Raw genomic sequence first — 126,202 nt, 5'->3', positions numbered from 1 at the left:
CAACATCTTCAGGAAGGACAGAGCGAGGGGTAGGGGCGGTGGGGTCGCTCTGGTGGTGAGGAAGGGCACGTTGTGCACCGTCTTGCCCTCGGAGGATATCCGTGGATCGGAATCGCTGGCTTTTTCACTCACGCTAGCGCCGCACCAGTCAGTGAAGGGGCTGTTGGTTTATCGACCCCCTGGCCCGCTCGGAACTTTTTTTGCTGACCTCGATTCGGTGCTGTTGGGTCTGGCTCTGAGAGCAGAACACTGCTTAGTGGCGGGGGACTTTAACATCCGGATGGATGATCCGTCCGACCCTGCTGCCATAAAGCTTTCTGAAGCCATGAATCCACTGGGCCTCATTCCTCATTTGCAGGGGCCGACTCATGCTAAGGGGCATACCCTTGACCAGGTTTTCTCTACATCCCCTCTGGTGGTGAAAGAGATTCTCCCGGTCTTGTGGTCGGATCACCGGCTGGCCAAGTTTGTGATCAGCGGCACTGCCAGGTTGTCCACCCCTGTCCCACAGCAACGGGGACGAGCTTTTAGAGCTTTTAGTAGAGTGACCCCTGAGATGTTGGCTCAGGCGGCGCGGAATCACCCCTGTCCTCTCTCAGGTGAGTTGGAGAGGGACTTGGAGTCCTTGCAAGGTTGGCTCACGGAGAGGCTCAATGACCTGGCCCCGATGCAGCCCCCCCGCTTGACATCAAAGCGGGTGTCGGCCCCTTGGTTCACTCCTGTACTGTGGGCTACGCGGCAGCAGTGCAAGGTAGCCGAAAGGGCCTGGCGGGCTCACTATGACAGCTTGGACAGGTCTGCCTATAAGGCTGTGGTTAAGGTCTACCACCGGGACATCCGCCTCGCTAAGAAGGCCTATCTTGCGGGGAGAATTGAAGCGGCTGGGAATTCCAGCAAGGAGAGTTTTACCATCGTAAGAGAATTCATGTCCCCTCGGACTACCACGTCGGAAGAGGTGCCCGTAGGTTCCTGGGCGGCGGATCTTGCCTGTTTTTTCACTAGCAAGATAAAAATCATACAGGACTCCTTTTCACCTGTAGGACCTGTCAGGCCGCCGGTGTCCGAGGTCGGTATGTTTTCCTTGGCTGCGCGGGGCGCTATGCTGGCCGAGTTTCCACCTTTGTCAGCCCCCGCCTCTCTAGCGCTTATGGGCAATTTAAAATCTGGGTCTCCGTTGGACCCTTGCCCTGCTAAACTTTTGGGCAAATTGGCGGAGGTAATTAACCCACTGGCGAACCCTCTCCTCAACCTATCGTTGAGCTTGGGAGTGGTTCCGTCAGAGTGGAAGAAGGCCATGGTTATCCCGCTACTTAAAAAACCTGGCCTTGACCCAAAGGTCCCAGCAAACTATAGGCCGATTTCGCTGCTTCCGGCCTTGGTAAAAATCTTGGAGAAGCACGTCCAGTCGGTGCTCTCCAATTTTTTGGAGTCTTACGAGATTCTGCATGACTCTCAGTCAGGCTTTCGCTCTAATCGTAGCACCGAGACCGCGCTCCTGGAGGTTTCTGAAACCATTAAAAGGGTGTTGGATACCGGGGGCAAAGTCATGTTGGTGTTGTTGGACCTGTCGGCGGCTTTTGACACCGTCCCCCATGATGGCCTTCTCACAAGACTCTTTGAGATTGGTCTTCGGGGGACGGTGCTCAAATGGTTTTCGTCTTTTCTAGCCGGCCGCCGGCAGACGGTCTGGACGCCATCGGACTCCGCCGTTATGCCGCCATTGGGAGTCGGGGTCCCTCAGGGCTCTATTTTGAGCCCGACCCTTTTTAACATCTTTATGACCCCACTGGCGGCGGTGGCGGAGTCGTTTGGCGCCCGGATCGTGTCGTATGCCGACGACACCCAGCTCCTCTTCTCTTGCGAGAGAGGGGCTGACTTTGACGGGGAGAGTATCCGGAGTTGCCTTGGGGCGGTGTTCGCATGGTTCCAACTGAACAGCCTCAAGTGCAACTCCGATAAATCGGAGGTACTCTTTTTCGGGTGCGATGTAGAGCCCAGCTGGCAGACCTGGTGGCCCGTCGACATGTTCCCACCATCCGGCTCCTCCCCTATGGCTAAAAACCTGGGGGTTAAGATGGATGTGGGGTTGACGATGAAGGCCCAGATCCTGGGGGTGACCGGCACTTGCTTTGGCCTATTAAAAATGCTGCGGAGGTTTTTGCCTCTTCTGTCTGAGGAGCATAGGAGGCTGACTGTGCAGGCTCTGATAGGCTCCAGGTTGGATTATGCCAACATTCTTTACCTGGGCCTGCCAGAGTACCTGCTACAGCGGCTTCAAGTGGCACAGAATGCGGCGGCCAGGGCCATTTTTGGTCTAAATAGACGTAGTAGCGTCTCTGGGCTATTGCTGGCGCTACATTGGCTGCCCATCCGCAAGCGGATTGCCTTTAAGGCTATGACCTTGGCCTATAAAGCGCTCCATGCGGTGGGGGCGAAGTATCTTCAAAAGAGACTGGCCTTTTACCATCCGGCGCGGTCGTTGAGGTCTGAATCTCTACTCTTGGCGATGGTCCCTCGGGTTAAGAGGGCCCGCCTGGGTGGCCGTTCTTTTAGTTTATTGGCCCCACAGATGTGGAATTCGTTGCCGCTCCCACTTCGGGGGGCTACCTCTCTTCTTGAGTTTAGGAAAGGGCTTAAAACCTGGCTGTTTTCCCAGTAGGTGTCCAGGTTGTTCTTTTTTAATTGTCTGTGTGCTGTTCATTTCTTTTAATCTCTGCTATGTTATTCTACATTACTTCCCCTTACCTAAAGCGCCGGGACACTCTTTTTGAGTAACCGTTGCGCTATACAAACTACAAATAACATAACATAACATAACATAACATAACATAACAGTTGACATACGAGATGACGAATACCTCCTCATCGTCGTCGTCTTCGTACATTGGACGTCTCCCCTGAGCTTGGTCGTCAGGTGGTGGTGCCTGTTCGTCCAGTGACACTTGACGGACGCACTGTGACAAACCTCTGGACCTGGGTGCCGTCGTTCGAAAACGTCCTCCTCGGCATACTCTTACGTAGTGGTTTAGCCGCCCGCAGCCGAAGCATGTCTTCCCTTTTGCTCCGCACGTGGCCTCCGCTGGGTGGTCTTCCCCGCAGTATCCGCACTAGTTCTTTTGCGTGGACTTTGGCGCCTGGCGCGTCTGGGTGGGCCTTCTCTGGATGGCGTCCACTTTTTCTTCCTTGACCGGCAGGAGCCTGGTTGCCGATGGAGTGGCCACAGGGGTGTGCAGGGCTGCTTTTATCACTTCCGCTCGAGCATCGGACAGCTCGTGGGATCGGGCTAGGACTAAGATTTCGTCCAGGGAGATCCCTGGTTGTCGTAGGATCAGTTTTCTCAGTAGCTTGGAGCGGCACCCTACGATGATCTGGTCTCTGATCTCTTACCTTGGCTCCGTGAAGGGGCACGTGCTAGCCAGCCGGCGGAGTCTTGCATAAAACATGTCGACGGACTCTGATTCGGTTTGCCAAGCTCTTTTGAATTTGAACTTTTCTAAGTCATTGTTGAGCTGTGGGTCAAAATGTGCGTTCAGCGCAGCGACCGCCGCATCATAGTCGTCCTCCTCTCCTGTGTTTGGGAGTGTCTCAAACAGATTGTAGATTTCTTCTCCCCCGTAGTAGATGAGGAGCGACCTCTTGACTGTTCCGTCAGTTTCACGTGTCCCCTTAAAGTAGAGGTTGAGTCTCCCAACCCAGGCCTTCCATCTGGGAGCTGCTGTCGCCGGGTCGGCGGATTCGCTGAATGGAGGCAGTGGTGCTACCGAGGTGTGAGCGTTCGCCGGAGGTGGGGTCTCAGCGCTGGACCAGGGTTGTCTCCCGCTCCCTGCTGTGCGGCCGCTGCTGCTCCTGGCGCCGGGTTGCTCATTGTGGCGTTGCGGCCTGCTTAGGCATTGCCCTGTGGTTGCCTGCGTCGACGGCCTTCTCTGGCCGCCAAGTTGGGTGCACGTGGTCTCACTACTGCGCCACTGGTCTTCCGCGGGCGTGCAGGGTCCTCGTAGTCTCCCTCGCGCTTCAGTAAGGCCTCAAGGCTAGAAGGGACGCCGTGCTTGCCGGTGAGTGAAGTTGCCAATGCTTTATACTTCTTCTTTTTTGGTGCAGCCAATGCTTGTTTTTTTCTTTCAGTGCGTGATCCAGCCAAAGCCTGATTGCGGCCCAGTCTGTCCCTCGTGTGTGAGGGGTGATTTTCAACACTTCGAGTGTCTCTCACTCTGTTGCCGTGCACGTGGGGCTTATCTTTGGCGCTGGCGTGAAGGGCGCATGCACTGTGGGAGGCAGGCTCTCCTCGGGGCCTTTGGCCCGTGTCTTGTCTTCCCCAGGCGATCTCGCGGCCTGACGGGGCAGCTGCGGGGCGTAGGATGCCGTAGGAGGCTCCAGGCTGGCAGGTAGGCCTCGGAGGGGATACTCTGCAGCCCAGGGGCAGGGAGGGACGCGCGTCGCACTCACCCTTGCACCAGGCCGCCGCCGGGAGCTCCGCCAGCTGAAGGCGCTCCCTCGGGAGGGAGACGCGTGGGCGGGCTCGAACCGGCTGGCGGACGAACAGCGGGCCGCGTCAGGGGTGCGCCACAGGTCTGCTCTCCTTCCCCCCACGCAGAGATCGCACCGGAGCAGGCCAGCCGCGGGTGGGCACCGCGCGCTCCGGTGCAGGCAGGCAGGCACACGTGTCTCGGTACCGGCCTCGTCGCCAGTGTAGGGACTACCATGCCCCGGCTAGGCCCTGGAACCCTCAGCAATAAGCACACAAGATCGGGGTTACTTGGCATGGGCGGGAAGACCCCGAGCGGTCTCCCGCAGGTTTATTTATCCCCTCTTTGCGGACCCGCCCCGAGGGGTGTGGGGATGCGTGACAAGTGGATACATAGTATGGGAGAGCCTGAGTGGCACTCTACACTCCACTCACAGGGCTGCGGGGCAAGCAAAGCTCCACGGTTAGAACGCAGCAACTGAGTTCACTGGAAGGAGAGAAAACACAACTGGCAGCAAGAGACTGGGCACAGGCTGACGCCACTTCCCTGGCCGCCATTCTGCGCCAGTTCTATCTATAGCGGTTCTGGCCTTGAGCTTGGAAAGAGACTTGGGAGGTGGCAAAGATGGCATGTCCCTCTGTGAATGAGGGAAGTGTCTGGCTGTGTGCCGGACTCACCTCTGGTCCACCTTGATGAGCAAACATTTACAGTCTGCTATTTATTTTGACACCTACAGTGAATTTTGTACAGGTGCGCTTTGTTCTGTGGAAGTACAGATTTTTTCAATATTTTTGTGAAAAGGTTCAGGGGAAGGGGCTTTGTATATTTGGTCAAATACAGGTGACAGCAGAGTCACACTTTCAAAACATGGTAAATGGTACTTGGTATTTGTACAGTGAAAAGGTTTTACTGAGATTGAAGGACCTCGAATTTCCCCGAGATGATCACGAGCCGAGTATCTTCATTTAGCCTCCTTTCTTCTACTTACAACATGTAAAATATGCCAGCTGCAAAGAATGCCAGCTTTCTGAAAAATGCTTCTGAACTGTACACACGTCAGGATTTCAAAGGGTAAATATGTGTGGTTCCTCTTTGTTTTGCAACGCCTGTTTGGTCGGTATGATGATGATGAATGACTGGCTTTGTAAAGGACGCTGTTATATATATTCTCTTATTTCTTTAACATTTTAACTTTGTGAGTTGAAAGCTCGAAATATTGTATGCATTCAAAAAAATGTTCATAATACGTATGGCGCTCTGCAAAATTCGCATGGAAGGCGAATCAAAAGTGCGTGGGAAAAATAATTTCAACATCCACCCTGGAGCTGCCTCCTAAGCCCGGGCCACAGGCTCCTCAGAACACAAATCCTCTGCTGTTTGACAAACAGCAGAGGAGCGACACGTGGCAAGGGGAAGGGGGCAGAGGGTGGGGGGTGGGGATCAGGAGCTATGCGGCCAGTGAGATGCTACCTTGACAGCATTCATCTTAGAGTACGGGGGCATGTGCAAGAGAGGACAGGGACGGAATTGGTAATGGGGTTCCCTCCTGACCGCAGGGGGCCTCCAGACTGCGGAGAAATAGAGCAGTATATGAATATACATGGCAAATTACTTCCAAACAGAAAACACAAAAGGTTTTTTGAAACACACAAACAATAATAGACACGCTTCCGAAATGAACATCGATTCTAGAAAATCTGTTTGTTTGCCACCCTGGAGCAAAATATAGAAACTGAGGGAACAACACCTACATTAAAATACGATATTCCTTTTTATACCCAGAAGATACCAGTTGTGGGGTCCCGGGCACTGTAGGAGCCTTAGAGGCTGCAACGATAGAGATGGAAGATATGGGAATACCGGATGAATCTGCTTTAGAACCACAGCGGACAACAGAGGCATTGGAGGCATTGGAGCAGGGAGTGGCGCAGCAGAAGGGCATGGCCTTAATGACAAGCAGCTCTCTGGCTGAGGGTGGTGGCGGATCGGTAGCAGCCTCTTTGGAAACTATGTTTTCATTTCTGTCAATAGACATAAAAACGGGATTCGAAGTTTCAACTGCCAACCAGACAGAAATTCGAAATTTCTGCGAATCCTTGGAGAATAAAATCGATGGACTCAACGCTAGGACAGCGACGCTAGAAGACACGATGGTGGGCCTCTCTCTTCTTCTCAACAAGGCCAAGGCTGACATTATTAACCTTAAAAAAGGGGATCTCTCCATGTGTGAAAGAATCGAGGTTTTGGAGAACAATGCTCGTCGCAACAACCTCTGAATCCTTAATATTCCTGAGGGGAGTGAGGGCACCGATATTAAGCAATATATGATCGCGCTTTTAAGGGATTCTTTAGGGCTTGAACAGTCGACAGAAGATCTAGGTACTGACATACAAAGAATTCATAGGGACCCCTTTAGGAAGAACCCACAAAGATCTAAGCCTAGGAAAATCCTAGCCAACTTTCACACCTATTCTCTTAAAGAGTTTATTCTTAATCAAGCCCTAAAACAGAAATCCTTGAGCGGCAAGGGGTTCACTTTTCAGATAAGATCAGATCTATCTAGGGCAACCCTGGATAAACAGTGGGATTTGGGGAGGAGGTTAGACGCCTTTAGGAAGCTAGGGGCGGTCGCATAACTCAAGTTTCCAGCTGCATTAAAGATAATGTATAACAACAAAATGTACAACATCAGATCTGTACAGGCTGCAGATGAATTGTGGCTGGACTTGGGTAAAGAGGTCCATCAGGTTAGCTTTGAGCCAGTCCTGGCCCTCTAGTAGAGTCTCCTTCTCTGATCACTAAATTCAATATTGGGAAAAGTTAGTTTTGTAGGGTAGGTTGGTATTTACATTCCTTTTATAATTGAGTGTTAGGCTGACATCTTATATATATATATATATATATATATATATATATATATATATATATGTATATATATATATATATAAAACTCCAACTTTCCACAATGTGCCTCCTGCACAGAAAAGTTTGCGGACAACCAAAATCAACACTCGAGGCAAAGATGTGAAGTTTGCTTTTTTAATCCATAAGGTGGGTAAAAGTCATCAGACGCGTTTCGGGCACGTCCGTGCCCTTGCTCACTGATATATATATATATCCAAATGGGTACATTATATTAGTATATTGAGTCCTAATTACTCTTTTGTTGGCAAGCTACTAACCTTTTGGCATCTTTGGTTGTTTGTAAGGAGTAAAACGTTGCGGGAGTCCGGAGGGGCGCTTTCTCTGGACTTGCTCCGGATAGATAGGGCAAGGGTTTTCCATGGAGGGGGGTGGGTAGACTAGGGCACGGGGTAGGTGGGTGGATGTTGCAAGGTAAAAAATCTAAAAATTTCCTCATTTTCTTCTCTGTAACGTTCTTTTATTCTTCTCTTTTTTATAGAGTGATTTTTGATGTAATTATGGCATTTTGGGATGGGTCTCGGGGGGCTTTTGTAGGAAATTGGACATATGAAAGGGAGAGGCAACTTCTCTTATGAATAGTCTGCGGATTCTCTCCTGGAATATTAATGGCCTTCGCACATGACCCAGAAGGGGACAAGATCCTGCAATTTCTTTGTGATTCTGGTGCGCAGGTCATTGTTCTCCAGGAGACGCATTTGACAGAACCGGAGATGCTTTCCTTAGCGAAAGAAAATAGATGGATTGATTTATGTATCTCTACAACACAGACTATGAACATTAGGGGAGTCACGATACTTTTTAAGAAATCAGTAAAAGCCCGTCTTATATCTAAGTTAGCAGACCCAGGTGGCAGATGGGTCATTGCAACAGTAAACATTGCAGGGGCACATATTACAATTGTAGGATATTATGGTCCGAACCATGATGACCCCTCTGTTCTTAAATCCATTATTCAGAACCTATTATCCTGGCCGGAGCTTTCAATATAGTTTTAGATCCCCTCCTCGATAAATCATCAAATAGTCGGGCCTCAATTCCTTTTAAAACTAGGGCCTTCCTATTGGATAATATGAAACAGTGCGGCTATTTAGATATATGGAGAATAAGGTCTGGACAACAACTGGGCGTCTCATTTCGAAACTATAAATGTCATCACCAATCGAGAATTGATTTTATTTTGATCAGACAGATTCTGAAGAGTGTAGTAAAAAGCATCTCTTACCTTCCCTCACACATATCAGACCATTCAGCTGTATGGATGGTAATAGAAGGCTTTCCCAAAGCTTCCCCCAGAATTTGGTTGTTTGACCGCTCGCTTCTCCCGGTACAAGAGGAGACTTCCTTTCTGGTAAATGAAACTGAGTGCTTCATGAATGCGAACATTGGTTCTGCCTCATTAGGTTGTGTTTGGGACTCCTACAAGGCCTTTTTAAGGGGCCAAATAACTAGCAGGGCTACCTATAGGAGGACATTATATAGAGAGGAGGTATCTTCCAGTGAGGCTGAAATTGTTAAGACAAAAGGGGAAATAGATTCGCATTCAGATGCCTCGATCAACACCTTACAGGAGTTACATAACAAGTTAATGCGAGGCACTTGGACTCAGTGTTGAATACACGTTTTTTACAAAGGTTGGAAGCCAGTAAAATTGCTCATTTTCAATATGGAGAGGGAGCAGGTAGACTCTTATCCTGAAAATCCAATATTGACGAAATAATATTGGTTCAATTACCCATGATAACTTGGTTTATACATCGGACGAAGATATTCAGAGGATTTTGTAGGCTGTTTTTTGAAGACATCTATAAGGTGGATAAATGTATTGAGGCGGATAGTATTGAAGATTGGTTGAAGGAGATACCATTGCCTTCGCTGACCTTGGAACAACGTGCCTATTTTGATCGGGTGATCACGTGGGACGAGGTCAAAGCGGCTATTTTGAGTAGTAAGAAGGGAAAGGCGGCAGGCCCGTGCGGCCTTCCCGCTGAGATTTATAGGGTTTTGGGGCAGGCAATTGTTCCTTTCTTAACTACCTTATTCAACCAGATCCTCCAGGCAGGGGTGTCACCCCCAGCCTCATGGGATAATGCATCCATAACCATGATTTTAAAACCTGGTAAACCGGCATCAAACTGTGGGTCTTATAGACCAATTTCCATTCTCAATGTTGATTATAAAATCTTTGCCTCTATTATGGCCAATAGATTGGGGTCGGTTGCAGGTGACATCTTGCACCAAGATCAGAGGGGTTTTGTCAAGGGTCGACAACTTTTTGAACTGACCTATGACCTGATAGGGGCTATTGACATTGCATCCACTGACTCTCTCCCCTTGGCTGTTCTTACGCTCGACGCCACTAAGGCCTTCGACAGGGTGAATTGGTCATACCTGTCGGGGGTCTTAGGTAAATTCAACATTGGTGATAAATTTTGTCGAGCGGTGAGATTGCTATACCAGAATCCTTCAGCCTGCCTTTTGGTGAATGGAGCATTGTCTGACCCTTTTAACATCACAAGGGGAACAAGTCAGGGCTGCCCACTCTCCCCTCTCCTGTTTGACCTATATATTGAACCCTTCGCCCAATGGCTGAGGGATGACCCTAACATCAAGCCTTTTAGGTACAGGGAATGGGAGAAAAAGGTGGCCTTGTACGCGGATGACATCTTGATCTTTTCCTCAGAATTGTGTACAGCCCTTCCATCGGTGATCAAATTAGCTCAGAATTTTGGTGAAATCTCTGGATATGAGATTAATGCCTCTAAAACAGAGACTATGGTCTGGAACAATGAGGAGTCAGTGGTAGGGGTGCAGCCCAGTTTAAAAACGAGGTACCTTGGTATTAATATTGTCCAGGGTGTCAATAAATTGCTGAAACTAATTTTACTGCAGTAGCGAAAGATTGTCGAAAGCTCATGAGATCATGGTCTTCACTACCTTTGTCCATTTTGGGAAGGGTAAATCTTATAGAGATGTCCATTTTACCAAAAATCACTTTTCTGTTTAATACTATTCCTCTTTATTTTGAACCTTTACTTTTATCTAAGTTACAGAGTGATATTAATTCATTTATTTGGGCTCAGCATATACCCAGGATTTCCTGGAAAAAACTAAGGCGCCGAAGAGAAAAGGGAGGACTAGCAGCCCCAGATCTTCAATTGTATGCATGGGTATTTCAATGTACCCACTCCTGCATGCTATTGAAGATGCCCACTAACATCGGGATCAGCTGTATGTTCAGGGCCATGCTTAGTGGGGAAAGTTTAGCACAGGAGGGGTTTCTGTTCAAATTTGGGGACCCCAAACTAAAAAAATAAATAAAAATAAAGGTCTTACAGGGCATGGCTAGAACATGGGTGAAAGTGTGTAGTTCTGTAAAGCTAAGGTATTTCTCTAGTAAGGCACCTCTGTGGGACTCACCTGGTGGCCCGGTTTGGCTTAAGGATAGTCTTGCTTTGCCCTTGAGAGAGGCAGGGTTGGAAGTTTGGGGCGATTTGTTTGTAGAAGGATTCTTGTATCATGGGAATCCCTTAGTGATAGAGTCGGTTCAAACCTTTCTAGGTTTAAACACCTACAGATAGCTAGCTGGGCTCAGTCACAGTCTACCACTAAGAGTAGATTCCCAGTAGGGGGAGGTAACCATCTTGAGTTCCAACTTCTTAATAAAATCCCGGCTAAAAAGGAAATCTCTTTCTGGTACCATGCAATTCTAGAGGAGATTGACGGTGAATTTCAACTGCCCGATAAGCTCTGGGGGAGCTCCTTTTTGGACCACGATGTGGGAAGCCTCTGGCTTAATTCCTTTGAGCTACTGTGGGATTTTGTCAAACCAGCATGGCTCCGAAGGAATCACCTCTTCACCCTGCATAGGGCCTACTACTAACCACAGAGGCTCTCAAAATTCTCAAAAGACTCACCAGTATATTGTATGAGGTGTGGGGCAATAGCTGCCTCGGACTTACATATGTTTTTTGATTGCCCATCTTTGTCTCCCTTTTGGGACTCTATAAGTAGTCTACTGTGGACTTCTCTCGGCCGCCAAATTACGATAAATCCCGTACTTGCCATATTTGGTGTGATGGATGGTGTCATGGGTCCTGCCAAACATCCTCTTTTCTATACCATCCTCCTGGCCAGGAAAGAAATCTGCAAAAAGTGGAAGGACTCTATACTACCCTCCTTTCTTGATTGGCGGGCATCAGTATTGCAGGTTTCGAGGGTAGACCTAATGAGATCGGGCAACCAAAATGAAAGAGCCTTTTGGTACCTTTTGAAGTGGGGCCAACAGTGAGATTTAGGATGTTTTTTTTTCTTTCTTTGTTTTCCCCCTGTCCAATGATTATGCTGCCCTTGCTTTCTCTTCCTCTTCTGGCATATCAAGATATTTCAGGTCGTGCCCTGATCATTGGTACACATGCTCAGCAAAGTGGCTCCTCTATGGTCTCTGTACGAAGGTCTTGGAGGCTTTGACATCACTGATTGGCGGAAACTACCTGAACAATAAGCCTGGCTATCCAGTTTACTGAGGCAGTGTGTCACTCTCTTTAGACTTTAACGGAATGACCAGGGTAGAAAATGAGGACAAAAAAAACCCCACTACAAGTAATTACCAGCAGTACATGCTTAGCCCGCTTGACGCATTTCTATACTATCACTTGCAGGATGCCTGTTGAGTACTATAGTTGACGTTTCCCCTGGAGCCCACGCAGCTTACAAACTAACACAGATAATAGTTAATTCGGAATCAAGACAGCTGGTCTCCTGGGTTATACAGTTCCGCACAGGAGGAGGGGGACCGGGAATAGGATACTCTAGTTACTAGCAACACGTAGAAGGCAGATTTGGGAGCATCAGATAACCAGTGGCTTTCTCGTTGAGCGCCAACTGAAGAACTACCATTCAATAGTAGACACAGACAAATGCATTATCAATATTTCACACAGTTTTTAATACACTCCCCCTAGCTGGGTGTGTGCTGGGAGAAGACACCAGTTTAAGTTATTGTCATGGCACAGATGCAGGGTTTCTACTTCTGGCCTGGACTTGTCTTACTGGGAGCCTATGTTTCTTATGATGGGCACAACTCACATCTGCCCCGGCCGAAGGCCATGCGTGGATATGTTTGGGCTATCTCAACAGAATTATGCAAATATGAAGCTACTGTAGTTTGCTGACAAAACAAGGCATAGTGCGGGGTTGGGGTTGAGGTCGGAGCCCAGGCACTGTAGATCAGGACTGGTTGATTTGTGAAAGAATAAGTGCCAGGGCTCAAAGATTTGCTCTGAAGCCATCCTTTAAGCACTGCATCCTACCTCTCACCCTTTCTTCGTGCCATGTTTCCTTCAGTCTCTTCACCCTTCCTTCTTCCTCTCGTTTTTGCTTTTACCTTTCAATCTACTAAGCTTTTTTTCTTCCATATATACTTTTCTAAACTTTCTCACTCTCACTGTTTCTAGTTACCTCTCAGGGTTTTCATTATTTCCCCCTCTTACTCCGTTTCATTCAATGTACATTTGCTAGACTTTGGAGATCATGATGCCAAAGATTGAAAGCAATGACAAACTCAATCCTCCATGCAATAGACCGCCATTCATCTTCATGAAAAAGTACAAATGTCAATGTCCTATGTCTCAGTCACTCACTACAAAATACGAGGATCTTAAACAAAACAAAATGGAGCCACCACCAAGCATTACACTGAATGTACAGACAGCAAACTCAAAGTTACTCAACTTGCTGAGCAATGGGCATTACAGACCTGCCAAACATGCACAAGACAAGGGTGCCCACTATCCCCGCTACTATTCTTGCTAGCACTAGAACCTCTGATCACGGACACCCTAGCAAACAGAACCATCAAAGGAATAACAATAAACAACACAACAGCCAAGATCGCCGCATACGCTGACGACCTGCTAATCCTAACAAACGACCCATCCGAATCCTTACCAGCACTCATGAACACAATAGAAACCTACGCCAATCACTCAGGCTATAAACTCAACAAAGATAAATCGGACTGCATGCCACTGAATGTGGACACAACCAGAGATGCAATAGGGAACATTGGACTAGCTTGGCAGCCAAAGGCCATCAAATACCTGGGCATCCAATTCAAAAGAAGCCTAAGGGGCACTCTGGAACTGAACGAGTCGATCACGCTGAGAAAGGTAAAAGACCTACTAGACTCATGGTCACCCAAGTACATCTATGGTGGGGCCGCATAGACACCATCTAAATGATGTTAACACCCATAGTCAATTACCTAGCGGACATGCTCCCCCTGTCCATGACAGAAGACTTCCACAAAAGACTAGATCTAATGATCAACAAATTCATATGGCAGGGTAAAAAAGCGAGGATAGGCCTCCGCAAGCTGAGACTGGGGAAAAAACTAGGTGGACTTAACCTAGCGGACCAGAAAGCTTTCCAACTAGCATTCATTGCCAGACAAGGAATACACTGGTTAATACCAGGACAAAAGTACACTCCAGCGTGGTTAGCCATAGAAAGGGCCATGCTAAACAACACCACCCCACTAACACTATTGACCGCAAACAAAAAGTCACTCAACAACAACCCGATCTTAAAATTCACGAAACAAGCACTACTGAAGATAGACCGCAACCTAGAGATGAGCATCAAAAACTCACAGTGGGAAACACTATGGGAGAACAACAAGATCAAGTACAGAGGCAAAACCTTAGACATGGGAACATGGAAATCGAGTGGGATTCATTTCCCAACACAACTAGAACAAGATGGAACACCACACACCTTCAACAACCTCCAAAGAGAACACAACCTACCAGACATGGAACTCTACAACTTCCTCGCCATAAAAACAGCCCTAACGAAATAAAAGCTCCACCGACAAACCCCCTCGATCTTCCAGCTCATGGAAAACAAACAAGATGAGCCACCAAGTCTCACTGCTGGAAAGGTGTAGTATTCTGTCTGTTGTGCCTCTCAGGCATCTGTAGTTGGAACCTTGTTGGCCTGATGGTTCCAGGCTTGGTCTTAGAATGCGGTGCTTTGGCAGTTGGTTTCCTGTCACTGCTCCCTGTCGCTGTGCTTCCTTCAAGCCGAATAAATACTTTAACAACAATACTGCTTGAGCACTCTAACTCAATTACTACAAAAATACTGGCGACGATGCTGCTTGGAGGAAGGTAAAGAACCCACCTGTCTTACCTCGCACACCCTCGTTTTCCAGACGAGTGAAGCTCAGACGTCGGAAGAGTGGAAAAGGCACCCGCTCTGCACTGGAAGCGAGATAAGTATATTTCGACATATAAAGGAGTATTGGCGTAATTTTAAGAGGGAAAAGGAGAGCCTTAATTGGTTTTTGGGCAAGCGCTCGAGACATCCGTGACGTCAGCCTTCAGCCAGCTATCTGCGCACTGAACTGCTCGCGCAAACGCTCGAGACGTCTGTGACGTGAGCCCTCAACCAGCTTTCTGCGCACTGATCTGCTCGTGTTTCCTGGGAAGAGCGCGCCCTCTTAGTGACGTGAGCGCCCCTTAGCAACCAAGTGTTTCTTGACAACCGGGCCGCGTCTCACTGTTCGTATTTCCAGCCTGCTCGCATCTCAGCCTGTCACTGCTCATTTCAACCTCGCGTCTCAGCCGGTCACTGTTTACGTTTTCTAAACAACAAAGCTTCAGAAAGGACGCGTCTGGCTGCACATCCACAGAGCGGTTTTTGTTTACAGCTCAAACACATGCGCTAAATACCCTGAACAGTACACTCAAAAAAAAAAAAAAAAAACATATGTTGAACTCATTTCGAACATTAATGGTCTATAAACAATATTATCCACTGCGACAGGGCAAAATAAAAATAAAAAATAACAAGAAGTTAATGAACAGCATTTCAGTGAAATTTTACAGGGTTTTTCACATTACAAACAAAGATGCAGTCTGTTTCTCCACCACCACCATTCCTGGAGACCCCAGGAAATCCACCCATCAGTTGGAAAAAATGGTTTGATGCCTTCGAGACATATTTGGGTGCGATTGGTGCATCAAGATATCGCGCAGAGAGGAAGAAATGTCTTTTGCTACATTCGTTGGGCTTTGAAGGGAGGGAGATTTATAAACATTTGCCCCCTTTAACTAGAAATAACGCAGAGGAGGATATAGACGAATATACAGAGACTAGGATGAAACTTGAACTGAGATTTGATGTTAAACCCAGCTTAGTAGTAATCAGACACAAGTTCTTCAAAAGAGACCAGCTACATGGAGAGGATGTTGAGACTTATATTTCTAGCTTAAGATTGTTGAGCGCAGAATGCGAATTTGAAGGTTTTAGAGAACAACTGATTAGAGATCAGTACGTGTGCAAATGTGTAGACAAGTCAATTCAACAAAAACTACTGACGTTGGGCAATCCAACTCTTGAAGAGACTATCCGTGTGGCCAAGAGTATAGAATTGTCTAAAAAAGAAGTGAAAGAACTTGAAAAAAAAACCGAAGAGACTGTTTCAGTAGTTAGGACCAAAGAAAATAGAGACAACAAATTGGCTTTTGGTCAGCAACGTTTTGAAAAGAGTAATTTCGCTAGTTCTCAACGTTTTGAGAAGAATGCTTTCTCAAGAAGTGACATTTGCTATAGGTGCGGGAATCCCTCACATAACAAGAACAACAAATTCTGTCCTGCAAGAAATTCTACTTGTCGTAATTGTGGAAAGTTTGGGCATTTTGCCAAAATGTGTCAAATTTCCAAACAGGGGAATTCGACCTTTAGTAATAAGTATCAAGGACAAAACAATGTTAAAGTGGTTGGGGATGTCACAGAAAGTTATGGTGGGACTGGGAGGGATCCTGATTCCATCAACTGTATTCAAGATGACCTTAGGGATATGGTCGTAGTGGTACGAGAAGATGGTGATCCCATCAACTGTGTTCAGGACGAATTTAGGGATATGGTCGTAGTGGTTCGAGATGATGGTGTCATCATTGGGGACCCCTCAGAGTGTGTTGACCCTTATGAAGATTTTAAGGTTGGCGATAAAATTATTTCCCTATTAGTGGATTCAGGCGCAAAAGTTACAATGATCACTCAAGAATTGTTTAATGAAACTTGGCCTGAAAGGGAATTATTGCCTCCAGACAGAGCCCCTGTTTCTTATGAGGGACACAGAATATCTCTTTATGGGTTCTTTGAAGATATTATTCAATTCAGGGGTAGGAGAATTTTTGGGAAAGTTTACGTCTCCATTAAAGGTTTGAACATCTTGGGGTGGTTTCACCAAGGATTATTTAAAATGATCCTAAGACCTGGCACTAGGGAACAGATGAGTATTGATGAGTCATCTGACTATTTTGATAACCTTGCTGTGGTGGATTCCAATGAATACATTGAAAAATTAATTCTGGAATTCCCTACTGTTTTTGGGAACGGTCTTGGCATGATTAAGGATTTCAACCACGAGATAAGAGTCAAAGATGGGGCTATTCCAGTTAAGCACAAGGTCAGGAGTGTTCCTTTCAGTGTAAGAGATGCCCTTGAGAAGGAGTTGAATGATTTGTGCAAGAGAGGGGTCATAGAGCCCATAGAGTCATCTTTGTGGTTATCTCCTCTTGTGGTCGCTAGGAAGAGAAATGGTGATTTGCGCGTCTGTGTGGACTTGCGCAGTGTCTACAAGAACATTCTGATTGATTCACATCATTTGCCGAAGATCACAGACTTGTTGTCTCTTACCAGGGGTGCAAGGTGGTTCACCAAACTGGATCTAGCTTCCGCTTACCACCAGGTGGTGTTGAATCAATCATCTAAACATCTGACTGCCTTTGTCTCTCCTTTTGGGAGTTTTCAATACTGCAGAATGCCGTTCGGCCTGGCTTCGGCGGCGGCAGTTTTTCAGAGACTAATGAATCAAATGTTTAAAGACGTCCCTGGGGTAATCGTGTTCCAGGATGATGTTTTGATTTTTGGGGAGGACAAAGGGGGTCATGATTTTTCTTTGAGTCAAGTTCTACAAATCATGCAAGACAAAGGTGTTGTACTAAAATCTGAGAAGTGTGTTTTCCTAAAGGAAAAAATGGAATTTCTAGGGCATGTAGTCTCACATAAGGGGGTGGAACCACGTCCTGGTCTGGTTAAAGCCATTGTAGATGCCACTCCACCCATTGATAAATCTGGTTTGAAGTCCTTTATAGGGCTTAGTGAGTTTTACTCCAGGTTTATCAAGGACTATGCATCTAAGGTTCAGCCCCTCACAAATATGTTAAAGAAAAATGTACCTTTTGTCTGGGACAAGAACTGTCAAGGAATTTTTGAATGGATCAAGTTACAACTGGTGAGTGAGAATGTACTTAAACCCTTTGATCCCAATAAGGAGTGTGTTGTCACGGTAGATGCTAGTGGTTTTGGCCTTGGAGCTGTTCTCACTCAGAAAAATGGGCAAACTGACAATACCATCGCATATGCTTCAAGAGTGTTGCGTGGGTCTGAAGTCAATTTCTCTGTCATCGAGAAAGAGCTCTTGGCTTGCTGGTGGGCGGTCAGAAAGTTTAATACTTTTCTTTGGGGCAGCCATTTCACTATTCGAACCGATCACAGCCCTTTAGTTTCCATTCTGTCTGGAGAGAAAATCAAAGAACATACTCCCAGGATTGCGAGGTTGTCCACCAAACTATTACAGTATGACTTCAACATTGTGTATCTCCCTGGTTCGAAGAATGTCAGGGCGGATTATTTTTCACGCTTTCCCATAACAGAGGATGACTGTGAAGTGCAAAAGGAGGATGACCAAGAAGATTGTTTTGTTGCCGCAGCTGATCTTGAAGGGATGTGTGCCGTCAATGAAGTTGAGTGGAAGGAGGAGTTGTTGAAGGATGAGGTTCTTGTTCAGGTTGCAAATTATCTGAAGTATGGTTGGCCCAAGGAAAAGTATGTTTCTGGAGAATTCCAGACATACGTTAAAGTGGCTGATGAACTTACGGTAGAAGATGGTATTCTTCTGCGATGTGGCAGACTCATTCCTCCTGAGAGCTTGAGGAAACGTCTCGTGGAGGGTGCTCACGAAGGTCATTTAGGGAAAACGTTTACAAAGCGAAGGTTGAGGGATGTGTTCTGGTGGCCACAGATGGATGTGGGTGTTGATATTTTGATCGATAATTGTGTTATTTGTAAATCTTCCGACAAAAGTCACAAAGTAAGGACACCCCCACTGGAGCCCATTCAATTTCCTGATAGAGCGTGGGAAAAGATTGGAGTTGACTTAGTTGGCCCTTTCTATCTTCTACCTTCCTCTTCTCGTTTTGCCATCGTGGCCATAGATTATTACTCAAAATGGCCGGAGGTTCGATTTGTCAAGGAGCCCACCTCTGCCAATGTCATTCTTTTCTTAAAGGATATTTTCTTGAGGGAAGGTTTTCCTTCTGTGGTTATGACAGACAATGGGGTGCAGTTTGTCAGTTCTGAATTTGAGTGTTTTCTGAAGCAGGGTGGTGTTAGTCACAAGAAAAGTTCTCTGTATCATCCTCAGGCCAACGGCCTTGTGGAAAGGATGAATCGTGTGCTCAATAATTGTGTGCAGTGGGCCATCGCCAGCAAGTGTGTTGTTGAAAATGCTGTACGTTCCATGCTATGGTTCTACCGTACTACTGCGCATTCTTCCACTGGAGTTTCTTCTTTCGAACTTTTAAGAGGGAGGAAACCTTCTACAAAAATTTGTCCAGGTTGGATGTCTAAGTGGGTAAAGATGAATGTGATGGATGGCATTGATGGTGTGGTAAGGCACAATGTTTTGGCAGCCCAGAGGAAACAGAAGACTTATTTTGATGAGAGGAAAAGATCTGTGCCTCATAATATTTCTGTCGGGGATGTCATTCGCATAAAGGATTCTGTTCATGTCACCAAAGGTAGGAGCAAGTTCTCTGAACCACTAGTGGTTGACAGGGTCTGTGGGAATGCTGTGCGTGTGAACAACAAGGATTGGTGGAACATGTGTAAAGTTACAAAGATTAATAGTAGTAATGTGTCACTTAATTCTGTTGATAAAGGAGGAAATGGTATTGTGGATGCAACCTCTGTGTCAGAGCCTCGCAGGAGTGCAACCTCTGTGTCAGAGCCTCGCAGGAGTCTCAGAACTTGTAGGATTCCTGCCAGGTTCAGATAATTGCATTTCAAACTTTGTTGTACCAGATTTTTACCATGTAACTTGATAATTGCATTTCAAACTTTGTTGTACCAGATTATTGCCATGTAACTTCATTGTTCTTTCTCTACTCTCGGGTTTGTTTTCCATTTTTACTCTTCATCTTTTATTTCTTTCTTTCCTGTTTCTGCTTCTTGTTTCCTTTTCCTTAACCATCATTTTCTGTTCGTTTCCCTCTTTATAGAAAGGAGGATAATGTAGTATTCTGTCTGTTGTGCCTCTCAGGCATCTGTAGTTGGAACCTTGTTGGCCTGATGGTTCCAGGCTTGGTCTTAGAATGCGGTGCTTTGGCAGTTGGTTTCCTGTCACTGCTCCCTGTCGCTGTGCTTCCTTCAAGCCGAATAAATACTTTAACAACAATACTGCTTGAGCACTCTAACTCAATTACTACAAAAGGCTTCAAGAATCAGTCCTATCCTCACCCCGAAACACTTCAAGTGCTTCTGACACTGCCGCCCATGTCATGGGGCGGTTGCTAAACCTCTGACGGACATCAGAGGCGCAGACCCTCCACTCTGTGCAGGGGTTTCCAGCTCATCTTAGGCTCAAAGTGCGAAATTGGTTCTTCCCGGGACCCTGTGTGAATAGAGACAATATAGCGTGACTCATGGTGATCCTGTGCGAGTGGGCAGGTGTCCATTGCGAAATTCCAAAAATATAGGCTAAGGGCACCCTTTTATTGCCGAGAGCGCTACGAGGCTATTCTAGTGGCAGATATGTGCTATACAATCATTGCTAACAAAGTAATATATGGACACGGTACCAGAAAACATGCTAAAATGCAGTAGAAGAGTAATAATTTTACATACATCCTTGAATAAGAGATTTTAAGTTCAAATGATCTTTTATGAGTACAGGTATAAGTGAATTTAAGTCTGAGATTTTCTTTTATTATGTGTTTCTTTGGTCAATGAACAAGAACGGAGTTTATGAAACAAAGACACATTTAACATCTATTTTAAGGAAAGATATAATGAACTCTGTCATCCAAAAATGCAGCAAGGTGCATGTGATGCTGTTTGAGAAGTGATGAGAAACAGATGGAGATAAAGGTCATAATTGACAAGAAGAGGAAGAGGGTCTGTGGGTGCACTGGGTAAGGACATGATGGTCAACTCTATGACCCAAACATGTCAATCTCACCACGGAAGAGACAGAGCTACAACGCCTACAACACTTCCATAAATTATGTTTACGTATTACACAGCTTGTAATGGGCCTGTTATTGGCGGCCATTGCAACCCGTTTGAGTGTTTTGCAAGCTATTGCTTGCAGTTTATATTTATAGTGCTACTAAACAGAAAACTACCTGTAATTGCAAGCACCATCTAAATCAAGCGATATATTATTAAAGTGAAGCTATAATTAGTTTTGGTTGTAAGTCCTTAACATGTCTTTAAAAAACCTCAGAAATTTGTAGAAAAAAATCAATATATCAATAGGTAAAGTATAGTGATTGTTACAAAGCAAAACGTAAAAATCACAAAAATTCACCACATGCGGGTAGGTAAACTAACCATACCACACACCCCAGTCATGCACTGCTTGGACTCACCTAGGACTTACCACTCAAGATATGATAAATGGCATAATGAATGACATCATCGATGACAGCATCCAGACGTATCATATTCTGCCTTTGGCCATGCAGCAGTAGTTAATTGTAGGACCAGGCCGGGGGCCTCATTTAGGAGGCCCCTTGCGGCACTTTTGCACCACCGGAGCGGCACTTTTTTGATGCTCTGGTGGCGCAATGTGCCGCAGCATATTTACAAGGCTACGCAAAGTCACTTTTCAAGGCCTTATAAATATGTGCTCCTTTTAAACAGAGCACTGCATGAAAGGGGATTTCCATGGGTGTTGCTGTGGGTGTTTCAACGCAGCACAAATGGAATCTGAAGCATTCCCAGATTTACGAGGAATGATAAATCTGGGCATGCGTCAGATTATAACGTACACCCCAGCAACGATCCTTTCTCCTACTTTTTTTCCTCTTTTTATGTATGCTGCATTGTGCATGGAAAGAGTAAATCACCTCAAGTGATTGATTTTGTGCAGAAAGGTGGCCATTCCTGCACAAAAACAGCCCTGTGAAGTAGGCACCCTTTCACCATGGCGCAAGGGTGCCTGCATCGGAGCATGGCAGCCCATTGTGCGCCAGCACAGGGGAAAAGGACAGGAATGTGCTGTATCTCATAGATACAGCACATTCCTGCCCTTTTCTTTTGACGCCTTGCGGCACTGCCCTGCGCCAAAACCTCGTAAATGAGGCCCCAAATCCTCTAAAAATTGCCGCAAGAGGGACCCAGCTGCAAATAGAGGTACCCTCATACAGTTTTTCAAGCACAAAAACTGAAAGATTAGCATTATTACACACATTTACACTCAATCTAAAAAAAAAATTCAGATTATACAATTTAATGCTCGGAGGCACACACAGCATAGATTTGCTCTGCCAAAGACTTGTTTAATTCATTGTTTGATAGTTCTTCTATGTTAATTGCAAACTTCATATAGGGCATAGATGAGCCAAGGAAGTTCCTAGGAAGTTGGGGACTTCTTTGGAATATTATTTTGTAACATGTGATGATTCTCCACATGGAAACAACATCATTGTCCTGTTACTATTGCTATCTCATAGTAGGTTGCATCATTCATTGGCTTGTTACTATTGTGCTCACATAGAAGATCACATTATACATAAAATCTATATACTATTTTACCAATACCGATTCAACACGCTATGTAATATAGCCTTACAAAACGTATTTTAGATTCTAACTATAGGAATCCTTTAGTACCCAGTATTCTCGCTTTAGGCATGTAAGTGGCCTCTGTCCTGTGTGACATCTTCTTACGGCTGGTCATTTTTGGCAACAACTCTTTGGATGCATATTATATATATCATACAAGCATGCATGTGTGTGTGTGACAACACACACACATATATTGATGTCTACAGGCACACATCTAAAGACTAGCTTGTGTTACATAGTGCTTGCCACAGGAGATATTGCGAATTCAGAGAACTACAAATTTGCAATATTGTTTAGCTTAGTGAAGCCAGACATAGATAGGGAAAAACAAATTTACAGGTCACCTAGTGAAAGGACTGGCTGATGGGGTGACAGATAATGACTGGCAAATTTACCGTTTTGCTATGAAACACGTTTGATGAATGTGACTTCCATGCAGTTTGATAATTTGTAAGAATACAAATTGTTTGCGGTAAGTGGGTTAAAGACAAGGGCGGCACAACTGATGAACAGTCCAGTGAGATAAACCAAAGCCAAGTCCACAGGTCTGTGGCGAGTGACGCATATCTGTAAAGAAACTGAGAGCATTCCCAATTGGAAGACTTTGAAAGCCTGGCAGAGCTGCAACATGATCAGTGACTTATCAGGACATACATGTCAGATGTGGACCAGTTTGGCATCATCTCATCCTTGCCCTTTTAGGGGCAGTACCATTGCGTCTTCGAGCCTGTCCACTTCGCCTAATGTCCACCTAGAATGGCCACATTGCTTGACCTCCAGCTCATTGTTTACCACTGACTTTTTATCAAATCAATGTCACCGAGCAACCTGGTGGCAAGAAGAAGACTGACGATCTCCAAGACCAGGAGGACAGCGGCAGCGGTACCGAGGAGGCCAAGATTCCTACTGACCCAGCGTGTCAACTGGGACATGCACCCTCCCAGATAGACCAAGCTCTGTGCCACCATCTCTTCGGTGCCAAGCGCCCCAAAGCCACACTGGGTATTGGCTACTGTCCCGTTCTGGAGAGGATCAATGCAGCAAGAGAAGGGCACCCCGCAGGCATTGGCTCCAGGAGAACTGCAATTGAAGTACCTGCAAAACATTGACAAAGAGATGACGAGTGTCAGGTGGCTGTATGGGTTAAAACAACATTACACAACTTGATTCTTGTCAAATGACCGTGCATGCAGGTGGACAAAGTCTCACAGCTTCACTCTTACTCAGATTTCCTTGCTTCCCCCCAAAACAGTAGCATGGACAGGTGCCCGCCTATTACATATGCGCATACAATATTGTGCAACGCTGGACAGATGGAGGAGATTTCACTTTTGGAAAAACAGGAAGATAATCAAAACCATAGCACGTGGAGCAGTATGGCGCAGCGGGCCAGCGGCTCTGCGCTGAGTAAAAACACAACATGAGTAATAGGCTGCACCAGCATTAATTGGAACATACATTGAATCGTGCAGTGGCGGCCCCACATAAGGGCAGAGAAGCATCGCCCCCAGAATGCCAGTGCAGCAAAAGTGAGAAATAAAACGGTAATAAAATGAATTACCGTTTTATTTTTCAATGCTCCCAGTGCGAGCTGTGTTGGGGCAGGACTGCTGCTGACTGGCAGCATAAGAGTGGTGCTCACTCCACCAGTTTACACTGTGATAGTCACTTTGGCCAGTCGTCCTGCGATGGCCAGCCTGACATGCGCAGTGTAAACCTCTCCACCTCAGTCAGCTGGAAGGAGAGTGGGCACAGACCTCCAGAACCTGCTAAAGCTTTGAGGCAGCCCACTTCAGCCAATCCTGGCGCTGCTCTCATGCTGCTCATCTGCAGCATGAGAGCAGCGTCAGGATTTTTAGATGGGGTTGCCTTAGGCACCACAACGTGCTGTCAGACTGAGGACGAAAAATAAAGAAAAAGAGGGAGTAGAGCGGTACACAGGTAAGTACATTTAAAAATATATATATATTGTTGGTCTCCACTGGGTTTGGCTGTTGGTCCCCTCAACACCTCTCCAGTTTTGAGAGTCAACGTCCACCACTGATTGAATCTACAAAAAAAAGAGACTCAATGGCTCATTTCCAGTTATGTAAATAATTGTCAAGAGACAACACTTGCAGAATACAATTGTATTTCGATAAGCATAACACCGGTCATACACAATGCAAGCACAGGACACCAATATCTGTTTCTAGTCACACCCAGGTTCCAAGTTTAGAGTCAGGGGTTATTCAACTTAGTCTCCATCAGGGCTGTATATCCTTGGTGTCCAGGGACAGAACTTTACTATTGGACCAAAAACCAAGCACCAGTGCACCCTTTAGTATGCGGCCCTCAGGGTAGCAAAGGTGAGCCCTCCTAGGCTTATTCAGGAAGGTGTCCAGTCAGCGCTTAGTCTTTAAATGGAGTAGTACTTTACTTAAATTACATACACACAAGATCAGTTCAAAAATAGCTACTACTAACCCCGTCCTCAGACAATATACGTTTTACTTGGCACGACATGGGTCCTTTTCTAGTATAGACCACTTCCTCACCCGCAATGATAGGATGGGAGATTTCCTAAAGCCTAGAAACATGGCATGGGGGATTTCAAACCACTCTCCAGTGTGCCACCCTCAGAGGCCCGGTTGTTAATAGAACTGACTTCCTGAGGATAGACCCTTGGCGCCTCAGAGACCCAGTCATTGGTGAAAATCTTCATGAGGGTTCGGAGTTATATTTTATAGAAAATAAAGGGTCTGTGGAGTCACATATTACAATGTGGGAGGCTTACAAGATAGTATTGAGGTGGTTGGTGCAGGCACTGATTGGAGTACAGAAAAAGGAGGAATCCCTGCAGAATCGTCAGCTGGAACAGGAAATCAGCTAGCTCAAAAGGGACACCGCAACAGCCTCATCTGTGGACCTGTGCCATGAGCTGCCGCTGAAATAATGAGACCTTAGGGCTCTGGCAGAAGGCGAGGCAAGGGCATATGCGCTAGAGACACAGCATTGCGTGTATGACATGGGAGACAGGGCACTGAAGCTCCTGGCATGGCTGGAACCATGATCGGAACTGGTCGTGGGTGACAGGGGTGATGTTGCTGGGTCACTTCACTCAACAAGTTTGGAGATAGCAGAGGCCTTTGCCACGCACTTCGAGGGGGTATATGCTCCAGTATGCACGAGGTCGGAAGAGGACTGCAGAATTCTTAAGGGACTTTGCCATTCCCATGTTGCCCCACGAGGTGTGAACCGGCTCGAAGCGGACCTGACTGAGGAAGAGGTCGGCAATGCTTTGTGCTCCCTTTCCCTGCTGCTTTCCCTCAAATCCGGGAAAGCAGCAGGGCCCAATGGGCTCCCAATAGAGATCTACAAAAGACAGGCCTCGATTGTGATAGCCCTGCTTCTTGAGATTTTGACGGAGGCGCGAGAAATCGGGCGGTTCCCGCCTGACCAGAGGGCAGCGACGATTGTGGTGATTCATAAGACAGGTAAGCCACACAATCAGTGTAGCTCGTACCTTCCTATCTCCCTCATCAACGTAGAAGCCAAAGTCCTAGCCAAGTGGATGGACTGGTGTCCTTCATAACAGAGCTTGTACATGTAGACCAATCAGGGTTTATGCCCTATAGAAGCACCTGTCACAACTTAGCGTGACTATATGGGGTGTTACACATGACCAAGGGCACTGGGACTCCACAAACGGCACTGATGGTGCTAGAAGCCTCCATGGCCTTCGTTAGTATCGAGTGGCCCTATTCGTTTACTGTTCTCCGACTTTTGTATCAAAGGCCCACAGTCCGAGTGCATGTCAATGGGGCAGTATCCAGATCCTTCCAGCTGCCCAGAGGCACCATGCAGGGTTGCCCCCTGTCCCCACTCCTCTTCGCTCTTGCGCTGGAGCCGCTGGTGCATTGGATCCAGAGAGCCCCCATGATCTGGGGAATAACCGAGCCAGGGGATGGGAGGAGCGTATTTCTCTTTACGCTGATAATATAATTTTGTACCTGGCGTGACCGTACTACTCCAGAGGGCGAGTACTGCACATCTTTGAATTGTTTAGTAGCTACTCCGGTTATAACATTAACTGGTCGAAATCAGTGATTTTCCACTGTCTGGTCCCCCTCTCAGGGTTCCAACATGGTGTTCAGCCCTGGTCGTGACAGAGGGCTCCAAATATCTAGGCGTCTTTGTTACAAGAGACAGGAAGGTGTTTCTCAACAGGAATCTGGAGCCCCAGTTAAGCAGTCAGGGATTAGACGTGAGTCATTGGCATACCCTGCCCCTCTCCCTCATAGGTAGGGCGGCGTTATTCAAAATGATGACACTACCGAGGCTCCTTTACATTCTACAGAACACACTGTATCCTGTCCCCGATTATCTTCAAATGAAAAGCACAGGCGGTTAGAACTTTGCTGCGGGCGGGAGGGACCCCAAGAATTGCGCTACATAAGCTACATAAGGGAGTCTACGATGAAGGCCTGCCTGTTCCAGATATCCGGCTTTACTACTGGGCCTCGCAACTTCAAGTGGTAAATGACTGGGTTTATGTAGACGTCGATGAACCAGCCTATAGAGTAGACAGAATGGTTATGCCGGGAGGAAACTGTGAATCCCTCCTGTATGCGCGGAGGCCACGGTCGGAGTGGCCTGAACACACTAAGGTGGTACTGCCGTGCTGAAGAAAGGTCAATAAACTCCTAGAGTGGGCGGGTGAACTGACTGGTAGAACACCACTGTGGATGGGCGATCAGCTGCGTGAGGCGGCCGCTCTGACTGGTTTCAAGGGGTGGAAACTAATAGGGATCGAATACTTAGGAGACGTATGGAAAGGGGATTCCCCCCTCACGTTCGTTGATCTTCAGAGGAGTACAAGCTCCATCAGTCACAGAGCTATCATCATATTAGACTCCTGCATGCTTTGCGAGCACACATACATGGTGATACATCTATTCCCGATTTTCCCCCGCTGGAAGACCGGTTGTTACTTGACCCCATCCCAGAGAAACTGACCTCCACGATCTATTGTAAACTGATGAACAACATACCGGACCCCCTGATCACACTCCGGGAAGCATGAGCTAAAGACCTGGGCAGCATAGATGATGAGGACTGGCAGGAGGCACTACAGAGCCCAAGGGAGATTGCAATCCGCGCTAGATTCCGACTTGTACAGCTGAAGATTCTACACCGTACGTACAATCCCCGCACACACCTTTACTCTTGGGGTAGGGTTCCATAAGCGCGGTGCATTAGGGGATGCCAGCAGGAGGGCACCGAGATTGTTTGCTACTGGAAGCAAGTTGCTGATACCATGTCCAGGGTGGTGGGGGAAGACGGTCCCGATGGAGCAGAAATGGCTCCTGCTGATGATCAAGGGAGACCTGGACTGGTCTAGATACACAGGAATATGGCTGGCCCTGGCTGCGGGAATCGCGAAACGCAACATTGCTAGGGCGTTGGGGCTGCCTGCTCCTCCGCAGCTGGAGGAATGGAAACAAGACCTTGACTGGTGCCAACGGACCAAAGAAACAGTGTATAAAAGCAGGGGATGTGCTAAAAAATGGAAATGAGTATGGGCGCCCTGGCGAAAATACAGGGAATCTGGGGTGTTTACATAGAAGTGTACTGGAGGGTATCTCTGTACTGTCATTGTTGTTCCCTCATGAATGTATTGTTATTGTTCTCTGTGGTCCCCTCATGGGTGGATCTACGGACTTGTCATGTATGGTATGGTCTCAGGAGCATTTGTTAATAAAAAAAGAGTTAAAAAAAATAGCTACTACAAAAATACAGCAGACGTTTATAACATATTGTGATTATAGCAGAGGTATCTCAGATACCTGACAACTATGTAAAAAGGTTTCCTGTGCCAAAGTCCCCAATTAGTCTTTGGCTCACCATATTAACATGTAGGGGGTCTAGGAAAAGTCAAGAGGGAGACTGGCTATGACGGGGCCTTTATTTATTGTCCTGCCTCTTCTAGAGTCTCTTAGGAGTGCCCTCCACCCCGCCGCTTGGTTTCCCTTAGTGTGCACAGTACATTGGGTGTCAGTCAGTTCATAGCACAGGCCATGCCTGTGGCGTTCAGGTGTCACAGCAGGTTCACCATGCCTGCAGGTTGTGTACTTCAGGGCCCACAGAGCACAAAAAGCAGACACCACACCACAGCGCAGGTCTTCAGCTGAGCAGAGGCAGCCTCGGCACCAGTTGCAGGGTTGGCAATAGAGTCACATGACTCTCATTTCAGTGAATGTTATAGATTAGGATTCTCCCCAGGGGCAGATATAAACCCACTGCCAAACCCCTGGAGAATACATATTGGTCAGGATGTCAGTTCTTCTGCTGGGGGCAGAGGGGGCAGATTTCCTCTGATATTTTGGTTTGCTTTTTGGGTGGACCCCATGTTGTTACCTGGTTTCCTTTAGTGCCTTGTGGGTTTCGTAGCTCCCAACTATCCTCTGACCACAGAGTCACACAGCTTATGTACCCTGTGATGGCACTTCAGGACTTCTCCCTCATGGAGTAGTGTCGATCTCCTGCTGGCACACAATGGGCGTCTGCGTCTCTCGACTCTCCTCAGATACTTCGCAGCCTCTCTTCTTCTGAGCAACTTCTTTCTCCCTTGTGCAAGTACACACCGTATGTCCATTGTGGGCAGTTAGTCAGCTTTCTCCCTTGAAGCCGAGCCCAGACAGCACCTCAAACAATCTTGATTTTAGTTCCCAGGGTTCTGGTCCCGAACCTGGGAAAAAGGGAGTTGGCGGTTGACGCCTCAACCTGGAATACAGAGGATTTGTCCCTGCGACTGGTGCAGAGACCCTGGATTGCTGGTAAACCAATGCTGCCGCGCTGTCTGGAAGCCGCTGCCCCATCTTTATACTAATGTACCAGACAGGAGTTGTGTTTCTCAGTAGTTCAGTTGTTAGACCATTTCTACTAGGTGTGAGCAGGAAGGTTGGTTGGAACTGGTAGTCTTCAGGCAGGAAACAAGAGCACTGGAGGCTTCCCTACTTAACTGCCTGTTAAATGGTAGCCCTTCAATAGGACTATGGGGCAAGAGGGGGCAGTGAAAAAAATCAGTAGCTACAAAGGGGTACTTTGTTTCCTCTACTGAACACTCCTCGGTCTGTCCCATCACAAAGGAGATGGAGATGGAGTGAGCTCTGCAATTCACATTTGCTGCCGGGGCTCTCCGTCCAACCCTCCATCTTAGGTGCCTCTTCAATGTAGCAAATACGAAATGGATCCCAGTGTAGTTATTGCCAAGTGTGTCACAAGCTATGTATGTGCATCCTCTACACACTGTAAATGGTACACATATGCAACATCCATGTGCAACAAAGATGGGTGAAGGACCCATTTGCAGAGTACCATAAAACTAGTTTAAAAAAAACAAAAGACAAAAGAAGCTGTTAGGTTACTCTCCGTTACCAGGTCAGGTAAAAAAAGGCCTATCATGCCACTATAACTGTTGTCACTGCCACCACTGTTAGTGTTCTGTGGCCAAGTGAGCTGACGGTAGTCACGCTTGAAAAAGACATTGTACATGGTGTCCCCTCTAGGCACATGGTCTCAATCCGAGTCACAAAAATTATCCCCAGGACATTATCGTACTGAGTACTAGACAGGGGTCAAAAAACTATAGCTCAACAAACTCAAGTTAGGGAGGAATACTCGCCAGAACAATGTAGGTACAGGTCTCCAGCCCAACAGTCAAAACTTGAGAATAGTGCTTGGAGGCCAATCAACCAATCACTCCAGTCAATGATATTCTTAGTTTTCCAGTGGCTAGACGCCCACACCACCTCATCTACACTCATTGACTAGTAAAAGATCTATCACCTCTTCTCTTTCATAGTTACTTCCAATCTGATTTTATCTTGCGCAGTTGCTGCTTAAACACCTTCTCCTGAATAATCTTTTGCTATGGTTCACCCCTTCCTTCCCTCCCCGCCCAGAGTCTTTGACTACCTCTTGGCTCTTTCTTCTGATTTAACTTCCTTCTCTCAAGACCTTGACTTACCCTCTTTAATGCATTTGGTTTGTCCTTCTCATTCTTGTACCCCATGTCTCGGAATCTATCTTTTCAAACTCGGTTTTGTCTTTTGTACAACATGGGCTACATTCACGCGATATCAAAATGCCAAAAAAAATCATACTTAAACCTTGTCAAGATGTGTTTATTTAATAGTAGAAACGTTTGTCTCTTTCTAATGTAGAGAAAGTACATGGATATAAAAAAATTCTAAAAGCAAAAATAACACAAAGGAAGACAAATGTTTATATATTAGTGAGAAGGTACAATTCGGCGAAGCAAGCAATATATAAGTGTGTATGTATTGGTATGTAAGTATGTGGTATTTTTTCATAGTGTGAACCTAGCTAAAAGACACCAGAGTGCAGTACAGGGTCTAAAACAAGTGTATTGTTAAGGGGTGGTGTGAGGTTGCTTGATGGTGGGAGCAGAAGTGTTTCTGTTATTGCATTGGGATGTAGTGTTCCCTATAGAGAGTGTTCTTCAACTCTTCCTGAAACTGGATGAGCTTTGGGGTAGCCTGGATTGACGTTCTTCTAGATCTTCAGTGAATAAAAGAAAAATACCTGCTGTTTTCTATTGTCCACAACTTTCCAAACTTTTCATGTTGGTGACACACTTTTTCGACATGCATCATTTCATGACACAGTAATGCAAGTGAGCTTAGCAAGCGAGCTCGAACCACCTACAGGGGGTCTTGGGGGGTTCTGCCCCTGAGAAAATTAGAAAAAAAGTGGGCAAATGGTGCATTTTTAAGCAAATTTGAGAAAGCAGGAAGGGTAATAAAGCAATTGTGAATCTGTTCTAACAAAGACAGTGACTGGCAAAACTGTCTATCGCTTGTTCTGCTGACATCCTAGGCACGAAAAAAAAGAAAGACTTCATGAAATATACCACCAAGCACAACACACCACACCAAAAAAACACTCTTTGCATAAACCACTACGGGGCCCCCAAACCATCGGAAAAAGGCTGAGGTTAGTCCTTTTCTAGTTATCGTCGGCTTACTATCAAATTCTCTTCTGGGCAACTTGTGACAGGCACACCTGCTCTGTCTGTTCATGAAGGCACTAGAAGACACTCACTGTTTCAGTAAAGCTTAGATTTGTTTTACTGTCAGAACAGGTTTGTGTTTCCCAAATTCTTGCTTGAGGAATTCTGTTGGGTTGGCAGTCAGCTCTCAGGCCAGTGGGGTTATATTCCCGAGGACTACAAATAAAATAGAGTGATACTGTGCAATTCATTAAATCTTCATGCCTCACATTTCATATCTGCCAAAAGTAGGAGTGTTTGGAAGAAGCTGAACATCAGTGTTAGGGGGTGTGAGATAAAAATGATATTCATCGCTACTAAGCGCTGTAATTTAAAATAAAATACTCAATCATTCTGTTTGCCCTGGGAGTCCCTAGGGCTGAATTACCCAGTCTGGCCTCCCAGAACTTGATGTTCGATTGTGCAGCAGAGCCAGCAGGTTTACAAGGGTACTTTGTTTAACCTTAAAAACCCAGACTCTGTCTCCTGGACACCCCCATTCCTTCTTTGTTTTGGGGAGCCGCTTCTCTCGTTGGTGCACTGTTCAGTGAAGGTAGCGTGTTAATTATTGCCCTGTCACAAGAAGGTGATGACTTCAGTGAGTGGTGAGTGCCTGGGCGCCTGAGACTGCGCATGCTGCACTTCTGTAGTGTCAGCTCCAGGGCCTTCTTACGGCACAGACTTCCTGGGCCAGATCAGTCTTCGCCTAACCTGGCAGTGCACAATAAGGTTGTGAACACATTGAGTGGTGAATTCCTGTGCACCTGAGGCTGTGCATGCAGCGCTTTGTATAGTGCCAGCTCCGGGTCTTCCTGATGCATAGCCAGCATGGGCCGGGTCATGCCTCTCCTAACCTGGCAGTGCAAAAAGAAGGGAGTAGTCGAACCATAGCCCAAATGGCAGTGAGCGAGTGAATGATGCCAGTGAGTCTCCTTTTGACCTTTAAATCTGTCTATTCTACTATTTGTCCATTCATCCATCCATCCATCCCTGCCCTCCATCCAGCCCTGCTCCACCCACCTCACATCACTTATCCTCTTCCAGGCCAACCATTTACAGGATCAGCGAATATTCAACCAACAGATCAGGCAGAAAGGCGCGGTCTATGCCCTGCCTACCTACTTGAACACCCGTACTTGTGAGAAGGTCCCGCATGTCAAGGCCTTACTCACGGTGTCAGAATGAAGTGTGCAGCAGGTCGGTCAGGCCAGCTGGAGGCTCGATGCTCATGGTGCGGGGGCTCAGACAGACAACAGAGCCTGGCGGCCACCATATTGTTCTCCGGGCCTGCCGTTTCCTCCTCATCCCCGGGCTAACACTCCTGCTGGGAATGGCTCTGCGGAATGAACTGCTCAAGTGCCGCGCACGCTCACCCTCTCCTTTCTCCGCGTACGTCTAGCGTACGAAATGCGCAGTACCGGCGTCATCCCTACGACACACCCACCATTTGCAGGTGACATAATACCGTGTTGCGACACACAGTTTGGAAAGCTCTGCCTTAGTCTTTGGTTCCTGGCTGCTGTGTGTCGAGAACCATGAAAGATGTTGAGCTTGACTGCAAGATAAGCAGGACTGACTGCTGGTTATAAAGTCCACATTTGTAAAGCGCACAATCACCCGTAAAGGGTCTCTAGGCGCTGGGGGCCGTCGGGAAGATTAAGCGAGCTATTGCCCAGAGTCACATGGTGCTGGGCTAACCTGCCGCCAGAGCCGGGGGTCGAACCGTGGTCCCCAGATTCCAGCGTCAGTCGCCCTTGCCGCGGCGCCACACCTGATGCTTTGTAAATGATGCAACTGGTTTTGAGGATGGTGCGGGCCTGGAAGGGGTGCTAATAGAGTACCATCAGAATGTGAGTGCTCACTGATCTGATCGAATTTCGATAGGCCTAAGATGAGTTGTGCTGCCGTGTGTAGACTTTGAGTCTTGGGGCTCCTGAAGCTTGAAATTACCACTATCCAGATCCGAGAGCACAGTATGAAATATTAAGTGATATTTAAACCTATCAGTATGTCATCTACATCTTTCGGTTAATTCTTCTGATTGGGAAGTAGGACTGAGCAACCTCAAAACAACTTTTAATACAATGCACCACTTTTAGAAACTATCAGAAAGAGATAACAGAGCAGATGTCAGAGGCCGCTGGCATGCTGATGTTGATGAAACATTTAACGGTCCAGAGCAAATCACGCTGCCAAACAAACTACTGGCTGGAGGTGCTCCCACCAAGTTCTAATATTGGAAGGCAGCCTCTTATATTGACACAGAAACAAACACACAGTTACTAATGTAGTACACAAAACAAGGCATAGGACTTAAATCATGTGCTATACATAAAGAATAACCCTGTATCATTTGGTGAATTGTCTTGAACTAATTTTCTTGTCTGAAAATATTGTTGATGGATAACTGCCAATAAACAAAGCCCTTTATCTGGTCCTATTTTTAATCTTCAGTATCAATCAATTAATAAACCTTTATTCGATCTAAAGAACAATAGACCATTAAAGTACATAAAATATTTCACATAACTGTAAACACACATAGAAGTTTAAAATAATGTATAATGAGGAATATTTAAAAAGTGTTAAAAAACGGTAAAGATACAAGACAAACACGTCAGTTAATACATCAGATATCCAAGCGAGCTGAGCAGATTGACCCCAAAATTACTGGGTTACTGGTTGAGGGGGTGAATCCCTTCTCAAGCAGAAACTACAATACCTGGCAGGGTGAAGTCACAAGCAAATCCCAAATTAAACTGTGTTTAGCCCTCTGGTAGCATGGCAGAAAAGCAGGCAGGCTTAACTTGGAGGCAATGTGCACAGTATTTACACAGGGCTTCAAACACTAATGAAGTGAAAACACAAGAAAAATCCTACACCAATTTAGAAAAATAGATTAAAATGTCAAAGTTTCATGTAAAATTAGTGCCTAGAAATACAAAGCACCAACTATGGTTATATTGTCACGCCGGACAGGACAAAGTCACAAGTTCAGGCCGATCCCAGTGGAGCATGGGCCTGATACAGGGACAAAGATAGGCCTGCTGAACAAATTACTTTAAATCCTGGTTTTTAGAGCTTTGCTGGATCTCCCATTGAGGATATGTTGGACAGTAGCGGTCCCAAGGGCTACAATGCAGAACCCTGCTTCATCATCGAGGATGTCATCAATAAAGTGCTTGTGCTGCAAAGGCCTGCATCGAAGATGCACCGCACATTTGCGGTTCCAAGGAAACTGCAAGCTGCGATACGAGGTCCGGGGGTTGGGATGCATCATGCTGCTGCAATAGTAATGCAACTGCTAGGAGATGCGTTTCGTGCACCGGTTCTGATTCAAAGGACCACATTTGATCAGGAAGTGCACCTTCAGGCCCACTTCCAAGGGTCCAGGTGGATGGAGCGTTTTCTGTTCCTGAGGCTCTGCCAACTAGCCCTTGATACAGGTCCAGTCCTTTAACTCAGTTAGCATGGAAATAGATAGCAAGGTAACAGAGTAGCCATCCTTCTTGCAGAGAAGCACAGCAGTCCTTCTGAGGCTTCCTCAGGCCCTGAGGCGTACTAAAGAGTAGGGTCTAAGGATCCAATATTTATACCTGGTGCCCACTTTGAAGTAGCGGAAGGGTCTGAAGGTTTCTACCCTAGAGGTTCCTGGAATTTCCTGCCTCTGTCCGATGGCCCCAGCTTTTCTGTGGTCACATAAGACTAGTGTCAACCCTTTTGTGAACTGTGCTCGAGAAGAACCTTTGTGATGTGCAATTGTGTGAGGTGAGAGCTCCTCCACCTCATCAAGTCAGAGATGGCCCATCATGCCAACAGCTATTGCCCTTTGCCCCACTGTCTGGGAGCAATACACACAGACCAACTGCCAGCTACATCTTGTTGTTGGACCCGGCCTCGTGGCGCCTCAGGGCCCTCCCACATGGCGGGCCCTGGACGACATCGGCCCTACATCGACCCACTGTTGCCCCCCCTGAAACTACCCCCCACGAACTCTCAATGAGAGCAGCCCCCTGGCAACCCACGGCTCTCCCCCCTGGAACCTTGCGAACCCTGCTCGCCCCAACCCTGCCGGTCCAGCCACCACCCCGGGCCGCCATTTCAGGCCCGACTCCATCTTGGGCCCATCACGTCCCGAGCACGTGGTCTCAGCCCGACCCCGGCCGCGGTCACAGCAAGGCCCGACCTCGAGGCACCAAGATCCGCCCAGGTGGTAGAGTGGCCACTCGAAGGATCCAGGAGGAGGGGAGTTCTGATGGCCCTCCAGCCGTCCCCAGACGCCTAGTATCGATCGCCCTCTGGCCTCCCTGGGTGCTGGCTCCACCCCCCTGCTGGGTGTCTGGACACTCTCATCCCGGCCCCTCTGACCCCCAGGCGCGAGAGTCCGGACATCAAAGAACTATAGTCCTATATCTGGGCCAGCCCTGGATAGGGACTCCAGTTGTATCTTGGAGTCGAAGCCCTGCTGACCTCGTCGCGGCTGATCCTGCTAAGAACTCTTGTCCTTGGAACCACGGAGCCCTGCTGACGCTGTCGCGGCCCAACATCGCTGAACCATCCTCGGAGCCCTGCTGACGCTGTCGCGGCCCGACCACGCTGAACCATCCTCGGAGCCCTGCTGACGCTGTCGCGGCCCGACCACGCTGAACCATCCTCGGAGCCCTGCTGACGCTGTCGCGGCCCGACCACGCTGAACCATCCTCGGAGCCCTGCTGACGCTGTCGCGGCCCGACCTCGCTGAACCATCTTCGGAGCCCTGCTGACGACATCGCGGGTCCTTGCACCCCCCAGCTCGAGGATTGAGAGCTATGCGCCGAGTATCCTAGTACCCGTTGGTACCAAGACTGTCCCGCTACCCCTTTCCCCTGATACCGAGTCTTTACGGATCCCTCGATCCCCCTGTACATATTGCTGCGAGAACTTGCCTTTATTCTTTATATAAAGACTCTTAAGAATCTACTCTCGTGTGGTGTCCCTTTGTAGTGGTGTGATTGCTCGGCTGTTACGATTGTAGGAGGGGAGCCTCGCCAAGGAGGCCTCTCGACGGCGCTCTGCCAATTCCATACGGAGAGGTCGGTGATCGGGGTGGTCAGTCAGACATCTTCTGTCTCCCCTGGGATCGCCTTTCTAACACTTGTCATGTCACCCAGGATACAGACTGCAGGCACCAAATGATTAGGACAAGAAAATGTAAACTTTCTAAAAGTGGCCTTTTCAGAACTGTGACTTAAAATCTGACTTTACCATTGAAGAGGGTTTTAACATACAATTCTTTGTACACTAAACTGGACATTCCTATATGCTCCCAATTGAAAGATATCACTTGTTAAATGTAATACGTTAACAGCATATAGGGGGAAGGTAGGCCTACAGTGGAGTGGAGAAGCGTGGCTCAGTGGTTAGAGGCGGCAGACCCGGAAGCTGAGATCAGCCGTGGACCAGGGTTCGATTCCCCGCCTCGGCGGGTCTCGGGCTAAAAAATTCCACGGACTCGACAATTCTCGCTCCGGTGCCTACTCGACTCACGGGGTCACACTCTGCGACTCTGGGCAATAGCTTGCTTAATCTCCACTATGGCCCCTCGCGGCGGGATGCCTGGCTTTCACCTTGTGAATACCCTGCCGGGATATCTCACAAGGGAATACCAGGACGGGTTCCCTAAGCAAGCGCCTTGAGACCCCTGGGTGATTCGTGCGCTATATAAATCGAAATACATTTACATTTACATTTACAGTGAGAAACAAATGTAGGCGATATTCACTATCAGGAGATGTAAAACGTTAAAAGTTCATGTCCAACTTTTTAAATACCCTGCACCCTACTCTTACTGAAAAAACAGGCCATCAACCATGTTACAATTGCAGCGTCTGCCACCTGACCACCCCTTCCAAAACATTATCTTTGGAAAACGGAAAAACTTGGACACAACGACAATTTACCAACTGTAACTCATCCAACTTAATATACTTGATCACCTGTCGTTGTGGTTTGAGATACATCGGTATGACCACCAGGAAAGTCAGAACCAGGATGACTGAACATAGAAGTACAATGCGCTGTGGAAAAAACATCAGCAAACTGACCCAACACTTCATCACCCAAAATCACACCCCAAATGACTTCTCCTGGACAGTCATTGAACAATTCGCACCATCGAATTGCGATGAGAAAACACTACTCTCCAAAGAGCAACGCTGGATTTATCGCCTTTCTACCCACATAGAGGGGCTTAATGATTCCATTCCGTGGAATGCTTTATCCAAATAAACATTCCCTGTCTGCTCACAGCAATAAGTCTGTATCCCTGTCCACGCTTGGACTCGTGGTCTGTCCCAACTCTGTATTTGCCTCTTTGCCCTTTTAACTCGTTAACAGTTGCTTTTTATCACATTTTTTTACCCATCACGGACCATTATTAATCGGTCCCATGGCCTTCTCTATAATTTTCCTATAATGCGCATGCGCATGCGCAGTGTGTAGGTGTCTGCAGTACACGCATGCGCCGCGTTGACCTCCGCGCATGCGCGACGCGAGTGGCACTGTCTCCTTACACACGCGCACTGAGAGCCAGCGCGACCGCACCCTCCTCTCTCATTTTCCAGGTGCAATCAATTGAACCAGCTATTTAAGCCCGTGCCTGAGCCATGCAATTTCACTCGGGACACTGGAGCAGGACGATAGGTCGCAGGAGCACGCTGATCGGAATTACCGTGAGTAAACGAGTGATCTCTTCACGACGCTCTGGGTAAGCAGCATTTTCTCTCCACAGGTACTATCCTAACTCTGGCCTTTTACAATGTTTAGGGTCCTCTTCCCCTCCCTGCCAAGTGACCCATGAGGCTTTAACAGCAAGTAGCAAGTGTGAGGAATTATGTACCATACTTACCTGTACCTCACGCTATGCTTGTTTCGCTGTGTAGCCCACCACCGCCACTGCGTTTTAAAACTTTACCGCCATATTTCACTACAGCCATGAAAGACGCTCATGGCCACGTTATCTGCCGCTCTAGGTCGCTCACGCACACTAGAAGTCGGACAAAAGTTGTGTTTTCTAAAATACCATTCTCACTGGTTCTCCCTTGTATGTCTGTATTGTCTCTATGTTCTATGTACAGTAAAGCAGAGGGAATCCCCCTCTAACACGTACAGCACCTTAGCGAGTGCGACACTTTTTACCACACACTGTCACTTAATATAGTTTATTGTCACCCACACATACTCATTGGTCCTGAGGAAAGCCAGTTTTAACCAAAAGGCCTGGCTGAAACATGTAGACCACAAAGGACGTAGGAGCTCTTAATACACTCCACATCGTCCACAAGCCTTTTTATCTTGCTAACAGGGGCCCAGATATTAAAATTTACCTTTCACCCTCGGGAACTGGGACCACCTGTATAGCTTTTAACTTTTCACGTTCATTTTCACTATCACTGCACACTCAGTAAGCATACCAGCTCCTCAGTAATCTGGAGTCGCAGCACACCCGGGACACATTCGGTGTCACTGTGGTGGGCCCGATGATGAAGCATGACACCAACTAGGTTGGTGTGTGAGGGCTTCATGACCAAACCTAACGGTTTGCCCACAGATGTACCTCCTGAGTCTCACTAACACAACCTAGCTAGTCCTATATTGATATTTCTACATATAATCAGGGGACCCGGACTAGCCTACCTAGTCCTCTCTCTCCCTTTTGATTTGCTGATTGTGCTTCTTCTGTCATTGCTTCCAGATATATAATACAAGTGATATTACACCTACAACCAGCCGGGACTATTGGCTTTGTCAATGGTTGTAAGTTGCATAAGATAAATAAGAATCACCTCTGTTTTAGTTGTATATAATATTGAAAATGCTGCAGTTTTTGAGAGCGAGGATGGCAGACTTTCCTAGCTGAGAAAGCAGGTTTGAGCCGGATGTTGGCTCAACATCCGGTGATTTAAAAAAATGAATATATAGAAACAAAAAGTCAGGTACACTCTTGAAATGAATGTCCCTGGCCTTTCGTTTCTACCATGTGCCCATGCAACATACACAGAACGTATGTTTGCTGTTGTTATTGTTATTTGACATTTGTGCGTATATCACCCCCAGGTCTCATAGCGCTGGTACGAGCACAGGTTGAACATAGAAAGGAAAAACTGCGGGGTGGGGGAGGAATTAGAATGATAGGGTTTTGAGGGATCTACAGAGTTTCTTATGGTCTGTTTCCATTCGGAGGTGTATGGCCATTACGTTCCAGATCGTAGGGGCGATTTTGGAGAATGATCTGCCGCCATTCCTGACAGTGCGGGTCTTTGGTGTGGTTAGAAGATGTTTGCTGGCTGATCAGAGGGTTCTTGTTGGCTGATATTTGATTTGTTTCTGTGCAAGATAATGGGGTCCCTTTCTATTTAGAGTTTGTGTACCAGACAGCATATTTTAAAGGTGATCCGCTTTCTGATGGGAAGCCAGTGGAGGGTCATTAGACTGGGGGCAGAGGGCGAGCGGGGGGAGTTTAAGGACCAGTCTGGCCGCTGTGTTCTGTAGGACCTGGAGTCTTGTCAGGTGTGTTTCATTTATGGATGCCAACAGGGCATTGCCGTAGTCCAGGCGGATGATAAATTAATCACTGCACTTGTCACGATTTGCCAGTCACGGGGAAACGAATCCTGTTTTTATCGCCATACCGACGTAGTGAAAACTACAACTCCCATCATGCTCATGGGAGCGTCGCAAGGGGCGCACAGGATGTGCGTATCGAGTCCTCAAAGAGAACGGAGAAGACGAAGCCGGCGCCGATAATTCCGAGGATTCCTGGCGAAAGGTTGGTGTGTAGCGGGACGGAGCGGTAAGGAAGCGAATGCTTCACTCTGTTTGGATTTAGTATTTCGGGTCTCGAACAAACCTTTGGAATCCTGCACGGGAGACCACCCCATGCGCTTTGTACTATATTCCTTCGGCTGGAGGGAAAGAGCTCGGCTGGGTGCGTGTGCAAACGCCCAGCACACATAAACTATTGACTTTTGGGTTCACGGTGTTTAGCATGCATCGGGAAGTACGCAATCTTGGATCACAGCCGGGTGTGAGGTTAACACCTGGCTCTATTGTACTATTGCCTTTGAGTTCGTGGTGTTTGGCGTGCTGCAAAGGGGAAGCAGTACAAACACGAACAGTGTGGTCCAGGGCAGGGAATACAAAGACGTTTGTGTTTCATCCTACAAAGTGTCATCATCCACAGTAACCTGCCTTACAGACAATACAGGTTTCATAAAGGGTTCTTGCAAGTTTGTGAAGAAACGACTTTGTCACGGAGGATATTATTCCTCCTTCCATATTTTGTGCATTTGTTAACGAACCAACGTGGGGGAAGAATCTGGTTTTGGTGTGCTTTATAACACCAGGTCCTTTACATTACTCTTTTCTATTGTTCCATATCCTCCTGTTTTCCTTTACATGTTCCTTATTTCGTACATTTTGCACAGGTAGCAGACTCCAAGCGGGGCATAATCAAAGTGAAATACTCCCCCTTTGAGGAAAGCACTTCTTGTACATTAGGTATGTGGGTTGGTAAGACCTGGGTGATAACTGTTTCATTGAGGAAGGGTTTTGTTCTGCAACGTGTTTGTGCTTTGTTTCCTTATTAGATGGGTGGAGTGCCTGTTACCTCAGCCTTGAGAGTCTACTACTGATTTATGCCCACCTTTCTTTCTTTACAGGTACGATTAGGAATCTGAGGGTATCGCCTGGGTGGTACAGAGCGTGAAAGATTGGGGAACTGGAAAGTCCAAAATAATGGGGGGGGGGTTGTTATCTCATCTAGTTGTTCTTTGTCGTTTCAGGTCTCCCTCCCAGCTGTCCCCTTCCTTTCCCTCCCCGGGTGAACACCCTTAGTGGTCTGTGCATTATCCTTTAGACATTGAGGCGGTTCAGAAGGGGAGGTTATAGGCCTAGCAACACAGCCCGAAGAGGTCGGAAGGCAGAGCCTGACAGCACTAAAGGCATGCGTGAGGAGAGTGGGATCCATTTAAAGATTTTTCTCAGGCTATGCATTAGCCCATAGCATGTGCGCACTACCTGGTTGATTTGATCAGACATTGAAAGATTGTTGTCTATTATCATTCCAAGATTGCAGGCTGCCTTTTTAGGTAAAGGGCAGGTGTCTAAAGTGGTTGGCCACCAGTCATCGGTTCATAATTGTTGAGCCTTACCGAAGAGTAGGATCTCTGTTTTACCAGAGTTAAGTTGGAGGTGGTTGTTCGTCATCCAGTTATTGATGTCTGTCATACATTGTTTAATTTGAGTTTCGTAGAGGTGGGATCTGGTCCAAGGGTGATTAGTAATTAGGTGTTGTCAGCATATGACACGGTATCAGAGCTGTATGCTTTTGATTATTTTAGCTAGGGGAGATAGGTACAAGTTAAAGAGAGTGGGGCTCAGTATGGAACCCTGGGGGATACCCTTGTCTATGGGCTGGCTTCTGGAGGTGAATGCTCCTATTTGGACTTTGGATGTACGGTCTGTGAGGTAGCGCCTGAGCCAGTTCAGCGCTGTGCCCTCGACACCAAGCTCCCACAGGGGGCCCAAGAGGATGCTATGGGAGATCATTCCAAAAGCTGCAGATAGCTCTAGAAGGACCAAGATGGCAGGTTGTCTGGCGAGTCTGATGTTATCAACTGTCTCCAGTAGTGCAGTTTCGGTGCTGTGGACGGACCTGAACCCGGACTGAGAGGGGTCCAGCAAGTTGTTGGTCTCTAGGTGTTCAGATAGTTGATTGTTTACTAGTGCTTCCAGGACTTTCCCAAAGAGAGGTAGGAGGGAAATAGGTCAGTAATTATTGTGTTCCTTGGGATCCGAATGGGGCTTTTTTAAGATGGGTCTCACTATAGCCTTTTTCCAGATGGATGGTACAGTGGACAGAGACAGCGAGTTATTGAATAGTTGGTCAGTCTAGGTGTAAGGGCTTGTCCGATTTTGGATATAATCTGGGCGGAAGCTGGGTCTGTGGGGGAGCCAGATTTAATCCTTGAGAGAGTTGCTAGGACTTCTTCCTCTGTGACAGAGTGGAATTCTCTAAGAAGGTTGAGATGAGGGGGAGAGTTGCCCTGGTTTCTATCTGAAGGAGGGTTCCTGTTGGCTGTGAGAAAGAGCTATGGATGACTTTAATTTTATTCACAAAAAAAACTGAGAAAGAGTCAACCCACTCCTGTGAGGAGGTCTGGGTTGGTTAACAAGAGGGGAGATTGGTAAATTCTTTCAGGATCCTATAGAGCTCTTTTTGCGAGTTGGATGCTCGGTTAATTCTATCCCCTAAGTGTTGTATATGGAGGCATGGTAGAAACCAAAGGCCGCGCATTTCATGATTTAAATGAAATCATGAAATGCATGGCCTTTCATTTCTAAGATGCCTTTGAATACAACAGAAACACACACTTTTGTGTGTATATATTGTATATGGGTGCGTGATAAAAATGAAAGGCCCTGAACACTCATTTTAATTAGAACTAGTTTTGGCCCTATTCATATTCGCTAGCCTGACTGCCTTATGTGAAGGACATCCTGCTTTACTTTGATCAGTCCAGTGTAAATCACCTTACCTTGTATGTAGTTGCCTAGACATTTACTGTACCCTGTCATCTTCTGACCATACAATATTTGTCATTATTGCATTCTGCACTCGCCATTATTTCTACTGAGCTGTGTTACTGTTTTAGAGCTATACTTAAATAAGTATTCAGCAATCAATTTTTCCTCCATCTACATTTATTTCTGATCCTGTAACTTAGGAATTTGATAAAAATGAACTGTCAGGGCCTAGAATATGTCTCAGGAGTCGACCCACAGCTCCTTCGACTGCTGCCAAAAGTCAGTAGCAGCAGCAGTTTTAATTAAAACGAGTGTCCCTGGCCTTTTGTTTCGACCATGCCTCCATATACAACATACACACACAATGTGTGTGTGCATGTGCGTAGGCCTGGTACACTGTGTGTGTGCGTGTGCGTAGGCCTGGTAGAAAATACAGGCTTCGCACACTGTGTGTGTGTGTGTTGTATATGGAGGCATTGTAGAAAATAAAGGAAGGGCATTTGATGATTTCATTTACATGATTTCATTTACAATCATGCAATTTCCCATTGTTGGGGCAAATAACTTATAATTTGATGGTGCATTAGAGGTGTTACCAGCCAGAATTGGAAATTTTAGCCTTATAATTCCAGGCACCCTGCACTGCCCAACTCTTAATTGGGCATTGATATTTGTGTGTAATGTGTTCAGTAATATTTTATTTATTTATGGTTTGTTTTGAGCTGTAAATAATTCTGGCTTAAAATTAAAAGTGTAGGAAATAGGAGGTATTTCGGCAAGACTGGAGGCTCTTACTGTTTTTCTTGAACACCAGATCTATGAATCTCATAAAACCAATGAGGCGATATATAACCAACTTGAAATGAAAAACAACGCAGCACATTGACGTCTATCTGAAGCATGCATGCAGCCAAGGATGCATATTATCTCACTTCTTCAGATGTATGTTCATTGTTCGCTAGCAGTTATTTTGTACTTTGCTAATCTGATATTAAATTATCTTCGTATTTGTTTGAGTTCCTCAGAATAGTCTTGGTAGTTCAGGTGGGTTTGCAGTGTAGCCTGTGGCTTCTGTGCTTGTTGGCTGAGCTCTCTGCACAATATGCTTGGAGCTATTCCTCGCCTTCAGCAGCAAATATGCTCCTTGCTGCCCGGTAGCAACGGTGCTGTTTAGCTGGGGTAGTCCCCTCACTCCTTGCCACTCGCACACTGCTTCCAGTGCTTTATAATGTAAATGAAATCATGAATTGTGCAAATCATGAGATTTCATCTCTACTGTGCATCCTGCTCAGCGTTACACGCTTTCCATACCTTCCTGCTGCACATCAGCAATACACCTGTATGCCTCCCAAACCTCTCTAGGATTCATAAAGGGGGTGGTGATGGACAGAGTATCTGAATTAAGCAGAACACTCCTACCCAGTCAAAAGATCAGGGCTTGACCCATCACCGTTTTTTAGCTCACTGCACCATCCCAGCTCAGAACCTGGCTACATGCAAATTAGTCTGACCCTGGCCCAGGGACAGACTAATTTGCATGTAGCCAGGTTCTGAACTGGGATGGTGCAGTGAGCTAAAAAACGGTGATGGATCAAGCCCTGATCTTTTGACTGGGTAGGAGTGTTCTGCTTAATTCAGATGCTCTGTCCATCACCACCCCCTTTATGAATCGTTTTGGCCACTATAGGAGTGGAAGGGTTTGCTCAGACATGAGTCCCTTGCTCACTGCACCATCAGGATTCAAGCAAGCCGGGCCGAAGACGGCTGTAATGCCAGAAACCGGTCCCCGGAAGCTTGTTTCCTTTCCAGTAAAGAATTGGCTTGGTAGTTTGGTCTGCCCTGTTCCCATGATGCACTGGGCCAGGGACAGACTAATTTGCATGTAGCCAGGTTCTGAACTGGGATGGTGCAGTGAGCTAAAAAACGGTGATGGATCAAGCCGTGATCTTTTGACTGGGTAGGAGTGTTCTGCTTAATTCAGATGCTCTGTCCATCACCACCCCCTTTATGAATCGCTTTGGCCACTATAGGAGTGGAAGGGTATGCTCAGACATGAGTCCCTTGCTCACTGCACCATCAGGATTCAAGCAAGCCGGGCCGAAGACGGCTGTAATGCCAGAAACCGGTCCCCGGAAGCTTGTTTCCTTTCCAGTAAAGAATTGGCTTGGTAGTTTGGTCTGCCCTGTTCCCATGATGCACTGGGCCAGGGACAGACTAATTTGCATGTAGCCAGGTTCTGAACTGGGATGGTGCAGTGAGTTAAAAAACGGTGATGGATGAAGCCCTGATCTTTTGACTGGGTAGGAGTGTTCTGCTCAATTCAGATGCTCTGTCCATCACCACCCCCTTTATTAATCGTTTTGGCCACTATAGGAGTGTAAGGGTATGCTCAGACATGATTCCCTTGCTCACTGCACCATCAGGATTCAAGCAAGCCGGGCCGAAGACGGCTGTAATGCCAGAAACCGGTCCCCGGAAGCTTGTTTCCTTTCCAGTAAAGAATTGGCTTGGTAGTTTGGTCTGCCCTGTTCCCATGATGCACTGGGCCAGGGACAGACTAATTTGCATGTAGCCAGGTTCTGAACTGGGATGGTGCAGTGAGCTAAAAAACGGTGATGGATCAAGCCCGGATCTTTTGACTGGGTAGGAGTGTTCTGCTTAATTCAGATGCTCTGTCCATCACCACCCCCTTTATGAATCGTTTTGGCCACTATAGGAGTGGAAGGGTATGCTCAGACATGAGTCCCTTGCTCACTGCACCATCAGGATTCAAGCAAGCCGGGCCGAAGACGGCTGTAATGCCAGAAACCGGTCCCCGGAAGCTTGTTTCCTTTCCAGTAAAGAATTGGGTTTGTAGTTTGGTCTGCCCTGTTCCCATGATGCACTGGGCCAGGGTCAGACTAATTTGCATGTAGCCAGGTTCTGAGCTGGGATGGTGCAGTGAGCTAAAAAAAGGTGATGGATCAAGCCCTGATCTTTTGACTGGGTAGGAGTGTTCTGCTTAATTCAGATGCTCTGTCCATCACCACCCCCTTTATGAATCCCAAACCTCTCTAGACACTGTCTGAACCTTCACTACCACTTCCACTGCACAGTATAGCTCTCTCTCTTTCACACACACACTTGCTACGCCTTCCTGATCCACATTTCTGGTCTCCCTCCCATCCAGTCCTCTCAGGGAATTGTTCCCTGTATACTGTTTTGGATATCTGGTTATTTATTTTGGAAATACTTAACATACGAGTGTGCTATGTATACGCAGATTTTCAGCACATATTCAGTGGTAGCAGGAGCCTTTTAAGGGGGCAGGTAGCCTTATGTCTGTGTGCGAGAGTACATTTTTCTGAGGTTGGCACAACAGTGAGACTAATAGGAAGTGCACAGTTGGATTCTGAAAATAAATTCAGGTTGCGCTAGGAGGCCAGGGTAGAGGGAGAGATCCATCTGGGTGGGAAAGGTGGCCTTTCAAAGACAATAAGCACCTCTAATGATCTGAAGCAGAGGCGCTTGTAGAGAAGCGTTCTAGTGGTTGCACGTCGCGTGATGACGCGACGTGCTAGCGGCTATTTTGGGGCTGCGCGCGCAGCTTGCAGAGAGAGCGTGAAAGCTGGAGGACGAGCACATCGGCTCGGCGCTCCGAATGCTGTATCGCTTAAATAAATATAGCGTACCTCCACAACACGGTTTCCTGTGGTCATTAATGCAACCCTGCAACATTACAATGGCCACGAGGGTTTGGGATTAGCAGAAAGACCATGTGAAAACACGGGGAAGTCAGCACAGAACACAGGAGACAGAAGTAATCGCCCTGCTGACCCAGCCCCATGGACAACAACCACGCGGAGGCTCGCAAGTAAGAAACCAAATAGGCAAACAGCATCAAGGAGCCCACAGTGCCCCCGCTTTACCCAGCCCATGCGCAGCAAGAAAAAAATATATATATATTAGGAAGCGCGCAGCAGGCCAGGACAACCAGAGGCCCAACGAACAAGCCACATAGCTTGTCAGAGCTGGCTACCTCCGGGAAGAGTGAAGGGGCAGCCACCGGAAGTCCCCAGTCGCATAAGGAGAAACGAGAAAGAGACAGCGCCCCAGGCAGTCCTAACAGTTACAGTGGGACGCCACCCACAGAACAGCGGGAAAGGATGTGTGCACAGGCGGCATCCGCGTCAGCTCCAGTACAATTCTTACCCAAACCGGGGGAACCCCTCATGAAGTGGGAAGATTGGAGATACTATATTGACAATTTCATAGAAGTGCTTGAAGATGAAAATGATGAAAAATTCACCAGTAAGAGAAAGAAGCGGATTCTGTTACATATTCTAGGCCCAGGGGGGCTCAGAATCTTCAAGAACCTGGTGCCAAAACAGCGAGGGAGCACAGATGATGATGTGTATGCACACGCTATCGACGACCTAAATGATCACTATAAACCAGCGGTGTGTGTGTCAATTGACAGGTATAATTTCCAACAAACGACCAGGGGAATCAGTGGAAGAGTACGTGGCGGCGCTGAGAAAATTGGCAGCCACGTGCAAATATGACACGTTCCAAGATGAATTCATCAAGGATCAGATCGTGATGCATACCACGAGCACCGCTGTGCAGGATAAGCTGTGGGCGAGCGGCGACGTCACGCTGTAGGAGGTGATGGTGATAGTAAAGAGGGCAGAATTGGCGCGAAGGTGCGCAGAGGCGGCGAATAGATAAACAATGGCCAGCCCGATGGTCAATAGGGTGGAAGATGAAGAGCCTCGCAAGTACTACAGAAACAAGGGATCCTCGTTGAAAGGACCGCACAAGTGGCAAGGCAACCCAAGACCCCCGGAGAAACAGACGGGTAACAAGAAGAACGCCTGCTACAGATGCGGGAGCTGGTCTCACGAAGCGCATGACCGGAAGTGCCCGGCCTTCCGAGCCAAATGTATGTACTGCGGAATCGTAGGGCACTACGAAAAAGGTGTGCCGCAGGAAGTTATCCAGGAATGTGGTGAAATATATTGAGCAAGATCAAGAGGACCGAGAGGAGGACGCAGACGAAGATGTTGACACCGTACTGTGCATTTACGATCAAGTACTAAGTGTAGACAACAAAAGGTCAACCAAGCCGGTTCTGGACATGACGATCGGAGGAGTGCCAATAAGCATAGTGGCAGACACAGGGTTGCCCTACACCATAGTCCAGAGAGCAGTCCGGAACAAACATTCAAGCCACACCTGGGCCCAGACATGGAACGACTGGACATCCGGCCAGTCACGTACAATGGGGATCGCATACCCATGTTAGGATTCAGGCCACTGAAGTTTGAATTCAGGGGACGCAGCGCACATTGCAAACTGTACATATCAGAAAAGGGACCATCTGTATTGGGGTGGCTAGACCAGGGCGACCTGGGCATCAAGTTGGATCCAGGTGGAAAGGAACAGATACTGCTAACAGAGCCGGAGGCGTGGCCAGACCTAGACAGGTGGAAAAGAGATTTCCCCAAAGTATTTGGAGGCACAGTAGGAAAACTAGAAAAATGTGCCCACAAGATAGTCCTCAAGGAGGAAGCTGTGCCAGTATCCCACAAGGTGAGGAATATACCACTAGCAGTGCGAGAGGCAGCGCAAGAAGAACTGCAAGAGCTAGAAAAGAAGGGGGATCATTGAACCCATCACGTGCGCGGAATGGTTGGCGCCATTGGTAGTTGTCATGAAGCCCAGTGGGAAGGTCAGGCTATGTGTTGACCTGCGAGAATTGAATACAAATATTGTCGTGGAAAAGTTCCCCTTGCCAAGGATTGAAGAGATGCTAGCCAAAACACGTGGAATCAAGTGGTACTCTACCATAGACTTGACCTCAGCATATCACCAAATTGCCTTACACCCGGAGAGCAGACGGTTGACGTCGTTCATCACTCCCTTCGGGTGCTACCAATTCAAGCGCATGCCGTTCGGCCTCGCATCGGCGGCGGCGGTGTTCCAAAAAGTAATGCACCAGTTGTTTAAGAACATGGATGGCATCCAGTATTTCCAGGATGACATTCTGGTGATGGGTCGAGACAAGTTAGACCACGACGCGAAGCTAAACATGGTACTGAAAGTCTTGGAGTCTAAAGGACTCACGGCAGAGTGGGCAAAGTGCCGGCTGGGCATGGAATCGGTGACCTACCTCGGGCATGAGATCGGGGTGCAGGGCATCACGCCAAAGACCGAAAATGTGAAAGCAATCTGCGGAGTGCCACCACCTACCAGTAAAGAGGAAGTGAGGTCATTTCTTGGAATGGCCGAATACTATAGTAAGTTCATCCAGCATTTCGCGACAAAGACACACCACCTGAGGAAGCTGATGAGAGAGCTCGGCGTTTTGCTGGACAGAGGAGGCACAAAGAGAATTCGAGGTCATCAAACAAGACGTGGTGAGATCCATACCGCTCAAAGGTTATGACCCTCAAGGCAGAACAATACTTACGACGGACGCCAGCGACAAAGGGTTGGGCGCGGTCTTGATGCAAGATCATGGCCAAGGAGTGACGGAAACCCTTAGCTTTGCCTCACGCACGTTGAACAACACAGAAAGAAAATATAGTGTCATCGAAAAGGAAATGCTAGCGGTCGTATGGGCGACTACAAGGTTCAGACAATTCCTGTGGGGCACACGATTCCAATTAAGAATGGACCACAAACCTTTGGTCAAGGTACTAACGTCCAGTGGACATGCGAGCGCTACGCCCAGGATTTCAAAGATGACATTAAAACTACTGGAATTTAGATATGACGTTGAGTACATTCCGGGCAGCAGGAACAGAGTGGCAGACTACTTAAGCAGAGCGGGGGCCATAGAGCCGGAAGAGACAGACCAAGTGGGAGAAGAAGGAATGGTGGCCCTCATGGATGATCAAGAAAGGGTTATCAGTAACCAAGAATGGAGCGAGGCCTACAGGGAGGACGTCACCTTGCAGGAGGTGACGACACACATCATGAAGGGATGGCCCAACAAAAGACACATTAAGGAGGAGTTGAGGCCGTATTATGAAGTCAGAGAGGAACTATCAGTAGGTGATCAAGGAGTTTTCGTTTACAGAGGAGACAAGGTCATCCCTCCAACAGGCATAATTCACGATCTACTAACCATACTCCACGAAGGCCATCTGGGGATAGGAAAAATGAAGTCGCGTACCAAGCAAAACTACTGGTGGCCAGGCATGGACCTACGGGCTGAAAGGCATGTGAGGGAATGCCTGCAATGCCAGGGAGCGGACAAAACACTAAAACCCCTGAGACCGGCGTTGGGGAAATTTGACCCCCCACAGAACCCGTGGGAAGACCTGTCCATAGACATTTTGGGCCCAATCCTATATGGACAAGGAGTTCAAAGGTACATATGTGTACTCATCGACAGATACTCGAAGTGGCCCGAGTTGATAGTGGAGGAGAACATGGACACAGAAACAATTTTGAAATTCTTGACCGACACGTTTGTGAGAGAAGGCATCCCGAAAACCATTTTGAGTGACAATGGCCCCCAATTTACATCTGACAAGTGGAGCAGTTTCATGGAAAGAAATGGCATTCTCTCCAAACACACTTCGATATATCACCCTGCAGGAAATGGGTTGGTGGAACGTTTCAACCGGGTGGTGATGGGGTCAGTTCAAGCTGCGATATCATACAACAAAGTCTGGGAAAAGGAAATATGGCACATGGTGTGGGCGTACCGCATCACCCCCACCGGAACGGGATACAGTCCCTTTCAGATATTGAGGGGCCGAGAACCCTTCACAAAGGACAACAGAGCATGGAAGGAGAAAACCATAACGAGTAAGTGGTCTCCTGCAGTGGTCCAGGCAAACTTGAAGAAGGCACAGGAAATATATACCAAACACTACAACAGGCGTAGGAACGTGAAGGACACTGGAGTAGAAGAAGGTGAATGGGTGCGAGTTAAGCTGGCGACGTTGCAAAGGAAGGGGGACAGCAAGTACAGCAAACATTTGCAAGTCAAAGAGGTGTACGATAGAGCAGCCTTGTTGAGTGATGGAAATGTATGGTCTCAGGACCGCATGGCAAGATGCAACAAAATACTACAGTGGAGTCCAGCAGGTTCGGAGTTAGGAGATGGGGAAGAACCCGACACAGAACAGGAACGAACTGATGAAGACATGGACTCGTGTAAGAGAGAAATGAGTGAAGAACTAGGCAACAACAACAGCCAGGGAGCAGCGAAGGGAACGAGCATGAAGAGGACAGTGGAGAGTGCAACTGCGCCGAGCAATGCCGGTGGCGATGCAGGGACCCAAGAGAGGGAGATCACGCCGGCCCCGGTGAGATATACCGGAGTGGCAGGACAGTGATGAGACCATCCCGGTTTCAAGACTTTGATATGAGCGACGGACTGTAAGTTACAAAAGTTTCATTGTTTGGGAAAAAAGGGAGATATGTAGAGAAGCGTTCTAGTGGTTGCACGTCGCGTGATGACGCGACGTGCTAGCAGCCATTTTGGGGCTGCGCGCGCAGCTTGCAGAGAGAGCGCGAAAGCTGGAGGACGAGCACATCGGCCCGGCGCTCCTAATGCTGTATCGCTTAAATAAATATAGCGTACCTCCACAACACGGTTTCCTGTGGTCATTAATGCAACCCTGCAACATTACAGCGCTTGCTTGTTCTGCAGTCTTTCTCCTCTTATATTGTAAATATTCGAGTGAATAAATATAGAAATCAGAAGATTCCTTTCTTACGTCCATATACACATTTCTACAGATGCTTTCCTACACCGGCGCTCGTGTATTACTGGAGCAAACATGGATTGGTTTGCAATGAGTAATAAACAAACCCTAGTCGCATTCTCACGTCTTGAAATTCTTATGGAAAAACTAAGGTCATTGTTTGATGTAAAAGCAAAACGGGGGTGCGCTCATAAGGACGTTTGAGTCCCGAAGAACTGAAAATTACTATTCCCACTTCAGAGAGTGCAACAGTAGGGAAAGTAAATACTTCATATATTATTTAAAAAATATGAATTAATATCTATAAAAAATGAATTACAAGTAATTACCAATTTAATATAATATAATAATTAATCAATTAAAATTACAAATTAAAATGAATTATTACAATTAGTTACCTATTAATACAAATTAATTACAAATTAACAATTAATTAAATATTAATTAACTATTAATTCAAATTAAATACAATTAAATAAATAGAATTATTTAATTAATTATAAATAAATTACTTCCCACCCTATTCACCTATAAACCCACAACCCGCTACAGAAAATAAGTTAGTAAAATTAACATAATTAGCAATAAATCAATTAAATAAAATTAATTGGCAATTAAATTTGAATTAATTACCCATAAAAAATTTATTAACAATTAATTCTAAAAAATACCAATAAATAATTTTACATATTTAATTATAAATAAATTACTTCCCACCCAATTCCCATATAAACCCACAACCCGCTACAGAAAATAAATTAGTAAAATTTACATAATTAGCAATTAATCAATTAATTAAAATTAATTGCCAATTAAATTTTTATTAATTACCAAATATAAATTAATTAACAATTAATTAAAAATGAATACCAATAAATAAATTTACATATTTAATTAATTATAATTAAATTACTTCCCACCCTATTCCCCTATAAACCCACAACCCGCTACAGAATTAAATTACATAAAAATTAAAAAAACAAAATTCATTAATTAAAATAAATTAGAACATAAATACACACTTTTCACACATATAATAACATAAAAAACACTATAATAAATTCGATATTATAAAAAAATCGATAATTTTAATAACCTATATTATATACTTCGATATTTTAACTTTCTATATTTTTATCATTCGATATTACATTACTTACCTTAAAAACTATATTTTTGATGTCTATATTCTGTCCATTCGATATTTTGTCCATTCTATATTTTAAACTCGATATTATGTCCATTCGATATTTTCTACTCGATATTTTGACTGTTTACCGGCATGTAAATCTCACCTAGATAGCTCATTAAAGCTTGCCATGTTTGGAAGAAATCAATATTGCTTCACAGCTGGATGACACCTATCACATTGAAATAAGAAAGCATAACCTAGAAGTTGATAAAAACAGGTACATTTTATCTAAATTGATTGACTGTGTGCTTTTTTGTGGCGCTTTGAATTGATATTACGTGGTCAGGATGAGCAGGAAGGTTCAGAAAAAGGAATCTTTAGAGGCCTAGTTGATTTTGCGACGAAAACGGGTGTGGTCATGACGAGCTCAGCTCGTCATGAGCACCTGAGAGGTATATGCCATGACGAGCTGAGCTCGTCATGAGCATGGAAGTGGTTAGTAGATTAGATTTAGCCTCCTGTAAAGGAAAGTGCAATATTGTTTTCTTCGATTTTGAAACTCTTCCATTAAATATATAAGTAATCTCATATATACTGTAGGTAAATGTACAATGCTGCAACTTGCCAGCTCACACATAGGACCTGATTAACAAAAGTCCTCTACACCCCAGACAGAGTGACATTCTCATTGTGGAGATTCCACCCCGAACGCGGAGACTCTCCCACAACTGCGGACCTTAGCAATGAGTGCGCAGGCCCTCTTTGAATCAGGCCACAAGATTTTTGTACTTTTCATTATATGACTCTCCCGGTGAGATCACCATGGTTGTGGACTTACCAGATGGATATTACCTGTAAAAATATTTAGTACTGTTTTAGTTCCACCATGCGCTTTAAGTAACTGAATGCAATTGCTATAAGATGTTTAAATAAGGTAATTAAAGTATGACGTGCCTAGACGTCATAACAATTGTAGTGTGTCCCATGCAATGACAATGGACTCCATGCCTCAGACATGGTGAAAGCAGTGTTTATACTCACGGATTGAGTTTCCAGTCTTGGTAAGACTCCACTCCACAGCACTCCAATCCCATTTGGATTTCGTCCATGATAAATTTCATATCTGCATCGTCTTGGTAGCGAGTAATAGCCAGCTGCATGAAGCCGCCCAGAGATTTGCCTATTTGAGCGCTCAGTGTATAAAGTACTATCCCAGATAAAACCTGCAGAACCACAAAGACTACAACAGCAATGGTGAAAAACTTTAGCAGACAGGCATTCTCCCGGAGTGCCCCCATACTGCCAGCAACAGAGACCACAGTCATCACAAAGCCCAACAGGACAACGAACAGCATGGGGTCACTGCCCAGGTGCTGGATCCTCTCCCATATGAGAGATTCCTTGTCGATGAGCCCCCAGATGCCTACGCCCAAGGTCAACAGACCCAACACAGAGAACCCAAAGTTGGAGAAGAAGAGGATGTACTTGGCACAGCAGCTTTCTGGATTGCATGCATTCAGCTGCTGCGGCTGAGGATCAAGTAGGTGCTGCTTTTCCAAACTGGGGTCCGAATCACCATAATCAGTCGAGTATCTCTCATCTTCCGATGCAGCCTGAATGTTCACAGTCTTCAAATCTTTACTGGAACCATGCTCAACACCTTTACCAGAAAAGTGTGATGTTCTAGACTCCTGAATCAGTAAAAAAACAAAAACACAAAGAACACGTTTTTACAAACATGTGAATGCTATGGTATTTAAATAGCACCGAATACTTGTGAACAGCAGGTTTCTATGCTCCCACAATGTTTGAAGAGGAAGCAGAAGCAAGAGGAAGAAAGAGGAGAGTGGAGGAAGGAGACTGGAAAGATGCAGGAGAGGAGGATAGGATTTGAAACAGTGAAAGAGAAGATGTTTAAGAAGGTATGAAAGAGAAAGAGATACTCTTGTGAGTTCTATCAACAATTCAGCCTGTACTTAATTCATGTAAAATGTCCTAAGATAGCCACCTCTCTCCATGTTTTCAAGGACACTGTTAGAAATTGGGTTACTGGTTGACTGGGGTGGGAGCCCCGATCAAGCGGCAACCAAAATCCTAGTCAGTATAAGACACAAGCAACTCCAAATTAACCTGTGCTCAACCCCCTGGTAGCTTGGCACAGAGCAGTCAGGCTTAACTTAGAGGCAATGTGTAAAGTATTTTTGCAACACTTCAAACATTAAAGCACCACACAAAAAGATCCCACACTAGGTTAGAAAACATAAACAACATTTACTAAACAAAAGGCCAAAATTACAAAAATTAAAATCAGTACAACCGGAGTTATGAATTTTGAAAGAATAAAGCAAAAAATCGTGCCTAAAAACATAAATCACCAACCGCAGCTATCTGGTCAAGCTGGACCAGGTTAAAGTCAAAAGTTCAGGCCAACTGTGATCGAGCGCAGACCGGATACAGCCCCAGATTAGCACTGTTGAAGGCTCACCTTCTCAAGTTTTGCGCCAAGAGTCACATTCACATTGGAGAGGGCCGTGAGGGGCAAGGAAAGCATCACAGGCTGTGGTCAGTGTGGTGTGAAGAGCAGGCTGGGTGTAGCGGACAGACGGGCTGGAACCTCGCGCCGGCGGTCTTCCACAGGTGAGCGATGCTTGCTGTACGAAGTGACGGACTGGTGGCAGTTTGCGCTGATTTTTTATGCAAGCAGCGCAGTTCCGATGCAAATGAGCATGGTCGAGAAGAGCCTAAGCTCTTGATTTAAAAAGCCTGTGAGCCACTCCAAGGTTCCAGAACCTGAAAGCCACCACTTGGGAGCCAGGAACTTGCTGCAGCTGGGTCCAGGAGCTGGTTGGAGAGCCTTTTATTGTGCCTGAGGCTCAGATCCGGAGGCCAGCAGATTAGCCACTTGAGTCACTCTAGGGTCCTGGGATTCAAGATGAAGTTGCAGGTCCAATTCTTCTTCCCCAGGTAAGAGGGCAGCAGGCAGTTGGTCAGCAAAGCAGGGCAGCAGTTCCTTTAGAGCAGCATTCCATCCGAGTGGCAGTCCTTGTAGTAGCACAGCATTCCTTCCTGGCAGAGTATCCATAAGTTCAGAAGTGTTCTGAAGAGTTAATGTCGGAAGTCCTTCTTTTATATACAGATGTCCCTTTGAAGTGGGTGGAAGCTTCTAGAGGCACGCCTTTGAAGGGCACCAATACCTTGCTATCCCTGCCTAGGCTCCAGACTAACTACAGGGGGTATGCATAGCCCATTCAAGTGTAAGTGGGGCTGTGCCCAGCTCCTCCCATCCTGCCAGTGATGGCCTATTCAGTCACACCTAAGCTATGTAGTGCCACTTTACTAGGGACTTATAAGTGAATTAAATACCCAGTTGGGTATAAGCAAATGTTACCATGTATTGTGCAGAGGGCACAAGGACTTTTGAACTGGTTAGCAGTGGTAAAATGCACAGAGTCCTGAAGCCAGCAAAACGAATATAGCAAAAAGTAGGCCGAAAAAGATAACATGTTTGGGGATGACTCAGCAGAAAGTTCCAGGTCTAACAGACATTATTTCAGGTCCTGGAGTTTTATTTGCCAACTGAAATATTCTTGTTATTGTATTTGTGATTTGATTTCCTTGCGCTAATTAGAATGGCACACCTGATTACTACGATTTGTAAGTCCTACAGCTAGAAACGATGTCCACAGTGGTCAAAGTAGGGCAGCTGTATAAATTTACTTTGAGTGTGTTTTATTCTTTTTGAATTCTTTTTGAATTGCAACCCGTTATTTCAGTGTGCAATCAGTATGCTATGGTGCATTTATTTAAATCTGAAACCCAGTCAGGGAGCCAAAAACGTGATATTGGTTGGCTCTGTGATCAAAATGACCATGGTAGGTTCAAGAAGGCCAACCCCATACAAAGGGCCAGATGTAGGAGACCAAATACCGGTCGGTAACGGTCGGTAACGGCCGATTTCGGCCGTTACCGACCGGTATTTGAGTTTTGTAATGTAGGGGGCCTTTGATTTACAGAATCGGTAAATTTACCGCTTCGGTAAATTTACAGAATCTGTAAAATACCGAATCGGCACATTTACCGAATCTGTAAATCAATATGTAGGTGGCACAGTAAACATTGCCACAGGCCCCTAAGAATTCGCTATTTAACATGTAATACTATTGCATGGTAAATAACGAATTCCTGTGTACTTGCACATCTGTGCATGTACACCTGTGCACGTACACCTGTGCCATGTGGCACACAGACATGCCCTAAGGGCATGTATGTGTGTCACATGGCACACAAGCCAGACATAGGGGTGCAACAGGGTGTCAAAGTGACACCCTGTCCTACCGATTCGGTATTTGTTACCGAATAATTACCTACATCAGATTTACCGATTCATGAATACCGAATCGGTAAAATTCGGTATTTATGAATCGGTAAATCTGATTTACCTACATCTAGCCCTAAATTCCAATATGTCCATGTAAGATAAATGTACATAAAATAAATATGAATGGAACTATTTGCCTTAGCTCCTGGTTATCCTACGAATCTGCCAAAGCAGGCTGGACCCTTGCCATCTATGCTGAACACCTTGTTTTTGATGTTCGGAGACTCTTTCTAGCCTTCGAGATTCATCCTTTTCTCACCCATTGATCATGAAAGGTTCCATAGTTCTGTCTGCTGAATCTCTTGCAATATGTTGGAGAACACACAAGCTCCACTTATCTCTTTATGTGTTTGTGCATGGAAATCTTGCTTTTTAATCTTCATTTCTGGAAAGCATTTTTCCATTTAACCAGCTTACCAGCAGGACAATGGTGCCCTGAGCCACCGATCTGACCACACCTTTTGAGTGACAGAGATAGCTCTATGTGTTTTGTGACAGAAAGGTACATGAATGAAAAGCAGCAAATGCACATTCATTAAAAACTGCAAGATGGTTCAGGAAAAAAGTTAATTTTCTCTCACTGATGCAGGCAATGATTTGACGTTTTTGCGCTATAATTTATGACGTAAAAAATCTGTCCAATCCCATGGAACAGACATAAACAGCAAGGGAAGAGAATGTACTCTCTGGTATGCATTTTGTACGAGTTTAAAAAACATTCCCTCTTGTAAATAAAGGTTTCTGTTGTTACTAAATAGGGGCATATTTATTACGTGGTTTAACACCTAGTGTAATTAAAAGTCAAGATAAGTCACGTTTGTTAGGGTACGTTACTAAATATTGATGCCTGAAATAATTGCATGTCCTGGCAATACCATTTGATCACTGGCCAAGTCTGCATCTTCTCCTTGAAGCCCTCATCGTATCTCACCCAAGTGTCCCCCGGGTAATTTTGCTGGGCGTCATGCACTTTCTGTTCACACAAAATGAGTGCTGCCACATTCTGTGGGAATTTTTCAATGAACACACATGCCAGGGTCCTAAACGTCCTCAGCCAATTCTCCAGGGAGCTTTCTACCCTGGGTTTACGTCTGTCTCTCCTGTCATCGTCTTTTTTGTCCTGTGCTGTCAGGTCTATGCCTGTTTGGCGCACTTTTAGCAACGAAAAAATATCTATCAATTCCTTTCTCCAGATCCTCTCCTTCACTGCCAGAGGGATAGGGTTGGCTGGTCCCAGGAGTTTTGTGGTTGTCGGGGGGTCCCCCGGGGGGAGGGGGGAGGGGGGGGCATACGCATTCACTGCCAGGTTTACCCTTGTGGGTCTGGGCCTTCGCCCACTCCCCCTGTGCCTGTGCTGGTGTCTCAGGGAACTGCCCCCCCTTGTGTTGAGTTCTTGGGCCCTGTTTTATTGGCTGGGTTAGGCTTTTGGGGGTTCTCCTGAACTTTGCCTATCGCTCTCTTCAGTTCCCCCCCTGTCTTTGCTCTGCTGTCAGGACCCTGGTTTGTCTCATTTTCTCGGGGTCTTCATTTCTTCTCTATCAGAGGGGGTTTTGCGTGACTTCTCTGGACCCCACGCTCGTTATTTAACCCCCCCCAGCTGCTAGTAAACTCGTCCCCAGATTGGGGGCGTCCTAGCTTGCCCTGGGGCGACCAATCCTGGTAGCCCCTTTTTCGTGCTCTTTGCGACACGGAAGGGGGGACATGTTTCCCGCCCTGGGTGGCCTTAGTCCTGGGCCCCCAATGGGTCCGGCTTCGCCTTCCCCGGCCCAGGTTCCAACTCAGGCCTACTGTAAGTAAAAACTGAAAGACAAGGACTTTCATTTCTTTCAATGGAAGCAGACACCTTCTGTCTAATAAAAATATAGTGAGAGGAAGCTGTGAAGCCAGGGGGAATAAACTGATCACCCCTGATGTCAGAAGGATAGTGGCTTTACAGCCAAGGCAGAGGAGGAGAAAAAAGGGCTGCATTTTCAAGTTGAAGTGCACTAGACAGCAAGTACAGCTACCTAGCAAAATGGTCATCCCTCTATCTCTTTTACTTCATTTTTGGTTTTTCATTTAGTGCCTTTAAAAAAAGGCATAGTATTTTGTTTTTAAAAAGGTTTCTCTTGGTGGTTGGCACCAATCGGGGTGGCGGGTGGGGCAGGGGTGAATGGGGGATGTAAAAAAATAAAATAAATAATAACTAACCTTATCGCCGCCGCATCTCTCCTCCAAGTCAGGACTCCGCCTGCGCAGAACAGGAACCCGGAAGCACCCAGGCTCCCCTGACCAATCACAAGGCTGCAATGCAGCATTGTGAGTGGTCTAAGCGCTGTGGTTCAGCGCTCAGATGGGGACTGAGGGCCTGGGCATGTTCTCCACGCAGAGGGCCAGCCAAACAGTCATTGCGCACTTGGAGTGGGGAAAGCACTCCTACCCTGCTCTCAGAGCAGAGCAGCCCCGCCCACAAAGCAGCACGAAAACATAAAATGATAATAACTTTGTTATTATCATTTTATGTTTCCTTTATTTACCCTGCATAAAAATAGTGGGGCGACTGTAGAAATGAAGAAGAGGCGGATGGGTAGGTTCATTATTCCATATCAGCCCCACACCAGTGTGCGGTTCACAGGTAAGGATGAGAATGACGTTAGAAACTGTTGACAAAAGGGGAGGTTGAGGAGTGGAATGTAGATTGTTGGGGAAGTAATGGGAGCTATAGTAATGACACTGGGTGCTCTCACGCAGGAGAGTCTGTGGATAGATGCTGTCACGCACTAAGCTTAGCGTGTGACAATGACAGTGAATACAACAATCTTCCTCTCTTGAATGTTTAATAACAGTGCACTTACTCACAAACACAATCCTCAAATCGTCTGGGTTTGTTGATGGTTATACCAAACCTTCCTCTGGGACCGTGACTGCCTGATACAACCTCAGTATCAGAATGAGGATCATCAATGGTTCTACCAAACCTTCCCCTGAGACCATGATTGTCAAAACTGACTTCGGTATCAAGGATGTGAATCTCCATCATCACTCTGACAGAGCATTGGAGAGTGAGGAATGACATCATACTGGTCCGGAGTGTGACAATCAGTGGATTCAGCGGTGGGTGGAGGGCCACTATCCTGAACATCTTCATTTCTAGAACACATACTATTATTAAAATACATGGAACTGTGTCCCCTTTCAGGTTCATCGTAATCAACCCACAATTCTTTATTAGTACTGTTGGGCTGGTGTTGATTTGACCAATCTTTGTTAGCACTATAGGGCTGGCGTTGACTTGACTACAACCTATTCATATACCAGACTTTGCCATCACTGAGTCTGGCTGCATTGTTGTAGAGTTTGTTGATGCGAAGGGGAGCGGCGCATCTGCTTTCTCATTTCCTGACTTTCTTTTCAAGGCGAACCTTGACCAGATCACCAATCTTGAACAAATGTTCTTTGACACCATGTTTGGAGTCGTACCAATTTTTATAGCACTTTTGTGCCCTCTGTGTTATGTTTCTGATGGTTTCTGGTGACCACCCTATCTGTTTGGATGCAGGCATCCAACCTAAATCACTGCTCAGGGTTGGTCTACTCCTCATGAGGACAAAAGGTGATTCGTTGGTGCTGGCACATGGAGAGATCCTATATGCCCACATGAGTTTGAATATTTCCTCTTCCCAGTTGAGGTTGGCATTCCTGGACAATTGTATGTTCCCGTTGACGACTCGATTGAAACGCTCGACAAGGCCATTACCTTCAGGATGGTAGAATGAGGTGGTGTGGTGAGTGATACAGTTTCTTTCCAAGAAGGACTTGAATGCATCTGGCAAGAATTGGGGACCGTTATCAGTAAGTAAGTATTTGGGTAACCCCTCGCTCAAGAATAGTTTGTCTAAAAATGAAATGACGGAAGAACTGTCTGCACTGCGAACAATTTTGATCACAGGCCATTTGGAGAAATGATCCATGACCACCAGAATGTACTTGATCACACCATTGTGACCTTCAATTGACCAGTTAAGTCCAAACCTATCCTTTCCCATGGCATTCCTGGAGTATTGAGAGGAAAAAGAGGAACTCTGAAGGTTTTTAGGCTCTTGCCTGAGTCGTTGCAACTCACGCAGTCTCTGATCATGACTTCAATCTACTTGTCGATTCCCGGCCACCAATAACTTTGCTTGGTTTTTAAAATTCCTAGGTGACCTGAGTGGCATAGACTAAGGATTTTACTTCTGAGTGTGATGGGAGAACTGCCTTACCAATCCTGTACTGTATCCCATTTTCCAAACTCAGTTAGTTTCTTATCTCCCAGAAAACGTTGACTTTTTCGGCAGGACGCTTTTTCTCAGGCCAGGAGCTGTTGATATTTTTGTATACCATAAATAGGGTGGGACTTTTGACATATGTTCTTTCCATTCATCTGCTGTGATCCGTCCAGGTCTGAGTTGAAGAGTAAGGTCACTTTCTCAGCTTCTTCATGGTCGTTAATGACCTCCTCATGGGAAAAGGGTAGCCTGCTTAAGAAATCTGCTACTTTGTTCCTGACACCTGACCAGTATTCCACTGTGTAATTGTAGTCCAGCAATTTGACAGACATTTTGCTGAGCCTAGGGCATGCATTCAGTAGGCCGGAAGCTAAGAGTATCTTGATCAGCAGTTTGTGGTCTGTGCGCAAATGTATGTTGTATCCCCAGACATACGCTCTGAAGTAGTTAAGGGCCCATGAACAGGCGACCATCTCGCATTCGATCACCGAGTATCTTCCCTCAGCTAAGGTGAGTGATCTTGACGCAAAAGCTACAACCCATTCATTGTTGTCAGAGTCTTTCTGTGCTAGCACAGCACCAAGCCCTTTGTTGCTGGCATCAGTGGTAATGTAGATTTGGCTTTGGGGTCAAAACCCTTGAGAAAGGATGCATTGCCAATTTCATTTCTCTGTATCAGGATTTCATGTGGGACAGATCCAATATGTCTTCCAAAACAAAAACATATACTCTTGATAAGCAATTCCTTTTAAACTGTTCTAGGGGGATTTTGTAGGCTCCCTCCAGGTTGAGCTACCTGGGTGGGAATGTTGTTGTATCACCTCCCAGAACAAGTGAGATGGAGAAGGAGTGGAGAGGGACACAGGATGGAGTTTAGCAAAGGTTTTGCCAAGAGACCAATACTAGTCACCGCTATTTAAGCAACAAGAAAAGCCCAGAGCGGGAGGGGTGCATAGTCAGCTGAAGGGAGGGGCCTTGGCTTTTCTTCCTTTCATCTTGTCACATACAACTCTGGATGTAGTAATATACCACTCTAAATATGGTAATAATTAAAGTGTTATGTTTGAGTCTGCTTTTTCTTTTATTGTTTATTTGGCCTTGTGCCTGGGCACGTTATGCGTCTATGCCACAGCATGCCGCTGGGCAGACTCCAGTAATGTATTTGAGGAAAGATGTTATCTATTGGTGAATGGTGAATGTTAATCTCCAACACAAATAGTGACATTAGTGACACGTTATGACAATCCTGGATTACTTGCGACGTTAGTCGCTTGTAACCAAGGTGATGTGGATAGAAGTTTGCCTGCTATACTCAACATATAGGGCATAGTTTGGTGCTTAAGAGACATAATGATTGAAGTGGTTTATACCTGGTTCTGCACACAATGGTTGTTGAGCACTTCGTCATACAAAAAACTTGTAAAACTGCAGCGGTATAAATGATTTTGCAGAACAATGCAGTTAAAAAACTATTTAAAGAGAATATAATGACACTTGATTCTGTGTTTATACATACAACATTTATGCGAAATAAGGTATGTGGAACAACACATTTATTTATAATCATAATAGAATATATGACACAATAAAATTATACAGATTTAGTCACTTTAGAGGATGCACCATCGTTTACTACTATTTACACCATGGTGTTTACCTGTACCTAATGATGATTGGGACTTTTCTTTCGCGGAGACTATCTTTCATGAAATGTGATTTCAATTTTTCTTTCCTGGAGTCTAATTTTTTCTTCCTCATGGATTTCTGATATTTTCTGTAGCAAACTACAGGGTATCATGAATTACTCACCCTCTCTTGTTTTATGTAGTATACATAACTGTATCCAGAATAGGGTTTATTACTTTATATATATTTATTTGTTTGTTTCTTGTGGGTTTATTAATTAATATATCTGTTATTTGCTCATTTCTTGTGACTTCCTTGTATTTTATGTAAATCTCTTCTCTTTAATAGTTTATTAGGGTTGTGATATTGTTGGCTGGACATTTATTGTTAATTTTGGCCCTATATAAAGCAACAAACGACCAAATTAAGGTCGCGAAACACGTGTTGGTCTGTCTTAGTTCAGTTGAAAAATGTGGGATCAACATGGCAAAACATACTAAAATAATCAGGAAATAAACTTTTAAACTGAATGGTTTCATTCCTGTAAGAAATATCGCTGAATACGACCTCGAAACAACCTGTGTTTTGAGAATTACACACAGAACACTGTTCCACTGAGTATGCAAGGTGCTTTGCAAGCTATCCCGCTTCGTCAGACCTGACTGGAGGTTGTACGGTTGGTAGTTTCTTCTCAGCAGACATCATACATTTTGTAAATCTTCTTCTGAGTACTGTATCTTCTTCTTGGAGGCAGATGAATATTGTCGATCTGCAAGTGCGGATACCTTTGTTTATGGAGGGAATCCTTAGTGACCATCTTCAGTCCTCCAGTCCTGCCAAGCGTCACGCATCAGGTGTGACGCTCACGCATTTCAGTGCGGTGATCCGCACTGAAATGCATTGTCACGCATTTTGCCACCTGCCAGGTGCGTGACCAGCGGCGCCTGTGCCCGGGCTCTCTGCTGCTCCTGAGATCGTGCTGCTGGCTGAGCTGAGTTCTTAAATAGTTAACCGACGATCTGCTCTCAGCTCTGTAGTGGCTGAGAGTGCTACAATGCATCTCTGCAGCGGACTGTGCCCAGGCAGCTGCCTGCTGTGAATGTTGCCTGGAAACAATAAACATAGCTGCCAGTCCTGCCAAGTGTCACGCATCAGGTGTGACCCTCATGCATTTCAGTGCGGTGATCCGCATCACCGCTCTGAAATGCATTGTCACGCATTTTGCCAACTGCCAGGTGCGCCACCTGCGGCGCCTGTGTCCGGGCTCTCTGCTGCTCCTGAGATCGTGCTCTGGCTGAGCTGAGTTCCTAAATAGTTAACCGGCGATCTGCTCTCAGCTCTGTAGTGGCTGAGAGTGATACAATGTATTTCTGCAGTGGACTCTGCCCAGGCAGCTGCCTGCTGTGAATGTTGCCTGGAAACAATAAATGCGGCAAGCTGCGGCGCGGCGCCCGGCTACAGTCACTCATCACACTCTCTCACACTAATTAGGGGGGGGGGGAGCTGCCCTCTCAGCAGTCGATACTGCTGTCGATCACCGTGGCAACACGCGGGAGGCCGGGATTTTAATCCAAATGTGCCGGCGGTAGAGTGCTGTCACGTTCGGAGGAGGAAGAGGAAGTAGGCAGAAGCGGCAGGAAATCAGAGTGAGCAGCAGGCAGCACAAGAGAAAGACTTGAGTCTCATGGATGCCCGCCTCCGCGCAAGAAGCTCAGTAACTTAGAGGTGAGTCACCAACTCGGCCCTTGGGCAATGGCAGCGTGCAGGCAGTCGTCTACTAGCAGCGCACGCAAGAGATGCCAATATCGATCTCCAGTCCCTGTGCATTAGAGGGTCCAAGAAGCTCACGCAGAAGGTTCCTTACACCGCGATGTTGCGCTGCGCTATGAGGCCCCATTTGGTATGTTTTTTAAAGTGTATTTTTTAGAACAAGGCACTAGCTACTAAACTTCTCAAAATAAACTGAGACAAAGGAGACCACTGACCGCTACACTGTGCCCTGTGTCAGTTGACAGCTGCCCTCACCTCCGCAGACCGTGGCACCTGTCAGCTGCTCCCGTATCCCGAGACTGGAGTTGATACATATACATATATCGGGCTCAGGTAGTTGCGGGCAGGAGGTCGCAGGGTGGGGGAGTTCTCGGGCAAGCCTGGAGACTCAGGTTCGAAGCCCCTCTGTGCCCCTTAGCCAAGGCCAGAGAGAATTTCGAAAGGCACCCACCTCAGAAAGTCGGCAAAAAAGGGGAGAGCGGTGGTATCCCGTCCTTCTTGGAGGCAACTGGGAAAAGATTGGACGAACGGCGGAAGCTTTTGAAATTTACCTCCAACTCTAGTCTACAGCAGGGATGCCGACGTCTTAGTTTTCACTAGGCCAAGGTGCATTTTACGCCTCCTCCCTTACCCTGGTTATCTCAGGGATGTTGCTGGGGTGAAACACTGACTGCCACAACACTCCCCAGAAGCCAATTTAGGATCCAGATAAGTTGTTTCAATAGTATGTTTGTTAGAGTGGTTTGCTCTCTAAGCTTTTCTAATATACAATTGCAGGAATATCCGTGTGCTCCTCTACCCCACCCCCCTCTTCAGTACTTGCTAATATCAGCTGTATTTTATGTTACCTATTCTGAGCGTCATTGTTACAAGGCGTAATGCAGTGGTTTAATATGAATAACTTCTGGCATCTATAGCACTGCAGGCAAGACTCCTAACTGTATACGCCATTCCTGCCAAATAAGGTTCTTGTTTTCAAATGGAGAGCCTCCGTTTTCATGACTTATGCGCTTAAAGGCACCTACTGCAGAATTCCTTGTATGTCCAGCAGGGTTCAGGCAACAATAGGAATGTCAGGATAATGCTGATGATAAATGTTCCTGCTGGAGAGAGATGGAAGTTTTAAGTGGCAGTTTCTGTTCACAGGGGTAATATGCCTGCTACAAAGAATGTGTACCATGGGGATAGCTCAGTGGGTTACTGTTTTTGTCACAGGGATCTTTTTACCTGCAGTTCTTGAGTTACAATCCTAATATGGTAACTATGAACTGTCATTAAAGCGTTGCATGCATACTGCATAGTATAGGTTAGAAAGTTATGTTTTTCGTCAGTCTTTCATTATCCTAATGTTGCTGTAAAGGATTGGTTTGGATAGAAATACATTATTAGTCGTAAAGCCAACCTCAACCACCAAACACTTTTAAAGTATACTGCCTACTAGCCACTGTGTAGTAATTATTTGTCATCCATACTAGACTAGTATGGATGACAAATAATTACTACACAGTGGCGGTTGGTGACATACAAAAATGGTGAGGCACTATAGAACCATAACTTGACCTGAAAGAATTGCAAAGCTTAACATGAGCACCAGTTGCATTACATTAGTTTAATAAAAATTTTTTAGAAAGAAATATTAAATGGTTAAATGTTTAACTTACCGTAGCAGCCTGCAGCTCAGCCCAACACATCCTTGTTGCTCTACAGTCCCTGGCTCCGAGCGCCAGGTTCCACAGCCAGCTCCCTTCTCCAATCCAGATGCAGCTTTCATGCTGTCAGCAATGTTAAGCAGCATGAGTGAAGCACTAGGATTGGCTCCTTAAGGCACTGGGAGCTGTGCCTGCTCTCCATCCATCTGTCTAAGACGATGGGCTGGAGAGGTTTGAATTAAAGGTACTGGCTTAGGGTTATATGAGAAGACATGCGCATCCCAGTATAATCTAAGTAATGCTATATTTGAACAATGTGTACCATTATAGTTTAACAGTTTCGAGTTATTGTAAAGGTTTCATACTCATTTCATCTACATTGGCATGTTGTTCATTGATTTGCACAGCTGGGATAATGATTCTATTCGGCAAGGGCCACAGGTCCTAGGGGTCAGTGTCATGCAGTGCTTAGAAGCACATTCACACCTGTAGCACAAGGCTGCACCTGTGCCTGCAGCCTGGGCGTCCTCTTACAAGTGTAAGAGGCATAGTAGGGCAGACGGAGCACCTCAGAAGCCAGGAAGGGCTACAGGTCTTGGGGGCAGTAGTGTGTTTAGAAGCAGAGCGTCTCGCACATTCACATATGTGGCAAGACCCTACATTCGTTCTAAAGTGTGTCTGCAGCCTGGGTGTCCACCTGGTGCATGAGAGAGTCTTGATAGGGTGGAGGGAGTGCCCCAGAACACAGGGAGGGCTGGAAATTTTGGGGGGCACTGGTGCAGGTGCTTAGAAGCTAAGCTCCTCATGCATTCACACCTAAGTGACCTTCAATTTTTGATGCTTTGCACCAGTTTTGAGATCTTCTTAGAGTTTCTCCTTGCTCAAATTGGTTTAATTTCGGATATTTATATATTTCCCTCGTCTTCATTGTTTGATTTTGATCGTGCGAAAGTGTCACTCATAGTCGATGAAATGTCACTAAAAATTGCTCTGAAATTATGAACATGTCACACACAGGAATTTGAATCCTTGGCAGCTATGGTCCGCCACCAACACTGAGCATATGCAGAAAATATGCATGAAGTCCTTATGTACCTTATATCCATAGGGTTCCCCAAAATAACTTTGCAAATCCAAGATCTGCCATGGAGGAGCTCATCTGCCAGGCCAGAGTTCTACCCATCAGATGACTCCCATATATGTAGGTGTCTTTGTTTATGGCCATGAAAAAGTTAATCAAACTAAAGTACAGACTGAGATTTGCGGTAACATTATTTGAAGCAGTTAAAACTGAGGGGCATATTATCAAGACAGGCGATAAAATTATCGCCGTTTTAGCGGCATAAAAATGCCGCTAAAAAGGCGATAATTTTATCGCCTGTCTTGATAATATGCCCCTGAGTCAATTTCACAACGGGATATCCATTTTAACAAATGAGGAATCTGGGCTCGCTAATTGGCCGAAATGCACCTGCAAAACCATCGTCCAGTTGTGGTGTTGTATTCAACATAACTGTGCTTGGAATTGTACCTCATTTGCATAATGTTTGCATTACTTATATGTAATCTTAATTTGTCAGATTCTTCCTTCCTCGTCCTGTACTACAACTTTAAAGTTTGTCCTCGTTTCCCAAACTGGTCACCCCTTCAAAAGCTTTCTTCTCTCTCTATTGCAGCATGAATATCGTGCCATCATCTAATCAATGGGAAATGTCAGCGAACAGCGAGATGAAAGAAGACTACAAAAAAAATCTATCACCCACTCATTATGTGTGTTAAATAGTCATTTCTGTTTTTGTAATATCGAGGTATGGAACACTCCCCTGGCCCTGGCACAAGGGATATTGACAGAACTCAAATGCAATAAGATACTGCAGGATATTGCTGACTTCAATGCTACCCTAAAATACAGAAAATGTGCACAATAATTTAAGAAAATAGATCAGATGAATATATATTAGTAAAGATTCGACACAACCCAAAACTTGTGCATTATTTGAATATGTCTCTGTACCATCTATACATTGATACGATTGCAGACCTTCTCTCAATAATAGGGAAATTATTGGTTATTATGTTTTCCTGTTTAAGTTTCTGTTATTCACTAACCCCCACATGCATCAAGCATTTTTGTAGTCGCAAACGGTGCGATTCCTTAAAATCGGCCGTTTGCGAATGCAAAAGTGCTTTTTGGGATGCATGAAGCAATTTTAGAATTCGTAACATTTTTGCGAGTTCTAAAATTGCGGGTGCTTTTAAGAAGTCGCAGATGTGCGATTTCTTAAAAGCAATGCATCATTACTTTTAAAAGTGTAAATTCGCAATTAGGGTGCCAAATTTACCGAGTGGTTGAACCACTCGGTAAATTTGGAAAAAATGTTTAAAATGCTGAAAATGTTTTTTTTTCAACATTCATGTTTCACACACACATGTCCTTAGGACATGTGTGTGTGAAACATGATGTGAAAAATACATTTCAGGGGTGCATGGGGGGGTCCTTTGGACCCCCCCCTGCACCCATGAAATTTTCAAAGTGCCACTCGCAATTTGCTAATGCCTTCCCATTGACTCCTATGGGCCTTTTGGCCCATAGGAATCAATGGGAATTGCGAAAATTAACTTAAGAATTCGGTATTCATTTGGGATTCGGTAAAAATTGCGATTTTTACCGAATCACAAATGAATACCGAAAATAATGATGCATAGCATTTTGCACTTCTTAATTTGCGATTCCTTATTTTTCGCAAATTAGGAAGTGCAAAATGTCACAATGATGCATGTGGGGGTAAATCTAGTCCTCGTATAATGCATCAGCGCTAACCCGTTATGCACAATTTCTCTCACTCACTCTTGTTTGATCTGCTTTTACATTTTAGACGGTTCCTATCTGAAATGGATTAGGCGACATAAGTAGTTGGGGGCATCTCATATTTTGATGAGTCCAAAAGAAGCTTCTATTGCAGCGCATGGAATGTAGTGAAGCTGAAGCCCATTAATACTTTTTAGGTTCCGTCTGGACAGCGCAATCGTGCACACTGCTTACCATAGGTTGTCTTTATTGTAAGTAATTTGCTTGCCTCTTACTAATTAGCTTGTATGGGGTTTATTTTCTCTTTCTGTGTTTGCCCTCCCCTTTAGCTTTTCCACATTATTTGTGCCTTTCAACAGCTCACTTTTTATGCACTACATTTTTCTTTTACTTAACCGCACCACAAGAGGGCCTGTTTTCCAGCTGGCTTCCTTGCATTCTTCTCTTCCCACTAAGCCATGCTCAATCTCGCTCTCTTTCACCTGTCTGCTTCTCCCTTGCTTTCCCTCGATGATGTGCTCACCCTTGTGTGCTTCTCTCCCCCACATGTTGCTTTCTCGCCCATGTGCTTCTCTGCCCGGGAGGTCCATGTTGCTCTCTATCTCTCACCCGTTTGCTTTCCTCTCACCTGCCGCTCCAAGTTGCTCTTTCCCTATTGTTTGCTCCCCTACACCTCTCCTATTGCTTCCATTCCCCCATGTAGCTTCCCCCACCAACTATCATTACTTACTGATCCAACTCAGATCGGTAAATGAACAGAATAAAAATGACCTCCATCATTTTCTAGGCGCAGAGCCATAGGCTTTTTTAAATTCTTCTTTAGCTATTTTGCACATCATCTGAGATGCTACAGCATCACTAAAAACCATTATCAAAGATAGTATTTATTTATTTATAAAGTTTTATATAGCGCGAACTTCACCCACAAGGGTATCAGAGCACTTTACATTAGGAATGTTGCGTTAAAGTTACATCAGAAACAAGAGCATACGTAGGAGGGGAGAGGAGTAATAGAAGGGAGACAAGGAACTGTGCTCAATGTCCGGCTGGATAGGTGACGGTCAAGGGTGAAACCAGGGCCAATCTCCTCATTAGCTGTCTAGCAGCTCCACCGGTCATCAGTCATAATGTTCAGGTTTCAGCGTTCAGGAAGACCAGTTTTAGTTTACTGAATTGCGAAGGTTATATAGCACTGTCTAGACCCGGAGGTATCGGAGCTCTATAACAAAGGGACATTGCGTTACAAATTACGTCAATTACAATAGCGTAGTAAGTTACAGTAACCAAACAACGAGGTTGAGAGAATTTGTTAGGAAAGGAGTGGAGGAGGGAGCCATAGCAAGGAGACGAGGAAGAACTGTGTCCGATGTCCAGCCGGGTAGGTGACGGTCGAGGGGGAAACCAGGGCCAATCTCCTCATTAGTTGTCTAGCAACTCCACCTGGCATCAGGCATGTTGCTCAGGTCTCAAAGTTTGGGAAAAACAGTTTTGAATCGATCCTTAGGCTACGAGGTTAGAGGTAGAGGAAGGAGGGCGGGGGAGGAGTAAAAACAAGCCAGAGAGGGAGCTGGGGCTACCATATAGGCCGATGGTGTAGAAATAAAGAAGTCCCATAGACAATTCTTGTAGTTGTAGTTTATTCCTTAGGTTACAGCTTAGTAAATTTCAATGTAAGCCTTAATATAAGCCCCACCGGGAGCGGCCTCCAGGCTGCTCAGCCCATCTTGTCTAACTGCTCTCACTTCAAGTACAAACCTCAATAACATTCTAAATGACTGTCACCAGGTCACGGGATTTCCTGTGTTATCCCCTTGACTTTTTCTCCGTACCCTCTGCAGGACTGGAGTGAGCCCTTTAACGAAAGCCTGGACTTCCCTGAAACCACCCCTCCCTCTGTGACGTCGGATCTGGTGGGCCTATCGGTTGCGACTTCACAGCATGAAAGGCGGAACACGGAAGCAACCGTCGGCGAGTTCGGGAAAGAAGGACGCCGGCCGGAGGAGAAGACAGGACGACGACCAGAGGAGGAGACCAAAGACGACCCCGAAGGACTTCCAGCCTGTGAAGACCAGACTCAGACGGGCCGAGAAGACTAGGTTCCGCCCAGCATCCCAGGAGCACCGAAGGAGAAGCCAGGAGGCCAACGACACTACGCTTCGCCCATCCACGCTCAGGAAGAAGCGTGGCTAAGCAAGTTGCGGGGCCGAATACAAGCTCTTTTCCTCTAAAGGTGGGGCGGGGTAACGAGGAAACAGGAGGGTTCTTTGAGAACGCTGTTCGGTTCCTTGGGCACTTCCACTCCACCAACCCTGGGTATCGCGTTGCTTTAGAAGGGACAAAACTGGTGTCGATACTTCCCCCTCACACGACGTTATCCTCACTCCCTTTCCTTTCCGTCGAGTTGATTTGTTAAAGCAGTGACCTAATAGCCACTCTCCTTTCTTTTGTTTTCGGGGCTGAGACGGTGACGAGGAGCATCTCCGGAAGAGCCCAACCAGAGCAGAGGAACCCAGACGTGTATCCTCAAGTTCGGGACCTTTACTTTAAGGACAATTAGTTGTTGGACAGTCATTCTGTATGCACGAATAAAAAACTGCCTTATCTCAATATCGGCTCCTTCCCTCCTTGTTAACCCTAAGGTTACAAGTGGCGAGCCAGATAGGAGTCTTCTGTCTGATAAAAGATGGAGGCCCTATTAGAACAAATCAGGGAAGTTCAAGCCAAACTGGAATGGGCCGTGGGCCAGTCTACTGAACAGGCCGACCAGGACAGGGCAACCTTCACAGCCGCAATGCAGCAACAAGCGGACAATGTAGTGAAATTAGCAGAAGGACAGAATCAGCTCATCGCTATCCTGGGGCAATCTCGCGCTGCCGCTCCCCCAGGTGCTGTTGTTCCCCTTCAGAAGTATGTGGCTGGAGAGGATCCGGTTTCCTTTTTCCTAAATTTTGAAAGAGCAGCTAGAGCCACCGCTTGGCCGGGGGAACAATGGCCTTTTTACCTGGCACCTCTTTTATCAGGGGAAGCCCAAGTGGCGTACCAATTAGCTAATAAGGATGGGACAGCCACATATGGACACGTAAAACAAGTTGTTCTAGACAGACTCGGAGTCGATGACGAGAGCCATAGACTGAGGTTTCGACAAGAGAGAGGGCTCCCGACTGATGCACCAAAAACGTTATTCTATAAATTGAAAGAGGCGGCTGACCGCTGGTTGAAACCACTTGATTCCAACATGGAGGATGTTATGAGTAAAATCTATTTAGAACAGTTTTTAGAGTCCCTACCTTATGGAACCCAGCGTTGGCTTAGACAGCATGCAGGGCTAACACTAGAACAAGCTATAGAGATGGCGAACTCATATGCTAGGGCTCAATCCCGTCCTAACCCCGTGAAAATGAAAGACCCACTAAAGCCCCGACTCCAGTAAAAAACGAAAAAAGCCTCCTCCTCCAAGAATAGTGTCTGAACAGATGAAAGCACGGCCCAGTAGACCTGAACCACCCGTTATGACTGGACCCCAATGCTATGAGTGTGGAGAGTGGGGGCATATTGCCAGGTATTGTAGAAAGCGGAAAGAAAAGGGAGAAGAAGAACCCATGGAAGTGGGATACTTGCCTCACGCCATCATGTTTGCCCAGGAAACCGGTCCTACATTTTATGTAAGTGTACTGCTCAACCAACAGACAGTACGAGCATTATTAGATTCAGGCTGCCGTCATTCAGTAGTTAAGAAAAACCTGATCCCGGCCTCTCATCTCTTGTCAGATCGCACAGTCAGGATTAAATGTGTACATGGCGATGTTAAGACCTATCCCTTAGCCGGTGTAACCATTACCACTAAACAAGGCACCCAAGTGTACTGTGAGTTAGGGGTACTTCCAGAATTGCCTGAACCACTCATTATAGGAACTGATAATAGGTGCTTTTCCACGCTCATAGCCGAAACACTACATAAAAATAGACAACAGACGCAAACAATTTGTTAGTCTCTGAGCCTTGGGCGACTGACTCCCACTTCAGAACCGCTCAGCTAAATGACGCTTCCCTTGCTCAGGCTTGGCAGAACGCCCAAAACAATAAAAACACGGGACAACTTATATATCCATGTTTTGTAGAAAGAAAAGGACTTCTGTACAGATTAGGGAGCGAAAAGGCAACCCCCCAACTGATAGTACCTACCGATTTTCGAGATCAGGTTATGTTCTATGCCCATGGACATCTCCTGGCGGGGCATTCAGGTGCTGAGAAAACCACAGACTCCATTATTAACCATTTCTTTTGGCCTGGGGTATACGCACAAGTAAAGCGGTATTGCCAGGAGTGCCCAATTTGTCACAAACGTAACCCTTACGTACCACCAAAAGTCCCTTTAGTCCCCCTTCCTATCATAGGGAAGCCCTTCGATCGTCTTGGGGTTGACATAGTTGGTCCTCTGCCTAAATCTACTCGAGGATACCAATATGTAATGGTGGTTGTTGATTACGCTACTTGTTATCCGGAAGCAATTCCCCTACAGGCCGCAACGTCAACAGCCATTGCACAAAAACTAGTGGAATTGTTTGCTAGAATGGGGTTTCCCCGAGAATTGATAACGGACCAGGGTACTCCATTTGTTTCCCGAATGATGAAGCAGGTATGTTCTATTTTACATATCAAACACCTCCGCACGTCGGTTTACCACCCGCAAACCGACGGATTGGTAGAACGATACAACAGTCTACTAAAGGTCACCCTAAAAAAACTGTTAACAGGAGACGGGAAACACTGGGACCAGTTGCTTCCTTTGGCCCTGTTTGTGTTGCGTAGCCAGGTTCAGAGCAGCCTAGGCTCTTCACCCTTTGAACTTTTGTTTGGAAGAAAACCACGCACCCTGCTAGAAATAACCAGGGACAGCTGGGAAAGATAAGGGGCACAGGACGCTCAGGAACTGTTGGACTATACCCAACAGCTCAAAACCAGATTACAAAAGCTGCGTAGTCTTTCATATGAGACGCTTGAGAAGGCCCAAACCAAACAGAAAACCTTCTATGATAAAGGGAAAAAGTGGAGAGAGTTGTCTGTCTGTGACTGGGCCCTGGTCCTTTTACCGACCTCCACCCATAAACTCCGTAAGGAATGGCAAGGTCCCTTTCCTATAATCAGAAAAATAGGAAAGACAACATATGCTTTGAAACTTTCTCCCTCAAAAACTCAGATCTACCATATCAACATCCTGAAGAAATGGCTGGGTCCCCCGCCCCCATCTCCTCAGTCTGTCTCTACTCTCACTCCAGTGACACATACCATTGACCAAACAGTCATGAACCCTGATCTTATGAAACAACAAAAGAACGAAGTAGTAGACATGCTTCTCAAACATCAAACTATCTTTTCGGATCAACCAGGTAGAACTTCCTTAGCGGTGCACTCTATACCAACCCCTGTTGGTGTAACAGTAAAACAAAAACCTTATTGGGTTCCAAAAGCACGGCGGAAGGTATTGAAAATGGAAGTGGAAAAGATGCTAGAAACAGGAATTATTGTACCATCTAAAAGCAGCTGGTCCTCCCCTGTAGTCCTAGTGCCCAAACCTGACGGAAGTACTAGGTTTTGCATAGACTTCCGCGCCGTCAACAATGTCTCTAAACAAGATGGATACCCCTTACCAAGGGTGGACGAACACATTGAGCGCCTGGGGGAGGCTCAATACATAACGACCATTGACCTCACAAAGGGGTATTGGTAAGTACCCCTTCATCCCCAAGACCAGGAGAAGACGGCATTTTTAACACCTGAGGGCCTTTTTCATTTTACCGTCCTTCCCTTTGGCCTACATGGCGCGCCGGCGACATTTCAACGCCTTATGGATACTATTTTAGCCCCCTTCACCAAGTTTGCATCCGCCTATCTGGACGACATTGTCGTCCATAGCCCAACATGGGAGGCTCACATTCTCCACCTGGAACAAATCCTAACGGCGTTGGAAAAAGCTGGGCTACACATGAATGCGAAAAAGTCCCGCATTGCATTCACCCAGGTCAAATATTTGGGGTATGTACTAGGAGAGGGACGTCTGTTTCCTCAGCAAGAGAAAGTACGAGCCATACAGTCCAAAACTTCCCCTAAACTAGAAGGGATCTTAGGGCTTTCCTGGGATTAATGGGATATTATCGTCGCTTTATACCCCATTTTGCTACGATATCTGCGCCCCTAACTGACCTATTGAAAAAAATAGCTTCTTCCAATCACTTAAAGAGGCCCTCCCCTCAAGCTTGTAAGGCCTTTCAATCCCTCAAGGACGTACTGTCCTCAGCCCCGGTATTGATTACCCCGGACTTTGATAAACCTTTCTTTTTGCAGACTGATACTTCAGGGGTGGGGTTAGGGGCAGTTTTGTCTCAACTAGACGAGGAAGGTAGAGAAAGGCCCATTCTATACCTAAGTAGGAAGTTGTTCCCAAGGGAGACAGCTTATCCGACAATAGAAAAGGAATGCCTAGCAGTCAAGTGGAGTGTTGACAAGCTCCGGTATTATCTAGAAGGTCATCATTTTACTCTTTTCACTGACCACGCTCCACTGACCTGGCTACAACGGAACAAAGGGTGGAATGATCGTATTCTGCGATGGTTTCTCTCGCTCCAGCCCTATGACTTTAAAGTCCGCCATAGGAAGGATAGTCATCAGACGAACGCTGACTTCTTGTCTAGATATCCACTTTTCCCCGAACGGGAAAAGCTAGGGGGAGAGATTTGTCACCAGGTCACGGGATCTCCTGTGTTATCCCCTGTGACTTTTTCTCCGTATCCTCTGCAGGACTGGAGTGAGCCCTTTAACAAAAGCCTGGACTTCCCTGAAACCACGCCTCCCTCTGTGACGTCGGATCTGGTGGGCCTATCGGTTGCGACGTCACAGCATGAAAGGCAGAACACGGAAGCAACCGTCGGCGAGTTCGGGAAAGAAGGACGCCGGCCGGAGGAGAAGACAGGACGACGACCAGAGGAGGAGACCGAAGACGACCCCGAAGGACTTCCAGCCTGTGAAGACCAGACGAAGATGGGCCGAATAAACTAGGTTCCGCCCAGCATCCCAGGAGCACCGAAGGAGAAGCCAGGAGGCCAACGACACTACGCTTCGCCCAGCCACGCTCAGGAAGAAGCGTGGCTAAGCAAGTTACGGGGCCGAATACAAGCTCTTTTCCTCTAAAGGTGGGGCGGGGTAACGAGGAAACAGGAGGGTTCTTTGAGCACGCTGTTCCATTTCTTGGGCGCTTCCCCTCCACCAACCCTGGGTATCGCGTTGCTTTAGAAGGGACAAAACTGGTGTCGCTACTTCCCCCTCACACAACGTTATCCTCACTCCCTTTCCCTTCCGTTGAGTTGATTTGTTAAAGCAGTGATCTAATAGCCACTCTCCTTTCTTTTGTTTTCGGGGCTGAGACGGTGACGAGGAGCATCTCCGGAAGAGCCCAACGAGAGCAGAGGAACCCAGACGTGTATCCTCAAGTTCGGGACCTTTACCTGAAGGACAATTAGTTGTTGGACAGTCATTCTGTATGCATGAATAAAAAACTGCCTTATCTCAATATCGGCTCCTTCCCTCCTTGTTAACCCTAAGGTTACAATGACATCACATAGCAAGAGCATCAGAGCCAGGGAGATTCATTTCATAAGAAGGAGATTACTACACATCTTCCTCTTTACAATATTTAACAAAACGAAATAGTATAACTGTGAGAAGTTGGCCTGGTATATGATGTCCACAGTTCTGTGGGCACCCTGTATCAGTCCAAACAATCCCTTATGGTGGTGGTTGTAAGTCAACCTTATAGACAAGCTATACTAGGGGTAGCATGGACTAAGCAGCCTTAAAGGTTTAACTCCAAGGGACATGTGAAGCCAGCTGTTTTACCATATACAATCCTGTAATATCAAATGAAAGGACACCACACAAGTTATATATTATCAAAATATATGTATTTATTCTTAGAATAATCCCCACTACTCTTTATGAGCAATGAAGCACAAGCGTTTAAATAAAAGCACAGTTAAACATAGACAAGTTGCACGTTTTTGGATGAGGCCGGTGGCCACTCAAACCATATATCAAAAAAATGGTATAACAATCACTAATCGATTGGGGGTAAAGCCTGGGGCCTTGGGAATCGCTGGGACTACACTGGACTAACCACAGTTAGGACGGGAGTAGCCCGCGGGATTCGGGAGCAGTGCGGGAAGCACGGCTTTCACCAATGTAAAGTCAATGGTGCGTAAAAGTTACAATGTTATTGCAAAAGGAGTCTTCCGACTGGACTAGGACTACCAAACTTTGGACTTAGGCACTAGAGGTGTGTACCAGTGTGGGAACACCGGCGCTAGTAAGTTACCTCACCCACAGGAAGCGGGTGCACAGGTGCCAACCTGTGTCGGGTTTCGTCACGCAGTTCGATGGTGCCTGAGGATGAAGATGCTGCAGGCGTCCAGGAGAGAAGTGTCCGGTGCGATCCAAGGGTGGATCGAAGTTGAAGGGTACCTGAAAGCAGAGGGGACAGAGTCTGGGTCACTAGCCAGTGACCAGGAAGGAACCAGGAAGGAACCAGGCAATGTCGGGAGCAGTCAGGTCGATGTCGGGTGCCTTGTCTCCGCTTCCACGTGGACTCTGGGGCACTGAGGATGTCCTGGAGTGAATCACAAGCTGTCCCACAAAGGCTCTCGCTGTTGGCGGTGTCGGCTTCACGATCGGAGTCAACAGGCCTTGGCAAAGGCAACCCATGCAGGATTCAAAGAAGGCTTAATACACGGACCAGCAAGGTCTGAGCGGGTGCTCCTTTTCAGGGGAGCTGGTGCCAATCTGGAGCAACTAGATCAGCAGTGTAAAGTCATAGGTTCGTCGGTTCTGGGGCCACTAGCCAAGGGGCAAGCGACCGGACCAACGCGTCGAGCAGGAAAAAGCAAAAGTGCCCCACGCAGCACTCCTCGAGTGTGGAGGGGTGAGCTTCAGTGCACAAGCTGCTCGGGGCTGGAGCTTCTCAGACTCCAATGCACAGCTTCGAGGGAGCCTTGGGTGCTGCACGGTCAGCCATTCGTGGTTTATTCAAGATGGCCGCTCCCACGCTTCAGATCGCCTCCATGGGTCCCAGCTCTGCATGGATTGTGGATCGGGCTGTTGGAAGGCAGGATAGCTGGCTCTTGTTGATCTCTGTTGCTCGAGTTCCGGCGGGAACTGCAACAAAGCAAATGTCGAGGTGCTGGATGGTGCCTGTTTGCACAGGGTGGTCACTCCTTGACCACAAGGGAGATTCTTCAGTCTTCCACGAGGAGTGGGATGTCGAAGGGTCCAGAGTTTCGTTTCATAAGTTTCAGTCAGGATAATCTGATGTGCATTGGCACTGCTCCCACCTATATTCCAAATCTGGGGGCTGGATTACCTGCTAGGTCCCTCCTATGGGTGGGACCCAGGAAGGGGGTGGTTACACCCCTTTCCTTTGTCCAGTTTGCCACCAAGACTGGGGCTGGAGTGCCCCAGAACCGGTTTGACTGGAATCTGCCCTGCAACACCTTGTGTGCCCCAGGCAGTGTCTAGTTTCTTTCAACCCTCCCTGCTACAATCCACTATCTCCTGTCTGGGGTGGTGTGACACCTCCCTGTGACAGGAAACTCTTGTCCAGGCGTCCTCTGCCAGGTTTCGGCCAGCAGCAGGAGTTCAGACATGTGTCTGTGGCAGCAGCATCCATTTTGTGATGCTGGGGCTCTGGTTTGGATTAACCGCATTTGCAGTAAGTAACATGTCTTATCCTTCTAGAAGGGGGAATGCTACCCCCGTCGCCAGAAACCCCCGTCGCCAGAATTGGCGAGGGGGTAGTATTCCAAAATGTATGACACCAAACACGACATGTTTTGATAAAGCCAAACCAAAGTTAGCATTAACCGCGAGGATTATAATGCACTTAAGAGTATATGGTATGGCAGTATCACTGGAACAGCAGTAAGGAAATGGTTCCGAACACTGCAGACAGGCTCAGCTCATGATAGAGCACCATCTCACATAAAACCAAGCACTCTGCCTCCAGGATTGTAAAGGCCTGCCATAGGAGTGACTTATAGGTATATATGTGTCCAGATATAGGTTTGGACATAGGTATACTATATCTAAGCAAGGGGTGATTACACCACCTTGCCCCAGCTGTGTGAACAGCCAGTTGTGTCGATTTAAGGACCAGTCAGGGGTGGCAAAAGTTATGCTGCAGCCCCTGGTAGGCCTTGGATGCACCTATGCCCATGGCACCTATAGTGCACTGTATAGGGGCTAACAAGGTGTCCAGTATCAAATTGGTTATGTACCTATAGTACATGTCTGTGAATTTAGAAAGAGAACAGCAGGCTGGGGGTCTGATTAGCAGGCCCACAGCCTCATTAAGTCGAAAACCAGTGAAGCAAAAAGCAAAAATTGGGGTGACCATAGGATAGCAGACCCTACTCTCCTACAATAACATAGGAAGAGAAAATAAACATCCCAGAAGTACACATAAAAGAACACCATAATAATATTAACCAACTCTTTTTATGTAATAATAATAATAAAGTAAAAGTAAAGCGTTAATGAGAAATGTAAGTAATAAAATATCCTTGCCTATGTACTAATAATAAATACAATGCAATAGTAAAAAATAATGTAAACAATAAACAGTAAAACAACTTTTTCTATGTAATAATAATGACAATAATGACATAGAAAATATAATAATAGTACTGTAAGTGATAAAGTAGTAATTTAAAAGTCGTAAACTTAAACAACTTAAACAGGATCAGGGAATACCATACACCCTCTACTGCACACACAAATAATATACTGTCCATACTATAATATACTGTCCACATAACAAGAACACCCTCTAATACACATATTATAATGTTCCATCTGCATACTGATGCAGGACCACACACGCATTAAAGCACAATAACCTCCTGATAAGAAAACACAAAACCTCCTAGTAAAAAGAAAAAAAACACTTCTCTATATACCACACACATTAACCCAAGGGGGAATCCACCTCCCAATAAACCACACACAATAACCCAAGGGGGAATCCACCTCCCTATATACCGCACACATTAACCCAAAGGGGAATCCACCTCCCAATAAACCACACACAATAACCCAAGGGGGAATCCACCTCCCTATATACTACCACACAATAATCTACGAGGAATCCACCTCCCTATAAACTACACACTCGCAGTACCTTTACCTTTCTAGAGTCATTAAATCGTCAAAATATAATATGTTGCCGATGAAGATATGAACTCCCAGACCTGAGCCTGAATCGACACAAGCCGTCGCTCAAAGACATAAGGCTCTGCTAAATATACATGCGTAAAGGGTGATGCCTCCAGGCTGCTCAGCCCATCTTCTCTAACTACTCTCACTTCAAGTACAAACCTCAATAACATTCTAAATGACATCACATAGCAAGAGCATCAGAGCCAGGGAGATTCATTACATAAGAAGGAGATTACTACAGATGGGATCAAGGTCTGGTCAGAGTCCCGTGGTAGGGAAAATTGTGGGAGCGATCTTGGGGTCAGGCAAGGGATTTCTTTGTAGTTAGATCCAGAGTTAGAAATATCCGGCAACCATTTGCCATTAACTCTGTGCAAGGGTGCCCCCCCACATCCATCTGAATCCTCATGGGCCGATTTTAAGGCCCCCCCCCGCTCACCGGTCGTTAGGAGGGTGACGTCCCTCATGGAGGGCCTCTGCCACAGTGCTCCACAGTTCTGTCACAGTACCCTCAGGCCGATGCGACTAGCCGCGCTCCAGTCACCACTGTACGCTTATAAAGTAGGGGGTGGCCTCCTCTGAACCGCTAGGACCATGCGGAGTTGACCTTCGTTGCTTAATGGCCCCTGACCTCTAGGTGAAATGACGGCCGCCATTTTGCACTCCTCCTCTGCCGTGCTCACAGACCTCGGCTCAGCCCACCGGGGTGTCCATTTCATGCCGTGATATGCGTAGAGGTGGAGGGGAGCCGGTAATGAAGCCTCAGGTGGGAGATTTTCAGCTCAATCAGCTGCGCAGGTTAAAAGAGGCGCACCCGCATCTCAGCCGCACTTGTGCTAGCACGTTCTGGCGGTAGGTACCTTGTATTGAGGCAGGCGGGCTCCCCGATCAGGGTCTGTAGAGACTGTGGAAGTGTCTCTCCGTTTAGGTTGTCCTCTCTAGGAATTGCCCCTCGCTGCGTGTGTCGGCCGAGTGCGAAGGCCGGAGAACGCCATGTTGGGGTCAGGCGGAATCACCCCGCGGCGACCGGCAGACCCGTGAAGTTGCAGGGGTCCCCCTCGGGCCCTCAGCAGCAGGTGATGTGTCTGGTTTCCCAGGGTGTCAAAGGCTCGAGGGGGTCTCCGCCGCAGGCGCCGGGATGCTTCGTACCTCTCTGTTGGTCAGTATCGGCCGCAGCAGGGGGACGCCATTTGGAGTCCGGCAAGCCTCCTAACGGTCCCGGCTGCCGGCGGGAACTCAAACACTGGTAGGGCCTCCCCTATACCCCCAGCTGAACATGGGAAGTGCTGAGCCTCACCTGCGCACTGTTGTTGGATAGGCTTGTGGTGCCGCAGGTATCGGCGTCAAAGTTGAATCACCAAGCCCGGCTGCCGGGGGGCTTCCCAATGATGGCTCCGCTGGTCACATCGCGTGATGCGGATCTCCGCTTGTCTGGTGACCGCCAGCCCCTCCAGGTCACGACGTGACCTTAACTCTGTGGTCAAGTTATTTTCTGCACCAATCGTGCCAACCAGAAGTGCAATAGTCAGCCAAAGATCCATTATATTTCTCACTTATAGAGCTGCTCAACCACAACAAACAGATTTGCAAACAATCTGCCTGTGATATTAATTCCTTCAGAAAAAGGCGACAGCCTATCCTGGAGAGCAGTGCAGGCGGTGGATCCACACAAGGTCCTGGTGTTGGCAGCACGGTGGTCAGCCTCGCCGAGGGATGGAGCGGGGACATGAGGGTACTAGTCCGGATGTATATGAATTCACTGGGCCGAAGCAGGCCACCGTATATCCAAGCTGCTGCCTCTAGACCCACCCTGAGACCCGACCAAAGGCGAGACCTTTTGGCTTTGACAACACTTGATATGTCCTTCTCCCATTTTAGAGTAACTTTACTCCACTGGCTAAAATAAAAGCTGCGACCACTGCAATCATTACAGTCTTTCATCGGTGTCCTGTACTCTGGTCAGAAGTGATACTGAGAGCATCACCAGACACACACTAAGCATCACCAGTACAGTCAAGGCATAGATGGAGGTCAGCCAGTAAGACCTCCCCAAAGAGGAGGCAGGGTTATTTCTTTCAATACAGTTAGCACTAGCAAGTGGGGCCTCAAAGATTGGAATACTGATTCTGCACAGAGGGTGACAGCCTTGAAGATGCCTTTTGAGGGTTCCAGACTCTTTGGCACTGAACTTAATGCCAAGTTCCATCACATGTTTAAGGAAAGGAAGCATTCTTCATTCTTCCAAAGTCAGTTGACAAGAGGTTCAAGTTAATCAAAGTCCAGTTCCTCCTTGCTTTAACCTTCGATGAGGCAAAAAGCCCAATATCAGTTTTTCAAGTTCCTGGGGAATCTTACAAAAAAACAGATACAGGATACAAGTACCAAGAGCCAGTGCAACTGATTACGCTAAGACAGAGGATTCTCAATTAAAGTTTGAGGTCGGATTCAGCAGTTAGCTACAGAATGGCAAACGATCACAGCGGATCATTGGGTATGAGGAGTCATCAACAAGGGGTTCTTGATACAGTTTGTATTAAACCTGATGATTCCCTTGGTACCATATCAAGAGGGAAGCCCTCCTAAGCGGAGTACTTGCTATTCTGATGAAGGGAGCAATTGTTCCGGTACCTACAGAACAGAGGGGCATTACAGAATAGTCCATTATTTTTATAGCCCCAAAGTCATCAGGGGATTACCATCCAGTAATAGACTTAAAGAATCTCAAGAATTTCATTCAGAGTATCCAATTCAAGATTGAACGCGTGTAAGGAGGAGGAGGCGCAACAACCCCTACAGCACTAAAAGTGCTGCTGAATCCCTGCTGCACTGGCTGCGCCCAGGCCACACCCAGGCCTAGGGCAGGCCCGTACTGCACCCATCAGCTACAGGAAGAGGCAGGGTCGCCCCCTTTGGTTTTTTGCAAGGACATCTGCAAGTCTGGTGAGAGCTTTCCACACCTTTGTGGCCACAGAAGATGATTACATCACCCTCCTTCTCCATGTACCGTCTGGCTGGGCATGTCTGAGGACAAAGTCCATCATAGCCATGAGGTGGCTGGGCTGGGCAGGGCCATCATCTTTTCCCTGATCATATACAGGTACCATTTCATTAAAACCATTTTCTCTTCATTCATTGGTGAACCCCATGTGCTAGGGGAACGGGTAAGATCACGGTGGCCCCCTCTGGGGCCACAGAACCACTTTGGATGGGTTCCTTTAAATGGGTAGTTGGAGTCATTTTGAAAGATATCGAGCTGGTGGAGTGATGCCTGTTTCTCTCCTCTCCCTCCAGTCCTCCCTGAAGCCCAACACTGGCTTTGATGGATTGCCAAAACTGTAGTATTAGTAGTGGGCACACCATTCTAGATCCAGAGCAAAGTCCTGGGGCATCAGTGTTAGTAACAACTAGCCCATCTTCATCTGCACTGGTTTTGGGGGAGGCATCCAATTCTAAATCAGATGGTGGCACAACCAGCTGCCAGATATGAAAAAGGGAGAGAGCGTCAGTAAGCTCCAAATCAAAAAGGCCCTGCATATGAACCCTCACACTAACGCTTGATAAGGGGCCAGTAGAAGAGGACTCTCTCTTTGGAAAAATAAACGCCCTTCATAGTGACCGCAAGGAATCTATATTGGAATTTGAATTGAGTAAGCTTGAACCAATCTATGCCCTCCTGAGGGCTATTGAAGCCAAACTAAATAATCTGACCTCCTTTTCTGCTGTTCATCGATCAATTGGTGCACCATCAGTTACTGCACGCTCCGAGGCAAGGTCAGGAGGGTCTCTTTCAACAGTCATAAGGACTCCCACCATGAAACAAGGCGTATCCCTTCCTTCTACAATAAATAATTTGGATATTCACCCCAAGGCACCTGGGGGCAATCAAAAGAGAATTGGTTTTACAGCAAGGAAGGATCACTGGGATCTGGTAGGGATGGAATCAATGGGAAAGCTTAAAAAATTGTGGGGGGAAATGTAACCCCTCTCCAACTTCCCCCCTGAATGTACCACATATGATTTGGTGCTGAAAAATGTTCGGACTATTGCTACATTGACTCATGTCGATTTTCTTGTTTGGTAGAATAAAACAGTCCTTTTGTTTAAAAGTAAGGCTGGCTGGCACTCAGGGATGTCCTCTTTGTTTGTCAATGTTGGTTAAATCCCTTTTTAATTTCTTTGGCAGTCAATTTCAATCCCCAGGATCCATACATGTGTTGCCAATGTGCTATTTTTACATGCCATTCATACTCCCTAGGGCAAACGGTGCAAAGGACTCTGACGATTTTATTTTTACTAGGCACAGGTATAATTTGCACACAAGTAATGCCTTTGAAGCATTGACCTCATTGTAAGATTTAGACTGACGCCGCATCAGATTGGATTCTTCTGCTGGGGTGCTGATCCCAAGCTCTCGAAACAGAAGCATTCTTTCATCCGGGTAAAAGGGACTTACCCATAACTCAGAATCTTTATGTCATAGCACTGGGCAGCCTCAGTCTCATTCAGCACCTCCAAGTAACCAAATAAGTCCTGCTGGGAGTGTCCTCAGTATTGTTTCCTGAAACATTGCCAGAGCTCACTCAAAACTTTAAAACCCAGATTGGGTCAGTTTTATAAATTCTTTTGAAATTATATGTTGCCAAGAAACTTGGATAACGGCAGACTTTCATAGTGATGGGTGTTGGACCCGGCCTCGTGGCGTGGTTCACCTCTGTCCCTCCACACCCTGTGAGCGTAGGCCTGTACCCCGAGTCCCCTGCGCAGCCACCCCGTTAGTGTAGCCTGCAACCCGAGCCTGGTCGTCCTACCCAGGGACACCTAGATCCCCCGAGAACCTTGACCAGGCCTGCCTTTCCCGCTCCTCACCCGGCTCCGAGCGCCTAACCATGCATGCCCCACAAGGCCCGGACGCCATCTTCCCTTCCCGACATCCCTGTCTCCCTAGGCCTAGCGTGACCCCGGCCCCAGCGAAGCCCAGACTCCAAAGGCGCGCCAGTCCCGGCTGGGGGGTAAAGGGCTCCCCGAGTGAGATAAGCCAGGGAGTCTCGATGGCACCTCCGGCCTCCCCTGAGGGGCTGGTTTCTGTCACACCTTTGGCCCTCCCCTGTGGGCCAGTTTCGATCACCCCTCTGGCCCCCCCGAGGGCTGGCTCCAGACCCGCTGGGCGTCTGGGAATTCCCGGACCCATCTTTCAAAGGGATCAAAGAGCCAACCGCCGGACCTCGCCAACGACCAGCCCCCAGGGCCGGAGACCTCTGCCTGCGAGGGTCCGGAGATCAAAGAGTAGAAGGACTATAACTGGGCCCGCCTGACAACTAGCGGGCAGTTGTATCTTGGACCTAAAGCCCTGCTGATCTGATCGCGGCTGACCCTAAGAAGACTCACCCTGAACCTCAGAGCCCTGCTGACGCTGTCGCGGCTCAAGCTGAACCTGCAACCATCGGAGCCCTGCTGACGCTGTCGCGGCTCAAGCTGAACTGTAACCATCGGAGCCCTGCTGACGCTGTCGCGGCTCAAGCTGAACCTGCAACCATCGGAGCCCTGCTGACGCTGTCGCGGCTCAAGCTGAACTGTAACCAACGGAGCCCTGCTGACGCTGTCGCGGCTCAAGCTGAACTGTAACCATCGGAGCCCTGCTGACGCTGTCGCGGCTCAAGCTGAACTGTAACCATCGGAGCCCTGCTGACGCTGTCGCGGCTCAAGCTGAACTGTAACCATCGGAGCCCTGCTGACCTCGTCGCGGCTCGAGGAGTACTCTGGTCCTGCGGGACCATCGAGCCCACCATCACGACCGAGCCGACTCGACGGAGGCGAAGCAGCAAGTACGACCATCATCCCGTATCCTCCGGCTCGAGGATTGAGAGCTGTGCGTAGGGTACGCCTCGTACTGACCCAGAGACTAAAGACTGTCCCGCTTCCCCCTTCCCGAATCCTCAACGAACTTGTGGTCCCTCGACCCCTGTGTATATAAGAGTGCCTTCTTCGTTTTATTGCTTATATAAAGACCTTGTTACTAAAACCCAACGGTGTGGTGTCTGTTCGTAGTGTGGTGTAAGCTCAGTGTGTACGATACCAAACCCGAAGGACTCCTCGGCGAGGACCTCACATCAAGACTCGGCAAGTTCTGTGGGAGAGGTGGATCTTGGGGTGTCTGGGTGAGCACAACCTGGCCCTCGGAGATTGCCCCTTCCAACATTGGTGGCAGCGTCGCGATAAGAACCTACGTCTAGGGATCGTACAGTACTGACACACTACCCGAACAAAGAGCAGCCATGAGCGTCACGACCGACAAAACCACCTTCCAGATGGAGCTTCTGGGAGACTACTCACACCGTGAGCTCAAGCAATTCTGCAAAGATCTCCATATCCCGTCAACGGGATTAAACACCAAAGAAGACTTTCAGCAAGCTCTAACAGCCTGGGTGGAGACCGGAGCACAACCTCCAGCACCGCCAGAAGCCGATGGAGGGGGAGCACCCCTGATCGAAACCCACGCTCCCGAGCAAGAAAGGACAGAGTCCCCGACGCGGACTCCCAGCACAGAGAGAGGTCTATCTCGAGAAGAGATGACCGACCGAGAACGCAACCGAAACCACGAGCTAGAACTAGCCCGTTTGAAAATGGAAGGAGAACTCAAGCTGGCCGAGAAGAAGCTAGCCATCGAGCAGCTGCGGCTGCAAGGAGAACTGGAGGAGAAGAAGCTCCAGCGAGAACATGACGGAAAGAAGCTCCAGCTGGAGCACGAGCGCAGCATATTGGAAATTGAACTAAAGGCCCGGAACGAGGGCAACAAAACAGCAGCGACCCGAGAGTCTGGTCCCCCAGTGGAACCCAAGGTCCACATCCCCAAGGATGTAGTCAAAGAAAATTATAAAAACGATGACATCCAGCAATGGTTCAAGGCCTACGAGGTAGCTATGACCTCACACCGAGTTCCACAGAAAGATTGGGGAGCCGGGCTGTGGGTCGATTCCTGAGTGAGGGGAGAGACACCCTACTCGACCTACCGTCTGCCGAACAGACCTCCTACAGCCACATGAAAGAGGCCCTCCTCACAAGGTACGGGCTCACTCCAGAAATGTACCGCCAACGCTTCCGAGAATGCAAGAAGATCCCCGGCACCACGTGGGTAGAATATGTCAATTTCTACAGCCGGGCCCTGGAAGGGTGGATCAAGGGCAGCAAAGTATCCACCTTCGAGGGGCTCATCGACCTCATTGCGTATGAGCACTTGTCCCTGAATTGCTTTGTGGAACTCCGACAGCACCTCCTGGACAGCAAGTTGGCCGACCCCCGGAAGCTGGCCGTCGAGGCCGATCGCTGGGTGAGCACCAGAGTACCCCGGGGGCCCGGGGGGGACACTGGCCGAAACGAACAAGGACCATCCCGCCCGAGGGGAGGAGGGGGTCAGAATAGACAGAGGGGTTCCCAGGTAGGGTCCCCGCGCAGTCCCCCCAGAAACCAGCCAGGTACTTCGCCTCCCACAGCGCGCGCAGGGTTTCCCCCAGCTAGGCCAGGGCCCCGGGTCAGCCAAGCCTGCTACCATTGCCAGAAACCCGGGCACTATGCCAATGACCCCCGCTGCCCCTTGTTCCAGAAGCCTGCCGCTGCAGGGCCCCCAGTGCACCACATCACCTCCGTAGCCCTAGGAGAGGAGGGGGAGGAAGAGTTCGAGGGAGCTGAACCCGCAGCTATGATGTTAGTCTCCTTGGGTGATAGGGAGATGGTCCCCGGAGCTCCCCTACCCGACAACACAGAGAAGTACCGGCAGCAGGTGACTATCAATGGCCATCACATAGGGGCGCTCCGAGACACTGGGGCCAGTATCACCGCCGTCAAACGGCACCTCGTCACCGAAGCCCAGATTGTTCCCCACATCTCCTGCAGGGTGATCGCAGCCGATAACTCCGTCCGCACCTGCCGGATAGCTCAAGTCCCGTTCGAGTGGGGGGGCGTGTCTGGAGAGTTACGAGTGGCGGTCCGCTCCGACATGCCGGTGGACTGCCTGCTCGGCAATGATCTAGAGAGCTCCCCATGGCAGCGGGTTGAGAAAAGGACCCACTTAGAGATGGTGGGCCTACCCGAGTGGGCCTGTGTGAGTACCCGGTCGATGACCGCCCGAAGGACCGCCCCCGAAGGGGTGACCTTAGAGGCGGCCCCGGGGACCCCCGAGGACCCCGAGGTCCCTGAACCCTTTAAGACCCCTGAGCTATTCCCCGGGGAGAGCTTCCCCCTCGACGCAGGGCCCCTCGGCCCCGACGTCGAACCGACCCCGAGCTTGGACGACCTTCCTGAGCTGGCCCAATGGCGCCAGGAAGGGGGACCGTCCCGAGAAGAGTTCTGCCTAGAGCAGACATCCTGCCCATCCCTGGTGGGGCCGCGGCAGCAGGCCGCCGCCCAGGCCGCCGGTGACCAGTCCGGCTCCCACTTTATCTATTGGGAAAACGGCCTATTATACAGCGAGCAAAAGTCCGCCGAGCTAGGGTCCGGCCGAGTGCTGGTGGTCCCCCTACGCTTCCGCGGCTTTCTCCTGAACCTGGCCCATGACGTGCCCCTGGCGGGACACTTGGGGCAAGACAAAACGTACCAGCGCCTGGTCACCCACTTCTACTGGCCGGGCATGCGCTCCGATGTGGAGGCCCACTGTAAATCCTGCCCCACTTGTCAGTCCGGCGGAAAGAGCGGAGGGAAGCGCAAGGCTCCTCTCCAACCCTTCCCCGTGGTCAGTACCCCCTTTGAGAGGGTGGGAATCGACATTGTGGGCCCACTCGACCCCCGAACCTCCTTGGGGCACCGCTTTATCCTGGTGCTGGTAGACCATGCCACCCGATACCCCGAAGCCGTTCCCCTCCGAACGGTGACCGCCCCCGTAGTGGGGCGGGCCCTCATGGCCATCTTCTCCCGGGTGGGATTCCCTCGAGAGGTCGTCAGTGACCGAGGGACCAACTTCATCTCGAAATACATGAAGTCCCTTTGGCAACAATGTGGGGTGACGTACAAGTTCACCACCCCATACCACCCCCAGGGTAACGGTCTGGTGGAACGCTTCAACCGGACCCTCAAGGGAATGATCATGGGACTCGAAGAGCCCCTGAGGCGTAAGTGGGACGTCCTCCTTCCCTGTCTCCTCTTCGCGTACCGCGAAGTTCCCCAGAAATCCCTGGGGTTCAGCCCCTTCGAACTGCTCTACGGGCACCCCGTCCGGGGACCCCTTTACCCTGGTCAAAGAAGGGTGGAAGACGGCGGCCCCAGAGCCCCCTCCTGATGTGTTTCGATACATTTTGGCCCTCCGGAACCAGACGAGGAAGTTCCGAGAGCTGGCCGAGGCAAACCTCGAAGCCAGCCAAGAAGAAATGAAACGGTGGTATGACCAAAATGCCACTCTGGTCGAGTTTCAGCCCGGACAGCAGGTCTGGGTTATGGCCCCCGTAGAGCCCTGTGCCCTGCAAGACAAGTGGACAGGGCCCTTCAGGGTGGTAGAGCGCAAGAGTCAGGTGACCTACCTCATCGATGTAGAGTCCCCCAGGAACCCCTTGCGGGTCCTTCACGTGAACCGCCTCAAGCCCCACTTCGCCCGGTCCGAGTTGAGCTTGCTCCTCGCCACGGACGATGGGGAAGAAGAAGAAACGGAGCCTCTCCCCGATCTCCTGTGCGTGAAAGAAAAAGATGGCTCCGTAGAGGGGGTGAGTCTCTCCTCCTCCCTCTCTCCCGAGCAGCGCGAGGACTGTCGCTAGTTGTTGGGACTGTTCTCGGACCTCTTCTCCCTCACCCCCGGCGTCACCAACTGGTGCGTCCACGACGTGGACACCGGGGACAGCCCACCGGTACGGCACCGAGCCTACCGCGTCCCTGACCGAGTCCGGGCCTGTATCAAGGCCGAGGTATCGAAGATGCTAGCTCTCGGGGTGGTCGAAGCCTCTGACAGCCCATGGGCTAGTCCCGTGGTCCTGGTTCCGAAGGCAGCCACCCCCGGTGCTGTTCCCGAGCTGAGGTTCTGCGTTGATTACCGCGGGCTCAACGCAGTCACCAGAACCGATGCTCATCCCATCCCCCGAGCCGACGAGCTTATCGATCGCCTCGGGGCTGCTCGCTTCCTTAGCACGTTCGACCTGACCAGTGGATACTGGCAGATCGCCCTCACCGAGGGAGCAAAGGAAAGATCCGCTTTTTCCACCCCGGATGGTCACTACCATTTCCGGGTGATGCCCTTCGGGATGAAGAACGCCCCCGCCACCTTCCAGAGGCTGGTGAACCAGGTATTGGCGGGGTTGGAGGAGTTCAGCGCTGCGTATCTGGACGATATCGCAGTGTACAGTTCCCACTGGCCCGAGCACCTCCAGCACCTCTGGGCGGTGCTGACGGCCCTGAGAAGGGCCGGTCTCACCATTAAGGCAAGCAAGTGCCAGATCGGACAAGGGTCCGTAATCTACCTCGGGCACCAGGTCGGAAGCGGCCTCGTAGTCCCCCTCCAGCCCAAGATCGATGCCATCGTGGCCTGGGAGGCCCCCATGACCCAGACGGAAGTGCGGGCGTTTCTAGGGCTCACGGGGTACTACCGCCGGTTCATCAAGAGTTACGGCAGCATCGTAGCCCCCCTCATGGAGTTAACCTCCAAAAACCAGCCGAAGAAAGTCAGCTGGACCCCCGCCTGCCAAGAGGCGTTCGAAACGTTAAAAGACGCCATGTGCACTGCCCCCATCCTGCAGGCCCCCGACTACTCCCGAGAGTTTGTAGTCCAGACAGACGCGTCCGAGCATGGCATCGGAGCGGTCCTGCCCCAGGTGAACGAGAACGGCCTGGATCAGCCAGTGGCATTCATTAGCCGGAGGCTACTCCCTCGAGAGCAAAGGTGGAGCACCATCGAGCGGGAGGCCTTCGCGGTGGTTTGGGCCCTGAAGAAGCTGAGGCCCTACCTGTTCGGTACTCACTTCCGGGTCCAGACCGACCACCGACCTCTCCGGTGGCTAATGCAGATGAGAGGGGAGAATCCCAAATTGCTGCGCTGGTCCATCTCCCTCCAGGGGATGGACTTCACTGTCGAACACCGGCCGGGCGCGGAACACGCCAACGCTGACGGCCTGTCCCGATTCTTCCGCCTCAGCGAAGAGAACCCCCAAGAGGATGGGTAGTTCTCCCCGCCTTCAGCTGGGGGGGACGCGTGTTGGACCCGGCCTCGTGGCGTGGTTCACCTCTGTCCCTCCACACCCTGTGAGCGTAGGCCTGTACCCAGAGTTCCCTGCGCAGCCACCCCGTTAGTGTAGCCTGCAACCCGAGCCTGGTCGTCCTACCCAGGGACACCTAGATCCCCCGAGAACCTTGACCAGGCCTGCCTTTCCCGCTCCTCGCCCGGCTCCGAGCGCCTAACCATGCATGCCCCACAAGGCCCGGACGCCATCTTCCCTTCCCGACATCCCTGTCTCCCTAGGCCTAGCATGACCCCGGCCCCAGCGAAGCCCAGACTCCAAGGGCGCGCCAGTCCCGGCTGGGGGGTAAAGGGCTCCCCGAGTGAGATAAGCCAGGGAGTCTCGATGGCACCTCCGGCCTCCCCTGAGGGGCTGGTTTCTGTCACACCTTTGGCCCTCCCCTGTGGGCCAGTTTCGATCACCCCTCTGGCCCCCCCGAGGGCTGGCTCCAGACCCGCTGGGCATCTGGGAATTCCCGGACCCATCTTTCAAAGGGATCAAAGAGCCAACCGCCGGACCTCGCCAACGACCAGCCCCCAGGGCCGGAGACCTCTGCCTGCGAGGGTCCGGAGATCAAAGAGTAGAAGGACTATAACTGGGCCCGCCTGACAACTAGCGGGCAGTTGTATCTTGGACCTAAAGCCCTGCTGATCTGATCGCGGCTGACCCCAAGAAGACTCACCCTGAACCTCAGAGCCCTGCTGATGCTGTCGCGGCTCAAGCTGAACCTGCAACCATCGGAGCCCTGCTGACGCTGTCGCGGCTCAAGCTGAACTGTAACCATCGGAGCCCTGCTGACGCTGTCGCGGCTCAAGCTGAACCTGCAACCATCGGAGCCCTGCTGACGCTGTCGCGGCTCAAGCTGAACTGTAACCAACGGAGCCCTGCTGACGCTGTCGCGGCTCAAGCTGAACTGTAACCATCGGAGCCCTGCTGACGCTGTCGCGGCTCAAGCTGAACTGTAACCATCGGAGCCCTGCTGACGCTGTCGCGGCTCAAGCTGAACTGTAACCATCGGAGCCCTGCTGACCTCGTCGCGGCTCGAGGAGTACTCTGGTCCGGCGGGACCATCGAGCCCACCATCACGACCGAGCTGACTCGACGGAGGCGAAGCAGCCAGTACGACCATCATCCCGTATCCTCCGGCTCGAGGATTGAGAGCTGTGCGTAGGGTACGCCTCGTACTGACCCAGAGACTAAAGACTGTCCCGCTTCCTCCTTCCCGAATCCTCAACGAACTTGTGGTCCCTCGACCCCTGTGTATATAAGAGTGCCTTCTTCGTTTTATTGCTTATATAAAGACCTTGTTACTAAAACCCAACGGTGTGGTGTCTGTTCGTAGTGTGGTGTAAGCTCAGTGTGTACGATACCAAACCCGAAGGCCTCCCCGGCGAGGACCTCACATCAAGACTCGGCAAGTTCTGTGGGAGAGGTGGATCTTGGGGTGTCTGGGTGAGCACAACCTGGCCCTCGGAGATTGCCCCTTCCAACAATGGGTATCACACCCTATTTCAACCAGCAATACCATGTTGTGTCGCAGAGCTAAAGGGTGGCCTTGCTAGCTTTTTTTGTGTCAAAATCATTGACTTTCAAGCAATTAAATGTTGGTCCTCCCCTCACTTCTTTGTCACTCTCTTACACTTCTCTGCTGAACCTGATATCTTGCTGATAAACTCCAATTATAATATCTTTAATCAGTCAGTGAGGGATGTAATTGACCAATCTGTTGAATTTTTTGAGGATTTTTATCAAAGCGATAGAATAGAGCTCTCCAGGAACAAAGATTTAAAGATAAAACGGGATATGGTGGAGTCGTGGACCCAGTTGTTTTTAACCAAACCATTGTCAAAGGAACCATGGGATATAATTTTCGTGACTTACGGATGAATCCAGGCCAGCCAAGATCCATTCCGAGTTTAATAACATCTGCAGGTCCATCTCGAATAATCTCACGTCTACTAAGCCTTACCATGAGAGGTCACTCTTCCGTGTTTTAACACAGCATGTTCTGCTGCCTATAAACAATTGTTGACTGGGCTAGAAAGCCGATCACTTGTAGCAAGTGATGTAAAGGAAATATAAACCATTTCTTGAGGAAAGGAAATCTGAGATTATGAACAAAGCCTGAGAATACCTTATAATGGATGGAAATCTGAAGGATACCTCAAAATTCTGGGAAGTGGTCAATCTGCTCCTTTTTGCTGAGCTAGATGCCCCTACAATAGACAATCTAATTACTGTGGGTGCATGGGTGACTCATTTTGCAAACGTTTTTTCACCAGAAAACCTGCCCAAGGGTCTGATTGCAGTCTGGATATCAAGCCCCCTCAGAATGTCCAAAGCCCTATTGAAGTCCATGAGGTTATTCTAGTCGATATTTTTAAAGCAGACTTCCACATGTGGGCCCTCTTACTGGCAAAAGTTTTCAGATCTGCCGTACTAGGCCCTATCCCTGATTCCTGGAGGACCGCCACCTTTGTTCCTATTTTTTAGAAAGGGAGAAAGGACCCAACCTACTTTTTACAGACTGATCTCTCTACTGGACTCGAACACTAAGATACTGGGCCAATTATTACTACCCCACCTTGAAGATTGGGCTGTGGCAAATAAAGTTCTGTCAGAAGTCCAATTTGGATTTAGACCAGGTATCGGCACAGTCGAACAATGTTAAAATCTCTATTTAATACTGAAAAAGTATGTCAATGCAAAAAAGGGTTCCATGCACTTGGCTTTTATTGGCTCATCAAGTGCCTTTGATATAATGAGTCCCTCCATGTTATGGGGCCTGATGGGTAGGATGGGTGTCAAAATTGAAGATCTTACTCTCATCAGATGCCTACACCAAGACCTCACAGTGAGGCTGCGTTATGGCCCTTCAGGCGAATGTTCCCTGCACATTCGTTCTACTCTCGGCATTAGGCAGGGGTGTAGATTGGCCCCTTTCTTTTTTCTGCTTTATATCAATGGTACCAACAATCACTTGGCAGAAAATAGAAGGGATGTGCCATGCATGAGAAATAAAAATATATAACCATCCTGCTATACGCCGATGATGTAGTGCTGGTTGCCCATACAGCGAATGGCCTACAGACTCTAATTACACAGCTTTCCAAACTGTGTGGCGCGACACGTTACTGTGTCGCGACCCACACGTAGGTGTGTCGCGCAATGCGACGGGATGACGTCTGCCGGCCGGCCGAAATTAGGGGAATGCAACTCGACAATCCAGCCCGTGCCATAAGTCATACCGTATCCGTTTAAAGCACGCCGTTAAGAATCCATCTCGGAGCAGGTGATTACCTGCATACTGAATCAAAGCTTAAACGTGCAGTCTGCTGTAGCCAGACAATGGGCGTGGTTTTCGTGTACGCTGTTACACTTTGCTCCACACCTGTGGTGAGCGTTATCGTTGAGCTGAGTTAATTTTGCTCCTGCCAGGCGGGCAACTAGAGACACATTTGGGGCGAGTTACACTTCAGGAGCCTGAAGGAGCTGGCCATTAAATGCACTGGCTCGAAAGGGCACAAATGACCTTCTCCGCCCCCCTCCCCTGCATGTACCCGTGACACATTTTGAGAGGAAGAATACACATAGATTTTCTGTATTAACTTCAAAGCTGCAAAATGGCCTCTCGTGTTTGTAGGCTCACTCCTTTTATAGTTAAGAATGCTTTAGAAGACCTCGGTAAAAGTATGTAAAATAGTGCTTATTATGTAGTTCGCCTTTTACTTGTTATAGGACCCTTATGGTATTTCATAATATTCTTTTCAGGGTTTTTTCTAACGTGAATTGGTTTATGGTCTTACTCTGATCTATTTAACTATTTATTTTTGTTTGGCGTTATGTTTTGCGGCGGATTGTGCCTCTACTGTTGTCAATGAGTAACTCGTAAATGACTCGACCTGAAAAAATAAACACGTATATGGTTTGTCATATACACTGTAATTAACTGTTCATTTTGTGGTGCAGAATCCCCTTAATCGGTTGGGAGTGGGAGCGTGGTTACACAGAAGCTCAGTGAGCCCAATGGGTGTTGCGCGCCTGGCTCCTGCCTACACTAATCTGATGTGCCCATAGTGCAGTACTCAATAGCTTTGACTTTATATGAAGGCCACTTTGAAGCAGTTACAATCTGGCTGATGTATGCATTTAATACCAGAATGCCAGCTGTAAACTTGATATACAATCCAATCACCCCATTGACGGTTGGCGTGACAGGTGCTTGGACCAAAGGACTCGGTCTGCTAAACAATTTTAAACCGTTAACTGCACTTTGGACACCTGCGAAGCACTCACGTGGAGGTTGTTTATTCTAAGTATAATGTCTATTGCTCCTAGTTAATATCTTCACAACAAGTGTTAGTCTTCGTAGCCTCTCGGATCATTAGCATGTGGTTTTCATTATGCTTTTTTGATACGGATCTCAGGATACCTAGATCCGTGGCTAACAACCTGTGATTCTGTTCAATTCAATTCAAATTTATTTGTTTGATTAATTAAAATCTTACAAAAATGTGACTTTAGAAAAAGTAGCAGCATCAATATACATTTATACGTCATACAAATAGTAAATGGCCTTAAAAATAATTAAAATAAAAAATGAAAAGTTATAAAACTAAATGACATTGTCCTTATGACCTTTAGCAATCACATTTAAAATTTTTACAAAAGCAACATTCATTGGTAGGTCATTTGGGTTTAGACAGGCCATTACTGCTTGTCTACAGGTTCTTATGTTTCGGGCATTGAACAACCTCCTGAGGATTTGTCTCCTTTCTGGGGCTATAGCAGGGCACAAACATACCAAGTGCACAATGTCTTCTTTTCCCCCCTTGCAAAGTCTGCATAACATATTACCCTCGTTTAGTTTCCAAGGTGGGAGATGACACAAACCAGGCCATACACCAAAGCGTGCTCCTATAAATGTTCGCTTACTTTGGGCTGACCATGCCGTATGGAGGTAGGCTTGGACTTGTTTTTTTTTGTAGCCATTTATGATTGGCCATGAATGCTTGCGTTTTGCTAACAAGGCTTTGTCTTTAAGCAGCGATAGGTGAGCTACCAGCTTATTTATTGTTTTTTTAAAGCTTTCCTGCGTTACAGTGTTTTCCCAGATTGCTGATATTCCAAATTCTTCTTTTGCGTTGTTTAGATATTTCCACGCTTGCAATTTCTGGTTGTCTTTAACCTCTCTCCACAAAGCTATAGACGATTGATTGTCCTTGTCGTTTTTTACTCTATTCCAAACTTTCAATATTTGGCCTTGGCGGGCATATATTTGATTATTCATACCAAATTCCATCCTTATTTGTGCTTGTGAGGCATTACATGGTAGGGTAAATAATATTTTATAAGTTTTTGCTACAGCATTGTTGATGAGCACAGCATCCTTCCCATTTAGCACTTCACCACCGTAAGTTAAGGATGGTAGTAGTTTGGCAGTTACAATTTTTAACAGAGGACCGTGTGACAGTACAGATAGATTCTTTTGTAGGGTTCTAAATGCCACAATCAAGCTATTAGCCTTCCTTGCAATATCTTCCCTTTGTGGTACAAAGCTTCCGGTCTCGTTGAAAAGGACACCGAGATATCGATAGCTCTCCACTTGCTCTAGATGTGTTTGTCCCAGCAACCATTTCGTCTTTTGTCTTTTTTTTCCTGTCACAACCATTATTTTTGTTTTTGTCTCGTTAATTGTCATTTGGTTATCCTTTGCATATTTAAGTGTACAGTCGATCAATCTCTGCAGTCCCACTTTTGTGTGGCTCAGCAAAACCACATCGTCTGCATATAGCAAGTTAGACATTTGCTTTCCGGCTATCCTAGGTGGATGTGAGTTTACCTCGTTTAATGAATTGGTAAGGTCGGCCACAAATAAATTGAAAAGTAAAGGTGCGAGCACGCATCCCTGCTTAAGGCCACGAGCCACCGGTGATTCTGGGAAAATCACTTACCTCACTGTGCCTAACAAAAATGAATGTGTGTCCTCATGTAACATAACTGGTGCTATGTAAGAGCTCTGACGAACAGACCAGCTCTTATTTCATAGAAAACAGATAGAGTGACTGGCTGAAACGTAGTACCGGGTACACAACTTAGCGAAGGAAAATAAAATGCTAATATGTCCGTCAAGTCATTTTGATTTTACAAACAAATGTTATTGTTTTACAAGAAAGTAGGTAGTGCTTCAGACACAGTGATTGCTGGTTAACATCAGCACCTTACCTCGCAGATAGTAGATCTTCCATAAACTTCTTCAGCTCATTACTCTATCACAGCTAACATAGTGCAATTATTTAAGGCAGTGTACTTGCTGACATTAAGAGCAACAATAGTGGTAATCTGGCCCTTTGAGATAAGCCAAAAATTGGTGATAACTTGCTCAAACTATGCGACTGTTGTGTTTGGTGGAGATTATTAATCACATGAAGTAACATCACAGCTTGTGACATCACAACAGGCCTTGTTCCTTGTCGAGGTGGGAAGTCCCAAAGGTTTTATGGACTGCTGTTGAGTGTCTCTCAGTCATATTAATTTTTTCCCATGAAAGTGGGAGTGTGTGTGTGTGTGTGGGGCTGTGTGTATGTGGGGCTGTGTGTGTTTGTGGGGCTGTGTGTGGGGGGGGGCTGTGTGTGTGGGGGGCTGTGTGTGTGTGTGGGGGGCTGTGTGTGTGTGTGGGGGGCTGTGTGTGTGTGTGGGGCTGTGTGTGTGTGGGGGGGCTGTGTGTGTGTGTTGGTGTGTGGGTGTGTGTGTGGGGTTGTGTGTGGGGGGTGGGGTTGTGTGGGGGGTGGGGTTGTGTGTGGGTGGGGTTGTGTGGGTGTGTGTGGGGGGGTTGTGTGTGTGTGGGGTAGTGTGTGGGTGTGGGGTTGTGTGTGGGGTTGTGGGCTTGGGGTTGTGCATGGGTGGGGTTGTGTGTGGGTGAGGGTGTGTGGGGGGTTGTGTGTGTGTGGGGTTGTGTGTGTGTGTGGGGTTGTGTGTGTTTGTGTGGGGTTGTGTGTGTGTGGGGTTGTGTGTGGGTGGGGTTGTGTGTGGGTGGGGTTGTGTGTGGGTGGTTGTGTGTGTGGCAGGATACAAGTGACATCATGGTGCATGACATCGCATGAAGTAACATCACAGCTTCTTAGCCGAGTTAAGAAGTAAAAAAAGTGATGGGAGGCCCCCTCTTACTGGTTATGTGGGACCAGGGGGAAATTGCGAAAATATATGGGGTGTCCCTTACTCTTGCAGGACCAAAATGGCCTGCACCTCAATATGGTTAACCTGTATATCTCCAAGTACTCAAGGTTTGGGACCAGACCCTATGGTTTTACACAATATCCAATCTTCAATATATGATACGTTGACAGACTATATATATTATTTCTGGGTTACACGTGAGTGCAATTACAAATTACAAGTTACAATTACACCAACAACTTCGTCTGATGTCAGATATATAAATTTATTATTCCTTAATACAAAAATATATTTCAAAACAAATTTTGCAAAAATTTTTGGGACATGTCACATCTTTAAAAATACATATCTATGTGGTCAACACAATTTTATACATGATTCATGCTTTAAAAACACATTTAATACACAGTAAAAGACGTTTAAAATACACAATTGAAAAAAGTCAATACACAAGAATCACAGTTTTTAGTCGACGCAGCGTTTCGGTTTTTCTTATCTCACACCTTCTTCAGGACTGATTCTAGAAAGATTTTTATTAAAAACAATAAGGTTACTGTTTGTTGACCGATGTCATGTTTTTAAGTTACATCATTCATTTTGTCCCTAATTTTAACTCGCCCACACTCCTTCCAAGCGTATCACATTTTGTAGAAATTTATCTAAAATACAGGTCTGTTCTATTTTTCTACCCTTCTGTATTCACTGTTTATTAAACTTACAATTTTTACATAAAAACAAGATTTCATACATGATTATCAACCCCTATTCAGGTACTTCGGAGATATATAGGTATTTCTATGACTTAGGGTTCACGGGTGCTCGTAGGACACATATCATCTCTATTGCCTTGTGTCTATTTGGGTATTTATCCCACCATGGAGGTATATCTCTCTCCGATAAGGGCCCAATGCAATCGCCTTACCTTTAAAGCTAATCTTTTTGATTAGTTCCACCTAAATTTTGGTGCCGTTTTTGTGCCCCAGTCTTGTCAGAGCTGGTGCCGGTAGTCATACATAGTACCGATTTCGAATATCTCCTGTGGTGAAAAGAAGGCGTAGATGTACTACTATAAATTTTACATCCTTCTTGTGGCATAATGTGCAAACATGTGTTTTCTTATCTATGTACCTGATCTGGTTCAGGATCTTTTCTTCCACACTGTGCGAGGAAGCCACCGTTAGATTGCAGGACGTAAAGAGTCCTTCAAATATAAACATAGTGTCATTATTTAAATGAACTCTTGGTAAGACTTTTTATTAAGACAGTTCTTACTCCGTAGTACTCACCTAATTGTTAGTGGTTCAGACTGATGTCGCGATTTTCACTCAATTATCGTCGACTGCAGGAAGCTTTGGATTTTAATTGTCCTTCTTGCTCCTCTAAACCCACTGTATTCTATAAAGTTAATTAGTAAAGAATTTTAGTCTAAAATATTACATTCTTTAATCTGTAGTTCTGTCTTACTGGTTCACTTTATTTATTATACATCCTCCTGGGACTAGAACAGTTTTTGTTTATAAACTTTAATTTTTATTTTTAGTTTATAAACTTTAGACTCGTTTTTATCGCTTGCTCTGTTCAGTTAACATCTGTTTACATGTCATTGCGCAATTCTTATTACTGTGTTTCGCTACCACCCTATTCTATTCTCCTACTGGTAGTCTGTCCCTATTCTGCGATATACTACTGCCAGGACTTACTTTTCCAATTGTATTCGGCCTCCCTGCTCCTCGTCACAGCGGCGTCCGCTCCGTATCTAGCTTCGGTTTCTTTGCGGGTTCTTGCTGTTTTCACAGCGATTAGTTGCCTCTTTTTAAGCTCCATTGTTTCATTGGTTGTTTCTTTGCCGTGTTCTGATTGGGCAATTTCTATCCTACCATTGCCCGGATACAGAGTGTGTTAACGCTGTCACCATGGTATCACGTTGCTCTAAATACGATGTTCTGATTGGTAATACTCTAGCCTATCCTTGCTCGGGGACTCCACAGAAGACGCCATTGCTATGGTTACGTTTTTTTCTGTATTTACGATTTGTATCGTGGCTTCCCGCACCTTATTGGTCGATTGGAAGCCTGTTGGGTGGTTGGAAAACCCTCACATTCTCACTCCCTATTTATAATTCGAACGCTTCTCCGTTTGGCCGCGATATATTCCGTGATGGTTCTAAATTATATATTGTGTACTTTATATTTTATATTTTATATTCTCTAAAGACGTCTGTTTGAAGTGGACCGGTATCTTCATGATCATCAATTGACTGTTCTCTTTAGAATCATACCGGGAATTTCATGACGTTTTGATTTTTAAGACTTCCCACACCTGATTGGTCCATTGGAAATCTGGAAGATGGTCAGAAAACTCGCGTTCGCACGCACTGTTTATGATTCAAGTGATTCTCCGTATTACCGCGATGTATTCTATAGCGGTTCTAAGTCATATGTTCAGGGGTGCGTCTAATTAAAATGGGATGGTAATTACAATACCCTTAGTTATCTATTTTCATTAAAATTAAAATTCTACCGGGAATTTCCATAACCATAATCTTGACATTTTGGTTTTGTTATTGGATAATTCTTTCCCAGTCCTCCTTACTGTTTAGTCCACATCTCACACTGTTGAATTTGGACATGTAAAATTGTTCCCTCTTTTTTCTCTTTGTATTGCTGTCGCCTCCTCTTAGATTTAAAGTTACAGTTTCGAGGCCGCACCAGCTCAGATCTTCTACCTTATGACCTGCTGCTACCCAGTGTTCTACTAGGGGAGCACCTTTCTTGTGATTTCTTATTGCAGATTTGTGCTCATTCAGACGAGTCCGCAGGTCATAAGGTAGAAGATCTGAGCTGGTGCGGCCTCGAAACTGTAACTTTAAATCTAAGAGGAGGCGACAGCAATACAAAGAGAAAAAAGAGGGAACAATTTTACATGTCCAAATTCAACAGTGTGAGATGTGGACTAAACAGTAAGGAGGACTGGGAAAGAATTATCCAATAACAAAACCAAAATGTCAAGATTATGGTTATGGAAATTCCCGGTAGAATTTTAATTTTAATGAAAATAGATAACTAAGGGTATTGTAATTACCATCCCATTTTAATTAGACGCACCCCTGAACATATGACTTAGAACCGCTATAGAATACATCGCGGTAATACGGAGAATCACTTGAATCATAAACAGTGCGTGCGAACGCGAGTTTTCTGACCATCTTCCAGATTTCCAATGGACCAATCAGGTGTGGGAAGTCTTAAAAATCAAAACGTCATGAAATTCCCGGTATGATTCTAAAGAGAACAGTCAATTGATGATCATGAAGATACCGGTCCACTTCAAACAGACGTCTTTAGAGAATATAAAATATAAAATATAAAGTACACAATATATAATTTAGAACCATCACGGAATATATCGCGGCCAAACGGAGAAGCGTTCGAATTATAAATAGGGAGTGAGAATGTGAGGGTTTTCCAACCACCCAACAGGCTTCCAATCGACCAATAAGGTGCGGGAAGCCACGATACAAATCGTAAATACAGAAAAAAACGTAACCATAGCAATGGCGTCTTCTGTGGAGTCCCCGAGCAAGGATAGGCTAGAGTATTACCAATCAGAACATCGTATTTAGAGCAACGTGATACCATGGTGACAGCGTTAACACACTCTGTATCCGGGCAATGGTAGGATAGAAATTGCCCAATCAGAACACGGCAAAGAAACAACCAATGAAACAATGGAGCTTAAAAAGAGGCAACTAATCGCTGTGAAAACAGCAAGAACCCGCAAAGAAACCGAAGCTAGATACGGAGCGGACGCCGCTGTGACGAGGAGCAGGGAGGCCGAATACAATTGGAAAAGTAAGTCCTGGCAGTAGTATATCGCAGAATAGGGACAGACTACCAGTAGGAGAATAGAATAGGGTGGTAGCGAAACACAGTAATAAGAATTGCGCAATGACATGTAAACAGATGTTAACTGAACAGAGCAAGCGATAAAAACGAGTCTAAAGTTTATAAACTAAAAATAAAAATTAAAGTTTATAAACAAAAACTGTTCTAGTCCCAGGAGGATGTATAATAAATAAAGTGAACCAGTAAGACAGAACTACAGATTAAAGAATGTAATATTTTAGACTAAAATTCTTTACTAATTAACTTTATAGAATACAGTGGGTTTAGAGGAGCAAGAAGGACAATTAAAATCCAAAGCTTCCTGCAGTCGACGATAATTGAGTGAAAATCGCGACATCAGTCTGAACCACTAACAATTAGGTGAGTACTACGGAGTAAGAACTGTCTTAATAAAAAGTCTTACCAAGAGTTCATTTAAATAATGACACTATGTTTATATTTGAAGGACTCTTTACGTCCTGCAATCTAACGGTGGCTTCCTCGCACAGTGTGGAAGAAAAGATCCTGAACCAGATCAGGTACATAGATAAGAAAACACATGTTTGCACATTATGCCACAAGAAGGATGTAAAATTTATAGTAGTACATCTACGCCTTCTTTTCACCACAGGAGATATTCGAAATCGGTACTATGTATGACTACCGGCACCAGCTCTGACAAGACTGGGGCACAAAAACGGCACCAAAATTTAGGTGGAACTAATCAAAAAGATTAGCTTTAAAGGTAAGGCGATTGCATTGGGCCCTTATCGGAGAGAGATATACCTCCATGGTGGGATAAATACCCAAATAGACACAAGGCAATAGAGATGATATGTGTCCTACGAGCACCCGTGAACCCTAAGTCATAGAAATACCTATATATCTCCGAAGTACCTGAATAGGGGTTGATAATCATGTATGAAATCTTGTTTTTATGTAAAAATTGTAAGTTTAATAAACAGTGAATACAGAAGGGTAGAAAAATAGAACAGACCTGTATTTTAGATAAATTTCTACAAAATGTGATACGCTTGGAAGGAGTGTGGGCGAGTTAAAATTAGGGACAAAATGAATGATGTAACTTAAAAACATGACATCGGTCAACAAACAGTAACCTTATTGTTTTTAATAAAAATCTTTCTAGAATCAGTCCTGAAGAAGGTGTGAGATAAGAAAAACCGAAACGCTGCGTCGACTAAAAACTGTGATTCTTGTGTATTGACTTTTTTCAATTGTGTATTTTAAACGTCTTTTACTGTGTATTAAATGTGTTTTTAAAGCATGAATCATGTATAAAATTGTGTTGACCACATAGATATGTATTTTTAAAGATGTGACATGTCCCAAAAATTTTTGCAAAATTTGTTTTGAAATATATTTTTGTATTAAGGAATAATAAATTTATATATCTGACATCAGACGAAGTTGTTGGTGTAATTGTAACTTGTAATTTGTAATTGCACTCACGTGTAACCCAGAAATAATATATATAGTCTGTCAACGTATCATATATTGAAGATTGGATATTGTGTAAAACCATAGGGTCTGGTCCCAAACCTTGAGTACTTGGAGATATACAGGTTAACCATATTGAGGTGCAGGCCATTTTGGTCCTGCAAGAGTAAGGGACACCCCATATATTTTCGCAATTTCCCCCTGGTCCCACATAACCAGTAAGAGGGGGCCTCCCATCACTTTTTTTACTTCTTAACTCGGCTAGTAAGCTGGGGAGGCATTCGTGTCTGGCACACAAACATAGACTACGTGTCTCGGCATCCGTCAGTCGAAATTGAGATAAAGACGAATGGAGGGCATTAAAACATATAGTTTTTCGGAAGATCAATTTAATAATCTGATACATAAATCATCCAAAAACATCACCACGATAAGATTAGATAAATCTGATGAGGAACAGTGGAGAACACTATGGAACCTTAAAAAGAAAGTAGTACGAGCAGAGTTACATGCGGACTTTTTAGTCGAATACTGTAAGAATGGGATTATTCCCAAGGGGCTACAGATTACTAATGAGCCCGGGATTTTTATCACAAACAGAAAGTTCATAGAAAATTGGACTTTGGTGGCAAACAGATGCAGCCGCGACTGGATGCTCTTGATTATCGAGACGGCGCAGGAAGTTTTGGTCTATGAAAGAAAGGAAATTGAGGATCTGGAGGCAAAATTAAATAATAGCTCAGCCCTAGAAGAGGCCAAATCTAAACTTCGTGATATACAAAACGATGTGTCAGGGTATAGCGATTACTTGGCGAACAAAAAAAGCAACAAACTTAACAAAGACATTGCAGCCTATAACCCTGAAATAGTATATCCCTATTTACAGAAAGATTTTTATGACCGTCCTAGAGAGCAGTACCAAACACGCAAACCGTGGCAGCAACAACCACGCAATCATTCTAAGAAAAGAGTGAGGTTTTTCGATACCTCGTATACAAGCTCGGAATCAGAGGGAGAACAAAACAATGAGGCGAGAAATACAAATGAGAGAGACACCTCAGCAGGTCCAAACAAAGAAGGCTTATCTTTTTTAGAACAGCGTCACCAAAACCATGGACAGCAGAAAGGGAGGGGGAGGGGCCGAATAAACTACAACCAACAGGGCCAATACCCTCAACGTCCCAGAACAAGGAGTCAAAAGAATTGGGACTAAATCAACAACATAAAGCAGCTGTCATTAATCTATCATCATACAATCTTACACCAACTCAAACAAAGCTTTTAGAGAAAGGATTAGGATATGCATTGTGCTCTCCAATAGATAGGTACTCACTAGAAAGAGATTTGCAACAATTCTTTAGAAAGATTAGACTTAGTGTCCTGTTTGAGGGCAGGGAAAGACACCCCAGTTCCAACAAATCTGGTCTGAAAAATAAATCTGGATGGACTCCGACCCTTAATATGGTCAACAAAGACATAGAAACATTCGAAAGAGTAGTGGATAAAAGCATAGACTCTCTCCTGAACCAAAAGAACTGGACCAATTTCAATCTCAACAAAGCTGAAAATGATGCATTAAAAACGCTTGAGCAAAGAGAGGACCTAACGATTAAGCCCGCCGACAAAGGCGGTAGTATCGTAATAATGGCAACTACAGACTATCAGAATAGAATGAACAAATTATTGAACAAAACGGACCACTATAGTAAAACTAATAGAAATGAGTGGTCTAACTTACAAGATAATATCTTAAGACTACTGCAACACGCCAAAGATGATGATGTCATATGCGAGGAAGAATTTGCCTTTCTAATGAATAACAAACCCATCATTCCAGCTCTCTACGGCCTTCCCAAGGTTCACAAAGATCTAGAGAACCCCCCTATGAGGCCTATAGTATCGAGCATAGGATCCCTTACTGAACCACTCAGTAAGTACGTGGATATATTTCTCCAACCTTTAGTGGTTGAACAAAAAGCTTACATTAAAGATACCACCTCAATGATTAAGAAAGTAGAGTGCCTTCATTTTAATCCGGAAAATCAAATCTTAGTGACTCTAGATATAGAGGCGCTGTATACAAACATCCCGCAAGATAAAACAATTAATATGATAATAGACATGTTGAGCCAAGAGGGACAGGATTTGACGACACATCATCAGTTCATTGTAGACTGTATCAGAATAGTCCTCAAGAACAATATATTTCTATTTGGAAAAGACCTCTACAAGCAGGTCAAGGGCACGAGCATGGGGGCTACCTGTGCGCCGAGCCTGGCCTGCTTGTATGTCTCTAGGTTCGAGGAACAACATATCTTCAATCAGGCAGCGCCCTTCTTTGAAAATATTAGTGAATGGTCCAGATATATAGATGATATTTTCTTTATCTGGACCGGGGAAATGACCATGCTACTTGAATTTCTGGAATGGCTTAATTTGGGAGACACTGATCTAAGATTCACGTCACACATAGATCGGGAACAGTGTGAATTCTTGGATATCATCATTAAACACACAAATGGTAAACTCAGTGTTGAACTATTCACGAAAACAACAGATAGAAACACTATGTTACATTACAACAGTAACCACCCCCCATGCCAGAAAAACAATATTCCGTTCGGTCAGTTCCTGAGGTTAAAAAGAAACTGCACCGCCTTAAAAGATTATGAGAAACATGCCGAAGTACTCAAAACAAAATTTTTAGAAAGAGGATATCCAAGAAGGTTGGTACGACAAGCTTATAAGAGAGCAAAGTACTACAACCGTGACAGTTTTTTTGAAGAAAAAACATCGGTAGGAGACAAAGCACAACCCCTGATATTTGTTACCAACTTCAGTCAAGTCAGTAATAAGGTGAAGAACATAATAAACAGGAACTGGCATCTTATTTCTAATAAAACATCCGAGAGAATACCAAAACCCATGTTCTCCTTTCGGAGAAACAGGACTATCCGCAATAGGTTGGTGCACACCTACAGAGATGGCACCAACCAATCACAACCATGCATCAACAACGCACCCCTGCCCAGCGGTACTTTCCCGTGCCAGGGATGTGTAAACTGTGGAAATATCATTAAAGGGAATTCCATTAAGACTAAAAATACAACAGTAACGATCAAAAGCTTCACTAATTGCCGTACGAAGAACCTTATATACTTAATACAATGTCCATGCAAACTATGCTATATAGGCGAAACATCTAGAGAAATACGGACTCGTCTGAATGAGCACAAATCTGCAATAAGAAATCACAAGAAAGGTGCTCCCCTAGTAGAACACTGGGTAGCAGCAGGTCATAAGGTAGAAGATCTGAGCTGGTGCGGCCTCGAAACTGTAACTTTAAATCTAAGAGGAGGCGACAGCAATACAAAGAGAAAAAAGAGGGAACAATTTTACATGTCCAAATTCAACAGTGTGAGATGTGGACTAAACAGTAAGGAGGACTGGGAAAGAATTATCCAATAACAAAACCAAAATGTCAAGATTATGGTTATGGAAATTCCCGGTAGAATTTTAATTTTAATGAAAATAGATAACTAAGGGTATTGTAATTACCATCCCATTTTAATTAGACGCACCCCTGAACATATGACTTAGAACCGCTATAGAATACATCGCGGTAATACGGAGAATCACTTGAATCATAAACAGTGCGTGCGAACGCGAGTTTTCTGACCATCTTCCAGATTTCCAATGGACCAATCAGGTGTGGGAAGTCTTAAAAATCAAAACGTCATGAAATTCCCGGTATGATTCTAAAGAGAACAGTCAATTGATGATCATGAAGATACCGGTCCACTTCAAACAGACGTCTTTAGAGAATATAAAATATAAAATATAAAGTACACAATATATAATTTAGAACCATCACGGAATATATCGCGGCCAAACGGAGAAGCGTTCGAATTATAAATAGGGAGTGAGAATGTGAGGGTTTTCCAACCACCCAACAGGCTTCCAATCGACCAATAAGGTGCGGGAAGCCACGATACAAATCGTAAATACAGAAAAAAACGTAACCATAGCAATGGCGTCTTCTGTGGAGTCCCCGAGCAAGGATAGGCTAGAGTATTACCAATCAGAACATCGTATTTAGAGCAACGTGATACCATGGTGACAGCGTTAACACACTCTGTATCCGGGCAATGGTAGGATAGAAATTGCCCAATCAGAACACGGCAAAGAAACAACCAATGAAACAATGGAGCTTAAAAAGAGGCAACTAATCGCTGTGAAAACAGCAAGAACCCGCAAAGAAACCGAAGCTAGATACGGAGCGGACGCCGCTGTGACGAGGAGCAGGGAGGCCGAATACAATTGGAAAAGTAAGTCCTGGCAGTAGTATATCGCAGAATAGGGACAGACTACCAGTAGGAGAATAGAATAGGGTGGTAGCGAAACACAGTAATAAGAATTGCGCAATGACATGTAAACAGATGTTAACTGAACAGAGCAAGCGATAAAAACGAGTCTAAAGTTTATAAACTAAAAATAAAAATTAAAGTTTATAAACAAAAACTGTTCTAGTCCCAGGAGGATGTATAATAAATAAAGTGAACCAGTAAGACAGAACTACAGATTAAAGAATGTAATATTTTAGACTAAAATTCTTTACTAATTAACTTTATAGAATACAGTGGGTTTAGAGGAGCAAGAAGGACAATTAAAATCCAAAGCTTCCTGCAGTCGACGATAATTGAGTGAAAATCGCGACATCAGTCTGAACCACTAACAATTAGGTGAGTACTACGGAGTAAGAACTGTCTTAATAAAAAGTCTTACCAAGAGTTCATTTAAATAATGACACTATGTTTATATTTGAAGGACTCTTTACGTCCTGCAATCTAACGGTGGCTTCCTCGCACAGTGTGGAAGAAAAGATCCTGAACCAGATCAGGTACATAGATAAGAAAACACATGTTTGCACATTATGCCACAAGAAGGATGTAAAATTTATAGTAGTACATCTACGCCTTCTTTTCACCACAGGAGATATTCGAAATCGGTACTATGTATGACTACCGGCACCAGCTCTGACAAGACTGGGGCACAAAAACGGCACCAAAATTTAGGTGGAACTAATCAAAAAGATTAGCTTTAAAGGTAAGGCGATTGCATTGGGCCCTTATCGGAGAGAGATATACCTCCATGGTGGGATAAATACCCAAATAGACACAAGGCAATAGAGATGATATGTGTCCTACGAGCACCCGTGAACCCTAAGTCATAGAAATACCTATATATCTCCGAAGTACCTGAATAGGGGTTGATAATCATGTATGAAATCTTGTTTTTATGTAAAAATTGTAAGTTTAATAAACAGTGAATACAGAAGGGTAGAAAAATAGAACAGACCTGTATTTTAGATAAATTTCTACAAAATGTGATACGCTTGGAAGGAGTGTGGGCGAGTTAAAATTAGGGACAAAATGAATGATGTAACTTAAAAACATGACATGGGTCAACAAACAGTAACCTTATTGTTTTTAATAAATATCTTTCTAGAATCAGTCCTGAAGAAGGTGTGAGATAAGAAAAACCGAAACGCTGCGTCGACTAAAAACTGTGATTCTTGTGTATTGACTTTTTTCAATTGTGTATTTTAAACGTCTTTTACTGTGTATTAAATGTGTTTTTAAAGCATGAATCATGTATAAAATTGTGTTGACCACATAGATATGTATTTTTAAAGATGTGACATGTCCCAAAAATTTTTGCTAAATTTGTTTTGAAATATATTTTTGTATTAAGGAATAATAAATTTATATATCTGACATCAGACGAAGTTGTTGGTGTAATTGTAACTTGTAATTTGTAATTGCACTCACGTGTAACCCAGAAATAATATATATAGTCTGTCAACGTATCATATATTGAAGATTGGATATTGTGTAAAACCATAGGGTCTGGTCCCAAACCTTGAGTACTTGGAGATATACAGGTTAACCATATTGAGGTGCAGGCCATTTTGGTCCTGCAAGAGTAAGGGACACCCCATATATTTTCACATCACAGCTTCTGACATCACAGGTGGGTTCCGGCTCGCGTTACCGTGTCCCTGAAATTTTTTCCACAAAAAGGTGTGTCACCAACATGGGAAGTTTGGAAAGCTGTGCTCTAATAGATTTGTTTTTTGCTTACATGAATGATTTGGACCTCCAGGTAAATTATTCAAAATATTACCTCCATATTTAGTGGTTCCTTTTAGTCAATCCCTCTGCTGGGCCGCACTTTTTTTAATGTCAAGACTACAACACTTCAACAGCAATACCAAGTCCATATTCAGATTTGCCCACAAGCTAAAGAATAAACCAATTGCAGAAATGTTGAGAAATTTTGAGTCTATAAAAAAGTGAATGCATTTCGGATTGGGCATATGGTGCCGAACTATGGGACTATTGTAGAGCGGGCATCTTCTATGGGGCTAAAAACCGCTTTACGTGTAAACAATTCAGTTCCAGGGCCCACTGCCACCTTCATAAGCCACAAGAAACTCAGTATGCCATACCTAGAGGATCTGTTTGAACTGACTCCATGGTTATTATGGATAAAAGTTTGGGACCAACCCCCCCCCCCCCACCTCCCTGAGGCTAGCCTTGTCAGAACCTGTATCATAGACTGCCTGTCAATCGATAGGGCAGACCTGGTACTATGACTCTCTTACTTGAGGGAATCATTCAAGACTATAGGCCTTCAAGAATTATACAATAATCCCTTTACAATCGGGCAAGAACATAAAATACGGGTATAGAAATGCTACCTGGAATAGTGTATGAACCTGCGCTTGGAGAAGGCGCATGCTAAGGAATCGATAGTCAAATACTCATTAGTGTTAACAACTAGGGGCATACAGCTTTATTTAGGATGGATCGCAAATCCCACACAGCGCTATTGGCCCGTACTTTTTAGGCTCTGCATAGTGCACTCTAAATTCGCTTTTCCCATGCCAGGGGCATGGCAAATGGATTTACCTCCATACGGTTTCGACAATATCTCTACGCAAAGCACTAGTCACTCTACTTTGTTTTGCACTTTTCAGTTCCCCATTTTGCAAAAGTCTAACTTGAGACATCACAAGGACGGGCTCATATTCCTGCAATGCCTTGGATCTCCAGAAATGTGTTATATGATTTTAAATTTCATAAGAATGGCTTTTAATATTAGGAAGATATGTGAATCACAATCACTAGCCTAATATTTGGGCTTTCTACTACATTAGAGCACTTTATGTTTAATTGGTGATAACTTGTCTTTGCTAAAATGTTTTCTACGCCGATGTCAGGCTTCTATTGTTAAAGAAACAATTAATGATTTTTATATTTTGTGACATACATGTTCCATAAATCTGCACTTCAGTACTTTAACTCCCATTGTATTGAGTATGCCATTGTTGAAATGTACGTTTTTTTTTTTTAGTATTGTTAATGCTGTGCTTTTATGGATTTGGCTGAATAAAGATTTGAATTGAATTGATTGAATTGCCAGTCGCCATCATAGGTTTCTGAGGTTTGCAGTAGAGAATCAACACTGGCAATTCAAAGTCCTCCCCTTTGGTCTAAAGTCAGACCCGAAATATTTACAAAAATGATGGCTCCAGTTGTGGCTCATTTTGATCTACAGGAAATTCTTGTGTTTCCATAGCCAGATGGTTGGTTGCCTCATGCATCAAACAAATCAGATCTAGAAATGAATAAAAATGATCACCTTTCCCCCATCTAGATCTCCTTCTCAACATTCCGAAGTGCCAACTTCTTCCGTCCAAGAATCTGGTGTTCATTGGAGTTCAGATCAGAGCAGGCCTGGGAAAGGTCTTTCTCTAAAAAAAAAAAGAGGAGCATTCAACTTTAGCCAGTGGTTCTCATGCTGCTATCCACCATAAAGGCTCCCTCCAGCCAGCTTGTGGTTAGGGGTTCAGAGCTACATGGCTGCATTTGTACGCACAGTCCAATGGTCAAGGCTTCATCTAGGCCGTCTTCTGTGACATTTCACCATCCTATGATCACCAACTACACACCCTTTAGACAAATTGGTTCCACTATTTACAGAAATCAGGAAAAGAATTTCCTGGTGGTTGGATGTGGAGAATCTATCATACTGTGTGGAAATGCATCAAGAATCTCCAGTGGTTGGGACATTGGATGCCAGTCGTCTAGGCGGGGAAGCAACGGTGTTGAACAAAACCTGTCAGTTCAAGTGGTAATTCCTGGACAGTCAGAAGTCATCAACTTGGAGTGAGCTGAAAGCAATCTTCCGAACACAGAAAATGTTCCAAGCTTAACAAGAATGTGTTAATCAAGACACACAACACCGTTGTGGTCTCCTACATATATCGTACAGGGAGTACTTGCTCCAAGAGCCTCTTGAGGAGAGAAGAACCTGTGAAATCTAACAGCAGAATTTCTCTAATTTAGCCAAGTGTAATTGCCAGCATGTGGCAAAGACGCCAAGTGGGTCCACGTTCCCTAGACCAGCCCTGGCCTGTTGCAACAAAAAGATCTTTCATGATGGGACATTTAAGGCCACATTATAATAGAATAATTGAAATAAAAGTACCTACTATGCAGGCCCCTTGGCTGATATGCAGCATTATCTGCAGATAGCGAGATGCTACCACTGGATGCTTCTATGCACCAAGGCATCGACTTGACATTGGTGAGAGCGGAGAAAGAGGGGTAGAGATAATGGCAATATACTGGCACATGCATCAAGGTAGGCTTTTGCGATTCCTTAATTGCGATTATTAAGGCATCGCAATTAAGGAATCGCTAAAGCCTATGCATGTAGGAAACGCTATAGCGATTCCTAAACATTCTTTAATTGCAACTTGCAAATTGCGAGTGGCAATTAAGGAATGCCTTCCCATCCATTCCTATGGGCCTACAGCCCCATGCGCAATTTGCGAGTACCAGTAGGTACTCGCAAATTGCTCATGCAATTTCAAGGGTGCAAGGGTGTCAAAAGGACACCCTGTTGCACCCCTGAAATTGTGATGTGCAGGATGTTGCGCCCACACATGCCACAAGGGCATGTGTGTAACCTAAAACTTTAAAAAATGCATTTTAGTGCATTTTTCAAAGTTTTTGCAAATTACAGACAAGATTGATTTGTCTGTAATTTGCGGACCCAAATAGCTATTTGAAAGTGCTTCTAGCATTGCATTTAAGGAATCGCAATTTAGGAATCTGCAAATAATTGCAAATTCTTAAATTGCGCATAGGAAACACTTTCATGCATCTCCAAAGGCCAATTTGCGATCGCAAACGGCCACTATTTGCGAATCGCACCGCTTGCGATTGCAAAAACCTTTGATGCATGTGCCCATAGTCTTTTATATATTTTATAATTAAGGGCAGTACCAACGAGCAGGCGCGGTGCGCCCATAGGGGCGGGGGGCGTAGCGCCCATAGGGGCGGGGGGCGTAGCGCCCCCCCGCCCGCAGCCGCCCGCAGGAGACACCGAGGGAGAACTGACAATGCATGCCAGTCAGCATGACATCGGGGGGCGTCATGTTGATTGACATGATTGTCACCAGGCAGGCAGTAACACGAGTGCGCATGCGTGGGGACGGAGGGTGAATTTTTTGCCCACGCATGCGCACTTGTGTTCGTGCTTTTTTGCGCATGCCCATTAGGAGCCCTTCGGGCTCCCAATGGGCGTGCTCTGGGCGTAGAGTAACCTGTGCCCCTGCAGCGCCAGGATTGTCTTAAACAGTATAATCCTATTCTGCGATTTTATGCACTTTTATCGGGAGATTTACAAAGCCTGAATTTTCTTTTCCTGGAGGATTAATTTCCAGATACCCCCATCTGACCTTGCAGTGTTAGGTCAATTTTATGCTGATTTTATGGGTGAGCGGCTGGAATCAATGGCGGGGAGAGCTGTGGCCCAGCATGGCTGATGAAACACCAGAGCGCGGCCTGTCAGCCTGCTGCCTCTAATGGCCCCACAAGGGCATACCTGTTGTGGTTCAGCGGAGGTACGTATCCTCGGAGCCCTGCACTGTAAAATGAATACGCACCAGCATGCTATACGTCAATGGAGAGCAAATCTTTACAGATGGGGAGGCAGGCCTGCATCCCTTGCAATAACGCGCACGTTTATTTTTGGGGGGAAGGGGAAGTCAACAGCTGACAGTATTTATTCAATCTAACTTTCGGGAGTAGATTTTTTTATTTTTTGCAAAATGGGTGACCCATGAATAAGGTTCATAAAATTCAGCAGACCCAACATTAGATGACATTTAGAGTATGCGCAGCAAACTACTAAATATGAATTTACTCAAAGTACAGCCACTTTTAGGGCCAAGTTCTAAAACAAAGCATGCGACTTCTGTGTTTAAGAAGCAGATTTAAAAAAGGAATATTATTTAAGCATTGTTGGTAACATGGGCTTGGCAAAAGAAAAATTAAGATCAAGTTACCAAATCTTAACCAGAAGAAAAGGAGGTAAAAGACTACCATTATGGCAATGTTTGCTACTCAGCCCCCGGGATTCTAAAAATCACATCCTACAATATTGAGCTTCACTAACATCATGAAGAAATAGCAAAAGCAAAACGCATGAATTAATTAGCTATCTATGCTCACGTGGCCTGTACGACCCACGAAAGAGCACTAAAAAATAGAATAAATACCATACTCCACAAAGTCGCAGGGTGAGTGATGTCTGTGTGAGCGCAGGGTCAGCAGTGTGCCTGTGTGAGTGATGTCTGTGACAGTGCAGGGTCGGTGATGTCTGTGTGAGCGCAGGGTGAGCAGTGTGCCTGTGTGAGTCCTGGGTGAGTGATGTCTGTGACAGTGCAGGGTTGGTGATGTCTGTGTAAGCGCAGGGTGAGCAGTGTGCCTGTGTGAGTCCAGGGTGCTTAAGAATGCACCATTTGCCCACTCTTTTTTCAAAATGTTCTCGTGGGAGAACCCCCAAATCCCCCATAGGTGGTTGGGCCTCGCTCGCTGCGCGCGCTCGCCACAGTGCAGTATTTACGCCACACCACTTTCAAATGTCACCAGCCGCCCCTGCCAACGAGACAGGTTTGCATGTAAAGGTACAAATAGGAACTTATCAGATCCTCCTCAGACAGTTCAAAGCCATTACTTTTTTTGTAAATACTGAAGGGGGTCAAGTTTTTAAGATCAGATTGCAAAGTGCACCAAAGGGTCTCGCTCAGTAGCTCCATAGCCAGCAGTGCTTCCTAAGCCATGGGGATGACTTCGAGGCCGTCCTGGGTTTTCAGCAAACAGTACTTAGGGGCTTATTTACAAGCCCCTTGCGCTGCCAGTGCATCACTACTAATATGGGAAAAAGTGACGTACCAGTGGCGCAAGGGGCTTTTAAATAAGCCCCTGAGTGTGCTGGGACGTGTGGGCACCTACTTGAGTTGGGAATGGTGGAACTACAAGTCCCATCACTGTCAAGCCAAAACTGACTGAAAGTCACTCCGGTGACATGGGGTTAGTTAACAGGTATGTACCTCACTAAGCTGTCAATAAAGGTCTCCCTATCTTTAGGAAACAATAAAACACAGTTTAGAAAATGTATATCAGCTGGGATATGATAGGGGAAGGAAGTTCTCCAGATGATTTATGGAAAAACCAATGTCTGCGAAGCTGCATGACTGCCAGATTGCTTCAAGTCTGCAGGGCTTTGCATTACAGTTCCCCGGTCTTCATTTAACAAATATGTGCCTTTTGGAAGTTGTAGTCATTATTTTCTTCGATGTAATGGATGCACATCTTTGTCAAGTACTGTTTTTTTTTATAATAACACTTTGCATTATGGGACTTGTCGTTCTCTTCTACCATTCCAGATATGGCCTAATAATCCAAGCATGCAGAGTGTTGTTGGCTAAAATGTCAGCCCTTGGTTTACTGTATCATACATGACACTGTCCTAAATACCCATTATACAAACTTTCTTGTTTCAACTCAGAACTCTAAAAAGTGTGTTGTTAACGTAAAGATATTTTGTATTGTCCGCACAGTAAAGATTTTCAGCACAGTTCTCTAGGTTGTTCCGGGTGTTATGTAATACTTTTATCTCACATCACTTTCCATTCTGGTATTTCTATGTAATCTTTTTACGGATATTGGACCAAGAGTCAGATGAACAAAGGTTAAAGAATCACAAAATGGATTTAGACGGGCATAATGACTTGGTTTTTGGAAGGTGTGTTTTCAAAGTGTATCTTTCAAATAGCGCGCTGTTATGAAACATTGATATTTTACTGATTCCCAACAATGGGTGGAAAGCCATTTGCAAAAGAGAAGGGGTCCTCAGGTGTGCCCTTGGGGCCACTTCCCCTTTGCCATTGGAAAAAAAACATTTGGAAGTAGACAATGTTTCAGTGAAAAAGTTATTATTGTTTTTTTTTTTTTAAACAACACAGCCCTATTTGCTTTAAGGAAAACAGGATGCATTGTTTTAATTGTTTTTACATAAATTGTACCTCATTGTAATGCGATCACAGGCAGAGTAGTCTGCTGACTACGGTTCACCATCATTCATCTGATGCCCACAAATCAGAGAACAACCTCATTAATATCCATGAGGCAGATTGTGAACCACTACAGTTCAGAATTTAGCGAACTGAAATATTAAGTTTCAGAATGCAAAGTGGTGAGGTCCCAAAGCTAGGACTAGCTGATCACTTTATCTTAATGTAGTGAGATCTTGGCTGTTTAGAAAGTCCCGAAAATGTGCAAACAAAGCATGGAGTTAAAATTGATCCCCTTGAGTGTTACCGCCACAAGAGCTACGCCTCATACGCAAGCAAACAAAATAATATGCTAGGAGTCACATTGGCATTATAACTTGTTCCAAGTCAAGATAAAGTCATGGGCGACAATATTTCAGTACGGTTGTTTTTTTTAAACAAATCGCTGGTTATTTGTAGTTAACCAAGGCTACAGCTCCCAGAATTCATTAGGTTGTTGAGCAAAAGTTGAGGATTATATATGCGATCGGTCACTGGGGTACAGAGCAAGTGGTTATTTTAGGCCAGAATGACATCACCTAACAGGTCCCACCTTCCATCACCTTTTTAGTAAATACAGCTCTGCTTCCTGAAAAGGGAAATATCAAGTCACAAAAGTGCTTCGTGTAGAAGAATGAAAAGCATTAGCTATAGAGGGCCTTATTTCGAGTTTGCCGACATTTGTGATGAAGAATCCCCTCCCCCTAAGTCTAAATAAGCATCAGAGTTATCAGGTGTCCCCGTTTTCACACCTGTGCAGTTCTACCAATTCCGTTGTATTTCTTTCCATTCTGACATCCATTATAAAATCAGGACTGCAAGTACCTGATTGCAGAGATTAAAAAAAGATGCACTGGATGAGCTTTTCACGCATGCCCCTCGGACACTTGAGAGCTCTGTAGAAAAGCATCAAGAGGTTAAAAGATCATTTTGTTTTGCACCAAATGGGCAACGAAGGCATAGTAGACGTGAAAAGGAAACTCTGAGTACAGAAAGGAGTGCCGGAAACAAACACGAGAATGCGGTCCATGGTAATATGTTACACCAGTTCAGGTATTTCCTTTGAATTCTGGGACTTGTAGTCTTGTTTATTTCATTATATAACAGGACTACAAGTCCCAGAATCCTAAGGAAAATGACTGGAGCAATACAATACTCATGAATCTGGGTAACTTGGCAGCTATGAAATATTGAGCCCGGGTAAAGGTACGGACCAAGCAGAAGGGGCAGAAGAAAAGTTATGGCTGTGACTGCCTCTTACCGTGGGTAGCAAGGGGCTGTCTTCCGAGGACGCCTCCTCCATCTTTCCGGACGACAACGCACGAGTCACCCTCTCCCAAACGGTCTTTAGCTTCATCCCCACCCTGAAGGCCGTCAGTGTGCTGTAGAGGGGATGGCGAGTCGAGCCGTTATCCGGGGACGCCTGCACACTCTGCCGCGCGCACCTCAAGTCATACAGGCATCATGTGAGGAAACATTCCTAGGGCTCGGCCAGCGAAAAAAGGCCGCAACCTCAACCAATCCGACGCGCTTCATCGAGATACAAAGGGCTCATTAACAGCCGACAACTTCAGAGAAAAAATCTGTGCTTAAGAATTTCCGTAGAATATAGCTTTTTCTAAAATTGCTTGATGGTAGGTGGTAGCTTGTCTTCTGAATCAGTATTCTATCGAAATGACTTTTTACCTCTTTGAACGCTGGCTGAAAAACAAAGGAAACATGTTTTCAAGAGGCTGCAGTGTAAAGGGATATCTAGAAGCAGAAATAGAACATATCCGAATAAGTTTTACGTACGGGAAGTTTTAGGAGAAATTTCAGACCATTTTTTTGCTTCAGAGAATACTCGTGTATTTTCCCAATGGCAACCACATAATTGAAGTTGGCATTGAAGAAATGCGACTGAGAAAAATTAAGTTGCTCTCTTACTTATTTAATTTTTGCAAACTCAGAGATAGCATTTCTTTTTGTTGAGCTTGGCATCAATGTTAAGTGGTCCATTTCACCTGTGATACTCCGCCCTAGCCTGTCTTTGTATGCAACAACACATAGGCCCTTATTACGATGTCGGTCGGAATGGCTGCCCATTCGGATTCCGGTTCCGAACATGAATCGGTTGTCCCGCGAGCAGATTAGGATGCATCCGACGCGGTTTCGAAACCATGTCGGTTTGTGTGTCACATGGCAAGTGCAAAATAGAAGAACCCAGGCCTAACAACAACAAGCATAGGCAGCACGAAAAAAAGAAATGTAATAGTACACATCCACCAATCCACCTATATTAATACCAAAAAATGACCATGATCCTTTGCTCACACAATACTTCTACAAATACTACAGAGAACTTTTGCCAGTCACTGCCAGCCCTGCGCACACTCACTGCATTCACACCACTACTTGCACATATGACTTTTTTTGCTCAGATTCCTTTTCTTAGGCACACTCTCTAACTCACATTCACACTCACACTCACCCTTATCATGTTCAAGAAGAAGCAGCCAAGTTTCACTGATGATGAGTTGAGAGTGCTTGTTGATGAAATCCTTAGAGTAGAGCCACATTTATTCGGGACCCTAGTCCTACAGACCTCCATCAACCAGAAAAATAAGATATGGGACAGGTTAGTCAACAAGATTAACGCTGTAGCACCCGTCCTGCGCACAATTGATGATATCAAGAAGAGGTAGTACAACGACGTCAGAAGGAGGGTCATAACATTGTCCACCAGGGGACACCAGGCTGCACAACGGACTGGTGGTGGCTCTCCTGTAACACCTGTGCACTTTACTTCCTGGGAGAAGGTGCGTGCCATCACTCTGCCGGAGATCTTGTTTAGGATACCAAAAGAAATGGAGTCTGGTAAGTAGGAACAAGATCAAAAGGCTCTTAACTATGGCCATGTACACACTTCTTCTAAATTCCCACCAAGGACTTGTGCTCCAAACACCAGTCACCAGTGTTAGCCATCTTGCCAGTACATTTCCGATTGATTGAAAAAGCTTTATTCGAGTTATACACTCATAAAAGCACAAACATAAAATTTAAAATTCATACATTCAAAGCACATTACATACATTTAAAAACATATTACAATTGAAATTCATATTTCATACACATAAAATACATATTAGTAATAGCTTGTGCAAGCTTTCTCAAGAAAAAAGAAAAAAAAAAAATTAGTACATGTTAAGAGATAGGGCCCTCCGCCTGATGGACTCGACCCATGATGCCTCATTAACATTGTTATCTGGGTTGTTGGGGGTACCACCTCTGCCCCACTTCACAATTTTCCAGAAAAGTCTGGAATCTCTTGACCCAGAAGCTTCGAGTAGCTCCTCCCAATGCTCCTCATCCCACTGTTTCTTAGCCTTACGGATGTTATCATTGTATTGTTTCCTGGCTATACTAATCGAAGCCTTATCCCTGCTTTTGATTGCCCTACCCAACTCCAATCTGGTTAACCTACACTGTTTATTAAACCACCTCGCCAATTTAATGGGTGCTTTTCTATTCGCCTTAACTAATTTAATAAAATGCGGTTTTATCAAAGAAAAGAATGTGTCGTGCATGTCTGTTGTTAAAGAGGAACCAGGTGGTACAGGATTTACTGTTTCCATGGCGGCAATAGCTTTATCCACCTCCAAGTTTATGTGGTCCAGGGAAGCCAGGTTTGCCAACACATTTGGCCATTTCACCCTTCGCGAGTCGTTAGCCATAACAGGTACGATCTCGCTACATGACTCTGTGTTGTCAGGCGTGGCCCTCCACCAGGAATGGGTGACACAAAGGGGATTATAATCGCTTTCTAATCTACCCTTAATTTCCATATCGCCTACACCACACCATAACTCAAGGCTACAAATGACATAGTCAATCCTGCTTTTATTGTGGCCATTGTCGAATGTGCAATTTCCTCCTTGGTCACTCTTTGTCCTGCCATTAAGGGCCCTCAGGCCATATTCCAGACATAACGCGTTCAACAACAGTATATCTTTTGTCCACCGCTTGACTGGTATAAGATTTAGGTTTGGGACACCCCATTGAGCATCTTCTTCCTGTCCTATCGGATGTTCCGTATTTTCTAGGGGCTCGAATGTCCTGTTGAGGTCACCAGCCACAACCACTCTATTTCCCAGTGACTGTGATTCTAGGAAGGTGGATAGAGCTTCTAGGGTAGGGGAATTCCCAACACATGTACCCCTAGCATAAATATTATAAATGTCTATCACACCCCCCTTTTCTGGTGATATTCTTAGTAATTGTATATCCTTACAGCCTAGGTCAACCACTTTTATTTTAACTTGTAAACTTTGCTTGATCCAGACTGTTAGACCTCCCATAGGTCTGCCCCTAGGGCCTCTACTCGCTGGTATACAAAAATTTAAATAACCTGGGAGGAAGATTGGGTCACAAGCCCACGTCTCTTGAAATAAGCACATTTCAAACCCATTAACAAAATCTATCCAGTGTTGTGACAACAATCTAGTGCCCAACCCCGCTATGTTCCACGAAAAAAACCTTCCCATAGTGTTGCCTTTACAAATCCCCCCCATCAATAACTGGCATAACCGGGAAGTTGGTCAAGCTCTCGCAATCACCGCCCTCTTCTAAAACAATATCTAGACAGTTAGCATCTTTACCATCGTTTATACCCATACTTGGTAAAAATCTGAGTTCACCCCCCATATCTTCCGAACATGCCATAATGCCCCCCCTCATATTTCCATTTTCCCTGTTGGTAAACACTTCATCTAGATTGGACATTACGTCCCCATTTATTACCAGTGTTGTCTCCGGGATGTTTCCTCTGGCCATATTATCCCCAAAATCAATGGGTTCAGCTGCTTTCCGTCAACATCCCCACCTCATGTTCCCTAGCCCATCATAAGGGTTATATACCTGTTTATAACAGTCACTTGGTCGTGGGATAGGGACAGAAAAAGGGTTAATAACTGCCCAAGGAGAGAGACTAGTTCTCACTGGCTCGTTGTTCCCCCCCAGGATAAGTGGCCACCGGTCTTGGGTAAAAAAAGGTAAGATCCACAACACCAATCCCACCAATGCTAATACTCCAACCAGGTCTCGTAATTAACCCTACTACCCTTGGGTCTTGGAAGTTAATTATAATACATTCGCCCCCCTGTTTTTTCAAGGTACTCCCTATCCAGTTAACCCTTCTGACCCCAATAATCAAACCATCCACTCCCCCTGGCAAAGGTCTATTGACCCGTAACCAATGCATAGCTTTGTTTTTTAACATGCCATAGGTTTCTCTTTGTCCTTCCAATAAGGGTGGAACATTGGTGAGGATAGCCACATAGGGGTAGGAATCAGGGGTGAGTTGTACCGGGGGTATCCTAGTCGGAAGTTTAGTCACATGGGATGTTGGTTGGCTACGTTCTGGAACAACAAGGCTTGGTGGGGCAACATTTGTCAATGCTGTAGTAGCCTCATTTCCTTCAGCTATACTATTTCCATCCCTTGGAGGACCACCCCTACTTGTTGCCTGTGAAACGTGCAGCATATTTGTTCCAACACCGTTATTACAGGGAGCTTTATCATTACTTGTCGATGTGCCATGACTAATTGTCAAAGTGGTTGGCAAGGGTGGAATATTTTTGTTAGCAATAGTGGCGGCGTTTTTTGGACTTTCCTTTCTGCCTTTAGCTGCAGTACTGTGGGGCTTAGTTTTCCCGCAATTTGCCGTAATCGATGGGTCAGCGATAATCTTGCTACTCTGTCCTTTGCCCCGCTGGCTGGGTGCACTGCTCACAGTTGGAGGTTGTAAATCAACCAACGGTGTACCTGCATCTCGCTCAACTAGTTGTTGCTTTTTCCCATTCTCTTCCATTTTATGACAAGACTTAATTAAAGATTTTGTGGAAAAAAAGTTATCTAAGCTAGCCTGCTCTAGATGGTCCAGTTGTTCTGCTAGCTTTTTGAGTCTAATCTCAAAGGGGTTTAAAAGGGAACGTATTAATTGTTCCAACTCCAAGAAGAATTCTGGGTTAGATGTTGGTGGCCCAGCGGAAGCTATAGTAATGGGATCTATACCTGATGATAGTGGTGTCGTAGGAGTTACCAATATTATGGTGTCTACACCTACTGAAGCGGCTTCACCCTCTCCCGTTGGTAGTCCAGTAGAGTTCTCTACAGGGACATGACTAGGGCGTGTGTTAGCGCCCAATTTCCTATATTTCCTTGGGGGTTTTGGGGCTTGACATTTTTTTACAATAGCACCCCTTTTCCTTTTTGGACAGGGTTTGGATTTTATAGCATGTGCTTGGACACAGAGTTTTAGTGTAGCATTTTGCCCAGTAGATGAATGAGTGGAAACATTTGGGGACTCTACGGGCACAGTAATGGCTACTATGTCTGAGGGGAAAATACCCAATGGCTCATTGGCTAGAGGTGAATCGTGCGGGATGTCATGTGTAACTGGTAGTAAAATAGATGATAACGGGGTGACCAATGAAGGGAAACTTTGACGTTTCTCAAGAGGGGTTTTCATAAGCTCTATGGACAGCCTACGCCCAGCACGTCTTTCTGCCAAGGCGATTTCCCTAGCAATATCCTGAGGCAACCGTTTAAAATAGGTGTCTAGGGGGCCCATGACGGCAGTCTCCACCTCGCCCATGGAAGGCAGCAGGGTGGAAGTGCTTGTAGAACAAGCCATATAGCTAACCCTCGCACCACCTCACAATGTAATAACAGGTCAGGGCGATGTCACTACACAAATGGCTTACGAGAAATACCAGAACTGTAAATATTAGTGGGGTGTCCCAGCCCAGCCTCTGACGGCCACAGACGGTCCCGCCCTTGTCCCGGGCTTCTCCCGGCAGCTCCCGCGCGCTCCCGCGCAGCGGGACTCTAGAGACAGTTATAAACTGTTGTGGGTGTGCCAAGAAAGAGCAGACGGGGAGAGCGGGCCAGGTGTTGGTGATCAGGCCGTGCGGGCGCTCCTGGGAACAGTAGTTCCTGCGCTCGCAGACGCTCGCAGCCCCACCTGCAGAGGCACACCCCCTCCTATGGGTTCCAGGGCAGTTTGTTGTTCGTCGGAGAGGAGCCACCCACGAAGCGGGACCCGCGGAGCGGGTTCCGCGAGAGGTAGGGGTTTAAACAGCAGCAGCTCAGTCCCGGTAAAACAGCAGCTCAGTCCCGGTTACAGCAAGAAACAAAAAGGCGCTCCACCGGCCATCCAAACGCAAATGCCTTTTAAAACACAAGGGTGAGAGAGAGCAGGCGGGGAGAGCGGGCCAGGTGTTGGTGATCAGGCCGTGCGGGCGCTCCTGGGAACAGTAGTTCCTGCGCTCGCAGACGCTCGCAGCCCCACCTGCAGAGGCACACCCCCTCCTATGGGTTCCAGGGCAGTTTGTTGTTCGTCGGAGAGGAGCCACCCACGAAGCGGGACCCGCGGAGCGGGTTCCGCGAGAGTACAGTACAGTACATTTCCACTCACTGTCAGGAAAGCAGAATTCCAGGTAAGATGGTTGGGAGGAGGAGTATTTGCAATAACTACATCTCCCATCAGGCTCTGTCCTATATACACTCTTCCCACCCAGCCTACCTGGAACTCTGCTTTCCTGACAGTGAGTGGAAATGTACTGGCAAAATTGCCGACACCGGGGACTGGTGGAGCAAAAGGCCTTTATAGGAGTTGTGAACAAGTAAGGCACCAGTGTCCGCCTTCTTGCTAGGCCATTCCCAATCACTGTCCGGTGAGCAGAGTTCCCGGTGAGCTGTTTGTGCTGGGTGGGAAGAGTGTGTGTATGACACAGTCTGATGGGAGTTTTAATAATCGCAAACACTTCTCGTACCACCCAGCCCAATCAGCTCATCTGGGTCTATGGCTACCTTACAGTGAGGGAAAGTGTGCTAGCAAGATGGCTGGCAAAGGGGACGGGTGTTTGGAGCAGAAGGGCCTGTTGGTAGTTGTGGTCAAGTCAAACACCATGCACAAGTGTCAGCCATCTTGCTAGTACATTTTCAACCACTGTGAGGAAAGCATAGTTCCTAATAGCCTGGTTGGACTGGGTGAGAGAAGGAGTGTTTGCAATGAGTACTTCTCCCATCAAGCCCTGTCCTGCACACACCTTTCCACCCAGCTGAACCAGTCCACCTGGAAGAGTGGTGTCCAGAAAATGAGGGGAAGTGTATTAGCTAGATGGCCGACACTGGTGACTGGTGTCTGACTTGACTACAACTCCCATGAAGGCCTTGTGCTCCAAACACCACGCACCTGTGCCAGCCATCTTGCCAGTATATGTCCACTCACTGTCAAGAAACCATTCATCCTGGTGGCCTGGTTAGGCTGGGTGGGAAGAGTGGGTGTAGGACAGGGCCTGATGGGAGAAGGGGTCACTGCAAACACCCTGCCTCCCACCCATTCCAAACAGCCCACCAGGAAGAGTGGTGTCCTGACAATGAGAGAAAGTGTATCAGCAAGACGGCTGACACTGGGGACTGGTGTCTGACTTGACCACAACTCCCATCAAAGCCTTGTGTTACAAACCCCATGCACTAGTGTCAGCCATCTTGCAAGTACATTTTCAACCACTTTCAGGCATCAACAAGATTACTGCATTGAGGACTCTCACTTTTCCTTGGACGAGGAGGAGCAACCAGGCCCATCAGGTTTGGGGTGGCAGACAGCACCAGCATCTACAGCAGTATCGACTGCTACAACTCTCACCTCAGCTACCGACACTCAGCTGACCCCTTCCCTGACAGACACAGCAGCCACGGCAAGTAACAACAGCACAGCAACACAGAGAACTCTGGAACAACAACAAAGTCAATGAGGAAGGAGGCTCCGGGTTGAATTTAACACCGGAAATTGTGCATGTTCGTGGGGGCAGGGGTGGTGGGAGGGGTCATGTGGATTCATGCCGTAGATAAGCTGGTGCTGCGAATTACCACCCAAACCTCTCCTGGGTACTCAATGCTTATGAGGGGTACCAGGGAGAAATGGGCCAGGTTGTTCACCACCACCAAAACATCGAACAGCTGCAGGCCTCCCAAAACCAACGGATGGGCCTTTTCAATGACTAAATGGACAAGTCATAGGGTTACTGCGGGATATCGATACCAGCCTCCGCCAGATAGCTGTTGCAACAACATCTGCACAAGCCACAGGGAGGGACGTTGATCCAGGCGGAGAGTCCCCAGTACCCCAGGAGCCTGCAGCTGTGGGTCCCCCACCTAAACGTGGGAAGTGGCGTCTGAGGACAAATCAGTGAGTTGGATGGCAATGCACCACCCCCAGGAAGTTAAAAACGGTGCTCTTGATATCCTCCATAGTGTGCCAAGCGTTCACTTTATTGACTGTCCCAAATATCTGTTCCACATTGGATCAAGGGTCAAAGTTGGACTTTGGACTTGAATAAACTGTGGCCAGAAAACACTCTCGACTCCAATCAGTACTTTTTTTTTGTCTAATGAGCACATCACCATTGCATGGCTTCACCTATGCACCATGTATGTTAAAATAAACCACTCTACACAGCAATACTAGCTCATGTTGT

At 46.3% G+C, this 126,202-nt stretch overlaps 1 protein-coding gene and 3 long non-coding RNA genes across 4 annotated transcripts; 2 read left to right on the top strand and 2 right to left on the bottom strand.

Moving 5' to 3' along the window:
* Positions 1 to 22,989: 22,989 nt before the first annotated feature.
* On the bottom strand, positions 22,990 to 118,394 carry TSPAN10 (tetraspanin 10). The gene is made up of 3 exons (XM_078650773.1): positions 117,943 to 118,394; positions 53,812 to 54,461; positions 22,990 to 23,405 (listed from the first exon to the last, which is right to left on the bottom strand). The coding sequence occupies exons 1-3, from the start codon at positions 118,036 to 118,038 to the stop codon at positions 23,099 to 23,101; spliced, it is 1,053 nt and encodes a 350-aa protein (XP_078506899.1). The 5' UTR covers positions 118,039 to 118,394; the 3' UTR covers positions 22,990 to 23,098.
* On the bottom strand, positions 99,342 to 100,354 carry LOC144767247 (uncharacterized). The gene is made up of 3 exons (XR_013598120.1): positions 100,154 to 100,354; positions 99,996 to 100,068; positions 99,342 to 99,903 (listed from the first exon to the last, which is right to left on the bottom strand). It is a non-coding gene; the product is annotated as an uncharacterized LOC144767247 (long non-coding RNA).
* Positions 102,932 to 103,944, top strand: LOC144767246 (uncharacterized). The gene is made up of 3 exons (XR_013598119.1): positions 102,932 to 103,132; positions 103,218 to 103,290; positions 103,383 to 103,944. It is a non-coding gene; the product is annotated as an uncharacterized LOC144767246 (long non-coding RNA).
* Positions 108,751 to 109,628, top strand: LOC144767245 (uncharacterized). Its single transcript, XR_013598118.1, has 3 exons — positions 108,751 to 108,951; positions 109,037 to 109,109; positions 109,202 to 109,628. It is a non-coding gene; the product is annotated as an uncharacterized LOC144767245 (long non-coding RNA).
* Positions 118,395 to 126,202: the final 7,808 nt, after the last annotated feature.

The sequence above is a fragment of the Lissotriton helveticus genome, chromosome 7 (assembly GCF_964261635.1).
Source record: "Lissotriton helveticus chromosome 7, aLisHel1.1, whole genome shotgun sequence".
Taxonomy (NCBI): Eukaryota; Metazoa; Chordata; class Amphibia; order Caudata; family Salamandridae; genus Lissotriton; species Lissotriton helveticus.
The sequence above is the reverse complement of the archived record's forward strand: the minus strand, read 5'-3'. Positions and strand labels throughout refer to the sequence as shown.

What these genes read in the sequence shown, in the direction of transcription:
- TSPAN10 (XM_078650773.1), bottom strand. Translation starts at nt 118,038, where the DNA reads ATGAAGCTAAAGACCGTTTGGGAGAGGGTGACTCGTGCGTTGTCGTCC. An exon ending in ACAGCCCCTTGCTACCCACG is followed by an intron (nt 54,462 to 117,942) that starts GTAAGAGGCAGT and finishes TTACTGATTCAG; the next exon opens with GAGTCTAGAACATCACACTT. An exon ending in CAAGACTGGAAACTCAATCC is followed by an intron (nt 23,406 to 53,811) that starts GTGAGTATAAAC and finishes AATGTTTTGCAG; the next exon opens with GTACTTCAATTGCAGTTCTC.